This window comes from Orcinus orca, chromosome 6, assembly GCF_937001465.1.
Source record: "Orcinus orca chromosome 6, mOrcOrc1.1, whole genome shotgun sequence".
Lineage (NCBI taxonomy): Eukaryota > Metazoa > Chordata > Mammalia > Artiodactyla > Delphinidae > Orcinus > Orcinus orca.
This window is the reverse complement of record NC_064564.1, coordinates 93644029-93788207: the sequence shown is the minus strand read 5'-3', so window position 1 is coordinate 93788207 and position 144179 is coordinate 93644029. Positions and strand designations below refer to the sequence as shown.

At 39.6% G+C, this 144179-nt stretch overlaps 1 protein-coding gene and 1 non-coding gene across 3 annotated transcripts; one reads left to right on the top strand and one right to left on the bottom strand.

Moving 5' to 3' along the window:
- Positions 1-47670: 47670 nt before the first annotated feature.
- On the top strand, positions 47671-47778 carry LOC117201940 (U6 spliceosomal RNA). The gene has a single exon (XR_004484084.2). It is a non-coding gene; the product is annotated as a U6 spliceosomal RNA (small nuclear RNA).
- Positions 47779-74049: 26271 nt separating this feature from the next.
- TMEM38B (transmembrane protein 38B) lies at positions 74050-143697 on the bottom strand. Of its 2 annotated transcripts, XM_049710993.1 has the most exons (7): positions 143452-143697; positions 122938-123094; positions 105966-106150; positions 105067-105154; positions 99278-99395; positions 83292-83461; positions 74489-74615 (listed from the first exon to the last, which is right to left on the bottom strand). In XM_049710993.1, exons 1-6 carry the CDS (start codon positions 143561-143563, stop codon positions 83339-83341), a joined length of 783 nt encoding a protein of 260 aa, XP_049566950.1. In that variant the 5' UTR covers positions 143564-143697; the 3' UTR covers positions 74489-74615; positions 83292-83338. The 2 variants fall into 2 exon arrangements, with proteins under 2 accessions (XP_004271557.1, XP_049566950.1); XM_004271509.3 differs by lacking the exon at positions 83292-83461 and having other exon boundaries at positions 74050-74615; positions 143452-143694.
- Between the last annotated feature and the right edge of the window lie 482 nt (positions 143698-144179).

Below are 144179 nucleotides of genomic sequence, written 5' to 3'. Positions count from 1 at the left end.
GTGAGGACTCTCTTCCTGGCCTGTAGACACCCGCCGCCACTGGGTCCTCGCATGGCCTTTCCTCTGTGCTTACACACAGAGAACTCTGGTGTGTCTTCCTCTTCTCATAAGGACACCAGTTCTATCAGATTACAGCCCACCTTTCTGGCCTCATTTAGCCTTCATTACCTCCATATAGGCCCTCTCTCAAAATACAGTCACATTGGGGGTTGGAGCTTCAACGTATGAATTTGGGGCGAACACAATTCAGTCCATAACAGAGGCTATGTGAACAACGTGTGAACACCCAGAGCATGTAGATACGGCTCCTTCACAGCAAGTGGAGGTGCTCTGGAACGCAAGGCAATTTCCCGGAACGGGGCCCCAAGGCTTTCCTCAGTGATGGCCCAAGAACAGGTAGCAGCAAAGGGAGGGCCAAGAGGAAAACCTCCTACCCTCGACCATCTTCTCAAGTTGGCCTCATGTGCAGTTTATGCCACTATTATTCCCCTTTGCTTTATTAGTGAAGTGGCTGGTCTCCCCATAGGCAACAACCACAAGATTTCATTTTCAAAAAGTGAATTCTTAGAGTTGAAGTACCTCCAAAGAGAATCTGGATCCCTTCACACTGTATGAGAGAGTGTGCTTATAAATAAATATCTCGGTGGATCTGGGTTTTGAACAGCAAAGATGGCTGGAGTCATTTTATCAAAGAATTATTTAAAAAGCAGTTTATCCCCAAGTGGACAGGAATACACATCAAATCCAAATGGCACAATTGTGAACAGAATTTGGGATTATATAGCAAAAGCAGCCAAGGTAACTGCTCTGAAATCTCAAGAGTTTCAGCATGTTAAATTAAGTCCTCTGGCACCTTTTAAAATCTAAGGAAATCAGTCTTATGTTGCTCTAACAGGTTAGGTTTTGGTAAAAATAAACAATACAAGCTATTTAAATCATCCTGGCTTTGAAGACAATTAACTGATCACCACCCATTCCTGTAACATCCTTTCCCTTGAATGTTTACAATTTATCTGTTTAATAAATATGTATTCAGCTCCTACTATGTGCCAGGCATAAGGCTGGGTCTCGGGGATTTAATCATAAACAAAAAGGACAATGCCCAACCAGAAGGTGGGTCCACTGTTGGCCCTGGAGTTCAGGCCAAGGGGACTGGAGGCGGGAAACAGGAAGGCAGCCTTACAAGCAGGGAGGCCTCCGCACAGGAACTTAGCAGGAGAACCAGAACACAGGCCAATTATAGGGAACCCATCCAGGTTTAGTGGGGCAGAGGCACATCTCAGGGAACAGGAGGGGGTCGCAGGGACCCAGCCTGGGTGCCCCTTCCCTACTCTAACAAGGAGGCTGACACAACACTGAGCCCACTCCCCTACCAGGAGGAGAGGCTCACTCCCTGCTTCAGCCGGGATGGGGGTGGGGCAGGGAGGACATGTAGAGGGACATCAGTGCATCCCGTGAGGTGGGAACGGATTCAAACCCACCTGAGGAAAACTGGGTGGCAGGGACTCCCTTGGGCACTGGGATTTTTAAAAACTACTTATTTATTTATTTGGCTGCCCTGGGTCTTAGTTGTGGCACATGGGGTCCTCATTGCCACATGCAGGATCTTTAGTTGCAGCATGCGGGATCTAGTTCCCTGACCAGGGATCGAACCCAGGCCCCCTGCACTGGGAGCGTGGAGTCTTAACCGCTGGACCACCAGGGCAGTCCCAAGCATTGGGATTTTAAAGCCCACAAAGCGAACGCACACCAAAGGGTCCAAGCGCACGGTGAGCTGGAGTGCCACCCCCTCACTTCCTGGACCTGCCGTTCTCTCATCAAGGAGGCCCCTCTGGGTCTCTGATCACTGTTCAGTGTGTCTCCTCGCCCTGTACCGTACGTGAGAAAATCAAGCAGAAGGGGAGGAAGGAGAAAGTGCAGAGAGCGGAGGGACGGCTGCTCCCCGTTCATCACATAAAGTCCAATTCTGTTCTTTTTGGATTTGTTTCTACCTGGTCTTATCTTTTCTGGGAAGCTGCCATGGTTTCCAAACTTACATGGCGTCCAAAAAAACAAAAAAGTGGGGGGCAAATAGTCAGACTTATTTACCTGCCCTGTATGAAAGAGATCATGAAATCTTGATTTTGGAGAAGTCAGGGCCTCTGTAAGCCTCACTTTTCACCTCTGAAGAATGGGAATAAATGAGGATTAAAAGCCTAGCTCACAGAGGTAATGTGGAGATTAAGGAATTTTACATGACTTGCACACGCTTGTACCTTAGCAATTATCATTACAGACATGCCAATCCACAAGGTAGAAGAGACTGGAAGCTCCCTCAGTCGGGCCCTCTCCTCCCTCCCTGGTGCCTGCGTGTCCCCTACAATAGGCCCATGAGGTTGTCAGCCCAGATCTGTCACCACGGATAAGGAACCAGTCAAGCACACCAATACGCAGTGTTTATCGAGCACAAACTATGTAGCAGGCACTGGGCTAAATGTTGCCCCTGCAGGGTCTCCTTTTATCTTCAAAATCAGTCAGTGAGGTGGTGATGGTACAATTCTGTGAACACACTAAAACCATGGAACGGTTTGCCCTAAATAGTTGAATTGTGTGGTATGTGATCTGTATCTCAGTAAAGCTGTTATTTAGGGGGGAAAAAAACCTTAGTGAGACAGGAACTGGTAGCATTCCCATTTCACAGATGAAGTACCCGAGGCTTAGACAGGTGCAGTAACTTGCCTGAAGTCACACAGCCAACAGGAAGCTGGGCCGAGACACCGTCTCCCAGCCCCCAGGGCATGGACACCACTCCCCTGCCTCTAGAGGGACGCTTCCACGTATGGAGGGCTTGCTCTGCGGGAGCGTCTGGGTCCAGCATCCGGCATCGTCGCACTGACCCTCTCACAGCCCGTGAGGCAGCCTGCTCCTGCGCTGCACCGCGTGGGGCTGTAGCGAGTTTCCGCATGTGCTGAGCCAACTCTGCCGCTGTGGAGCTTCCACCCCTTCGTGCTGGTTCTCCCTTTGCAGCCGCATGGAGTAAGAATGCTCTTCACTCTCTGAGGTGCCCTCAGTATCAGAACGTAGCACTAGATCCCCCCTTTCTTCTTTTCCCCTGGGCCCAACAGATACATAGGCCCGGCAGAAGCTTGCAGACCGCAGAGCTGGGAGGCCAGGGATTCCCAAAGTCAGCCTGTGGATTCTGGCTACACAAACGTCACCCAGAGCCTTTAAAAAATTCCAGTTCCATTGGGAGAGCCCAAATCAGTGGATGTAAGCCTTTTTTTTAAAGCTACCAAGTGATTCCAGTCAGGAGGAAGGTAAAGAAACCTCACATTTTAAAGACAGGGAACTACTATCTTAAAATCATACAGCCATACTCATATTCACCTTTGGACAAGCCCACTTCAGTGTTGATGATTCTAAACAACTGACATGAGTGTGTAGGTTATACTGCAAAGGGTAAAAGACAGGAAAATATAATCCGTACAAGAAGAGATGCTATCAATCAACAATTTTAATCCTAGTATCTATTTTTCAAACTGCAATCAAAACAGCGTAAGGTGTTTTACAGCCATTAAATTTAAAACCAATAATACGCAATTCTGGTGAAGTTACTTGGTTCATTTGCACATTGCTTGTAACAATTTAAATTGATATAATACTTTGCTAAGAATGCAGCACAATCAATCAAAGTGTCAGGCTCAGTCCTTTACTGAGTTCCTACGTTGTGCCAGGCACTCAGGTGTTGGAAATACAGGTGTGAATAAGACTTGCTCATTGGGACATCCCTGGTGGTGCAGTGGTTGAGAATCCGCCTGCCAATGCAGGGGACACACGGGTTCGAGCCCTGGTCCGGGAGGATCCCACATGCTGCGGAGCAGCTAAGCCCGTGCACCACAACTACTGAACCTGTGCGCCACAACTACTAAAGCCCGTGTGCCTAGAGCCCGCGCTCCGCAACAAGGGAAGCCACCGCAATGAGAAGCCCATGCAGCGCAACGAAGAGTAGCCCCCGCTCACCGCAACTAGAGAAAGCCCGTGTGCAGCAACGAAGACCCAACACAGCCAAAAATAATTAAATAAAATAAATTTTTCTAAAAAAAAAAAGAAAAGACTTGCTCGCTGCTTTCCAAGGACTCTCTGTTCATTGAATGAGACAGAGAAGTGAACACTCATTTCAATACTAAAGATAAGTGGTAAGCACCGGGGGTCACGAGACCTTCCATGGAGGACCTCTTGGCCCTACCCGGAGGTTCAGAAAAAGGTTCACAACTGAGCTGAATCCAGAAGGATGAGCAACAGTTAACCAGGTGAAGAAGGTTGTACACAGCGTTCCAGGCAGAGGGAACAGACTGAGCAAAACTTGGAAGCTTGCAGGAGGGAAGCCAGGGCTACAGGTGCTTGGAGGCAGGTGGGTCCACGTCACAGAGCCTCTGGGGCTCACCTGAGAGTCTATGCTTTGTCCTATAAGGTTATAAAGAGGCACTGAAGGTTTTAAGCAAGGGAATGACACGCATATATGTGAGTTTTGGAATGCTCCCTCAGGCTGGGGTGTGGAAAAGCACATCAGAGGGAGAGAGCAGACAGGGAGGTCAGTTAGGGGAATGTGGCCACAGTCTAAGCAGGCAACAGACAATGGAGGCTGGTACAGAATAGCAGTGGGGGAGGAGAGGAAGACAAGGATGGGAGAGAAGGAAGGTTGGGAGCCTTGCTGCATATTCTAATCACCCAGTCACCAGAATTCTGTAATTCTTTGCAGAGGTTCAAGAGGGGAGAGAAGAGTTGAAAACAATCTTAGAGGAAGAGGTGGAAACTGACCTTATCAGGGGTCAGTGATGATGATCTGAGTGTAGCTCAGATCCCAGGCAGCGGCTCAGGGAAGGGGAGACATCCCACCTGCATCAGCGTCCCTGACAGGGGCCAGCTGCTGTGGGAAGGGTGGAGCCCAGGCAGTAGTGACCAGGAGGTGTCACAGGGTGGATTCTTTAGGAAGCTGTCTCTGAGACGGAGATTAGCATAAGGTTTACTAGGGTGTGTTCTTGGGACCACCACCCATGGAAGGAGGGGGAGGGAAGGAAGCAGAACTGGGCAGAAGTTGGGCTATGATGGAGTCCCGATGGAGGCCTCAGCTCTGAGGCTGGATGGCCCTTCAGAGTTGCCGGGGTTGCAGGGAGCTGACAAGGCCTTTATAGGTCCCTGCCCCAATCACGGAGGAGGCCCAGGGAAGGGCCCGGGGCTTTGGCAAGGCCGCTGTCTGCGGTGGAGCATTGCAGTTCCTGCAAGGTCTGCAGGTAACGCTCCTGGCAGCCGGGGGACTATGTGCTGCATTTCTTAAAGGGGTCTGAGTGGCCCTCCCAGCATAGCCACCACAGCAGCATTAGTGAGGGTGATCACAGTGACTGGGGCCAGGCTCCCGTCAGGGGACTGGAAACCAGTACAAAAGCCCAGGTGTAAGATAGAGCCACTCAGCGAGGGTCTTGTGGGCATGAAGCAGCAGAGCCTTCCTCAAATTCTGTGGGTAGCAGGCTGAAGGCAGCAAGGCTCTTTGCAGACCCCCTGCAAGGGGAGCGTTCAAAGCCCTTGGCTGCCGCTGCTGGCCCGTGGGCCTGGGAGGGGGTGGCACTCAGTTGCACTCAATCCACAATCACCAGAAACCTGGGAGCAACTGCCTGTCCAACAGGAGGAAATAGATGAGTCAATCATCATGCTTCCACTCAAAGACCTGTCCTATAGCCACTGAAATAATTCCAGCGACTTTCAAATGACAGGAAAAACAGGATTCACTGGGCAGAGAAAAGCTCATGAAATATCCACCTTACCGCTGTAACTATAAAAATGAGCTCCACATATGGACAGACGTTGGCAGCAAACACAGCAAATGAAACCATTGATTTTTATGACTGAGGGAGCATGGATGGTTTTTAATTCCTGTTATCATAGTTTGTAATAAATACTTTTTCCCAGCCTTGACCGTCTCCCACCAGAGGAAGCTGCGGATGCGTTCATGTTGGCGGGCGGCCAGCAGACTCTCTTGCGTTTCACACTCACAGTGACAGCCGTGCGCAGCCCACACTCAGGCAGACCTCCAAGCCCACGAGGAGACTGCTCACGGGCGGCCACCAGCAATGCCTCTGAGCAAAAGGGGTTCAAAAGTTGGCAATGAGAAAAATATTTTTAGGAGGGAAGAAAAGAGGGCTTTGTGCCTCCCTCACCCAACAGCTTGGAAGTGGGATGTTAAAGGAAGCAGAGTTTAGATCAATATTTAAGGGAAATGTTTGTAATAGCAACTGATGGGCTGTTTCCAGAGTGGTGAGGCCACTAGCTTCAGACGCTAAAAGATCACTGGTCAAGAATGCCATAGAAGCGTTTAGGGCGTCAACGATGCTGGCTTGATTTGTTTAATCAGAAGATTTTATAGATGGTGATTTAAATAATTCAATACTTAACTCAGGGGAAGTGGGGTAGGGAACAGCTAGGTCGGATCTTTGTAGGCTCCTGGAGGGACGGAGGTCCCCAGTAGCCCACGGAGAAAGGGGGTGGAGTGATTTCTCCGCCAGCGCCCTCTTGTGGTGACCCGCTCATCCGCATTTGGGCTGTAAAAGAGCCCACGCCTTTCAAGGCTGAGTCAGTCATTCGAGAAGCCACAAACTCCCATCACTTCCTCGTGCTCCGAAAGCCTTTCTAGAAGTATGGTGAAAAAAGTCCCACAGCTAAGCAAGTGACCCTTATTTCAATGTTTTTTTTGGCCTAAAAGTACTTTTTATTTTCACACTGAATTTAACCTCATGGCCAAAGGCATTTGAACGCAGGTGTGCAACAGATTTTCATTACAAATTGTCAAGTAGCCCTAAATACCATTTAGCACATCAAGTGGGCTTGGATTCTGCCCATAATTCCCAAAGATAATACTTTGTACCTTTCCTGGAGCCATTCGGCAAACATTTAGTAAACTCATTGTGTGCCAGGAACTGTGTCAGGCACTGAGGACGCAGAGATGAACTAAGCAACAATTGAGAGACAGAGAGAGAGAGAGAGAGAGAGGTGCTCAAAGTAAAATTACGCATCAAATGTGAGAAGAGCCAAGAACGAAGCACAGAGCATAACCCGTGGGATTCCACAATCCTTCAGAAACAGGTGATATCTCACCTCGAAAAGGAAAGTCAGAATTGCTCCAGATGGAGAAGGTGACACAGGATGTGACAGGAGCTGACATTTGTAGGGAAAGATGAGAGAGGTGAGTTTACTAATGTGTCAGGAGGTTAAATTGAAAAGAGAGGTCTCCTGGAGAGGTAAGGAGAGTTCTGAACGTGAAAGGTTGTTTGTGCCAAGCCTAAGAGTTTGGGTTTTATCCTGAAAGTCACGGGGATCCATGGGGGTTTTCAAGCAAGGATCCACTGGGATTTGTGTTTTTTATTTTCATCTTCCTGGCGTAGTGAGAGGATGGACCAGAGGCAAGAGGGACAAGTGACAGGAAATTATAACCATCTCTTATAATTTAATCTGTCTCATTTAATTCTGGTATCATCACCATGATTACCTGTCCCTCAACTGACAGATAACCCGCTGTGATGCAGATCTGATTCTGTACTGGAAAGATTCCCTGGTGTAGCTGAAAGAGTATAAGGGCTGGAAACAGAAGCCCGGATTAGAATTATGGTTCCTTTACCAACCAGCTGTGTAACCTTGAAAAAGCCACTTAACAACACTGATTCCTGGCTTGCTCAACGATAAAGAAGGAACACCTCCCTCCCAGGGATGTTGTGACCATCCTGAGACACAGATGTGAAAGCTCTTGGGAAATCACAGAGCTCTGTGAAAATGCTAATACCACTGCCCCCTTGCTATGCTGGGATAAAGAGGTTATCATTCCCCTTGGCATTAACTTTGCAATGGGGATCCACCCAGATTTGGATTTCATTTTTGCATCGTATGAAGAGAGTCTCAATAACGTGTCTTTTGACAAAACTGTACTACATGAAACAAAGTGCCTGTCTTTCTATATTTACCTGTTTCCCCAAGCAAATGAGGTTGTTGCAAACCACACTCTGCCACTAGAGGGAGCTCATCCTTTAGCATCAAAGAAGTCATTCAGCTTAAACTCAAAATAGAGATCATCTGTTAGGGGAGACAAAAACCCGGACAGGGTTGCTTGGCTTGGTGGTGGTGGCGGGGTGTGTGTGTGTATTCTAATCATTACTCATCATTAGTCCAAGAGTAAAATCTGTGCAGTTAGACAGACTAGAGTTCAAAATCCCAGGGCCACCATTTCTTAGCGTATGGACTTGGGCAACTGACTTAATTTCTCGGAGCCTAAGTTCCTTCATCATGCCTACCTGATGGTGATGATTATATGAGATATTAGACACAGTGTCCAGTGAGTACCGAGCACAGAATCGGAACTCCATAAATTTATAAGCCCCCTGGCTAGACCAGGCAGTCACAAACAGATGGGCAGCTCGGAGTAACTGCAAAATGAAGCAGGCATATGGACCGCAACTAGGGCTCCCTCTCCTCCTGTTGGAGCCATTCCCCTCAATCCTGTAGTCATTACCCTGAGCTGGGAGGGGGAAAATGCTACTTAATCGATTTCATGTCACCCTATCTTATGTTTCCAAAATCACCATATCAATTCTGCCTTGTATTTCCGCAGAGCCTCCTCTTTTAGTATTCTAGCAAATGGCTCTGACAAAGGTTAAGTCGAGACCCTGCCAACACAACTGGTGGAAAAAGAAGACTTCAGTCAAACAACCGGGTTCCCTTGACCAAATTCCAATTATTTGATAGGGCGATTTTTCTTGTCTGAATTCATTTTTTTTTTAAAACTAAACCAACAGAATCCAATAGATCTTTTGGTTCCTCTTAGACAGAAGGAAGGGGAAATTCACATTTGTTAAGCACCTGCTGTGTCCCAGGCTCTGTGATAGGCATGTCACTAACACTGCCACATAACACTCACAACCCTGTAAGGAAGAAATGCTTGTCTCTGCTTTCCTGGTGTGGCACCTGAGCTTCAGAGAGGTTGAGTAACTTGCCTGAGGTCTCACAGTTAAGTGTATGGGAAAACCAGGTCTGGAGCTTTTAGGTGCTAGACACAAAGGTCTGAGTTTTTCCAACAAGTACACACCAAATACGATAAAAGTCTCTCTGAAAGCTTCCACTCCAAAATGTCCCTGTGTGATGTGCCCCTTTTTAGATCTCAACCATCTCAATTCTAAGTCTTTCTTGAGTTTTCCTTGTTAAAAATTTTCCCATTTAACCCACCTCAAATGATCTTACCCTCTTTATTCTCTGTAACAATGCCCCACAAAAGATAAGAATAGCCTGTTTCACAAGCAAAGAAACTGAGGCTAGGAGTGACTTAACCATCTAAGGCCACTCAGTTGGCATGCCTGGAACCATAGGAAAACAACTTTCTCTCATGTAGAAACTGCCTCTAGGCTGGGCTGGAAGAGCTCCACAGTGTCCCGGACCTCTGAATACAGAATCCAGGAGTCTAGCTTGAAACTGGAGTGTCATCCTCAACGCTTTTCTGAACCCTCATCTCAATACCAATTAAACATATCTTGAATTAGCCTCTGTCTCCACTGCCAGTGCCCCATGTCAGGCTCTCATCTGGATCCCTGCACAAGTCCGCCACCTGCTGATCTAACCTCCAATCCTCCCTGGTCAACCCAACTCCTCACTGTCAAAGAGGACTCTTTAAAAAATTAACTCCAGGTTTCCCTGGTGGCGCAGTGGTTAAGAATCTGCCTGCCAATTCAGGGGACATGGGTTCGAGCCCTGGCCCGGGAGGATCCCACATGCCGTGGAGCAACTAAGCCCGTGCACCACAACTACTGAGCCTGCACTCTAGAGCCCGCGAGCCACAACTGCTGAGCCCGTGCGCCTAGAGCCTGTGCTCCACAACAAGAGAAGCCACCGCAGTGAGAAGCCCCCACTCGCCACAACTACAGAAAGCCCACGTGCAGCAACAAAGACCCAATGCAGCCAAAAATAAGTAAATAATTTTTTAAAAATTATATATATATATTTTTTATATAGCAGGTTCTTATTAGTCATCCATTTTATACACATCAGTGTATACATGTCAATCCCAATCTCCCAATTCATCATACCACCACCACCGCCACCCCGCCGCTTTCCCCGCTTGGTGTCCATACGTTTGTTCTCTACATCTGTGTCTCTATTTCTGCCCTGCAAACCAGTTCATCTGTACCATTTTTCTAGGTTCCACATATATGCGTTAATATGATATTTGTTTTTCTCTTTCTGACTTATTGCACTCTGTATGACAGTCTCTAGATCCAACCACGTCTCAACAAATGACCCAGTTTTGTTCCTTTTTATGGCTGAGTAATATTCCATTGTATATATGTACCACATCTTCTTTATCCATTCGTCTGTTGATGGGCATTTAGGTTGCTTCCATAACCTGGCTATTGTAAATAGTGCTGCAATGAATATTGGGGTGCATGTGTCTTTTTGAATTATGGTTTTCTCTGGGTATATGCCCAGTAGAGGGATTGCTAGTAATTCTATTTTTAGTTTTTTAAGGAACCTCCATACTGTTCTCCATAGTGGCTGTATCAATTTACATTCCCACCCACAGTGCAAGAGGGTTCCCTTTTCTCCACACCCTCTCCAGCATTTGTTGTTTGTAGATTTTCTGATGATGCCCATTCTAACTGGTGTGAGGTGATACCTCATTGTAGTTTTGATTTGCATTTCTCTAATAAAAAAATTAACTCCATCAAGTCACATGTCTGATGAAAACAATGACACCCCCGTCATCACCAAGGAAAGCCATTATTCCATAACCTGAAGAATACCCTCCTTTATACTCTGACCCAGGCTGCCTCTCTAACCTCACCAGTTTCATCTAACACCACCAACTCTTCCCACTCAATTGCTTGATGAAGCAATATAGTATTGTGTCTATAGCTAACGCTAATCCATTCTCTACTTCTTCCTTTTAGTAATGGAACCCTTGAGTTTTCACTAAGTACAAGGTCTCCCTTGCAGATAGCTGTGACCAAGTGACCAGGCTGTGACCTGGATGTAAGGGAAAGTGATGTGTGCTACTTCTGGGTTATGTCATAAAAAGAAGATTCTTGCTCTTCACTTTTTATTTGTTCTCAGGGGTGAGAAAATGTATGTATTGGTAATAAACCAGCTTTGACCGTGTAGATGAGGACAATACCCTGGGGGTTGATGCAGCAATAAGACAGAAGGAACTTGGGTCCCTGAGGGTCAGCAGAGTATACCACCATTGTGCTTGGTTTGGGCTTCCCTGGAGATAAGGATTCCACTGCATTTATTTCAGAGGTGATTCCAAGAAACACCACTAGGGAGTGGGGAAGTGAAACAGAGAAGGGAAAGAAACCAATGAAGTGCACTCATTACCATACGGGCCACTGGAGCTCAGTCACGATGGGGAACACTGCGAGAATGAAGAATGTGACTCAGAGTCATCCTGCCCAAGGAGCGAGGGAGCTGGGGTATTTATACACCAGCACTTGTGGAAATTGATTGAGGGATACTGGAGGAAGGGAGCATTCATCCCCTGGTACCTTGAGCTGTCTCACTCCAGGCAGAGTGCTCTGGGGACAGAGAGAGCCCTCAGGCAGGCACAGGTATTAGAAGGTAGATGAGCTGAGTGGACAGAAATGGTAAGTCTTGAGGGGACTTGGCTACCTCACCATACAGATGTGTCTGCTACACTCACCCACCTCTCCATCCCTTTGTCTTAGCTTGGAATTTTAGGAAAGAGAGAAATAAAACTATTTTCTTAAGTCACCATTATTAAGTTTCTGTTAACGCATACATCTCTGTTAATCAACAACGTACTTTACACAATAGCACGAGACCACCTGCGTTCAAAGCCCATCTCTGCCACTTATTAGACGCAAGGGACCGAACTTTTCTGGCCCTCAGTTTCTCCTTCTGGGAAATGGGTCTATGTGTACTACTCCCTCGTGGGGCTGTTTTTTAAGGGTACATGGGATGATACATGCAAAGCACCCAGCACACTGCCTGGCCCAGAGTGAGCCGGCTGCTCTTCTTGGTTCACTCCTAGAAGCCCTTTTCAAAAGCTGCTCTTGAATTTCCTTTGGTAGTCCACAGAGTCTCCAGGACTGGTCCCTCCAAAGACAGAACACAATAGGCTGTCCCAGACCAGCGCCAAAGAATGTTATCAGCAGAGGCTCAATCTGCCTAGACGCTGCTGCCCCAGAGTCAAAAAGAAACTGGGACCAAACGCCAGGGCCAAAGATCAAAGCCAGGAAATGATAGCCAATCTCGGAAGAAAATGACAGGAAAAGAGACCAGGCCACAGGGAAGCCAGGAGAGGAGGGAGGAGATACCAGCACTTCACATGGAGTTTACATCAGAGGTTCCCCAGGCTGCTGAGCTTCTCTGGCCCAAGCATCCAGCCAGGCAGCAGGGAGCCAGCTCCCCACAAGGGCTTGGCCTGGCCAGTTCCCAGCTCTGCTCGGTTAGTACCTCCCTCATCATGCACCCTGGACATCTGCAGAGGGATGGCCCTCACCCCCTCCTGTTTCCCCCCCCCCATTCCCCCGGCACCCATGGGAGCAGAGAACAGACCCCTGAAGCCCAGAAGCAGCAACTCCTGCCTTGCAAAGACCAGTCAGTGGGGGCCAGGAATCATTTACAATTGCAGGGTTGCCCAGGGTAAATGTCTGATGCCTCCTGATAGCGTCGAGAGAGAAATCACTGCAAGCAAGGGCTCTGTCATTAAGATTAGTTGAAATTGAACCTAGGGGGTTATTGTTTTAACTGTTACTCTCCACGGGTGCTATCACAGACACAGAACTGGTCGTTAATATTAATTATTCAGTCCACTTCTACAGAGCCCTTCCCTGAGCCAGGCTCGGTATTAGCCCAGGGTCTCAGAGACTAGGAGACAGGCTCCATGACTTTGATTAAATCATGTCCAACTGGGGAGCAGCCAAGCAACCAAGTGTGTGATCAGCCCGGGATTTTTTAAACACTGACTGATAGTAAGTACCTGGATCTACAAAGTTGCGGCTTCCTGGGCCTCACTCCCATCGACTTAATCCAGGACCTGCATTTTTTTTAAATAGACTTTATTTTTTGGAACAGTTTTAAATCTACAAAAAAATTGGGAAGATAGTACAGGGAGTTCCTATATACCCTCTCCCCAGTTTCCTCTATCATTAACATCTTATGTTCCCATAATACATTTATTAAAATTTATGAACCAATGTTGATAACATTTTTATTTACCAAAGGCCAAAGTTTATTCAGATTTCCTCAATTTTTACCTAGTGTCTCTTTCTGTTCCAGAATTCCATCAGGATAGCACATCACATTTAGTCATCATGTCTCCTTAGCCTCCTCTTGGCTGTGATGATTTCCTAGATTTTCCTGGTTTTGATGACCTTGACAGTTGTGAGGAGAGCTGGTCAGCTGTTTTGTAGGTTGCCCCTCTACGGGAATGTATCTGATGTTTTCCTCATGATTAGACTGCGGCTACAGATGTGGGGAGGGAAACCACAGAGGTAAAGTGCCCTTCTCATCACATCATATCCAGAGTGCATACAGTCGACATGACTTATCACTGTTGATAATGACTTTGATCACCTGACAGAGGTAGTGTTTTTCAATTTTCTCCACTGTAAAGCTACTCTTTTTCAATCACTTCCCTACTTTACTGTTTGGAAGGAAGTCATTATGTGCAGCCCCCACTTTAAAAATGGGGAGTTGTTGGCCCTACTACCCAAAGCAATCTACAGATTTAATGCAATCCCTATCACATTACCCATGACATTTTTCACAGAACTAGAACAAATAATCCTAAAATTTATAAAGAACCATAAAAGACCCAGAATTGCCAAAGCAAACCTGAGGAAAAAGAACAAAGCAGGAGGCATAACCCTCCCAGAGTTCAGACAATACTAGAAAGCTACAGTAATCAAAACAGTGTGATATTGGCACAAAACCAGACATATGGATCAATGGAACAGAATGGAGAGCCCAGAAATAAACCCACACACTTATGGTCAATTACTCTTCCACAAAGGGAGCAAGAGTATACAATGGAGAAAAGGGGCAAGAATGTACACTGGAGAAAAGACAGTCTCTTCAGCAAGTGGTGCTGGGAAAGTTGGACAGCCTCATGTAAATCAATGAAGTTAGAACACACCCTCACACCATACACAAAAGTAAACTCAAAATGGCTTAAAGACTTAAATACAAGACATGACACCATAAAACTCCTAAAAGAGAGCATGGGCAAAACATTCTCTGGCATAAATTGTACCAATGCCTTCTTTCTCCCAAGGCAATAGAAATAAAAGCAAAAATAAGCAAGTGGGACCTAGTCAAACATACCAGTTTTTGTACAGCAAAGGAAACCATAAACAAAACGAGAAGATAACCTACAGACTGGGAGAAATATTTGCAAATGAAACAACTGACAAGGGCTTAATTTCCAAAATATACAAACAGCTCATACAACTCAACACCAACAACAAAAAACAAACAATCCAATCGAAAAATGGGTAGAAGACGCAAATAAACATTTCTCCAAAGAAGACATACAGATGGCCAACAGGCACGTGAAAAGATGTTCAACATCACTAATTATTAGAGAAATGCAAACCAAAACTACAATGAGCTATCACCTCACACCAGTCAGAATGGCCGTCATTAAAAAGTCTACAAATAACAAATGCTGGAGAGGGTGTGGAGAAAAGGGAACCCTCTTGCACTGTTGGTGGGAATGTAAGTTGGTGCAGCCACTATGGAGAACGGTGTAGAGATTCCTTAAAAAACTAAAAATAGAGTTGCCATATGACCCATCAATCCCGTTCCTAGTCATACATCCGGACAAAACTATAATTCAAAAAGATACATGCACCCCAATGTTCATTGTAGCACTTTAACAATAGCCAAGACATGAAAGCAACCTAAATGTCCATCGACAGATGAATGGATAAAGAAGATGTGGTACATACATATACAATGGAATATTACTCAGCCATTAAAAAGGATGAAATAATGCCATTTGCAGCAACATAGATGGACCTAGAAATTATCATACTAAGTGAAGTAAGTCAGACAAAGACAAATATCATATGATATCACTTATATGTGGAAGCTAAAAAAAGATACAAATAAACTTATTTACAAAACAGAAACAGACTCACAGTCTTCGAAAACAAACTTATGATTACCAAAGGAGAAAGGTGGGGGGGAGGGATAAATTAGGAGGTTGGGGTTAACATTTACACACTACTATATATAAAAAAGATAATTAACAAGGACCTACTGTATAGCACAGGGAACTCTGCTCAATACTCTGTAATAACCTATTTGGGAAGAGAATCTGGAAAAGAATAGATATATGTATATGTATAACTAAATCATATTGCTGTATACCTGAAACTAACACAACATTGTAAATCAACTATAAAATATTTAAAATTTTTATATACAATAAATATAAAATAAATAAAATTTAAATGAATATAAAATAAAAAATTAAATAAATAAATAGATAAATAAATAAAATAAAAAGGCAAAAAAAAGAAATGGACACATTAACAAAAGTTGCTAAATTGAATTCACTCATTAATTCCCTATGTGTATTGAGTTTCTCTTGCCATCAGCCAGGCATTGGGCAGGTACTAGGGATGAAACACTGATGAAAGAAACAGACATGGCCCTGCCCTCAAGGGGTTTACAGTCTGACGGATGCCCATCACGACCCACATGCTGCATCTGAGTCACAGCGGAAGAGAGTAACGTCTCCTTGCAAGAACACAGGTTTCAGGGTGATGCAGGGGCAAGAGTCAAGCCTGGTCTTTACTCGTACTGGCAGTGTGAGCTCAAGAAAGTCAGTCCAGTCCATTTCCTCTTTTACAGGTGCTAATAATGCCTTCCTCCCAAGCTTGTTCAGTCATTCCTTTTTTCAACAGACATGACTGGATGTCTGCTATGTGGAGGAACTGGGGTCATAAACACGAAAAATATAGTCTCTGGCTTTCCAGAGCTCATTGCAGGGGAGACAGACATATAATCTGCTGAGAAATTTCCTGCTCTATCTCCCCAGGGCCTGTTTGGTACATAACAGTATGCACAAGAAATATTTTCCAAATGGATAAATGTAAATAAAAATGCCATAAGGCTGTGTGGTAAGTGTATGCCAGCATAGATAGCCATTCATTTACTCAGTCAATGGTTCAAAATTATTTACTGAGCATCTACTCTGTGCCAGTCACTATACTAAACTAGACCATAGGAAGACAGGAGTGGACAAAACAAAGACCCATGGGATATTCTGCCCTGATGCAGTTTTCATTCCACTGGAGCTAGATGGATGATAAACAAATAAGTAAATCAATGCATAACTTTCTACCAGGTAGTATTGTGCTATGAAGAAAAATAGAGCAGGATAAGGAATCAGAGAATGGCAGGAGTGGAGGTGGTTGGACCAATCAGGATACATTGGGTTTGCACTGCAGAAACAAACAATGCCAACATCGCAGGGGCTTTGCGTGACATAAGTTTATATTTTGTTCTCATGGGGTCTGCTGTGGGTGTGGACGAGGAGGCTCGAATGCTGGGTTCCTGCTCAGCCTCCTGGACTTGCTTCCTCTGACCTTCCCTGTTCCATCATCTGGGTTGGAAGCTCCCGCTGTGTGCTGCCCCACAGTCCCGCTCAGGGTCCACCAATTTCCAGTGCTGCCAGCCTCAGCGTGAGGATCCAGGGCCCACCAGGGCAGGTGAGGCGAGAACCCAAGAGGCAAGCACCCACAGCCCAGGGTCACATGTGGCGCTTCTGCTCCAGGTTCACTGGCCGGAGCTAGCCAGCCGCCACACCGAAATTCCAGAACTCAGAGAAACGTAATCCTTTGAGCCCACAGAACTTGAGGAGAAACCAATATTCTTTTTTTCCCCTAGCATCATTGAGCTAAATTAATCAATATTTGTGAACATTAGTAATAGTCTAATGTCTGCGAAGGATTTCTTTTTAAACACACGGTCATGAAGGTCTCTCGGAGGAGGTGATTTTTTAGCAAAGTCTGAAATGAAATGATAAGTCATGCAGAAATCTGGGGAAAGAATGTTCCAACCTGAGAGAACAGCCAATGCAAAGGTCCTGAGCTGGGTATGCTTGGCATGTTCAAAGCTGTCAGAGTGGCAGAATGTTGGGAAGTTCAGAAGCCTCAAACAGAGGATCTTTGATCTAGGGCTTACAGAATGAACAGGAATTTGCCAGACCTAAAAGTGGTAGTGTGTTCCAGACAGAAGCAGAGTAGGGGCAATGACAGTGTGAGGACAAGATGAGATTATATGGTCAAGAGTGCTTTATAAAGCAGAAAGGGCTCCACTCACACCAGTTGCTCTTACTCACCAAGAAGCCAAACAGAAGAGGGAGCAAAGCTACTAGAACAAATGGTAAGGAAAGCTGAAGAATCTGGGAGGTAGCTTTGTCAGGGAAAATAAACTTATGAGAGATTAAAGGAAATCGGTGACAAACATTGGCATTAGTAATAGAGATATAGCCTTCATCTGAGAGGTCCTTTTGGTGCTCTAGAATCTTTGGAGAAAGTTGTGGAACCTGTACATACTTGATCAAAAGCATTTTGTTGCTGGTTCTGCTGCCATTGCACCTGTTGCCACTTTACAAGAAAACTCGGGGAAAATCATGATAGGAGATTAAGCATCATACTAGAAACTAGTCTGATTAGATGCATATTAGTTCAGGTCTTCCAGAGACACAGAGCCAATGGGGGCGGGGGGAGAGAGAGAGAGAGAGAGAGGGAGAGAGGTGATGAGGAATCGGTTCATGTGATTATGGAGGCTGAGAAGCCCCACAACCTGCCATCCGCAAACTGAAGACCAACCTAGCAAAGCCAATGGTGTAAGTTCCAATCCAATTCCAAAGGTCTGAGAACTAAGAACACAGATGATACAAGTCCCAGCCTGTAGGCAAAACACTGATGTCCCAGCTCAAGTAGTCAGGCAGAGGGAGAGAATTTCCCCCTTCTCCCACCTCTTTGCTCTGTTCAGGCTCTCAGTGGACTGGATGATGCCCGCCCAAATTGGGGAGGGCAATCTGCCTTACTGAGTCCACTAATTCAAATGCTCATCACATCCAGGAACACTCTCACCAGACACACCCAGAAATTAGCATCTATTCTGGACACCCCATGGTCTAGTCCAGTTGACACATAAGGTTAATCATCACAAGGTGTCAGTTCCCAAAGAAAGACACGAACAAGTCAACCCATCCTTCAGAGTCGAAGTTGACAGTCCTGGGCTCAGGAAAACCAGAGAACCGATATTGACCCCCCAGGGACCTATCTCTCCAGACTAGGAAAAATTGGCAAGTGGTTACCTTTACTGAAGCAATAGAACATGGAGGTTAATAATACAAGGCAGATCTGGTTCCATCTCATCTCTGCCATTTACTACGTGTATGTCCTTGGACAATCACTTCCCTCTCTCAGCCTACTTCCTCATCTGTAAATTGAAAATGATAATAACAATACTATCTTCTTCAAAAAGCTGTGGTAAGAATTCAAAGATAATGCATGTAAAACACTCAGTAAATATTAGTTATTATGGATACATTTAAATACTATTCTTGGGCTTCCCTGGTGGCAGAGTGGTTAAGAATCCGCCTGCCAATGCAGGGGACACGGGTTTGAGCCCTGGTCCAGGAAGATCCCACATGCCATGGAACAACTAAGCCCGTGCACCACAACTACTGAGCCTGCGCTCTAGAGCCCGTGAGCCACAACTACTGAGCCCACGAGCCACAACTACTGAAGCCCACGTGCCTAGAGCTGGTGCTCCACAACAAGAGAAGCCACCGCAATGAGAAGCCTGTGCACCGCAACGAAGAGTAGCCCCCGCTCTCCACAACTAGAGAAAGCCCGCACACAGCAATGAAGATGCAACGCAGCCAAAAATAAATAAATAAATAAATTATAAATAAATAAACACTATTCTTAAGAATCCTATTACAGTTAGAAAAGGGTTCGTAGAAAGTTTGAGAAGAAAATGTATAATGACAGGATTTAATTGCAGATATTCAAATTGTGACAGAAGGAGGAAGGAAGAATTCAACTATTATTAAGCACTAACCATGTGACAGACACTCTTAGCCCCTTTAAATCCGTAGTCTCATTCACTGCTCACAACTCTCTCTGAAGAGTGAATTAGGCACTTATTGTCTTCATTTTTCAGAGGCTAAGTTTCAGGAAAGTTCAGTAACTTGTTCAAGGTCACAAAACTCCTAAATGGTATTTTTTTTTTCTGACTGCTAAAACCTGTTCTCTTTCCGTTGCAGCAAATATGTTCCTGTATGTTACCAATATTCTTGCTGTTATTCTCAATACTAAGGTTAATCATTAATCTCTCAAAAAACACATCCAAAGTCAACCCTTTGGCTCAAGAGCAATTCATTTCAAGGGTAAGTGTGATTCTTGGTAATGAGGTTTTCAAGAAAATCATAGCCCTTACTAGCAATGTAACTTGGGGGTGAATTCCCTAAACTCTCAGAGCCTTTATTTGTTCACCTGCAAAATGGTGATCATAATACTTTGCAAAGTTACTATGTAGATTAAATGAGATTATACTGCGATATGGGAAAGCACCCAGCATAGTGCCTGGTTTTTTTAAAAATAAATTTATTTATTTTTGGCTGCCTTGGGTCTTTGTTGCTGTGCGTGGGCTTTCTCTAGTTGTGGTGTGCGGGGGCTACTCTTCGTTGTGGTGCACGGGCTTCTCACTGCAGTGGCTTCTCTTGTTGCGGAGCATAGGCTCTAGGCATGTGGGCTTCAGTAGTTGTGGCATGCAGGCGCTCCGCAGTTGTGGCTTGTGGGCTCTAGAGCGCAGCCTCAGTAGTTGTGGCACACGGGCTCAGCAGTTGTGGTGCACAGGCTCTAGAGCGCAGGCTCAGTAGTTGTGGCGCACGGGCTTAGTTGCTCCATGGCACGTGGGATCTTGCCAGACCAGCACTCAAACCCCTGTCCCCTGCATTGGCAGGAGGATTCTTAAACACAGCACCGCCAGGGAACTCCCAGTGCCTGTTTTTTAATCTGAGTCTTCAAATCAGTCCTACTGAAATATTGGGCTGGCCAAAAAGTTCATTCGGGTTTTTCTGTTTGCAAATCCCTTACAGTGAGAAACGATTAAAATGATAACCTAACTTCTAATAGCCACGGTTACTTTGCAGCTGTAAAAAAAATGTTTCCTTGAACAAATTCTTCTGGGGAATTAAGAAAGCAAGGGAGTTCACCTTTCTTTTCCAAGTTAAGAATAAACAGAAAGAATAAACAGTAGAAACTAAACTAAGTTCATAACCCGATATTATAAATTTCTTATTTTTACCTACCAGGGCATGTGTTTCACTTTTGCTGTGTGTGAGTATGTAGGGGATATCCAAAAAAAAAAAAAAAACATGCACACACTGGATTTGTTAAAATAATATCTATGTTGAATTGTTAGCTTTTAAAATTCACTATTATTTGGGAAGAAGACAGGAATCCTAATACAGGTATCAACAATATCTCCCAGATGTACAAAATCAGTGGTTTCCAGCGTTGCCTGATGCTAAGAATCACCTGGAGAGCTGACTCATTCCCTGTAGTGTGGGAGCAAGAAATCCATGCTTTCACGAGCACTGCAGGTTATTCTTAAAACCAGGCAAGTTAGGAAAATACTATTCAAACCCAACTTGCGAATTTCAAGTTGTATCACCTCCCCCATGAGTCTACTAATTTTGTCCTCAAGTATTTTCGGCAATGCAGCTACCAAATCACTAAACAATTCCCTAATGTGACTAACAATTAACTTCTAATAAAGAAAAGTACTGCTATGATTAATTGCAGAAAAGAAAGTACAAAATGAAAACTGTCTGTCTCTCTGAGCGGTGAAGAAAATCTTCTGACCGCGTTGGAGTGGAGAAGCCCACTTCGAGCAGAGAAAGTGATCCAGTGCGTCTCTTTGACCAGATGGTTTCAATCAGGTCCTACTTGCCACCCAGGTAAGTGTTTTGCAACATTAGTAACTCTTGTCATCGAGCCGGAAAGAAAGTATCACAAGAACAGGGCAGAAGGAGATGACTGAGGGGAAGAAATTATGAACAACTGAACTAAATGAAGTTAATGAGGATTCACATGATATCCTAGGATTTACGGAGCCCTTTATACAAGCATCTTCTCATTTAACCTTTAGAACGATTCTGTGAGGTAAGTGATCCTCACTCTACAGTCAAGGAAATCAAGGCTCAAGCTAGTGATCACATTGTCCCTGGACACTCGGTTCTTCAGATTCTAGTTTCCTGGCTCTTTCAACACTTGGAGCTGCTTTGACAGACAATATTGGACTAGAGGGAAGGGATTTCTAGGAAGGAATGCAATGAAGAGGGCAACTGGCATGAATCAAGCAGAATAAAATATAAGTAGAAGAAAAGATTGAGGGCTTTTTAGCAGACATCAAGAGAGAGGGCATTAGAGGATTCAGAAAGCAAAAGTGACAGTGACTGCAAGTCAACCTCATAGATGTTGAAGCTGTGCTAGGGTGAAAGCTTGTCAGGGCAGACCCAGCACTGAAAGGTCCTCAGCAAGAGGGAGAACATTCCCATGATTCTCACCAGGTACCAGCGCCAAGAGCACAAGGGGTGCAGCCGACCTAGAGGGTCACCGAAGGGTCATCACTCTGAATGTGGTGCCCTGGGCCTGAAGACCGTAAATCAGAGACAGACGTGCAGGGCTGTGGGGCTGGAAGGTCCCCTCCGGGGTCTCTGCTCCAGCCCTCTGGCCACTGTCCTGACCCAGTCCTCCTCAACTCTGCCCTGGCCTCTTGACTGGTCTCCCTGCCTCCAGCCTCTCACGCTGTCTGCGAGGTATCAGTATCATTTCAAACTGCAACCTGAGGACTCAACCGGATTCCTCCAGTAAAAGACATCCAGCCACTCACATGATGCCTGAGATATGGTTAAGTGTCGCAGTTAATAACTCTAGCACTAGAGTCGTCAGATGGCCTGGGTTCAAATCCCAGGTCCCCTCCCACTAGCCGTGGATCCTTAAGAATTTACTTATCCTCTCTGAGCTTCCTCTGTGAAAAGGGGATAACGGGGATACCAGTAGTACCTGCCTCACGGCCTGTGGTGAAGCACTTTGCACAATGCCTGGTAAGTGGTATGTGATCAGTAAATGGGGGCTGTCATTACTGCCATCAAAAACAGTAACCCCGGGCTTCCCTGGTGGCACAGTGGTTGAGAGTCTGCCTGCCGATGCAGGGGACACGGGTTTGTGCCCCGGTCCGGGAAGATCCCAAATGCCGCGGAGCGGCTGGGCCCGTGAGCCATGGCCGCTGGGCCTGCGCATCCGGAGCCTGTGCTCCGCAACGGGAGAGGCCACAGCAGTGAGAGGCCCGCGTACTGCAAGAAAGAAAAAAAAAACAGTAACCCCAGGAAGATATATCTGGATTGTTTGCCCAGCACATCCTTAGCTAGCAATTGTCCCAGTACAGAATCAACTCCTGGCCACCACAAAATGACTCTGGGCCTCCATCTACCAGTCGTTCATTCATTCAGCAGTTTTTAAGGGCCTACTAGGAGCCCGAAACTGTTGTCAGTGCTAGGGAAGCTCTATTTTTTATTTTCTATAAAAATTGTATATATTTAAAGTGTACAACATGATGTCTTGATATACACACACATTGCAAAATGATTACTACAGTCAAGCTAATTGACATATCACCTCACAGTTACCCTTTTTTTGTAGTGAGAACAGTTAAGATCTACTGTTAAATCTCAAGTACATAATCCAGTATCCTAACCATAGTTACCGTGCTGTACCTTAGATCTCTATAACTTACTCATCCCGCAAAACTGAACTTTCACGTGCCCTTTGACCGCCACCTCCTCTTTTTCTCCACCCTTCCCCACTCTGGTAACCGCCATTCTACTCTCTGCTTCTATGAATTTGACTTTTTGGATTCCACATATAAGTGAGATCATGCGGTATTTTTCCTTCACTGCGTATTTCCTTTAGCGTAACGTCTTCTAGGTTCATCCATGTTGTTGCAAATGGCAAGATTCCTCCTTTTTTAAGGGTAAATAGTATTCCATTGTGTGTGTTGTGTGTATGTATCACAATTTCTTTATCCATTCGTCTATCAACAGACAATTAGGTTGTTATCATATCTTGGCTGTTGTGAATAATGCTGCAGAGAACATGGGATTGTGGATATCTCGTCAAGATTCTGATTTTATTTCCTTTGGATATATGCATTGCTGGATCCTGAAATGCACTGCTGGATGATGTGGTTTTATTTTTAATTTTTTGAGGAATCTCCATACTGTTTTCCATAATGGCTGTACCAATTTACACTTCCATCAACAGTGTAAAGGGTTCCTTGTCTCCACAGAAGAAAGAAAGCCAAGAACATTACAGAGAAATTGTCATGGCCAGGCCTGGATGTGGCAATGTCATTTCCAACCATAGGATTCCTAGGAAGAGCACATGCAATGGTAACCATGCAGCCAGGCCCTGCTAGAGAAGTAACTGGAAAAGTAGAAGGTGTTGCTTCCTAAGAGGTGAGTAGGGTGTGATTAAAAGAGTTAAGAGGAGGGCAGTTCCCTCCAGCCCAGCTGTCCAGGAGAAGCAGGGGTGGCATTTCTCTCTTCAGTGGTCAGTCCTGCATTTCTGAGCAGTGCAGTTCTCTACCCACAAGGGAGAGGGAAGGCTGGACAAGCTCAGCTTCAAGCAGAAGCCCGCCTTTGCCCAAAGGCTTCTGCCCATCATCAGACTGCTCTCCCGCAGGCAGGAGCCGAGCAACTACTACAGTGGAAGGTTCTGTGTCCCTCCTCGTCCTCGTGCTTTCAGTGCCCTGGCCTTCCTTCCACAGTGGTAGCTGCTACAGAACAGGGCTGTTAATCTTCAGGATGGGAGTAACAGGCAGAAGGGCAGCCTCGGTACAAAGGTTCCTGATTCTGATTCACAGCCAGAACTAATAGCAATAACTATAATGCCCAACACTTAAAACACTTACAGTACTCACCTCTAATAAATTACTGACTGCCTCTCTCTTCCCACCCCCAGCTTCCATTGCTCACGCTTATCTCCTCTGTGGATTCCCAGCACCTGGGGGTTATATAACACCACAGAGCCCAATTTCCCAAACCTGACTGCCGACATGAATCATCTGGAATGCTTGCTAAATACACAATTACCAGGCCCCTCCCCTGGAAATGCTAGTCCTGGGAAGAGGCCCAGCAATCTGTATTTCTAAGCAGAGTTCCAGGTAATTCTTACCTTCGGGAAACGTTGAAAAACTCCGATAGAACACATAAGGCCATGATAAATAATTTCTGAAAGTTCCTCAGCTGGAAAACACAATTCTATGTAGCGTTTAACGCCATTGCCTTAGAGTTTTGTTAAACAGCTGATACTTGTGCATTACTTAGCAGCGATTTCATTTGACTCCTTTCATCACCAGGGGGATTAACTGGACATTGGGAGCAAAGACGGTAAGTGACTTACTTAAACTTGTCCAGGAGAAAATGGTGAACTTGATGACAAAGCCAGGCTTTCGGACTCCAGAGTCAGCCGTGCTCTTGCCCCCTTGTTCTCCTGCATTCCTTCATTCAGTGAATCTTCATCAAAGGCCTTCTATCTCCCAGTGGTGCACTGGGTAGAGACTACGGAAAGGACGGGAAGGCAGGCCACGCTGTCTAAAGCAGCGGTGAAGGTTCTTCGCCGACTTCCCATCCTCCTGGGGCGGGGACAGGGCAGGGGCTGGAGAGGGGAGGACAAAGATGCAGCTGGGGTGGTGGCCGGGAGGCTGGGCAGAAGCTACCAGAGACTGTGACACCAGCCGCTGATCGGGAGGGGCTGGGGCCTGGACTCCAACCACACAGGGTGGCTTAGAAATTATTAAAGGTCGAAGAAGGCAAGCAATCAGAGGTCAGCCAGAGTATTGGTGACCCCCGACCCCTCGACCAAACACTTGGCTTCTGTCCGGTCTACGCTCCTGCTGGGTGTGAGGGTGTCTGTTTCCCACCACCTGCCCCCCACCGCAGCTGCTGCCCCCTCCTCCTGAAAGCCTCCTTCCCCAGTCACCACCTTTCCCCGTTTTTCTTCATACCCCAGGCCGAATGCCTGCCCCTCCAGGAAGCCCCTGTCTGCACTTCCCTTGGAGTCGTTGGCATTGAACCCCTCATATTAATGTTCTCTGCCACTTAGACTACGAGTCCCACGAGGGTGGGCGGGAGGCCAGATGCAGCCCTGCAGCTCAGGACCGAGCAGTCAGTGGAGTGGCAGCATGCCCTCTTGACACCCGGGGCGAGGCCCACTCAGCCCCGCGAGGCGGCCGGAGCGCAGGTGGTCTTTACCTACTTTCTGGATTGCTTGCTCTGGTTTGCATTCTCTTTCTCTCTCCCCCACTCTCACGTGCTTTCTCTTCCTCCCACCTTCTCCTCTCTCCCTCCCCTCTCCCCTCCCGTCCTGACTCAAATCTCTTCCGGTGGGGTTTCTCTGAAGCACTCTAGGTCTCAGCACGCACTCTCTCTCTCCATCCCTCCCCTCCACAGGCTCACGGCCATCACAGGCTGAGGTTCCGGCAGGAGGTGAGGCCAATCCCACCACTGTCCCGTCTCCAGGTGGCACACGCGTTGCCAGTCACCACAACCAGCTTTCGTCAGGAGCCGGTTTCCTCTTTATCGTGGGTTTATGGACCACAGTGGACAGCGGGCATCACTTTAATCCACCCCACAACCTTTCCATTCGGTCCCTGCTCTCCACTGGTTTCCCTCCAGATCCCATGGCTCAAAATGTGCGGATAGAGACTCATCGCAGCTGCAGGAAGCAGCCCAGGACATACCAGCTGCAGTGACAGGAGCTTCCCCGAGGAGTGAGGCAGCCTCGGTTCATGAATCCAAACAGTTCAAGTTCACACAGATGGGCCTATTCCTGTCTGGTACGTTTTCTCAAATGAAACAGTCCGCAGCGTGTCTCTGTTAAACGGGAATTTTGCTAGTGTCTCAGAATTTTCTTTGAAGCCTGAAGCTCACAGGTGGCCACAAACGGGTGCTGGGTCCCTTTGTTCATCACGCACCTTCAGCCTAGATGAGCTTAGGAGAGTCAGAGTAAAAGGGTTTTTTGGACGAGAGTTGCCCATCTGGCAGGAAGTTGCCCATCCCCTCTGCGTGAAGGAAGAAGCGGGGGGTGCGCTCACCCCACCTCAACCCCCAGGGAGCTGCCTGTGGCTGCAGAGTAGAGGGAGAGCCCCCACCTGGGAAGGTGAGGCACGGGTGAGTGTAGGTTTCCCGTGGGTTATGTGGACTCCACCAAGCGTATGTAAGCAGGGGCCATCTTGGAAGGACCTCTGCAGGAGGACTGCCTGCAGGCTGAAGAGAGGCCCGCAGGAAGAGTCTGGAGGTGTTCCCTCTGAGCCAGAGACTACATCCTCCATGCCAGAAACCCCTGGGGGTTGGGGGGTCAGGGCTGGGGCTTCAGGGACTCACAGAACCTCTCCTTGAGCATTTGGGCATCTGCCACACTGAGAACATCAAGACCCAATTGGGCCAGCAGCTGTCAAACAAGAAATGATATTTCCCTCTACTTACTCCTCCCCAGAAGCAGTAGGTGAATGGAGAGGAGAGAGCAGGAGCTGGGAGTCAGGGTGAAAGAACAGACCGCCCCTCTCTTCTCCAAGGCAGGAGGCTGGGCCTGAGTCTGCCCTGAGCTGGAGACTGGAGGACAGAGAACTGGGTAAGAGAGTGAAATTTTAATTTAAATCAAAGTGAACTTTTTAATACTCTAAAAATGAGTCTGTTCTGATACCTGAAATTGCCAGAAAAGCTAATATCTCTTTTTGACGTATTATCCACAGATAGGAAAGGGGTTCCTAATAGAGCTGGTTTAAAGAGTACTGGCTGGGAAAAAAAATGATGTGGGGATTTCACTCTACCACACCCAGCCCATTCAACATATAGGCGAGTTATACTTGGAGTTCGGTTGTGCTCAGATGTAAGGCATGCTAGAACCCTGCAGGAGATGGGGGTTAAGAGCAGACTATGAGCGGGGAGGAGAATCCAGAAGATGGGGCCAAAGAGAAGGGGTCTGGGGAAGCTAACCTGGCTCAGGACCAGGCTGGTGTGGACTGGTAGGTGGGCCCCAGCCCAGCTCCCAAAGTCTGGTTCTTCACATAACTGTGTTGGGTAGTCTGACTGCTCGGGAAGATGAGGCAGCAATGGGAGCCCAAGGCTCAGAGGTCAAACACTCAGGAGGTAGCGAACCTGGCTCTGGAAGGTCCCAGGCAATGGGTGGGGCAGGCATGTTCCATCACCTGGAGGGGCGAGGAGTGCCAGTGGAAACTAAGCATGGTACCTGGGCTCTAACCAAATTCACTGAGGTTCAGGGAGGGACTTCCAGCCAGAGGTGGGACTGGAGAACTAGAAAGGGCAAACAGTAAAGTACAAGACAGAGAGAGAACTGAGGCAGAAAAGAGTCCCATGGATGGTGGCAGAAGGGCTCCATCGTGCAGATGGTTCCATGAATTTGCTTCCAGGGAAATGTCTCCGTACAGCCCCCTCTCTGCTCTCTGCTCAGCCCCTGACTGGGTTGAAAATCTCTTCTTTGCTTCATGGCATTCTGTGCTTCCCTCTAATTTAGCCTTTATCATACTGTTGTGTAAATGTCCCGTAACCTTTCTGCCTCCTTCACAGGGCCTGGGAGAGAGTCTATCTAGAGCAGGAATCCAGCAAATGTTTCATAAGTGAATGAGTGAATGAATGAATGAATGAATAAAGAGCTACCTTCATAGGTACCTTGAACTAGCTCCTGGTGGTGCATAGGTCTGAAATTTGGTTACCAGAGAGACTTTAGCAGGTAGGTCAGGGGGTGGGTCAAAGAAGAAACTGAGAGTGGTGGATAGTTGCTGGAGCCTGGATCTGGGGTAGAGGCTGAATTCCTTTTAAGGACCATGGTGTTAAGGGAAAGGAGTACAGGGGCTTTCTCAAGCATGGTGAGCTCAGGACTTGAGGAAGGGGAATCCTGTAGGTGGAAGATGTCAGGGAACCCCGTGGGAAATTGTTGAGGAAGGCAGAGGTCAGGGAAGCAAGATGACACCTAATATCACGGTCTTTCTAGAGTGCTTCACAACGGACCCTGAAGTGTTTACAGCATAGGGGCCATAACAACGTGAGTATATCTTCTGTATTAAATAACACAAGGACCACCATTCGTCACTGATGCCCTGCACGGTGGCACTACATCTTGTAGGTAGAGGAACCACATCCAAGGGGCAATGATCCAGCTCCTGCTGAATGTAGTTCCCACTGAATTACAGCTACAGAAGAATAATGTCATTTGGGAACATATGCTAAGAACACCTTCCCAATAAAATTCTTGAAATTAAAAGGCAGTATTTAAATCAGAGTTAGCATATCAATATCAATGAGATGCAATTGGTTCCAACTGCCAGAGGGACACATCAAAACCCATATCACCATGCATGTCCATATTACCACGGAGAGTAAAGCTGGACAGACAGGGAGAGGATGGTCAGACATCACACCCAACATAATTTCAGATCTCTGAGCTCCATGCCAAGATTCTGCCAAACCTTATGGCATCCAAGAGATGGGAGTTAGATAGAAAAAGCATATGGCTAGGGTGGGAGGGGGCTGGGGATAAATTGCACGAGAAACAGACTTGCTTTTCCAGAGGAGGTCTGCTTCAGCATCAGACTGTTGAGACAAAAATATGCTGTTTGAAGCCCCCCCAAAATGTCCTTAGTATTGCCTTTTAACACCAGGAATTGTGTCCTGGTGGATGGGGGCTGCATCCAGCCTACACCTTACACACTCAAAAAGTACAGACATGTGGACGGCTACACACGGGGAATGTAATTCCCAGAAATCTAGACCTCCTTGGGTGCTGTCAGAGGCATCTGGCAGGAGTAACTTGATTACTTGATTCAAGACCCACACTACATGTTTTGCAAGTATAATTTTTTTTTATTATTTCTTAGGGGGTAAAAAAAGTACACACATAAAATTAAGGTTTGGCATATTTTTAGTGTCTTTGCCAACTGTTACATGGGGGAGGGGTGTTAGCTTCGGTTCTTTAAATTATGTATAAAAAAACAAGTGGTCATAAGTAATTTGAAAAGGAAAAAGGAAAAGTAAGCTATCACAGAAAGCCAAAAGGCTATTACTACTGAGTGAGGAAAAGCCACTGTAGAAATTTCAGAAGTGGATGAATATGGAGCTCAGAGAGAACTGGGTCAAGCATAGCACATCCAAGCAACAGCCTGTCTTTCCGTATTTAACATGAGACTAGGCCATAAATCTAACAACCGTTAGATGTGGTGCCCAAGGGCATTCCTTGGTCCAATAAGATATGTGACATTGAGCAATCATACTCTCTCAAAATTAATTAAGAGTTTTGGAGGACCTACAATACGTCTGCTACTATGCTAAATTTTGTAATCATGCACTTTTTAAAATCCTCACTACAACTGGAATGTAAAATTGTTATTCCCAACTTCCAAGTGAGGACACTGGAAGAAAGAAAAGTGTCATAACGTTCCCAGTGTCACACAGGGCCCTGACACATCAGGACTGGCCAGGGGATGGAACGTCTGAGTTAGGGGAAGTAATCCCAAGCAGGAAACCAGCAGAGGGAAGAGAGGAACCAGGGCAGGACAGCAGCAGGGACATGTGATGTTCTGCCCAATCTGACCTCATTTCATCTCATCCACCTAAGCTTCTGACCCTCAGAAAAGCTGACTGCGGATTCAAACACAGGTCATGATGATGACAAAGAAGATTGATGAGGATGGGGGTGATGGTAATGATAAGAGCATGTCAGTGACGATAAATAAAACAGTATTACTTATTGAGCCCTTTCTATGTGCTAGGCATTGTCAGGTATTTTAAATCCTTTATCTCATCTCATTCTCACTACGACCTTGTGAGGTAGAGATGATCATTATACTCCATGTTACGGATGAAGAGACTGGGGCTCAGAGGGAAACGAGTTCCCCAAGGTAACACAGCTAGTAGGCAGTCAAGCTGAAAAATCATACTCAGGCCTAGAGACTCCAAGGCCATGCTCTTAACCAGTACACTTACCTGATGGCCTTCCCGCAGCAAGTTAGCCACAAGTCCGGAACGGATCTACTATCCCACACTGCGCCTAGGGAGGAAGGTGACCAAAGTAATTCCAAAGGTTCCATGCAAATACGAAATGCTACGATCATGACTTTGTCATTATCAACACAAATACATTCAAAGTATGTTTGCCTTTTAAATTTTGGTTATTTTTGTTGACGGACAGAAGTTTTCATTTTGTGGGCCCAAACTTGAAACTCTTTTATGATTATTTTTCTGTGACCTCAATGCTTGGAAAGGTATTCTGCTGCAGGGAAAAAATTGATAACAACTGTATTTTACTTTAGTCTGTTTTCTTACTATACAGTCTTAAAACTCTTGAATCCATCTGGAATTCATTTTGAGTATGCTAGTAATCAAATTTTAGATCTACTGGTCTATCTAGCCCTATTTCTGACAAAAGTCTTCTTATTGCTTCTTCCTGCAATTACTATCACAAGATAAGGCATTCTTCTCTCAACGTTGAAGTTTTCCAAATGCTCTTCCAATTATTTGAATTCCTACCAATACATCCATGACTCTCAATCTCTCTAAATTATGTAGAGGTAACTCAATATCAAACTTTTTAGCAGATAAATTTGACCAGAAAGGGAACTGGCTAATATAGCAGATATTTGATATCTTATAGCAGATATTTGATATCCCCACTCCCAAATTTCCATGAAAATGGCAACAAACTTTAGTTAACACTCCATTAGCAATCTGTAGACTGACCCCAGCAAAGACCACTAAGACTGGCATTACCCCAGGGGATGTACAGCATTTAGCGAACAGCTAATTAGTGTTAATTGTGGAAGGACAGGCAGCGCTGAGTTTTGGAAACGGGATGCTCCACGTGGAAACAGTAAAATCACATCTATGACATAAATAATACTGAAGGTCAGAGGAAGAAAACATCTTTTTTAAAAAAATCCTTTTATGAAAGAGATTTACTCCAAGTAGCAGGAGAAATTTTTAAGCATTTATGTCATACTCTCAGCAAGATTCAAGAATGTATTGCATCTATGAAACTAAAGCAAAGAGTCATGAAGAAGTAATAATTTGACACCAAGTAAGACTGGATAGAGATAAAAACAAAACTGTGGAATGAAAGCTGCAATGGAAGCAAATAGATACTGCAGAAACTCAGATTGCTGAAGTGGAAGAGGAAAGTAGAAAAATAAACTTTTTTTTAAACATAAGAAGACATGGAGGATATACTGAGGAGATTCAGACTATGTATGATCCTAATGTCTGCAATATTCTAACCTTTATAACAACTTTATTGAGATACAATTCACCTACCATGTAATTCACCAGTTAAAGTGCACAACTCAATGGTTTTTAGTATATGTACAGAGATGTGCAGCCATTATCACAATCAATTTTAGACTATTTCATCAACCCCAAAAGAAGCACCATACCCCTTAGGAATCCCTAAGCGCCTCATCCCCCACCAGCCACTAGTACAGGCAACTAATAATACACTTTCTTTCTCTACGGATTTGCCTATTTGGATATTTTATACAAATGGAATCATAAAATATGTGGCATTTGTGGCTGGCTTCTTTCGTATAGCGTATTTTTGAGATTCATTTCATTCGATACTTTTCATGACCCAATAATGGACATTTGGATTGTTTCACCTTTTGGCTATTATGAATAATGCTGCTATGAACAGTCATGTACAAGTTTGGGTTTTTTGTCTGTTTTTGGCAGAATTGCTGGGTCACATGATAACTCTATGTTTAAATTTTGAGGAATTGACAGGCTGTTTTCCAAGGCAACTGCACCATTTTACCTTCCTACTAGCAGTATATGAGTGTTCTAATTTCTTTACATCTCTGCCAACACTTGTTATTATCTGTTTTTTTAATTATAGCCATCCTAGTGAGTATAAAGTGGTGTCGCATTGTGATTTTGATTTGCATTTTCTTTAATCAACTAATGATGTTGAGCATCTTTTCCTGTGCTTATTGGCCACTGGTATATATTGTTTGGAGAAATACCTATTCAGCTCCTTTGTCCATTGTTGATTATGTTGTCTTTTTATTACTGAATTGTAAGAATTCTTTAAATATTTTAGATATAAATCCTTTATAAAATATATGATTTGCAAATATTTTCTTTGACTCTGTGGATTATCTTTTCATTTTATTGATGGTGTTCTTTGAAAACTTTTGAAGGACAAAAGTTTTTAATTTTGATGAAGTCCAATTTACTATTTTTTCTTTTGATGCTTGTGCTTCTGTTTCCATATATAAGAAACTATTACCACATCTGAAATCACGAAGATTTATGCCTATGTTTTCTTTAAGAATCCTATAGTAGTTCCTCTTACATGTCGGTCATTAATACACTTTGAGTTAATTTTCCTATATTGAGTGCAACAGGGGTCAGCTTCATTATTTCGCATTTGGATATCAAGTTGTCCCAGCACCACTTCTAGTCTTTTGAGCCACTGTGTTCTTTAATAGCCAAGAGAAATAACTCAAAACCTCAACCCGTACAGCTGCAGGAAGTTCAGTACTATCACCACTATTTTTAAGGATTCCTGCATGGAGAAATGTGTCATGCTTCATCATCTCTCTTTCTAAACTCTTGCTCCTGGGTTTTTTCTATCATAGATGCTGTATGGCTCAGAAAGTAAATGCCCATGAACTGCACACATTGCAAAAGAAAGCCAAAGAATGCCTTGCAATTCACTTTCCTCCTGAGGAAAGGGATCCCAAGCAGGTCTCTCCCACAAGCATACCCTGGCTGGAACCATGTGTGTCACATATGCAACCTTGCCACTCCAGCCACAGCTGATGGCACCAGCGAGCAGTTGCAAAGGTATGAAGAAGGCCACGAACTTTTAAGATGGCTTGATACAGACACTGCTTTAGAGGTATATTCCACATGCATGAGGGCAAACTGAACCCAACAAATACTCTATTTTGGGAAACGTATATGCTCCCACTAGTATTGTGAGATTAATAGGAACTCTTGATCACTACAACTGATCACACCAAGGATGATTTTGGCTTAGACAGATACTCTTAATAATGCTAAATTGTCTAGTAAATGGGTGTAACATTTTATCTTTTTTTAGGGATCTCACTGTGACCCTGTGGATATGATGTCTTATTACAATAAAGTCCTAAAAGTAATCCTTTCTGTGATGGAATAAACCCTATGTGGTTCTTTTATGTCATTTTCCACTCACCTTTTCTTTGTAAGATTTCAGATTCTTAAGAATGGTCTACAGATTTCCTTTTAATCCATCTCTGTTGAAACTAGATTATGCTACTTTTTGATTGGCTTTAAACTCATCAGGTTCCATATTCTAGAACAGTACAGATGATATGGAAGTTTTCCAATTCTTGTCAACTGGGGAAGAATTATCCACAATTACCTATAACCTAGGTGTGTTTTCTTTTGAGATTTAATCATTTTATTTCTGTTATTTTCCTTGATTATCATGCATTCAGGCTTTCTATTTCTTAGAATCAATTTTGATCATTTACCCCTCCCCAGGAAACCATCCATTTCTAAGTTACTCTGTTCCAAATGTCCATATTATTGACTTTTAAGTTCTTAATATTCTGCATATCTGTTATTATATTACTGTTCTGAGCTATACTTTTTTTTTTGGCTGCGTTGGGTCTTCGTTGCTGCATGTGGGCTTTCTCTAGTTCCGACGAGCGGGGGATATTCTTCGTTGTGGTGTGCAGGCTTCTCACTGCGATGGCTTCTCTTGTTGTGGAGCACGGGCTCTAGGCGTGCGGGCTTTAGTAGTTGTGGCATGTGGGCTAGTAGTTGTGGCTCACGGTATCTAGAGCGCAGGCTCAGTAGTTGTAGAGCACGGGCTTAGTTGCTCCACGGCATGTGGGATCTTCCCAGACCAGGGCTTGAACCCGTGTGCCCTGCATTGGCAGGCGGATTCTTAAACACTGCGCCACCAGGGAAGTCCTGAGCTATACATTTATTTACATATTTTCTCTATTTCTTCTATTGTGATTAAAATTTTGAGCAGTTTGTCTTTTTTTAAAGAACCAGTTCTGATAATTATCGACAAATTCCACTGTCTTCTACTTTTAAGTGTATTTCTTTATAATTGCCCTATTTACGCTTTTTTTTAAAGTAGTTTTTGTCCTTTTTCTAGCTTCTATTAATTAAAAAATTAATACTCGGGTTTCCCTGGTGACACAGTGGTTAAGAATCCGCCTGTCAATGCAGGGGACACGGGTTCGAGCCCTGATCCAGGAAGATCCCACATGCTGCAGAGCAACTAAGCCCGTGTGCCACAACTACTGAGCCTGCGCTCTAGAGCCCGCAAGCCACAACTACTGAGCCCACGTGCCACAGCTACTGAAGCCAGTGCGCCTAGAGCCCATGCTCCGCAACAAGAGAAGCCACCGCAATGAGAAGCCTGTGCACCACAGCAAAGAGTAGCCCCCGCTCACCGCAACTAGAGAAAGCCCAGGCACAGCAACAAAGACCCAACACAACCAAAAATAAATAAATAAAATAATTTTTTTAATTGATAACTTTTCCAAAAACTTTAATTATATATTTTTTGTACCTCAATCTTTATAAATGGATTATTTATAAAGCTCTATAAGGGTACATTAATTTGTGGTTAAATCTAATATGCCATGGATCCTTGAAAGGACATGTTTTTTATTTGTATAGTATTAATATAATAATGTTAATTAAAATATTTAGATAATCTCATTCCTTTTTAAATTACTTCTGTTTAAAATTAATAATGTGTTGAAAGTTGTTATTTTTTCTTATATTTCCAATGTTTTTTGCTCCGTATATTTTGATGCTCCCTTAGCACATACATTCTCATTATTGAATCTCCACGCCCAGTCAGTGTTTCTCATCGACCGGCAGCACCAGCCTCACCTGGGAATTTGTCAGAAATGCAAATCCTCATGCCCCAACCCAAACTTAATGAATCAGAAACCCTGTGGGTGCAGCCCAGGGATCTGTTTATTAACAGACCCTCCAGGTGATTCTGATGCACCTTAGGCAGAGAAACACTGATCTATATCAGCTCTTCTAGCAGTATAAGATGATTCCAAATGACTCAGTTAATGATTACTATAACCACTCTGCTTTCTTTTTTGTTTCTGTTTTCCTGACATATTTTTGCCTTTTATTTTATTGTTGAACATAGCAAACCATTGAATTTTATTTTGTGATCAAATTTCAGAAGTTTTAACTTTTTTTAAATAGGAAAGGTTAAACTATTTACATTTATTCTCATACTTACTGTGTTTGGTCTATCTAATGCCATTTTATGCTTTCTGATTTTTATTTCTTTAATATTTCCTTTCTGTTCTAGTTTTCTATAGGTTAAACCTTATTTTACTCTTCTAAAAATATTTGAAATTCTAGTAGTAAAACTTCTAGCATGTAAAGCTTCCAAAAACATTCTCAAATCAGTATTTATTTATCAAATTCAAAGACTAATTTTTACTGTAATCTATTAAAAACATGAAAATTAGCAGTTGCATTTTCCTTTGGCCTCTATTCTTTCTTTTCTGCTTTATTTTAAATTCAGATAGTATTATTTTCTCTTTTAAATATATGTAATAGGTATAATTTAATATACAATCCTTTGCCTTCTGTGCAACTACTTTTATCACTATTATTTAAATTAATATATTCAATGTTCACCACAGTGAAATACCTGTCTCAATGATCTAGAACACCTTGTTACTAATTTGTTAAGCAATATTATGTGCGTGGTATATTTCTCCAGGTACCAAACATACCTGAAGTTGTCTTCCTATTCCCTTCATATGGGAGGCACAACCTCTCCCAGTAAGTTCTACATATACTACTACGTTGTCTTCTGGCATTTAGTGTTGCCAATAATTCTAGCATGAACCTACTTTTTGCTCATTTGTCAGAATTGGGTTTTTTTCCTTTCTTATCAGGATGCTTGCAGGATTATTTCTTTTTCTTTGAAATCCAATTTTTTTAATTTTTTAAGTTTTTTAAATCCAGAAATCCTTTTTTTCATATTTTCCTTAACCTCGTCTACTCCATTTAATCTGGATTCATTTTCTAGAACACCTATTAATCATGAAGTTAATTTCTGCTTTTTTTGCTTATAGCTGTCATCTTCTTTGATACTGTTTTAGTATCTTTGTCCCTTTCCTCTGCATTCTAAGAACATCTAAAGTTTATCTTCCACCTCACTTAATTGCTTTTTCTTTATAGTATACTCCACTTTCTTGAGTCCTATATGGATATATTTTAGCTACTTTATTTGTTCATCTGTAGGCATCCTTTTGTCTTCTTACTCCTTTCCTTCCTCATAACAGCCTGGTCAGTTAAATAGAAGCAAGTACCTTGTGTATCTTGTTAGGAATTGATATGTTTTAAATGTATTTTCAGCTTCTTGTACAAAATCTATTTCAGAGGAAAGTGAATTTGCTTAGTCACAGTACATTACCATGCTTCTCTTGTTCTGAGAATTTTTCCATAAACCTTATATTGATTTTTCCTCTGTTCTCATCTTTATGAAGGAGGCATATACTTGTCCAGGATTGAAGCATTACCAAGAAAGAATTGCTTCGGGACTAGTCAGAGTTTGGGTAATGAGTAGTAAAAGAGGGTGCCCTTCCAACTCCTTCACTTTCCCAGGTTCAAATCCAAAGGAGAAAAAAGTTGCAACAGGTTATAAATGCATACATTAAACAACCTAGAGATTAAACAGGGCCACCTGTGGAATTAACATCTGTAACATCAAAGACAGGAAAAGACCTCATGCTGTGCCCTCATTAGGTACATTCCTGATCCCACAATATTTCAGAACCAGAAGGAAACTAAGATCCAGAGAAGTCAAACCATCTCCCCAGCTGTGACATAGTCTACACTTGAATCTAGGTGCCTGACCTCCAAACTCAGCTTTTCTTCTTTCCCCTGAAGTATCCCTGTTTTCTCTGGGTTCAGTTCTGTTAGTTCGTTTTCATTTTTTGCTTCTAGTCTTCATGAGTCTGGCAATCAGTAGTTGTCCATTCATATTGCTGAAGAAAAGACTCGGTTGATTAATGGAGAGACGGGTGTATGTTTGCTCAGCTATGACCAGCATCGCCCCTGAGTGAGAGGAGTGAATGTGGGCTCTCAGTCTGCAGGTGGAGTGTGTTCACTAGGAAGCATCTCTTTAGGGTGTGAGCGTGGGGACAGGCAGGCGGCACCATCCCCAGTGCCCGCTTACCCCAATGTCTATATAAAGAAGACTGTATTCTGGGTTACAATAGTCCTTTTGTGGGGCCTGACCTCTTCTATAGAGATTTCTTGATTTCTTTAGAAAATATTCCTCTCTCTTCAGCTTTAGATGGAAAGGACACCCACCCTTCAGGGGTATTTGAGGAGGAGAATAATGAGGGAAGCTTGAAAAGTTAAGCAAGGCAGCCATCCCACAGGCAGTTTGTTCATTATCTCCATACTGTTGACGTTGGAGATGGGGAGGCTCCCCTTCCAATGAAACCTGCCTATCCTCTGCTCTGCTGCTTTCTCCAGGGCAAGACTGAGTCCTGGCCCTCTCCACTCTGGCTTGCCCATGAGTTTAAACTCAATCTGCCTTCTATATTCTAGAAATTCTCCAAAATAGTTGATGTTCTAATGTGCCACACCACTTTCTCGTTGTAACGAATCGATTTATTTTATTACTTCTTTACACTGAACTAACTTATTCATGTTGATACTCTTAAGGGTGAAAGAGGTTCAACGCTTGTGCTCAGTCTGCCGTCTTGAACTGAAAGCTAGGTAGAAATTTTCCAACAATTAACGTAAGAGGTGGAGAGCTACAGAGAATATTAAGAATATTATTTTAATGTAACTTGGTGCAGTCACTATGGAGAACAGTATGGAGGTTCCTCAGAAAACTAAAAATAGTAGAGTTGCCATATGATCCAGCAATCCCACTCCTGGGCATATAACTAAAAAAAACTATAATTCAAAAAGATACACCCACCCCTATGTTCATGGCAGCACTAATTACGGTAGCCAAGACACAGAAGCAACCTAAGTGTCCATCGACAGAGGAATGGATAAAGAAGATGTGGTACATATTTACAATGGAATACTACTCAGCCACAAAAAAGAATGAAATAATGCCATTTGCAGCAACATGGATGGACCTAGAGATTATCATACTAAGTGAAGTAAGTCAGAAGGAGAAAGACAAATACCATATGATATCACTCATATGTGGAATCTAAAATATGACACAAATGAACTTATCCACAAACCAGAAACAGATTCACATAGAGAACAGACTTGTGGTTGCCAAGGGGGAGGTGGGGTGGTGGAGGAATGGGCTGGGAGTCTGGGATTAGCAGATGCAAACTATTATATATAGAATGGATAACCAACAAGGTCCTACTGTATAGTACAGGGAACTATATTCAATACCTGTAATAAACTATAATGGAAAAGAATATGAAAAAGAATGTATATATATATATATATATATATAATTGAATCACTTTGCTGTACAGCAGAAATTAACACAACATGGTAAATCAACTTCAATAAAATAAAGTTTTAAAAAAAATGAATCTTTTTTTAAGATACTTTCCTTAAGTGCCTTAAAATAATATATTTTATCTTAAAATTTAAAAATTTATATTTATGTGTCATAATCCTAGTCTATACAATTCTATATGCTTGTTCTATAAATTCTATAAGTTTTATAATTTATATATTTTATACATTTATAATTTATATTTATGTAAACTATTTAAAAGTCTATATTTTTAAAAGTACCATATATTTTTTCATAATGATAAAAGAATGTTTTAAGAGTGTGTTAGGAAAATATACTTATCAGAATAGTGATTTAAAACTCTGTCCCCAAAATTCTGTAGCTATGTATGGTGACAGATGTCAACTGGACTTATCGTGATCATTTCATGATATATACAAATACTGAATCATTGTGTTGTACACTTGAAACTAATATAATGTTGTATGTCAATTAAACCTCAATAAAAAATAATTTTTTATGTCAGACAGAGACACACAAATACTGTAATATCACTTACATGTAGAATCTAAAATAATACAACGAACTAGTGAATATAACACAAAAGAAGCAGACTCAAAGATATGGAAAACAAACCAGTGGTTACCAGTGGGGAGAGGGGAGGGGGGGAGGGGGGGAGGGGCAATATAGGGGTGGGGTAAAATAAGGGTTATTATAGAATACATTTAATAGATATAACCTGTAATTTATGCAAATAACCTGAGATATTGACTGATGAAATTTAAATGAAGCTATTTTCTTATAAAGAACCATTTGGTAAAAAAAAAAAATAATAAATGTTTTAAATAATAATATAAAAAAATGAAAATCTGTCCCATGAAGCCCTGAGGTTCAACAGAGGTGGCTCAAGGATGAAAGAGGAGGATGAGGGAACAGATGCCCAGTGTCCCTGCTCTACTTCAGAAAGACTACCACTCTTTCTGTCACTCTCATTTATTTCATGTATTTGAGGTTTTGTATAAGATTTCATCTGAAAAATGATAGCCGTTGCCTAAAAAACTGTTTGAAACACAGTTTTGTAAGCTTTATATTTGGTTTATTCAGGGACACCGTGATTTATAAATAAGCTTTTTTGTTTATTTAATTATCACTAAAGAGTTGGCTGCTCTTAACAATCACAATGTATTTCATTCTATCTCTTGGAATGTTTTTCCTCCTTGATTGCATCACAGGTTTCTCCTGCCACCTGGTGGCCACACGTGTCTATTGCAGGGGCAATTTTTTAATTTAGCTGGTATCTGCTGAAGTTGCAAATACAACTCACAAAGCAATGAAGATTCGTAGAGGGCTTTTTTAACACCCAGTTACAGGTTACAAGACAATTCTATTGTTCCTTAGGTTCCTTAGGCTCCTGGAACTCTGGAGCTGGATGGGCTTATGATAATTATTTGTCTTCCATTTCAGATGTAATCTCTGTGAGGACTCAATAAATATTTATTAAGCCTTTTATTAAATGATTTCTTAATTAATGAACAAATGGATGTGCAATGCTAACAAATGCACACACTTCTCACTGTATTCCCTGCCACCATCTCTATCATCTGGATTTTTGTGATAATTCTTAACTGTTCTCCTTATATCCGCCTCCTCTTCCATCTTTCCTCCTTTTAAAACTTAAGACATAGTATTTATCACTCCTCTGCTCAGAGCTCTCTGGAGTAAAGCCAGAGTTTTATAATGGTTTACAAACTCCTGTATGGTCAGGGCCTCTGATCTCATGCACCACACTTTGCCTCCATCACTCCACTCCAGCCACACTGGCCTCCTTGGTGTCCTGCAAACAAGCCCTAGCTCCAACTCTTCTGGGACTTTGCCCCAGACACCTGCCTGGCTCACCCCCTCACAGCCTTCCACTCTTTGCTCCCATGACATTTTCTCATGGAGGGTTTCCCTGACCACCATATTTAAACATTTCAACATGGAATTCCCTATCTCCCTTTCCAGCTTTACAATAGATGATGTAATTTACATATTGTATTTACTTTCTATGTCTTCTAATAAGCTCCATGAGGAGGGGTTTTTGGTCCACTTCATCCGTTGCTGTATCCCCAGTAGTCAGCACTCAATATTTATGGAATGAAGTCCCTGGTTCCCAAGTAGTTCGATTCCAGCGTGGTGTCTCATTCAAGTAAGATACTACAGCAGCCAAAAATAATTTGAACCTTTTACTGTGGTCTTAAAAAACTCTAAAGAAGATTGCAGTCATAATCCAAGCAAAATGTCTTAAAATTTTCCTTTCCACCCTTAATTCTTACATTCCAGCAGCTGCTTCCTCTAAAACCTTCACTTCCACATCTCTCCCTGAAACTTCCCCAAGTGTCCTGTCCATGTAGCTTCTTTATTTTCCTTCCTCATGGGCCAATTCGCCCACATCCTCACCAGGACTCACTTCCAGGACTTCTGCTTCCACCACCTCTGAGGCACACTAGGATGGCTCCCTATGGAGCAGTGGACCAAGTCCGCTAAGAAGCAAGGTTCCCTCACTCTGAGTGCTCTTCCCAAGGTAATTGTAATAAAGAAGTTTTTTTGGTGATGATTTGTTACAAATGCAACCTCAGAGAGCAAAGAGGCCAGGGACCCCAAAATTTTCCCAAGGAGTCACTATATGTGTTTGTTAGTTGAGGCACTTGTAATGCTGTTAACTTACCTATGACCAGTGGGGTAGAAGTTAGAGACTTCCCTTCCCTCTGCACTCTAGTCTGAGAATCTTGACTGTTCTGGAGAGTTTGGAGGCTGGGGGACTGGAGCACCAGGGGTCACTCTAGAAGAGAACCTGAGTCAAGCCCTGACAGCCCCGCCCCCTTACTCAGGTGCTCAGCTCTCTGCTAGGAAAGTCTGGCTACCTAGAGAAGCATATTCCAGGGACACCCAGGCTACAAAGCTCTCAGTTCCAGGGACCTGGTTATCGCAGTTGGTGGCCAAGACTCTAGAGTTAAGAGAAAAGGCACTTATTTGGAGAAAAACCCAAGAGTGACAGGACCCCAGAGCTTCTGTCCTTGAATCAGGGGAACTAAAGAACAGGGACCAGAATTACCACCTGAGCCATCACCAGAAGGGAGAGGGAAGAGCTAGGACCAAAGGTGAGCCAAGCACCCAGGAATTCCCTTGGGAGCAAGTCTTATGCAGGAAAGGAGATCAGGGGAGCAATACTGGGATCAGTCAACGAGTCATGATGGGATCACTTGGTCCCAATCTGGCCTGAGGGTCCTGACTCTAAGCACATGAGGCCCCTACCGCAAAGCCGTCCTTGGTAGAAATGAGCACAAGATCTGGAGCAGAATGAAGCCTGCAAGTGGGGCCATCAGAGGACACAGAGTAGTCAGAAAATTCATTCATTCATTCCTCCCACAAATATTTATTGAGTGCCTACCATTGCCAGGTACTCTTGGTGCTGACATCCTAGTCAAGTGACAAATCTCTATTTGGGACAAGTCACAACCACAGAATGTCCCCAGTAACCACTCAGCTGGCCCCCCCATACACGCTCGGTCCATGCCTGTGGTTAACTCTTACAACAAACTGCTTACACTAGATATTTCTTTTAACCCTAGAAAAAGTTTAACAACCAAACCAAAATCATCGTGCCTTGAAAAATAAAACGGCGTCCATAGCTGATTTTATTATTGTTATTTCCTAGAGCTCTAGGCAGCCTACTCAGGATTCCAGGATTCCACAGAGCACAATTTAAAATCCTTTGTCCTCTGTCAGGCTGACCTTCCAAAAAACAGGTGGGCACACTCTCTATCCCCCAAGCAGCAATAGCAGGGAGATATATCAAAGTAGAGTGAGCCAGGCTTCATTACCGGAGCTCTGAGGCCCGAAGTGGGCCTCCCAGAGGGTCCATGTGGACTTATAAATAGATACAGTAAAAGACTAAGTAATGAATTTGTGCAATTGGAGGAAAAAGCTCTAAAGCAGTTCTGGCAATGCGGAGACAAACATTTAAAAAAACAGTGCCTGTGCACGCACCTCACCTGGCAGATATAATGGCTTCATATACATTCATGAGCTTCGGTCTCCCAGCTCTTCCTCTTTCTCAATCACAATCATAAAAGACAAAGGAAAAGTGAGAGGGGAGAGAAAGATAAACTTTAAGGGTCCAAACTGCAAACACAACCGACAGTTTGTAAATTGCTTGGAGACCTTTGGAGGGAGAATCGAGGAAATGAAAAGTAGAACATACAGGAATATTGCTGTTTAGGGGCAAGTCTCTGCTCTGGGCATAAAAGTCTTGTCTGGAGAATGGCTGAGAGGCGCAGTACTGACTGAATGTGAGATTGCTTTGTATGAAGGACGGGCCTCGTTCTTCACTCTGCATTCTTCTGCCTGTCTCCTGTGGCCACCCTCAGGTCATTCACTTGTGGAAGAACCAAGGCTCTATGGTTTTTACTATATTAAACAAGCAAGGGCCCAGGAGTCCTGGCTGTGCTTGTTGGCCCCTGCTACCCGCACCTTCCCAGGTAGATCTTTTTCTTAAGTGACGTATAGTTGATTTACAATATTACATTAGTTTCAGGTGTACCAAGTAGATCTTCTGAGAGGCCCACCTGCCACAAAGTTGTGGGGGTCTCAGAGCTCAGACCATGGAGTCAGATTTCCTGAGTTTAAATTCCGGCTCGGCCACTTTTTGTTTAACCTGCACTTTCTTCCATAAAGGATTTAAGGTCATCTGCAAAAAGGCTTTTTTTTTTTTTTGCAGTACGTGGGCCTCTCACTGTTGTGGCCTCTCCCGTTGCGGAGCACAGGCTCCGGACGCGCAGGCCCAGCGGCCATGGCTCACGGGCCCAGCCGCTCCGCGGCATGTGGGATCTTCCCGGACCGGGGCACGAACCCGTGTCCCCTGCATCGGCAGGCAGACTCACAACCACTGCGCCACCAGGGAAGCCCAAGGCTTTTCAATTCTGTGCATTTGTGCACGTGTTGCCTGGTGATTTGGGTAGGGGAATTTGCTCTTAGAAATAACTATAAACACACACACACACACACACACACACACACACACACACACACACACACACACACACACACACACACACACACACACACACACACACACACACACACACACACACACACACACAGTGAGGAACTCAGCTGCCAGTAACTTGAGGTCAATTTATTGTTATGTGCCAGGGTCTTGTGTCCTCAAAGCCAAGAGCATGTTCTAACTTAAGCTGGAAGGAATGCAGCAGTGCAGCCGAAAGCAATGAATGAGTGATCACAGGCCAGCTTCCGTTTCCACACCAGGCTCTGTGCTTAGACCAAAGGCAGCGGAGAGCCAAGCAGCCAGTTCAGCAGGGTCACGGGGCTCGGCTGCCCCATCCCTGTGAGTGAATCTGACCCCAGGCCCCGGCAAGCTGTTAGGGGGCTCGGGGCTGCCAGAGGAGCAGCTTTTCAGAAGGGATGTGAGATGAAGGTCGTACCCATTTGTGTTTAGCCCTGGCCTCGGCTGCAGCGCTGAGAAGCCTTGGCCCAGGGCCAACTTGGATAATTACATTTCACCTGCCCAAACTCCCCCATGGCTTCCCCCAAGAGGCGTATTCCTCTTCCACGGCTGCAGCATCCAGAACATAAATACTCTCTCAAAGGCAGGAGTCTATGCCTGGGCAGCTGAGGTTTTGTTCCTTAAAAGGAAAATCCTCTTCTAACGATGCATTTACTCTCATTCCTCCATTCCTTCGCCAAACATTTATTAAGCAGCTACTTAATAAGTGCTAAGCATGGTGCGGAGTGCTGGAGTGCAAAGATGATTAAGACAATCAATTCTCTGGCCCTGAGGAAGCTCACAGTCTAGTAGGAAAACCATCAGTATGAGTGGTAAACGGCTTTTAAAATGGAGTATAGCTGGAGAACCGAAAAGAAAGATTCCAGATCTCCTTAGAAGAGTCAAGGATGATTTCCAGGGTCGGCAATGTGGGAACTGAGCTGTTAAACAGAACCTCAGTAAGCAGATAAGGAAGAAGAACATGCAAGGCAGGGGACAAATACATATGCAGAGCAAGGGGGTAGGAAAGAGCTAGGAATCGACAGAATAGAAGGCAGAGCGGCAAAAGTAGATGGTACAAGACGGGTAGGAAGTGGAGGAGGCTGGAAATGTAGTCTCTGGTCAGACTGTGAAGAGCCTGGAATATCATGGTAAGGATGTGTCTGCAGTGTTTGAAGATTTTGAAACCTTGGAACAACCGGTCCATCCGTTTTTTAGTAAAGTCACACTGTGGCAGCGGGGAGAGGAGAGTGGGGAAACTAAAGAGCAAAGGTCAGAAACAAAAATATGGCACGATCATCCTAAACCCAAAAAGAGGTAGTGGGAGAGAGGAGCAGAGAGATATGAGCATTCGGGAAGGGAAATCAACAGGTTCCTAGTGCCTGATTGGATGAAAACTGAGAGTAAAAGAATTGAGAAGAGTGGGCAACTGGGTGGATGATGGGACTATTAACCAGGATGCCACAGGAGGAGGCAGGGCAGGGGGTGAAGGGCTAAGGCAGTGACCACAGAAGGCAGCTGCAAATGCAGGTCTGGGCTCATTAACTCTGGTAAGTTCTCTGCAAGCACCATCAGCCGCATTTTATCAACAAATTTATCCCTGGCGGCTCTATGCCCGGGTCCACAAACCTGTGCTTACAAATCCCCTAGAGGGCTTGTTAAAACACAGATTTCTGGGCCCTGCCCCCGAGTTTCAGAGTTAGTAGGTCTGGCGTCCCCGGCCCAAGAATTTGTATTTCTAGCAAATTTCCTGTGATGCTGATGTGACTGACCTGGAGCTCACACCACAAAAACCTCTGCTCTAGACTTTGGTTTGGGCTGTTTTCCCCACTTGATCTGAGATTTTCTCTGAGTGGGTAACTAAAAGGACTGATACAGGTGGAGATGATCAAAAATGTTCCCTTTTACCAGCAGAATTTCAACGATTCAGTTCTAACCATTAAAAACAAGTGTTTGTATTTGGTGGCTGATTTATCTCCCATTTTTTTCTTACTCAAATGACAGGTTTTTTAAAAACCTTATATTATATTTTTTTTGAAGGAACATGATTTTTGAAGGCCAACTATATGCCAGGCGTCATGCTAAGCACTTTTCCATACACTGTCTCATTTACTTAGTCCTATCAATAACCCTGTGGAAGTCAGTACCATGAGAATTCTCATTTCTCAAGTGAGGATACTTAGGCACTGAAGTAGTTTAAATTAGCCCAAGGTCAAGTTGCCATTAAACGGCAGATTTACTAGAATCTACGCTCAATACTACAGTATACAGCATCCTTTCCCATCCCATATTTTGTAGGCCAGCTATTTCATAGAACAAGACCAGAATTTTCCACATCCTATTATGTCATTAGTCTACAGTGGTTTCCTGAATCTGTTTTCAAAAATCTGCCAGCACGTAGCTGGCAACCACGATGGAGTGTAATAATCATCTTTCAGCTTCTTAATAACCCTTGTGCATTGAACAATCAAGAGAACAGAAGGGTCAAGTGGAAGGCAACGCCCTGTAGTGCTATGAATGTGTTTGAGGATTTTCTGTGATGATGCCTGGGGGATACGTGGGTATTCTCAGCATATTAGAGTGTAAGAGCCTCTCACAACATCTGTTCCAACAACATCTCTAGACAGTACATGCAGTATCATCCTTAAAAGACAGTGTTCAGAAAGCCCTGAGCAAATGTTAAGATTTTCTGCCCACCTCCAAAGAGGATAGCAAACAAAGCAAGCAATTCATGTTCCAGCTCTCTATATACAATCATTTAGTATCTAGTAGTTATTTAGCCCCTAGTTTACATGCCTAAACTGTGAGACAGAATGTGTCCTGTGAGACCACAGGACATCAGAAATTTATGACCTGTGTCCCAGGGTTATTTTAATGTAAATTCCTAAAAGCTGGGGACTACGAGTATGGCTGCTTGAGGAAGCCACATGTACCAGGACACCTTTCTTCTGAGGATATGAAGCTCTTTGAAGGGCATATGTGAGTGCCCTTCTGGAAAAGACGGTGCTAAAGAAAATCAGGAGGAGGACTCTCCCCAAACTATCCCAGAACCAAGCCTGACCCAAACAGTCCAAAGCCCAATAGCAGGGGGTACCTGGAATTAAGTTTTGCTGTCATAGGCAAAGAATCTGCAAGGTAAGCCCTCACACGTAAGCCTTCTCCCAAATCTCTGTCCATATTACTGGACTTTAATATCACCACTAGAGCCTGGACTTGAATCTCAGTTCTTGCGGTTCAGGTCTGGGAATCTCACCCTACTTGATTCCTGGAGCCCCCTTTTTCCAGGGCCTGGACACTCGCATGCATAACCGTCCCAACACCAAAACCATCTCCACACCTGCAGCTGGCTAACATCTTACTTCAAACTGGGTGGAACAGTGCAAACAGAATACTAGCTCCTGTCTAAATTCCAGCAAAATCTTGGCTTTAGCCCCTGCTGCCCTGCTCCAGACACCACAACACTGTCCCCTGGATACAGATGCTGTGTCCAACATTGCTAGTCCTCACCAAATTTATCTCTTCTTCCAGTCTCTCTTGCAGTTAGATGTGACTCTATGATTTAGTTTTACCAAAGGGAAGTAAGAAATGGTATTCCAAGTTTAGCCCATAAAAACCTCGTATGTGCCTCTTTCCCCTTCCAGGGCAACCTTGAAAGTTGTTTATTAAAAATGGCAAAGTGGGGTTTCCCTGGTGGTGCAGTGGTTAAGAATCCACCTGCCAATGCAGGGGACACAGGTTTGAGCCCTGGTCCGGGAAGATCCCACATGCCGCGGAGCAACTAAGCCTGGGCGCCACAACTACTGAGCCCACACGCCTAGAGCCCATGCTCCACAACAAGAGAAGCCTCCGCAATGAGAAGCCCGTGCACCACAACGAAAAGTAGTCCCCGCTCGCTGCAACTGGAGAACACCCGCGTGCAGCAACGAAGACCCAATGTGGCCAAAAATAAATAATAAAATAAAATTAATTAATTAAAAAAAAGGCAAAGTCGTGCTCACTTCAGCAGCACATATACTAAAATTGGACCAATACAGAGAAGATTAGCATGGACCCCTGCACAAAGATGCCACGCAAATTCGTGAAGCATTCCATTTTTTAATAACCTATAATGGAATATAATATGAAAAAAATAACAGAATCACTTTGCTGTACACCTGAACCTAACACAATATTGTAAATCAACTCTACTTCAATTTTTTTAAATTGCAAAGCCTGTCAGCCTGGCTCCCTGAATGCCTGTGCAGGACATAGTTCCCCACCAACTTGAAATGCCTTGAACTCTTCTTGTGAGTGAAAATAAACTTGAATGTATTTGAGCCATTATACATTATGGAGACTTTGGTTACTACAGTTGGCCTATCCAACTAATACAAGTGGAGCAAGCCCCAATCCACAACACCCTTTAGAGAATCATCCACGAGGACCCTCCTCATTGATGAGTTAACCTCCTTGGCCCTGTACTCAGTCTTAGCTTGCTGGTTTCTCCCACCCTGCATGGCTGAGATCCCAGCTTCTTATATTCCAATTCCATCTAAATAAGCACAGCACTCTATGAACTCAGGGATGGAAAAAGCTGGATTTATGGCAAGGAGATGCGGGCGTGTACACACGCACAGCCCTGAGCCTGTTTCTCTCAGTCTGCTCATCCAAGGGTGGCTTGAATGGCATCCCTCAGTGAGGGAATGTAAGCCTATAACTTCAGTGTCACTCTGTGAAGAGATGACAGGATCCAAAAGAATGCCAATCAATATATTACTCATTTTCCTTGCTTTTCTAGAGTAGATTTTTTTTTCATTTGTTCTTGTGATAGTAGATGTGGAAATTGCCATCTTTGGGGTAATTAAGAATTTCTGAAACCAAGTGGAACTTCCGTTAACCCAGTTTATAAACAATGTTAGGGGTGTTCTGGGTCCCTATCTGATGTGCTTTTCTTGCAATGCTTAAATGAGGCTTAGAACCTGAGCCCTTGAACCAGCAGAGGGCAGAGATGAGACACAAGAGAGAGGCTTGGGGAAAACAGTAAGACCAGTGAATTTTCATGAGCATGGGCCAACTGTTGAACTTTATTTGCTGTGAAGGGAATTCCTTTATCAGAAGAAATGATATGTGGAATACTATGATGGTATATAAGGCATTCTGTAAACCCAAGGATGATAGATTTAGCAGAAGCATTGCATTCAGGGAAATCAAATTCATGTCCAAAGTGTCTATTCCAATAAGAATAAAGTGCTGCCCCTTCCATGAAGGAAGCAGTCCAGTGTAATCAAACCAGTGCCACACTGGAGGCTCAGTATCGCTCTCTACTGCTGGCAGATTGGGCACTCAGCAGCAGTATAGCCAAGTTGGCCTTGGTGAGAAGTCCATGTTGTTGAGCTCATACATAACCTCCATATGAATTTAGGACCAGCCTTTCCATTTTTTGCATAAAAAGATTATTGGAACTTCCATAGGGATTGCACTGAATTTGTAGATTACTTTGGGACATACTGCCATCTTAACATTAAGTCTTTCTTCTAATGCATGATATCTTTCCATTTATTTGGGTCTCCTTTAATTTCTTTCAGCAATGTTTTGTATCTTCTTAAACTTGTTGAGACTTGTTTTGTGGCCTATCATATGATCTATGATGGAGAATTTTCCATATGCCTTTGAGAAGGATGGTCTGCTGCTGTTAGATGGAATAGTCTATATACATCTGTTAGGCCCATTTTGTCTATAATGTTGTCCAAATCCACTGTTTTCTTACTGATTTTCTGTCTTGATGATCTGTGTATTGTTGAAAGTACAGGACTGAAGTTCCTACTATTACTGTAGTGTTTCTTACTCCCTTCAGATCTGTTAGTATTTGCTTCATATATTTGGTGCTCTGATGTTGGGTGCATATACATTTACAACTGCTATAACCTCTTAATGAAGTGACCCCTTTATCATTAGTTAATGACCTTCTTTGTCTCTTGTTGCTGTTTTTGACTTAAAGCTTAAAGTCTATTTTGTCTGATATAAGTATAGTTACCCCTGCTCTCTTGGTTTCCACTTACATGAAATATTTTTTCCTATCTCTTCACTTTCAGCATACGTGTATCCTTAAAGTTTAAGTGAATCTCTTGTAGGCAGATACAGATGGATCTTGTTTTCTTATCCACCTAGCCACTCTATGACTTTCCATTGGATAACTTAATCCATTTACAAGTAGAGTAATTTTTGATGACTTACTAATCAAGTGAGGACTTACTAATGACATCTTATTGTTTTCTGGCTGTTTTGTAGTTCCCTTATTCCCTTGCTCTTCTCTTACTACCTTCCTTTGTGAACTGATGATTTTTCATTTTGATATGCTTTCTCTTCTCTTTACCTTTTGTGTATCTACTGTAGGTTTCTGTTTTATGGTTACCATGAGGTTCACATAAAACATTTTATAGATATAGCAGTCTATTTTACACTGATAATGACTTATCTTCAATCACATACAAAAATTCCACCCTTTTACTTCCCCCCTTTTGTTTCCGATATCACAATTTATCCCTTTTTATATTGTGTATTCATAAATTATTATAGCTACAATTATTTTTAATACTTTTGCCCTTTAACATTTATACTAGAGTTAAGTGGTTAGCACACCACTATATTACAGTATTAGAGTAATCTGATTTCGACTATATACTTACCTTTTCCTGTATATTTTCATGTTTTCATGCTACTAATTAACATCCTTTCATGTTTTCATGTTATTCATTAGCATATTTTCATTTCAGCTTGAATAACTTCTTTCAGCATTTCTTACAAGGCAGGTCTAGGGGTGATCAACTCCATCCAGCTTTTGTTTGTCTGGGAAAATGTTTATATCTCTTTGATTTGTGAAAGACAGCTTTGCCAGTTAGACATGATTGGTTGGAAGTTTTTTCTTTCAGTTGTATATATTTCACTTTGAATATATCATTCTACTCTCTCCTAGCCTGCAGGGTTTCTGCTGAGAATTCTCCTGGCAGGCTTATGGGAGTTCCCTTGTAAGTTACAACTTTCTTCCCTCTTGCTGCTTTTAAGATTCTCTTTTTGTCTTTAATTTTTGACAGTTTTATTATAATGTGTCTTGGAGAATAATCACTTTTAATTTGAGATCATTTGATGACCTATGAGCTTCATGAACTTGAATATCTATATTTCTCCCCAGATTTGGGACATTCTCATCCATTATCTCCTTAAATAAACTTTCTTCCCTCTTCTACCTTTCTTCTTCTTTTGGGACTCCAATAATTCACAGATAGTTTCTTTTTATGGTTAATTTTGGTCAGTTTCAGCTCTTAGCACAGTAGTAGCTACCTATTCCCCCACCCCTAGCCCTCTGGCAAGCAGCTGTGCATGTACTGCAGGAACAACCTGCACATAACTTGCAGGAGCCAGGGTTGGCCAAAAAAAAAGGGGGGGGTGGGAGAGAGAGAGAGAGACCCTGTCCTCCAATTATCAGGGATCTGTGCTTTGACTGCTGATTGATGCTTTTGATCACAAAGGTGCAGACAAAGAGGTAGGGAGCCATTTTTGTTGTGCCACCCCCCCCATTGTTGGAAGTCCCTCCCCCTATGGATTAAATGACTTCTAGGGGATATGAAGGTCCAGTGCCCTTTTTTCTAGGACATTCAAAAACAACTGCATCTGTGGAGGAAATGAGAAAGTGACTGTGCATGCCCAGGAAAGGGGACAGGCTGAAAATAGACATTAGAAGACATCACATTTATTCCTCAGGGTAATCCTTGACACAAAAATAATCTGCAACAAACAAAAGAAAAAACAAAGTAATAAAAACATTTTTTTTATAAACCAGCAAACCCTAGGGAAGGGGGAGAACCTGATTTGCATTTACAACGTTATTAGATTCAAATGTCCAGCTGTCAACAAAATTCACAAAAGAAAAATAAAAGTATGACTCATTCAAAGGAAAAAATAAATAAACAGAAACTGTCCCTGAAAAAGACCTGGTGGCAGATCTACTAGATGAAAACTTTAAAACAACAGTCTTAAAGATGCTCAAAAAACTAAAAGAAGATGTGGAGAAAGCCAAGTCAACAATGTGTGAAAAAAATGGAAATATCAATAAAGAGATGGAAAACCTAAAAAACAGAAAAGAAATACTGGAGCAGAAAAGTACAATAAATGAAATTTAAAATTTACTATAGAGGGTCAAGGACAAATTTGAGCAGGCAGAAGACATAATCAGCAAAACTGAAGATAGGACACTGAAATTATTAAACCAGAGGAACAAAAAGAAAAAAGATTGAAGAAAAGTGAATACTAACTTCAGGAAACAAGAAAAATCTCAAATAAAAACCTAACCTTACAACGAAAGCAACTAGAGAAAGAAGAACAAACAAAACCCACAGTAGAAGGAAAGAAATCATAAAGATCAGAGCAGAAATAAATGAAATAGAGACAAAGAAAAGAGCAGAAAAGATCAATGAAATTAAAAGCTAGTTCATTGAAAAGATAAAGAAAATTGATAAACCTTTAGCTAGACTCATCAGGAAAAAATGAGAGAGAGCTCAAATCAATAAAACTAGAAATGAAAAAGAAGTTAGAACTCACACCACAGATATACAAAGGATCATAAGAGACTACTACAAGCAACTATATGCCAATAGAATGTACAACCTAGAAGAAATGGACAAATACTTAGAAAAGTACAATCTTCCAAGAATGATCCAGGAAGAAATAGAAAATATGAACAGACTGATTGTAAGTACTGAAATTGAAACTGTGATTTTAAAACTTCCAACAAACAAAAGTCCAGAACCAGATGGCCTCACAGGCAAATTCTATCAAACAGTTAGAGAAGAGTTCCTATCCTTCTGAAACTCTTCCAGGGACTTCCCTCTGGTGAAGTGGTTAAGAATCTTCCTGCCAATGCAGGGGACACGGGTTCAATCCCTGGTCCGGAGAGATCCCATTTGCCACGGAGCAACTAAGCCCGTGTGCCACAACTACTGAGCCTGAGCTCTAGAGCCCACGAACCACAACTACTGAGCCCGCATGCTCTAGGGCCTGTGTACCACAACTGCTGAGCCAACTGCTTCTCCTGCAATGAGAAGCCCACGTACCACAACGAACAGTAGCCCCTGCTCACCATAACTAGAGAAAGCCTGCACACAGCAACAAAGACCCAACACAGCCAAAACAAACAAATAAAAAAACAAAAACAAAAAAACTCTCCCAAAAAACTGCAGAGGAAGGAACACTCCCAAGCTCATTCTGAGACCACCATCACCCTGATACCAAAACCACAGAAAGATATCATAAAAAAGGAAACTTACAGGCCAGTATCACTGATGAATATAGATGCAAAAATCCTCAACAAAATACTAGCAAACCGAATCCAACAACACATTAAAAGGATCATACACCATGATCAAGTGGAATTTATCCCAGGGATGCAAGAATTCTTCAATATGTGCAAATCAATCAGTGTGATACACATCAACAAACTGAGGAACAAAAAACACATGATCATCTCAGTAGATGCAAAAAAAGCTTTTGAAAAAATTCAACACCCATTTATGACCAAAGGAAAAAAAAAACTCTCCAGAAAGTGGGCATAGAGGAAACCTACCTCAACATAATAAAGGCCATATATGACAAACCCACAGCTAACATCATTCTCAACAGTGAAAAACTGAAAGCATTTCCTCCAAGATCTGGAACAAGACAAGAATGTCCAATCTCACCACTTTTATTCAACATAGTTTTGGAAGTTCTAGCCATGGCAATCAGAGAAGAAAAAGAAATAAAAGGAATGCAAATTGGAAAAGAAGAAGTAAAACTGTCACTGTTTGCAGATGACCGGATACTATACATAGAAAATCCTAAAGATGCTACCAGAAAATTACTAGAGCTCATCAATGAATTTGGTACAGTTGCAGGATACAAAATTAATACACAAAAATCTCTTGCATTCCTACACACTAACAACAAAAGGTTAGAAAGAAAATGAAACAATCCCATTTACCATCACATCAAAAAGAATAAAATACCTAGGAATAAACGTACCTAAGGAGGCAAAAGATCTGTACTCAGAAAACTATAAGGTGCTGAAGAAAGAAATCAAAGATGACACAACAGATGGAGAGATATACCATATTCTTGGAAGAATCAATATTGTGAAAATGACCATACTACCCAAAGCAATCCACAAATTCAATGCAATACCTATCAAATTACAATGGCATTTTTCACAGAATATGAACAAAAAAATTTTACAACTTGTATGGATACACAAAAGACCCCCAAATAGCCAAAGCAATCTTGTAAAGAAAAACGGAGCTGGAGGAATTGGGCTCCTTGACTTCAGACTATACTACAAAACTACAGTAATCAAAACAGTTTGGTACTGGCACAAAAACAGAAATATAGATCAATGGAACAAGATAGAAAGTCCAGAGATAAACCCACACACCTATGGTCAGCTAATCTATGATGAAGAAGGCAAGAATATATAATGGAGAAAAGACAGTCTCTGAAATAAGTGGCGCTGGGAAAACTGGATAGCTACATGTAAAAGAATGAAATTAGAACACTTTCTAACACCATACACAAAAATAAACTCAAAATGGATTAAAGACCTAAATGTAAGGCTGATACTATAAAACTCCTAGAGAAAAATATAGGTAGAACACTCTCTGACATAAATCACAGCAATATTTCTGATCCACCTTCTAGAGGAATGAAAATAAAAACAAAAATAAACAAATGGGACCTAATTAAACTTAAAACCCTTTGAACAGCAAAGGAAACCATAAACAAAGTAAAAAGACAACCTACAGAATGGGAGAAAGTATTTGCAAGTGAAGTGACTGACAAGGGATTAATCTCCAAAATATACAAACAGCTCATGCAGCTCAATATCAAAAAAACAAACAACCCAATCAAAAAATGGGCAGAATATCTGAATAGACACTTCTCTGAAGAAGATATACAGATGGACAAGAAGCACATGAAAAGATGCTCAACATCACTAATTATTAGATAAATGTAAATCAAAACTACAATGAGGTGTCACCTTGCACCAGTCAGAATGGCCATCATCAAAAATCTACACACAGTAAATGCTGGAGAAGGTATGAAGAAAAGGGGACCCTTCTAAACTGTTGGTGGGAATGTAAATTAGTACAGTCACTATGGAGAACAGTATAGAGCTTCCTTAAAAACCTAAAAATAGAGCTGCTATATGGTCCAGAAATTCCACTCCTGGGCATATACCTGCAGAAAACCATAATTCAAAAAGATACATGGACCCCAATGTTCATTGCAGCTCTATTTACAATAGCCAGGACATGGAAGCAACCTAAAGGTCCATTGACAGAGGAATGGATAAAGAACATGTGGTACATATACACAATACAATGCAATATTACTCAGCCATAAAAAAAGAATGAAATAATGCCATTTGCAGCAACATGGATGGACTTAGAGATTGTCATACCAAGTGAAGTAAGTCAGACAGAGAAGCACAAATATTGTATGATATCACTTATACGTGGAATCTAAAAAAATGGTACAAATGAACTTATTTACAAAACAGAGAGTCACAGATATAGAAAACAATCTTATGGTTACTGGGGGGAAAGTCGGGGGGGGGATAAATTGGGAGATTGGGATTGACATATACACACTACTATATATAAAATAGATAACTAATACGGACCTACTGTATAGCACAGGGAACTCTACTCAGTACTCTGTAATGACCTACATGGGAAAAGAATCTAAAAAAGAGTGGATATATGTATATGTATAACTGACTCACTTTACTGTGCAGCAAAAACTAACAGAGCATTGAAGATCAACTATACTCTAATAAAAAAATTTTAAATAACATAAAATATATGCTCAAATAATTAATTAATTTACTAGAGAGATTCAAAGACAAATTTGAGCAGGCAGAAGAAATAATCAGGAAAATTGAAGATAGGACAATGAAATTATTAAGTCAGAGGAACAGAAAGAAAAAAGATTGAAGAAAAGTTAACAGAGCCTAAGGGATCTGAAGACTATCATGTGGCAGAACACCATCCACACTGTAGGAGTCCCTGAAGGAAAAGAGAGCAAGAAAGAAGAAGAGAGAATATTTGAGGAAAAAATGGCTGAAAACTTCCCAAGTTTGAGGAAAGATATAAATATAAACATCCAAGAAGCTTGATGAACTCCAAGTAAGATTAACTCAAAGAGACTCATACCAAGACACATTATAATCAAACTTTCAAAAGACAAAGAGAATCTTGAAAGCAGCAAGAGAGAAGTAACTCATCACATATAAGGGATAGTCAATTATATTATCAGCAGATTTCTCATCAGAAATTTTGGAGGCCAGAAGGAAGTAGGCCAACATATTCCAAGTACTAAAAGAAAAAACTGTCAACCAAGAATCTTACACCCAGCAAAACTGTCCTTCAAAAGTGAGGGAACCACTGACATTTTTCACAGAACCAGAACAAAAAATTTCACAATTTGTATGGAAACACAAAAGACCCCAAATAGCCAAAGCAATCTTGAGAACAAAAAATGGAGCTGGAGGAATCAGGTTCCCTGACTTCAGACTATACTACAAAGCTACAGTAATCAAGACAGTATGGTACTCGCACAAAAACAGAAACATAGATCAATGGAACAGGATAGAAAGCCCAGAGATAAACCCACACACGTATGATCACCTTATCTTTGATAAAGGAGGCAAGAATATACAGTGGAGAAAAGACAGCCTCTTCAATAAGTGGTGCTGGGAAAACTGGACAGGTATATGTAAAAGTATGAAAGTAGAACACTCCGTAACACCATACACAAAAATAAGCTCAAAATGGATTAAAGACCTAAATATAAGGCCAGACACTATAAAACTCTGAGAGGAAAACATAGGCAGAAGAGTCTATGACATAAATCACAGCAAGATCCTTTTTGACCCACATCCTAGAGAAATGGAAATAAAAACAAAAATAAACAAATGGGACCTAATGAAACTTAGAAGCTTTTACACAGCAAAGGAAACCATAAACAAGACCAAAAGACAACCCTCAGAGTGGGAGAAAATATTTGCAAATGAAGCAACTGACAAAGGCGTAATCTCCAAGATTTACAAGCAGCTCATGCAGCTCAATAACAAAAAAACAAACAACCCAATCCAAAAATGGTCAGAAGACCTAAATAGACATTTCTCCAAAGAAGTTATACAGATTGTCAACAAACACATGAAAGAATGCTCAACATCATTAATCATTAGAGAAATGAAAATCAAAACTACAATGAGATATCATCTCACACTGGTCAGAATGGCCATCATCAAAAAACCTATAAACAGGGCTTTCCTGGTGGTGCAGTGGTTGTGAGTCCGCCTGCCGATGCAGGGGACACAGGTTTGTGCCCCGGTCTGGGAGGATCCCACATGCCGCGGAGCGGCTAGGCCCGTGAGCCATGGCCGCTGAGCCTGCGCGTCCAGAGCCTGTGCTCCGCAATGGGAGAGGCCAAAACAGTCAGAGGCCCGCATACCGCAAAAAAAAAAAAAATCTACAAACAATAAATGCTGGAGAGGGTGTGGAGAAAACGGAACACTCTTGCACTGTTGGTGGGAATGTCAATTGATATAGCCACTATGGAGAACAGTATGGAAGTTCCTTAAAAAACTAAAAATAGAACTACCATATGACCCAGCAATCCCACTACTGGGCATATACCCTGAGAAAACCATAATTCAAAGAGTCATGTACCATAATGTTCATTGCAGCTCTATTTACAATAGCCAGGACATGGAAGCAACCTAAGTGCCCATCATCGGATGAATGGATAAAGAAGATGTGGCACATATATACAATGGAATATTACTCAGCCATAAAAAGAAATGAAATTGAGATATTTGTAATGAGGTGGATGGACCTAGAGTCTGTCATACAGAGTGAAGTAAGTCAGAAAGAGAAAAACAAATATCGTATGCTAACACATATATATGGAATCTAAAAAAAAAAAGGTCATGAAGAACCTAGGGCTAAGATGGGAATAAAGACACAGACCTACTAGAGAATGTACTTGAGGATACGGGGAGGGGGAAGGGTAAGCTGTGACAAACTGAGAGAGTGGCATGGACACGTATACACTACCAAACGTAAAATAGATAGCTAGTGCGAAGCAGCCGCATAGCACAGGGAGATCAGCTTGGTGCTTTGTGACCACCTAGAGGGGTGGGATAGGGAGGGTGGGAGGGAGACGGAAGAGGGAAGAGATATGGGAACATATGTGTATGTATAACTGATTCACTTTGTTATAAAGCAGAAACGAACACACCATTGTAAAGCAATTATACTCCAATACAGATGTTAAAAAAAGAAAAAAAGTGAGGGAAAGGGACTTCCTGGGTGGTCCAGTGGTTGAAACCTCACCTTACAAAGCAGGGGGTGCAGGTTCAATCCCTTGTCAGGGAGCTAGGACTCCACATGCCTTGTGGTCAAAAAAAGACCCCAAAACATAAAACAGAAGCAATATTGTAACAAATTCAATAAAGACTTTAAAAATGTTCCACATCAAAAAAAAGAATCTTAAAAAAAAAATAGTGAGGGAGAAATTAAGACATTCTCAAATAAACATAAGTTGAGAGAGTTCAACACCACTAAATCTTCCTTAAAAGAAATCTCAAGGGAGTTGCTGTGTGAAATGAAAGGACACTAGACAGTAACTTGAAGCAATATAAAGAAATAAAGATTTAATAAAGGTAAATACATGTACAATTATAAAACCTGGTATTATTGTAACAATGGTTGATATCTCCACATTTTGTTTTCCACATGATTTAAGAGACTAATACATTTTTTAAAAACAATTATTAGTTTAAAAGCTAGTATTACTGTAACTATGGTTTGTAACTCCACATTTTGTTTTCTTACATAACTTAAGAAGCTAATGCATTTAAAATAATTATTAGTTCACGTTTTGGGGCACACAATGTATAAAGATATAATCTTGTGACATCAACAACCAAAAGGGGTGGGAACAGAACTGTTAAAAGAGCAGAATTTTTATGTCATTGAAGTTTAGATGGTATAAATTCAAATTAGAGTGTTATAACTTCAGGATGTTAAATGGAATACTCATGATATCCAGAAAGAAAACAGCTGTAGAATATATACAGAGGAAATGAGAAAGGAATTTAAATGTTTCACTATAAAAAATCAACTAAACACAAAAGAAGACAGTAATGCAGGAAATGAGGGAAAAAAAGCTATGTGGCATAGAGGAAACAGAAAGTGACAAGAGTAGGTCTCTTTATATCACTAAATACAAGCATACCTCATTTCATTGCACTTCACAGATATTGTATTTTTTTACAAATTGAAGTTTGGTGGTAACTCTGCATAAACAAGTCTGTCAGCACATTTTTCCAAGAGCATTTGCTCACTTTGTGTCTTTGTGTCACATTTTGGTAATTCTCACAATATTTCAAACTTTTTCATTTTTATGTTATGGCAATCTGTGATCAGTGATCTATGATGTTACTATTGCAAAAATATTACAATTTCCTGAAGGTTCAGATGATGGTTAGCATTTTTTAGCAATAAAGTATTTTTAAATTAAAGTATGTTCATTATTTTTTAGACATAATGCTGTTGTACTTAATAGACTACAGTATAATGTAAACATAACTTTTATGTGCACTAGGAAAACAAAAACTTCCTATGACTCACATTATTGTGATATTCACTTCATTGTGGTACTTTGGAACTGAACCCACAATATCTCTGAAGTATGCCTGTACTTTAAATGTAAATGGATTAACTTTCCCAATCAAAAGACAGAGATTGGTAGAATGGATTTAAAAAATGATCCAACCATATGCTCTCTACAACAGAATCACTTTAGATCCAAAGACATAAACAGATTCAAAGTGAAAGGATGGAAAAATATATGTAATGCAAATAATAATCAAAACAGAGCCCGACAAAATAACTTTAAATCAAAAAGGTTACAAGAGACAAAGAAGGGCATTATACATTAATAATTACACATTAATGTAAGGTTCAATATAGCATGAAGATAAAACAATCATTATTGTGTTCATTATACTTTCACACCTAATAACAGGCCATCAAACTACATAAAGTAAAAACTGACAAAATTGAAGGGAGAAATAGACAGTTCTACAATAATTGTTGGAGACTTCAATACCCCACTCATAATAATAGATAGATTATTTTTTGGTATTATTTTTTGGTATTTTTGATCTTTTTTGGTTAAAAAGAAGGTAAGTAAGGAAAAGAAGACTTAAACAGCACAATAAACGAACTAGATCTAACAGACAATACAGAATACTCTACCCAAAAATAGCATACACATTCTTCTCAAGTGCACATAGGATACTTTCCAGGATAGACCATATCTTAAGTCACAAATTAAGTCTCAATAGAGTGAAAAAGATAGATATGCAATGTATCTTTTCCAACTACAGCAGGATGAAGTTAAAAATCTGTAACAGAATTAAACTGGAAAAACCATAAATTTGTGGAAATTAAACAACACATTCTTTTTTTTTTTTTTTTTTTTTTGCGGTATGCGGGCCTCTCACTGTTGTGGCCTCTCCCGTTGCGGAGCGCAGGCTCCGGACGCGCAGGCTCAATGGCCATGGCTCACGGGGCCAGCCGCTCCGCGACATGTGGGATCTTCCCAGACCGGGGAACGAACCCGTGTCCCCTGCATCGGCAGGCGGACTCTCAACCACTGCGCCACCAGGGAAGCCCAAACAACACATTCTTAAACAGCCAATGGATCAAAGATTAAACCACAAGAGAAATTAGAAAATACTTAGAAGTAAATGAGAACAAAATACAACATACCAAAACTTATGGGACATAGTGAAAGTCATGCAAAGGGAAAATTTTATAGCTATAAATGCTTACATTCAAAACAAGAAAGATTTCAAATCAACAACCTAACTTTACAACTTAAGAAACTATAAAAAGAACAAACTAAATCCAAAGCTAGCAGAAGGAAGGAAATAATAAAGACTGTAGTAGCAATAAATGAAAGAGAACAGAAAAACAATAACAAAAAGCAATGAAAACAAATTGACAAGCCTTTAGCTAGATGAACTAAGAAAAAAAGAGAAGATTCAAATTACCAAAATCAGAAATGAAAGGGAGGACATTACCAATGATTCTAAAGGGATAAGAAAGAATTATAAGAGAGTACTATAAGCAACTGTATATCAACAAATTAGATAACCTAAATGAAATGGACTAATTCCTAGAAACACAAAACCTACCAAGACTAAATCACAAAAAATATAAAATCTGAGAACACCTGTAACTAGAAGTAAAAAAAAAAAAAAAAAGAAAAAAAGTCTCCCAACAAAGAAAGCCCTAGATCCAATGACTTCATTGGTGAATTCTACCAAACATTAAAAAAGAACTATTACTAATCCTTTTCACACTTTTCCAAAAAACTAAAGAGGAGGGAACACTTCCTAACTCATTCTCTGAGGCCAGCATTATCCTGATACCAATGCTAGGCAACACTACAAGAAAAAAACAAAACAAAACTACAGACCAATATCCCTTATGAACACTAATGCAAAAATCTTCAATAAAATACTCCCAAACCAAATTCAACAGCATATTAAAATGATTATATACCATGACCAAGTGAGATTTATTCTTGGAATGCAAGGTGGTCGAACATATGTAACTGATCAATGTAATATACCATATTAACAGAACGAAGGGAAAAAACCCCACATGATTACCTCAACTGATGCAGAAAAAGCATGTGACAAAATTCAACACAATTTCATGATAAAAAATTCAATAAACTAGGAATAGGAGGAAACTACCTCAAAATAATAAAAGCCATATATGAAAAACATACAGAGAACATCATACTCAATGGTGAAAGACTGAAAGTTTTTCCACCAAAGATCAGAAACAAGACAAAGATGTTTGCTTTTGACACTTCTTTCAAACATAGTACTAGAAGTCCTAGCCAAAGCAATTAGGAAATAAAAAATAAAAGTATTCATAATGGAAAGAAGTAAAATTGTCTCTGTTTGCTGATGGTGTTATATGTAGAAAACCCTAAGTATTACAACAAAAAAGTGAAAAATAATCAATGAATTCATAAAAATAGCAGGATAAAATGTAAACACACAAAAATCAGTAGCATTTCTATACACTACAAACGAACAATCTGAAAAGAAAATCATGAAAACAATTTCATTTAATATAGTTAATATTTAGGAATCAGCTTAACCAGGAAGGTGAAAGACGTGCACAACAAAAACTATAATATATTGCTGAAAGGAGTTAAAGAAGACATAAATAAATGGAAACACAATCTCCTGCTCATGGATTAGAAGTTTTAGTATTGATGTCAATACTACCCAGTGATCTGCAAATTCAATGCAATCCCTGCCAAAATCTTGATTTTTTTTTTTTGAAAAAATAGAAAAACTCAGGACTTCCCTGGTGGCACAGTGGTTAAGACTCCACGCTTCCAATGCAGGGGGCCCGGGTTTGATCCCTGGTCAGGGAACTATATCCCACATGCATGATGCAACTAAGAGTTCACATGCCAAAACTAAGGAACCCACGTGCTGTAACTAAGAAGCTGGTGAGCCGCAACTAAGGAGCCCGCCTGCCACAACTAAGACTTGGCGCAACCAAACACATAAATAAATATTAAAAAGAAAAAAGAAAAACTCATCCTAAAATTTATATGGAATCTCAAGCAACCCCAAATAGCCAAAACAATTTTGAAAAAGAACAAAGCTGGAGTACTCACACTTACTGATTTCAAAACTTGCTACAAAACTACAGTAATCAAGAGTGTGATACTAGCAGAAAGACAGACATATACACCAACTGGATAGAAACGAGAGCCTAGAAATTAAAACTTACATATATGGTCAAATGATTTTTGACAAGGGTGCCAAGACCATTCAATGGTGAAGGAACAGTCTTCCCAACAAATGGTTCTGGGAAAACTGAATGGCCACATGCAATAGAAAAAAGCTGGAGCCTCCTAACCCTATATACAAATATTAACTCAAAGTGGATCCAAGGCCTAAATGTAACACCTAAAACTATAAAATTCTTAAAAGAAAACATAGGGCAAAAACTTCATGACATTGAATTTGGCAATTATTTCTTTAATAGGACACCAAAGGCAAAGGCAACAAAAGAAAAAATAAACAAACTGGACTTCATGATATTTTTTAAATGTGTGCATCAAAATATGAACAGAGTAAAAAGGCAACCCACAGAATGTGATAAAATACTTGCAAGTCACATATCTGATAAAGGATTAATACACCGAATATATAGAGAACTCCTAAAAACTCAATGACAGAAAAAAAAAAAGAACCACCAAATTAAAACATGAACAAATGCAAAAAAAAAATTTCTGCAAAGACGACATACAAATGGCCAATAAGCTCAGGAAAAAGATGTTCAACATCACTAATCATTTGGGAAATGCAAATCAAACTAGGGAGGGGCTTCCCTAGTGGCGCAGTGGTTGAGAGTCTGCCTGCCGATGCAGGGGACACGGCTTCGTGCCCCGGTCCGGGAAGATCCCACATGCCACGGAGCGGCTGGGCCCGTGAGCCATGGCCGCTGAGCCTGCGCGTCCGGAGCCTGTGCTCCACAACGGGAGAGGCCACAACAGTGAGAGGCCCGCGTACCGCAAAAAAAAACAAACAAAAAACAAAACTACAATGAGATGCTACATCACACTGATTAGGATGGCTACTATCAAAAAAATAAATAAATAATCTGTTGATGAGGGTGTGGAGAAATTGGAACACTTATGGACAATTGCTGGGCGTGTAAGGTGGTACAGGCAGTGTGGAAAACATTACAGCAGATCCTCAAAAAATTAAAAATAGAATTACCATATGACCCAGAAATTCCACTTCTGGGTATATACCCAAAAGAACTGACAGCAGGATCTCAAAGAGATATTTGTGCATCCATGTTCATAGCAGCACTCTTCACAATAGCTAAGATGTGGAAGAAACCCAAGTACCCACTGAGAGATGAATGGATAAGCAAACTGTGGTATATACACACAATGGAATATTATTCAGCCTTAGAAAGACAGGAAATTCTGACATGTGCTTCAACATAGATGAACGTCGAGGACATTACGCTAAGTGAAAGAAGCCAGTCACAAAAGGACAAATACTGTATGATTCCACTTATATCAGGTACTTAGAGTAATCAAAATCATAGAGACAGAAAGTAGAGTCATGGCTTCCAGGGGCTAGGAAAGAGGGGAATAGGGAGTTATTGTTTAACGGGTATAGAATTTCAGTTTTACAAGTTATGAAGATGGATGGTGGTGATAATTGCACATTATTAATGTATTTAATACCACGGAACTGTACAATTAAAAATGACTAAGATGGTAAGTATTGTTTTGTGTACTTTGCCATAAGTTTTAAAAATGAGGGAATTCCAATTTCCAGTTCCACATGTAAGGAGCTTGAAAGTCACCACTCTGTCCTAACAACAAGTAAAAAGCTGAATAGACTGAAAAATCGAAAACTCTTCTTGGATCCATGAGAAGGGAAGGCACAGGGTAAACCACTGCCCCCAAGAATGCAGAGACGGACAGGCGAATGGAGGGACTTGCAGTATACAGGAGCAGAGACTCACCAGCGGAAAACACAAATTAAACCAGTGCCAGCTGGGAAATCCTGAACCGTAACTGATGAATTGCCGAAGGCTGAGCGCAGACAACACTAAGAGTTAAAAACTGCAGAGGGACCTAGTCATAAGTTGTCCCCCACAATATTGTGAGACTTAACCTGCAGAACCTCGATTAGGTTCCCATAGTAAATATTGGAGAAAAATCCCCTTACAGCAAGGGGCTTACAGCAAGGGGCTGGGGGGGTGGGGGGAGGAACCATTTTGAAATAAGAACACTCTTTCCTTAACAAGATCTGCCCTAAGAGGAATATAACCAGAGCCTAAACTTATAGGGTATCATCAGAGCCTAACTGACCTGGGGAAGGGAAATACCCAATTTCAGCCCCCTCTAGCCATCCTATCAAACTGAGAAACACTTATGAAGTTCACAGTCCTGAGGCACAGGCTCACTAAAAGACTGAGACCTAATCATAAATCTACAAAATGCTTCCCCTCCTCCCCCCACCTCACCACCACATTCCTAAAAGCCAACTTACAGCAGTTCCTTTTACTCAATACATGATGTCTGGCTCTCAAGAAAAAATTAGAAGGCATACCAAAAGTCAAAAAATACAATTTGAAGAAACAGAGCCAGCATAAAAACGAGACATGGAAGGGATGCAGGAATTATTAGACTGGGAATTTAAAATAACTATGATTAACATGCTAAGGGCTATAATGGATAAAGTTGACAAAATGCCAGAACTGATGGGCAAGCAATGTAAGCAGAGATATAAAAATCCTAAGAAAGAACAACAACAAAAAATGTTACAGATCAAAAACACTATAACAGAAATGAAGACTGCCTTTGAAGAGCCTACTTAGAAGACTGGGCATGGCTGAGGAAGGAATCTCTGAGTTAGTGGACATATCAATAGAATCCTCAAAAACCAAAAAGCAAAGAGAATAAAGCCTGAAAAAAAGGATCAGAATATCCAAGGACTGTGGGAAGACAACAAAAGCTATAACATACATGTAATGGGAATACTAGAAGGAGAAGAAACAGAAAAAGGGACAGAAGAAATACTTGAAGTAATAATTACTGAGAATGTACCCAGGTTAATGTCAGACACCAAACCATAGACTCAGGAAGCTCAGAGAATACCAGTTAAATGCAGGAAAAAAAAAAAAAAAAAGCCCTCAAAAAAACAAACAAAAAAATCTGCAGAGTTAGGCCTATCATTTTCAAAATAAAGAAAATCAAATATAAAGAAAGAATCCTCAAAGAGGCCAGTGGGAAAAAACACCGTAACTATAGAGGAATAAAGATAAGAATTACATCTGACTTCTTAGAAACCATGTATGCAAGAGAGATGGAGTGAAATATCTAAATGTTGAGAGAGGAAAAAAAACCAAAACACCAACCTGGACTTCTGTACCCTGAAAAATTTCCTTCAGAAGTAAAGGAAAATAATTTCTCAGATAAACAAAAATTGAGGAAATTTGTTGTCAGTAGATCTGCCTTGCAAGAAATGTTAAGATAACTTCTCTAGGGAGAAGGAAATAATACAGGTCAGAAACTCAATCCATATAAAGAAAGGAAGAGCATTCAAGAAGGAATAGGTGAAAGTAAAATTTAAATCTCAATAAATTTGTTTAAATCCTAATTTTTAAAATTTCAATAAAGATTCCAGCTAGTTATTTTTGTAGAAATTGACAAGATAATGCCAAAATTTATATGGAAGCAAATGGGGCCAAGGATAGATAAGAAAACTGTGAAAAAAGATCAAAGTGGAAGGATTTACTCTACTGGATATTAAGATTTATACAGCTACTGTAGTTAAGCCAATGCATGTATAGCACATATGCAGATAGAATAATATAACAAACAGGGTCCAAAGCATTTTAATGCACATATGGATCTCTGATTTATGACAAAGTGGCACTTTTCAATAAATGATGGTGGACCAACTTGATATCCATAGAGAAAAAAAAAAAAAAAAAAAGAAAAATTGACCCCTTGCTCACATCATACAAAAAAATAAATTTTCAGGTGGAATACAGATCTCAGAATAAGCTAAATACAGCTTCTAGAATATAGGAAAATACCTTTATGACCTTGGGATAGGGAAACGTTTCTTAAATAAGATAAAAAAGGCATTAATCAATCATAAAGGGAACATTGTTAAATTGGACTACATTAAAATTCATAATTTATGTTCGTGGTACTAAACTATTAAGAGAGTAAAAATGCAAGCTGACAGAGTGGAAGAACATATTTGCAATCCAAGGAACCGCCAAGGAGTTCATATCCAAAGTACCCATTTACACACACACACAAGCACATACACACGACCCTATACCCAAACACAAGGACAGACAACCCAACAGAAAAAAATGGGCAAGAAACTGGAACAGACACTTTGCAAAAGAGTATATCCAAATGGCCAATAAGCTTATTCAAAAAGTGTTCAACTTCATTAGTTATCAGGGAAAAACAAATTTTAAAACACAAGATACTATTATACCCTCACCAGAATTGTTAAATTTGAAAGATAGAGAATACCTCACATTGGTAAGGAAGTGGGGGAACTGGAACTCTCACACACTGCTGGTGGGAGCGCAAATTAAGCCAACTATCTTGGAAAACTTTTTGGATCTACAAAAGGTGAATGTGTTCATACCCCATGACCCAGCATTTTAACTCCTAAGAATGTAGGGAACAAAAATATGTGTACCCGGGTACCTTGGTACCTGTACCAAGACATGCAAAAGAATATTTTCATAGCCTCAAACTAAGAACAATCTAAATCTCTATCAACACAATGGATTGGTTACACAAATTGAGTATATATAGTCATACAATGCAATATTGGCAATGAAAATGAGTGAATTATAAGTTATACAAAGTACCTTGGATGAATCTCACAAACATAATATGTACAAAATAAGCCAGACACCAGGATAAACAGTCTAATTCCAATTATATAAAATTCAAAAACAGTCAAAACCAACAACTAGTATTAGAAGTCAGGATATTGGTTACCTTTGAGAAGGGAAGAATAGTGATTAGAAAAGGAAAAATGCTAATGTTTTATTTCTTGAGCTGGGTGTGGTTGCATGGCTATGTTCTCTTTGTGATCATTTAACAAGACAAACGCATGATTTGTGCACTTTTCTAAATGGTATATATCAATTAAAAAATTTAAATGCAAACCTGAGGTTATTTTGAAGAAATATTAGTTTCTAACAAAGGTTACTTGCCTTGCTAGTTCGCTTTCATCCCTGACTGAACTTCTGTCTCCTTTAGGTAATGGAGCTCCTTCTGAGGGAATTATCCAGTCAGAGTTTAAATGTGTGTTTTCATTTCTCTTCTACAGTGGGCGTCAGCTGCATTTTGATACAGTCAAGGACTAAAAGTCACCTTGAAGCAAATCTTCCTCTTTCTGCAAGGAATCCCTTCAGTGGGCTCCTGTCCTTGGATAGAGGCTTAGCAAAACTACCAGTATTTTGAATGACATTAAATATGATCTCTTGTGGAGGTAGTCAGTCACCAAGAAGGAAGCAGGAATAAGGGGTTCCAGGTTTGTGTGCTACAAGGTAGTATTAAGTGAAACAAAGAGAATCGATTGCTAAGAGGTCTGTTAGAAATTAAAACACCTCAGTGGCATATGAAACAGGATGACTGTCCCTCTCTAAACAACTGCCGTGAAAGAACTTCACATTGGCAGTCTTGCTGGCAGCTAAAGATTTGGCCTCTGCCACCTTACTTCAGACCTGATTCTTGGGGGTAACTGTGCCAGCACAAAAAGCACTTGTTCCCCCTGGAGGCTTTTTTGAGGAGTCTCAACTTCCAAGGAAATACTCAGCCTTATTCCTGCTGCCCCAGCGTTTTGCCCCAACCTACCACCTGTTCACTCAGATCATGGCCACCTCCGAGGTGCGACCATCAACTCAACTTGTGCCATTGCCACTGCCCTGGGCTGGTCTAGAATCCCATGGATTTGGTTTGGACAGGGATTGGAAATGAAAGATTCTGGACAGTTTTGGCTTCAAGTCTCCTTTACAAAGAGCAACACATTGCTCAAGATAAGGAGGCAGGACCAAACCTGAAGCCTCTTGAACACATAACCACTTTAGAGGGAGAGAGAAGGGTTTCAAAAGATGGTGTTCAAATGGATTTAATTACCACAAAACTTATCATAATACATACTCTCAATCAGAGGGAAATACAATGTGAGCTTCTGAAAACTTGTATTCAACTGAGAACATGAAAGATCAGACACAGAAGGTGAATGCGATCATCGGCATAGTAGTGCGGTGATAGCAATGATACAATTACTTAAGTGCATGAGTCAGAATGCCATACAGAGTGACTCAGCTCCTCCATAATAATACCATTATATCACCACAGCATAACAATAAAATAAAACACAGTAACAGTGTAATGAGGAGAGCAGACTTCTGAACTTCCTGTCTTACTGGCTTGTGGTATTTAAATATTATACATAAAAAATGACTAGGGCACATTATTCTTCACTCCAAACTGCAGAACTCTGGTTTTATCTGTAAATTAACTAGACTCTTCTCTGTAAAATAATGTTTCAAACACATTTTCATATACATTATCTTATTTTCAAAACAGTCCTTTAAGGTCATGGCAAAGACAGCAATGTGTCCTCTAACATGAATTGCTCTTTCCTCAGTAATATATCCCCCAAAACATCAGCTGCTCAAAATAAAGACTATAACATGCTAATGTTTCATTAATTTTTGTTATTCATATTTTTACAAAATGCATGCATTTTTCCTTAGGTTTGGGCCTTATATAATTCTCCCCAGCTGTATAATTCAACATTTTTTAACTGAATAAGTTGAATCATTTTCCAAGCATACCATTAGTCCTTTGAATTTTTCCTGTCACTTACACAGGCTTTCATTATACCGAATGTCCTTTGCAAATTTAATCAAGATATTATGTACTTCTTCTCACATCTCATTAAGATGTCAATATAACAACGTTGCTTATCAGCCACTGTACCCTATTCCTTTCACTTCATATTATTCTCAAGAAAGGTTTCAGTCTACAGTCTACTTTTACTGAGATTAGACTGAATTTTTAAGTCAAACTTTACATTACATAAAATATTTATAAAAATACAAATATTCATTATCAACTTTATTCTCTTTACGAATACAACTTACAGGGGTAAAAATACATCTGAAGTTACTTTGTCTGGCAGGAGTCTCCCCCATTTCCTCTTCCCCATAGCAAACCATAATCCCACCATACAAATTGCTTATTTTTTTATCCCAATTAAATCTTAATTCTCTTTATCAAATGTAGGAAGAACGCAATAGTTTTCAACTTCAATTCAGTGTGCCACTTTGTACTGTCATGGAATATCAGATAGTCAGTCATGTAAATTAAGCTGTACTCATTTTCATACCTGATCACTGGTCCACATTTTGTCACCAAAAAGATGCACTTGGATTATATATTTCAATATGGACCACTACCTTCCCAACCAATCCCACACCTAGACTGAGCTTAGAAGATATTTTATTTCGTTCTAAATATATTTTGTTGTCACATTCTTATTCACCATCTCTTTTAAACATCAGAGTTGTGATAAACCAAGGACAAGCCTACATACAGAAACTCCCTAAATAGACATACAGGAGAAAAAGTCTTCAATTCCTATAATGTATTACCTTTAGCACAAGCACAGAAAACGTGACCACATATATACGATGTGCAGTGACCTTTTGAGAAGCAGAACAAAAAATTAGGCCTGAGCGACTTGCTGAGTAACATAATCATTACTTTACATAGTAGCATAAGGTGTTTCTCTCTTAAGTGTTTCTCAGAATGAAACTAGGCACTCCTATATTATTTGGGGTTCCTTGATGGGCAAATATATTTATGACTTGGAGGTAGGAAAAAGTTTCTTAAGACACAGAAAACAATAACTGTAAAATAAAATCCTGGGAAATTAGACTTCTTTGAAATTAAAAATGTGTGCTCATTAAACGACATCATTATAAAAATGAAGAGGTAATCCACAGCCCAGAAAGAAAATATGTACAAAACACCTATTTAACAAAGAATGGATATCCAAGATACATGAAGAACTACTACTACTCAATAATAAAAAGACAAATCCAATATAATACGGGCAATGGTCTGAAGAGACACTTTACTGAGGGAGATACACAAATGGCCAATAAGAACACACTCAAAAAAGTGCTCTACACCACTAATCATTAGGGAAATGCAAATTAAAACCTTAAAAACTACAAACCACCCATTGGAAATGGACAAAATTAAAATGTTTGACAACAATAATCCTTGATAAGAATGTAGAGCAACTGGAACTCTCATACATTGTTGTGAAGTATAAAATGGTACAACCACTTTGGAAAAGAGGTCTAGTGGGTTTTTTTACAACTAAACATAATTCTACTCCTAGGTATTTGCTCAAGAGAAATAAAAAAACATGTTCCCCAAAAGAACTGTACAAAAATGTTCATAGTAGCTTATTCAGAATATCCCAAACTAGAAACAGCCCTGATGTGCATCAATAGGATAAACACACTGCAACATATTCATATAGTATAATGCTACCAAGGAATTAAAAAGGAATGAACTCATGATAAATACAAGATAAATTTCAAAAACATTATGTCTTTTGAAAGAAGTCTTATACCGAAGAGAATATATTGCATGATTTTATTTCTATTCAGTTGGGGGGGAGGGTGTGAATTAACTAGAAAGGAACTTCCTGAGGCACTGGCAATCTTCTACCTCTTGATAGGATTTTAGGCTGCACAGTTGTATGTATTTGCCAACTCTTTAAATATACACTTACAACTTATGCATTTCATTGTATGTGAATTTTACCTTAATAAAAGAACAAACTGTGGAAACAAAAATAAATTCTATCAAAGAAATATGTCTGTTAAAAACTACAAGTGTGAAACTGTACTAAATAAGAAAAATAAATTAAGTAATTTTTGGAAAAAAGTACATAATCTAAGTCAAGTATATGAAGAAACAGAATGACCCTTGCACTTAACACAGACGTCTGCCCGGCCTGCCCCACCCACTTCCTTCAGGTCTCTGGTAAAATACAATTTTAACAGAAAGGCTTTTTCTAACTCCTAATTAACAAGTACCCCCAATTCTCACTTTCTATCCTTGTGTCCTGCTTAATATATATGCATAACCTGTAGTATTACCACAAGAACACACCTCTTTGCTTACTGTATGTCTCACCACCAGTAAAATGTAAACACCAAGAAAGCAGTGGGGGAAAGAGGGTATTCTTGTATACGTTATTCCATTTCTAACATATCACTCAATTGCAATCAACTTGTGATCTGAGGTAGATTTTAATGGAATGATGTAGGCCTTATAGGAATAAGACCAAAAAATACACTACAGAGGGAACGTCTCCCCTATTCTCTCCACTTTTTGGTCTCTGCCTACAAGAAACCTGGAATTTCCACTGAAATCCACTCACTCTACATTATCTGGTCCCTCTCCAGCCCTTGCACACTCAGCAAGGAAGTGTGACTAATCTGATAAATCAGAGTTTGATATTAATTTGGCCATATTTTACTTGAGGGTGAGATCACTGAGTTAGCCAGCCCATGTTCTTGCCACACTCTTGTCTCCTTTTATTTATTTTTTTTTACATCTTTATTGGAGTACAATTGCTTTACAATGGTGTGTTAGCTTCTGCTTTATAACAAAGTGAAGCAGTTATACATATACATATGTTCCCATATCTCTTCCCTCTTGCGTCTCCCTCCCTCCCACCCTCCCTATCCCACCCGTCTAGGTGGTCACAAAGCACCGAGCTGATCTCCCTGTGCTATGCGGCTGCTTCCCACTAGCTATCTACCTTACGTTTGGTAGTGTATATATGTCCATGCCTCTCTCTCGCTTTGTCACAGCTCATCCTTCCCCCTCCCTATATCAAGTCCATTCTCTAGTATTTAATGAGACCTACCAGATCTTGACTTTCTCAGTGCCACCTATGACTGTGTGAAGCAGGCCCACAGGCTTCATTCATGCTACACTGTTGGGTAAGGAGTCTAACAATCTGCTTCGCAAATCCAGTCAGGTCTCTGCAGGCAGCATGAATATAGTAAGGGTGGGAGGTTTCAAACCTAAGCCATGTCCTCCAGTACAGCTTTTTCCTAAAAACCTTGAATTAAAGGTTATAGGATACTTGTACAGATTAATAAAAGTTTGTTCCATAAAGGTTGTACATCTCATTTGGACAGTAATCACTGAATATATACCATATATCAGTCGAAAGGCCAAAGGAGTTATAAACTCTCCTAAATCAAGAAAAACAGAAAAAACATAAAAATGATAACATATTCCATTGGTGCTAAATAACTTAGTTTAATAAATCTGTCTTTAATACAAGTGTAAAATAAGATTCCTAACATTTCAACTACAGTTAAACCCAAACTTCAAAACTAAGTCAGTAATTAGCAACACGTTAACTGTGAAAAGTTTTTAACTACAAGAGTGTCAAATGCAATACAGAACTCTTAAATATTTAATGCCTTCTGTCAGAATATTAAAAATAAACTTCTTAGCATCCCAAGGCTATCAAAGGTCCTCCCCCCCCCAAAAAAATTTTTTTAACAAAAGTATAATCCCTGCTGGTGTTTATATTTGTTAAAATTTTTAAAAATCAAGACTTCTAACTTGAATATGATTTGAGTAGTTCTATACCATCCAAAGATGCCTGATACACACTAACTTTTTGCAGGCTCATGGTCTCAGTAGAAGAAATCATGTCAGTCACAAAGTTTTAAAATTATAACTGGGCTTTTAAACTACAAAATAAAATAAGAAAATCTAACATGATTTAGTACCTTTTCTTCTTCTTTTAATTATTTTTGCCAATAAGGTATCAAATTTCACTTCATCATTCTTCATTCAAATAGACTACTACCATATAAGATTTTAGTTTGTTTCTTCTTAATTAGGTGGTTGTTATCAAATGCCCGAGGACAATTCTCATTAGAGCTGAGCATTTTTACATAAGGGTAACTAGTTTTAATTTAAAATAAAACTAAAAATATATGTACATGTACATTAAAATATAACCTACGTAAACTAGTAAGAGACATTCAACTAGAAAACTGAAAAGTACCCATTAAAGAGAAGACAAAGGTGAAATTTTTAAATTGAAATAATACTTAAGAATATATGAAATGCTGAGAAGAATAATTTCTCCTACAGTTAAAACAAATGTGTTTTAAGGAGAGAGAAAAAAATAAGCTCCTCAAAACTTGCAAAGCAAAACATGGACTTAGTAACTTATTGAAAACTATACCCCTGATTTTCTTTTGAGAAAAAAGAAATAGTTTAAACAAGGGCATGAAACACACTTAAGATTAAGACTAATAATACTCTGCTCTCACTGAAAAATACTACTAGAAAAAAATTAAATAAAATTTCAGATATTTCCATTTAATGTGGGTAAAATATACAATGTTTATTTCTGAAATATAAGCTAATAATTTATTTTCATTCATAATATAAAGTGATTTAGGTAAAGTTTACTTTTCTTAGTACTCAAAATTAAACAGGAATTGTTTTTCATATCTAAGAATTATAATGGTAATGTGTAATAGAAGTTTAATTTTGCTAAACTAAAGCTCAAATAGATTCAAATAAAAAACATGTATGAAAATATCTAGATTAAACAATAACTTTAATTTTTGTTATTTTGCAATGACAGTAGGTTTACTTTTTCTAACATTCAAAAACACTAGGCTTTTATCAATATAAAACTGTTTTAAAAATCACAATAGAATCTTTTATATATAACTTAGAAAAACCATTTCACATGATACACTCATAACACTCAGGAAATTACAATCCAGAAAGGGAGAGTCTCCCTGAAACAGAAAGAAGTTCGTTCTTTTTGTCACCTCCAATCCTTATATATAATCTTTATTTTACATCATTTACATAGAAATATTTATCACAATCTGACAGGTAGATAAGACAGAAAATTTTTTGCCTTATGAAGTTCATCAAGTAAATTTAGTCTTTTTAGTATGCTTCTTATGAACTTTATCTGAAGCATCAGCTATAGGTTTTGAGGTCGATGAACCAGTACCACTGAGAAACGAGTTTGTTTCACTTCTCTTTTCACATGATGAAAACAGCTGCTGCCAGCCAAACAGCATCCAACTCAATGTATCCTCAAAAAAAGCAAAAGGCATAACAGAAGTCTCTGTAAGCATCATGGTTATCTGAAAAAAAAAGTTCAATTTTGAATTTAAATACAAATGTTTTCTGTTTCCTAAAAATGAGACGGGAAAGTGAAAAAGAAGAAAATATTCAAAACGCTTTTTTTTTTTATTGAGGTATAACTGACATATAACATTATACTAGTTTCAGGTGTACAAAATGATTCGGTATCTGCATATATTATGAAATAACCACCACAATAAGTCTAGTTAACATCCCTCACCATACACAGCACACAAAAATTTTTTTATGTGATGAGAATTTTTAAGATCTACTCTCTTAGCAACTTTCAAATATGCAATACAGTATTACAATAGTTACCATGCTATACGTTACACACTGACGACTTATTTGTTTATAACTGGAAGTTTGAACTTTTTGACTCCTTTTAACCCATGTCACCAAGCCTCGTCACCACCCCCCCAATCCACTTCTGGCAACCACTAATCTGTTCTCTGTATCTATGAGCTTGCGTTTTTTTAAATTTTAGATTCCACACATAAATGAGATCATACTGTATTTGTCTTTGTCTCATTTTTTTCACCAGGCATAATGCCCTGGTTATGATGTTAGCTGTGGGCTTGTCATATATAGCCTCTATTATGTTGAGGTACATTCCCTCTACACCCACTTTGTTAAGAGTTTTTATTGTAAATGGATGCTGAATTCTGTCAAATGCTTTTTCTGCATCTATTGAGATTATATGATTTTTATCCTTCATTTTGTTAATGTGATATATGACACTGATTGATTTGCAGATGATGAACCATCCTTGCATCCCTGGAATCAATCCCACTTGATCACGATGTATAATCTTTTTAATGTATTGTTGAATTTAGTTTGCTAATATTTTGTTGGGGGTTTTTGCATCTATGCCCATCAGGGATATTGCCCTATAATTTTCTTTTCTTGTGGCATCCTTGTCTGGTTTTGGTTTCATGGTAATGTTGGCCTTGTAAAATGAGTTTGGAAGCATTCCCTCATCTTTTATTTTTGAAAGAGTTTGAGAAGGATTGGTATTAATTCTTGTAATGTTTGGTAGAATTCACCAGCAAAACTGTCTGGTCCTGGATTTTTATTTGTTGGGAGGTTTCTGATCACTGATACAATCTCCTTACTGGTAACTGGTCTGTTCAGATTTTCTATTTCTTTGTGATTCAGTCTTGACAGGTTGTATGTTTCTAGAAGTATGTCCATTTCTTCTAGGTTGTCCACGTTGTTGGCATATAAGTGTTCGTAACAGTCTCAATCCCTTGTATTTTCGTGGTATCAGTTGTAACGTCTCTTCTTTCATTTCTGATTTTATCCACCTGAGTTCTTGTTTTCTTTCTTGGTGAGTCTAACTGAAGGTTTGTTAATTTTGTTTATCTTTTCAAAGAACCAACTCTTAGTTTGGTCTTTTCTATTGTCCTTTTAGTCTGTATTTCATTTATTTCTGCTCTATGTTATTTCCTTCCTTCCATTAACTTTGGGCGTCATTTGTTCTTTTTCTAGTTCTTTAAAGTATAAAGTTAAGTTATTTGAGATTTTTCTCATTTCTTGAGGTAGGCATTTATTGCTATGAACTTCCCTCTTAAAACTAGTTTGCTGCATCCCATAAGATTGGAATGTTGTATTTCCATTTTTGTCTCAAGGTATTTTTTTGATTTCTCTGTTATTTCTTCACTGACCCACTGGTTGTTTTATAGCATTATGTTTAATTCCCACATGTTTGTGATTTTTCCAGTTTTCTTCCTAGTAAACAATTTCCAGTTTCATACTATTCTAGCTAAGATTCTTGATATGATTTTCATCTTCTTAAATTTATTAAGACTTGTTTTATGACCTAACATATGATGAATCCTGGAGAATATTCCATGTGTGCTTGAGAAGAATATGTATTCTGTTGCTTTTGGATGGAATGTCCTGTCTATATCTTTAGTTAAGTCCGTCTAGTCTAATATGTCCTTTGGGGCAATGTTTCCTTCTTGATTCTTTGTCTAGTGATCTATCCATTGTTGTGAGGGGACTTCAATAAGTCCCCTACTATTACTGTTTTGCTCTCTATTTGTCTCTTTATGTCTGTTAATATTTGCTTTATATATGTATGTTGGTACATAAATATTTGCAAATGTCATATATCCTCTTATTAGAAATGACCGCTTTATCATTATGTAACGCCCTTCTAATTAGTCTTTGTTTTAAAGTCTGTTTTGTTTGATATAAGTATAGCTATCCCAACTTTCTTTGGGCTTCCATTTGCATGGAATATATTTTTCCATCCCTTCACTTTCAGTCTATTTCTCTCTTCACATCTGCAGTGAGTCTCTTGCAGGCAGCATATAGATGGGTCTTATTTTTTTTTTATCCATTCAGCTACTCTTCTGAATAGAGAATTCAGTCAATTTACATTTAAAGTAATTAATAAGTATGCACTTATTTTCATTTGGTTAATTGTTTTCTGGCTGTTTTGTAGTTCCTCTCTGGTCCTTTCTTCTTCCCTTGCTCACTTCCATTATGGCTTGATGACTTTCTCTAGTGCAATGCTTAGATTACTTTCTTGTTATCTTTTGTGTATATACTACAGGTTTTTGCTCTGTAGTTATCATATTTTCATATAACAACTTATGTTAGTGACAGTCTATTTTAAGTTGATAATAACTTAAGTATAAATGCATTTTAATGTTCTATATTTTTATTCTCCCCCTCAATGTTTTTTTGTTTTTGATGTTACATTTTACATCTTTTTATCTTGTGTGTATCCCTTAATTATTGTAGTTACAGTTATTTTTACTACTTTTGTCTTTTACCATTCATACTAACTTTATAAGTGATTAATCCACTACCTTTACTATATATTAACCCTTACCAGTGAGATTTGTATTTTCATATTTTTTCTTGTTACTAATTAGCATCCTTTCCTTTCAGCCTAAAGAAGTCCCTTTAACATTTTGTGTAAGGTCAATTTAGTGGTGATAAGCTCTAGCTTTTGCTTGTCTGGAAAAATTCTTTCTCTCTCCTCTAATTCTGGATGTAACTGCCGGGTGGAGTAACTTAGGTTGGGAGTTTTTTTCCTTCAGTGCTTTGCATATATCATGCCACTCCATTCTGGCCTGCAAAGTTTCTACTGGAAGTATCTGCTCATTGTCTTATGGGGGTTCCTTTATACATAACACACTGTTTTTCCATTGCTACTTTTAAGAATCTCTCTTTGTCTTAAACTTTTGACATTTTAACTATAATGTGTCTTGGTGGGATTTCTTTGGGGGTCCCTGTATGTGGAACTCTCTGGGCTTCCTGGATCTGCATGTTTGTTTCCTTCCCCCAGATTAGGGAAGTTTTCAGCCATTCTTTCTTCAAATAATTTTTCTGCCCCTTTCTCTCTCTTCTTTCCTTCTGGGAGCCCTGTTATGTGAATGTCAGTCCTCCTGATGTTGTCCCATAAGTTCCTTAAGCTATCTTCACTTTCTTTCATTCTTTTTCCTTTTTGCAGCTCTGATTGGGTGAGTTCCACTGCCTGTTCTTCAAGTTCACTGATCCTTTTTGCTGCTTCTAGTCTGCTGTTGAACCACCCCCTAGTAAATTTTTTAGTTCAGTTATTATATTCTTCAGCTCTGTGACTTCTATCTAGTACTTTCTTATATTTCCTATTTTCTTTGTTGGAGTTCTCACTGTGTTCAATATGCATTCTTAATTTAATCTTCAGCAGAAGCAAATTAAGTTAGGTTCTGGAAAAAAAATCTGTTCTCTATAAGTTTACACTTAATTAATGGAAAAGAACATAACTCATTAACAATAATACAAAATACCACATTTTTGAGTGCCAAATGAGCAGCATAAGCAAAAAAATACATTTGGTATTGAAAGGAAATAAGAAGATAAAATATCATTTACAGTCTACACCAAATGACCAAGAATACCTATTAATACTATGCACTTAACATGTGCCAGAACTGTGATAAGTGTTTTGTATTACCTTATTCTCTTTAAATGTAATCCCAAAACTACTCTATTATTACTCTCATCATAGAGATGTGGAACTGAAGTTCTGACAGGTTAAGTAACTTGCTCAAAGTCACAGAGCTAATAAGTGGTTAAGCACTTAGGAACACTCAGATTTTGAGTCTGATCACTAAATACACTGCAGTCTATCATTATCTAAAGTCACAGACTTCCAGTAAATTGTAGAATCCTGCCAGTATGAGGGACTGTAGTAAGTCTCTAGCCATCCAATTTTTTCCATATATATTTATATATATAAGCAACTGAGACACTGAGAGATAGAATGGAGTGCTACCAATCTTTTATCTGGCAAAATGTATAGTGTTCAGAGATGTTTAGATTTGCTCAAGAAATTATACTGGTGCCAAAATGAATCTGGGACAATGTTATGGACTAGAATGGTTCCCAAAAGCCCATGAATTTCCAAGAGGCAATTCCTCCAGCAGATCTCAGATAATGAATCAAACTAGATATTTTTGGAATTAAATTTCATAAGAGGTCCCTACATAATCAGCTTTCCTGAGGACAATGGAAACAAGAGTAAATTCTTATTATCTGCAATATAGTCTAGGTAGTGGGGAGTTGGAGACAAAGTGGGTGTCCATCACAAGAGGAATGGATAAGTGAAATGTATACTGTGTAATTGTTAAAAATAATAAATCGTAAAGTTATACGGAAAAATTCTTAAAATATACTGTTAGGTGAAAATGAGACAAAGAACAAAAGCTATAACGTACTATCATTTATTTAAATTTAAAAATGTATGCACACAGCATTGTGAATGTACTAAACACCACTGAATTGTATAAACAGCTGATTTTGTTATGCCAATTTGACCACAATAAAAATAAACAAATAACAAATAAACCTTTTTTTAATGCATGCACATAAACTACAGGCCAGCCATGACTAAATAGCTTATATCAGACTCAGTATCTCAACAAAATCAACATAAAAGACACAAATACATAAAACAACTGTAAAAAGACACTGGAGAACAACCAATACAGGTATAACCTGGTGGGGTTATGATCCCTAAAAGAAAGGAAGTTGAACAAAGTGAACTCCACATTTACCCTGGCTTTTTCTTTTAAGGACATGTGTCAATTCACAGCATAGGGAAATGAAATGCAGAAGTCCCAAATGGGTTAAAGGGACAGAGGCTGGAGTCTGAGAAGGCCAAAGCGTCTAGCACTTGAGAGCAATAACAGCTCAAAGAGGAGTGAACCACATTAAGTAAGCCCCCAAGTCCATGTGTAGTCTGTGCTGGAGGAGTTTACCAACGCTAAACTGTGCAAACATAGAAACAGATTTCAAAAACCTAGCAGAGAACAACAGCTGGGAGGCCAAAGAGCTGAGCAGCCCACTGCTTGGTTCTGGGAAGACAGGTTGGAGTTCAAAGCCAGGCAAGGTGGACCTGCCCAGGGGTACACCTCGGGCTTAAAGTGAGACCCCAAAAGGGTCACATTCTAGAAGGGCAAATCTGAAACAGAACAGCACTAACAAAGCCTAAAATCCACAGGATTAAAATAATCTGCTTGTGCGTTACCCCTGGCTGCCAAAAGAATGTTGAATGTGATCCCTGCCCTCAAAAATCTTACAGACTAGCCAGAGACAGGCAAGTAAATCTGTAATTACAAAACCGTAAAGAGTAAGTGCAGTAATGGAGGTTTGCCCAGAAACATTAAGTAAGGGATATGGATTTAGAAGTCATTACCATACAAGTAAAACGTAAAGGCATGACTTAGAATGTAATCACCTGGAGAAAATATAGAGTGAGAAGAGTCCAAATATAATGTTAACTTCCAAGTTTATACCATTACTGGTTAATATCTAAGAAGGATTTCTTTAGATTAAATTATTCTTTAGAACAAATAGTTACAATGAGATGTATTAGCATAATTATCCTGGTCATAGCTTGACTTCATGGACGGCCAACAAAAATCAAAAGAATTCAGGTCAAACAATGGTCCACTGTCAGCAATGTCTGACAGCAATGTCTTTTTACAAAATCCAAAAGAGATGAGTGTCAGGACCTAAAGTACTTCCTGAGAACATGAACTATACTAAGTATTTTTCAAGTCGAGTTTTAATAGAATCTCCACTCCCAGGAGACTCATCACTCAGCTAAGGAGTACGGCTGGCATCATAAATTACTGCTGAGATAGACTTATGAGGTCCATGGATGGATTTCTGTGAATTCAGCCTCTTCTTAGGGTTTATTCAATAAGGTGACACAAATATAATGGTGACAAATGGAATGAACCCTGATTCTTCTATAAATAAAATATAAAACTGTCTCCCTATTCAGCAGACTATTAAAAGAAAAAGCATATTACCTAAATTAAACAGCATTTGACTTCATAGTCTCTTGCTTAAAAAGGGAGGTAAACCAAAGAATGTAGAAGCCCTAATCTGACATTTAAACATATCCTAAAATAAAAATTAATTCCAGTAAAGAAATTGTTTGAGCTCTGCCACATTTTTTTTAACATCTTGCAGTATAATTGCTTTACATTGTTGTGTTAGTTTCTGCTGTATAACAAAGTGAATCAGCTATACACATACTTATATTCCCATATCCCCTCCCTCTTGTGTCTCCCTCCCATCCTCCCTATCCTAGGTGGTCACAAAGCACCGAGCTGATCTCTCTGTGCAATGCTGCTGCTTCCCACTAGCTATCTATTTTACATTTGGTAGTGTATATATGTCCATGCCACTCTCTCACTTCGTCCCAGCTTACCCCTCCCCATCCCCGTGTCCTTAAGTCCATTCTCTATGTCTGGGTCTTTATTCCTGTCCTGCCCCTAGGTTCTTCATAACCATTTTTTTTAGATTCCGTATATATGTGTTAGCATACGGTATTTGTTTTTCTCTTCCTGACTTACTTCACTCTATATGACAGACTCTAGGTCCATCCACCTCACTACAAATAACTCAATTTCATTTCTTTTTAGGGCTGAGTAATATTCCTTTGTATATATGTGCCACATCTTCTTTATCCATTCATCTGTCAATGGACACTTAGGTTGCTTCTGTGTCCTGGCTACTGTAAATAGTGCTGCAATGAACATTGTGGTACATGTCTCTTTTTGAATTATGGTTTTCTCAGGGTATATGCCCAGTAGAGGGATTGCTGGGTCATATGATAGTTCTATTCTTAGTTTTTTTAAGGAACCTCCATACTGTTCTCCATAGTGGCTGTATCAATTTACATTCCCACCAACAGTGCAAGAGGGTTCCCTTTTCTCCACACCCTCTCCAGCATGTATTGTTTGTACATTTTTTGATAATGGCCATTCTGACCCATGTGAGGTGAAACCTCATCGTAGTTTTGATTAGCATTTCTCTAATGATTAGTGATGTTGAGCATCCTTTCATGTGTTTGCTGGCAATCTGTATACCTTCTTTGGAGAAATGTCTATTTAGGTCTTCTACCCATTTTTGGATTGGGTTGTTTGTTTTTTTGATATTGAGCTGCATGAGCTGCTTGTATAATTTGGAGATTAATCCTTTGTCAGTTGCTTCATTTGCAAATATTTTCTCTCATTCTGAGGGTTGTCTTTGTGTCTTGTTTATGGTTTCCTTTGCTGTGCAAAAGCTTTTAAGTTTCATTAGGTCCCATTTGTTTATTTTTGTTTTTATTTCCATTTCTCTAGGAGGTGAGTCAAAAAAGGATCTTGCTGTGATTTATGTCATAGAGTGTTCTGCCTATGTTTTCCTCTAAGAGTTTTATAGTGTCTGGCCTTACATTTAGGTTTAAGCCCAGGTTTATCTCTGGGCTTTCTATCCTGTTCCATTGATCTATATTTCTGTTTTTGTGCCAGTACCATACTGTCTTGATTACTGTAGCTTTGTAGTATAGTCTGAAGTCAGGGAGCCTGATTCCTCCAGCTCCGTTTTTCTTTCTCAAGATTGCTTTGGCACATTATTTTTATAATATCTCATGTTATATCATTTGAGAATATTCCCAGAAAAATGTGACCTAAACTATAAGTTCCTCAAGGCACAAACAGTACTCATGTACTTTTATATCCTCTATAGTGCATAGCAATGAAAGTATAATGAATGAACATAACTTCTACCTCATATGAATAATTCAAAGACTATTACAATGTATCTATATAAGCAAAATTTGCATAATTAATCTTTCTCTCCACCCAGAACATACTTCTTCCTGCCTCCATCTGCCTAAATCCAAACAATCCTTTGCAGGGCAACTGCGAAGTGTCTACTCCATTAAGCCTCCCCCAATGCCCTCCAATAATTAACTTCTGGTACATGGCATATTCAGCCTGGTTTTCTGGTTACTCTATACTTTCTTCATTGGTGATATCACGCACTCAGACATTAATAATTATTAACCTAAATGACTGTCAAACAAATCTTCAGATCCTCATTTTTATAAATGTCTTCAATAAGTTGGTTAAATAAACTGTTCATCTGGTAGTATAGTCTTAGATAAATAAGTATGAGAGAATTAAATACAGAGAGACCTATGAAAGAGCATTTTAGTCATTTATCAGTTAGTCAACAAATATATATTAAAAATCTACTACATGCACCAGACAGAATGCTAGGGATACACTGCTGAATAAAACAAACTTAGTCCGTATCCTCATAAAGTTTAAAAGTACAATGCCTCATATTTCTTTTTAGACAATAACTTTTTTTTTTGCGGTACGTGGGCCTCTCACCGTTGTGGCCTCTCCCGTTGCGGAGCACAGGCTCCGGACACGCAGGCTCAGCGGCCATGGTTCACGGGCCCAGCCGCTCCGCGGCATGCGGATCCTCCCAGACCGGGGCACGAACCCATGTCGCCTGCATTGGCAGGCGGACTCCCAACCACTGCGCCACCAGGGAAGGCCTAGACAATAACATATTGAAGACAGAGTCTGTGTCTTATTCAAAGTTTACATGTCCAACTGTATCCCCCGAAAGGGCCTAATACCATTGTCCCTCATTCATGTATTCAACAAAATACTATCTGAATACCCCTCTCAACAGCATGCAGCATAACTGACCAGTCCATCCTTCTTAATACCATCTCCTGGTTTTTAGCAGCTTCTTTCCCATTTCTCATTCTGGATCTTCCCTATCTAAATATTAGAAAATCTCATGACTCTGTACTCTCTCCTGTCTCACTCTATGCTTTTGTCCCTATGTAATATAACTGCCACCCTAAGTTAATTTATAAACTGAATACAATCTCAATAAAAATACCAACAAATTTTATTATGGAGTTAGACAAACTGCCAATAAAGTTCATATCAATATGCAAAAAAAGCTGGGAAAAAACCTGAAAATAAACAAACATGCCAGAATATCCAGGTAAGACTGAAGAAGTGCCCAGTTCTCTCTCCATACAGGATATGCAGCCAGACTTTAATTTTTGCCAATCTGATGAGAAATGATATCTGAGTGTAATTTTCATTAATATATTCCCAAATGAGCGTCACATGTTTTCATATGTTTAAGGGACATCATATCTTTGTTGTGTGAATTGTCTGTTGATAAACTTCTTTCAATTTTTTATTAGGTTTTTAATCCTTTATCCCTTAATTTTTCTTAACAGTTCAAGAATGTTTATGAACTGCTGAATGAATATTCAGGGTTCTACTAAAGATATTTTTTACTTTTTAAGGCTAAAATCTTATTATGAAATATTTCTTAGAGATAAAAAGTATTTGGAATAGAGGAGTTTTTTTCAATTTTTTTAATTGAAGTATAGTTGATTTATTATGTCGTGTTAGCTTCAGGTGTACAGCACAGTGATTCAGTTTCTCATATTTTTATATATATGTGTGTGTGTGTGTGTGTGTGTGGGTGTGTGCGTGTGTGCGTGTGTGTTCTTTTTCAGATTCTTTTCTCTAACAGGTATTACAAAGTATTGAGTATAGTTCCCTGTTCCATACAGTAGGTCCTTCATGGTTATCTTTTTTATATATAGCAGTGTGTATATGTTAAACGTAAAAGCTTTTGTGCAGCAAAGGAAACCATAAACAAAACAAAAAGACAACCTAAGGACTTGAGAGAAACTATCTGCAAATGAGGCACTAACAAGGGATTCATCTCCAAAATATACAAACACCTCATACAGCCCAATATCAGAAAAACAAACAAACCAATCAAAAAATGGGCAGAAGTCTACAAAGACATTTCTCCAAAGGAAACATACAGATGGCCAACAGGCGTATGAAAAAATGCTCCATATTGCTAATTATCAGAGAAATGCAAATCAAAACTAAAATGAGGTATCATCTCACACCATTCAGAATGGCCATCATCAAAAAGTCTACAAATAATAAATGCTAGAGAGGATGTGGCAAAAAAGGAACCATCCTATACTGCTGGTGGGAATGTAAATTGGTACAGCCACAATGGAGAGCAGTATGGAGGTGCCTTAAAAACTAAAAATAGAGAGGAACTTCAAGATGGCAGAAGAGTAAGACACGGAGATCACCTTCCTCCCCACAAATACATCAGAAATATATCTACATGTGGAACAACTCCTACAGAACACCTACTGAACGCTGGCAGAAGACCTCAGACGTCCCAAAAGGCAAGAAACTCCCCACATACCTGGGTAGGGTAAAAGAAAAAAGAAAAAAAAGAGACAAAGAATAGGGACAGGACCTGCACCAGTGGGAGGGAGCTGTGAAGGAGGAAAGGCTTCCACACACTAGGAAGCCCCTTCGCGGGCGGAGACTGCCAGTGGCGGTGGGGGGGGAGCTTCAGAGCCACGGAGGAGAGCGCAGCAACAGGGCTGCGGAGAGCAAAGCGGAGAGATTCCTGCAGAGAGGATCGGTGCCGACCAGCACTCACCAGCCTGAGAGGTTTGTCTACACCCGCCGAGATGGGTGGGGGCTGGGAGCTGAGGCTCGGGCTTCGGAGGTCAGATCCCAGGAAGAGGACTGGGGTTGCCCGCGTGAACACAGCCTGAAGGGGGCTAGTGCGCCACAGCTAGCCGGGAGGGGGAGGGAGTCCGGGAAAAAGTCTGGAGCTGCCGAAGAGGCAAGAGACTTTTTCTTGCACCTTTTGTTTCCTGGTGCGCGAGGAGAGGGGATTAAGAGCGCTGCTTAAAGGAGCTCCAGAGATGGGCGTGAGCCACAGCTATCAGCACGGACCCCAGAGACGGGCATGAGACGCTAAGGCTGCTGCTGCAGCCACCAAGAAGCCTGTGTGCAACCACAGATCACTATCCACACAACCTCCCCTGCCCCGGGAGCCTGTGCAGCCCGCCACTGCCAGGGTCCCGGGATCGAGGGACAACTTCCCCGGGAGAACGCACGGCACGCCTCAGGCTGGTGCAACATCCTGCTGGCCTCTGCCGCCACAGGCTCGCTCCGCATACCGCACCGTTACTAACCCCACCCCCACACCGCCTGAGTGAGCCAGAGCCCCCGAATCAGCTGCTCCGTTAACCCCGTCCTGTCTGAGTGAAGGACAGACGCCCTCAGGCAACCTACACGCAGAGACGGGTCCAAATCGAAAGCTGAACCCCAGGAGCTGTGCGAAAAAAGAAGAGTAAGGGAAATCTCTCCCAGCAGCCTCAGGAGCAGCGGATTAAATCTTCACAATCAACTTAATGTACCCTGCATCTCTGGAATACCTGAATAGACAACGAATCATCCCAAACTGAGGAAGTGGACTTTGGGAGCAACGATATATATATATATATTTTTTTTTCCCTTTTTGTGAGTGTGTGTGTGTATGCTTCTGTGTGTGGTTTTGTCTGTATAGCTTTGCTTTTACCATTTGTCCTAGGGTTTTGTCTGTCGGGTTTTTTTATTACTTAAAAAATTTTCTATTCTTTTTTTTTTTTTTTTTTTTGCGGTACGCGGGCCTCTCACTGTTGTGGCCTCTCCCGTTGCAGAGCGCAGGTTCCAGACGCGCAGGCTCAGCGGCCACAGCTCAGGGGCCCAGCCACTTGCGGCATGTGGGATCTTTCCGGACCGGGGCACTAACCCATGTCCCCTACATTGGCAGGCGGACTCTCAACCACTGCGCCACCAGGGAGGCCCAAAAAATTTCTATTCTTCATAATTATTTTTTATTGTAATAACTTTATTTCATTTTATTTTAACTTCTTTCTTTCTTTTCTCCCTTTTATTCTGAGCCGTGTGGAGGACAGGCTCTTGGTGCTCCAGCCAGGCATCAGGGCTGTGCCACTGAGGTGGGAGAGCCAACTTCAGGACACTGGTCCACAAGAGACCTACGAGCTGCATGTAATATCAAACAGCGAAAATCTCCCAGAGATCTCCATCTCAACGCCAAGACCCAGCTCCACTCAATGACCAGCAAGCTACAGTGCAGGACAACCTATGCCAAACAACTGGCAAGACAGGTACACAACCCCATCCATTAGCAGAGAGGCTGCATAAAATCATAATAAGGTCACAGACACCCCAAAACACAACACCAGACGTGGACCTGCCCAACAGAAAGACAAGATCCAGCCTCATCCACCAGAACACAGGCACTAGTCCCCTCCACCAGGAAGCCTACACAACCCACTGAACCAACCTTAGCCACTGGGGACAGACACCAAAAACAACGGAAACTATGAACCAGCAGCCTGCGAAAAGGAGACCCCAAACACAGTAAGTTAAGCAAACTGAGAAGACAGAGAAACACAGAGCAGATGAAGGAGCAAGATAAAAACCCACCAGACCTAACAAATGAAGAGGAAATAGGCAGTCTACCTGAAAAAGAATTCAGAATAATGATAGTAAAGATGATCCAAAATCTTGGAAATGGAATGGAGAAAATACAAGAAACGTTTAACAAGGATCTAAAAGAACTAAACAGCAAACAAACAGAGATGAACAACACAATAAATGAAATTAAAAATTCTCTACAAGGGATCAATAGCAGAATAACTGAGGCAGAAGAACGGATAAGAGACCTGAAAGATGAAATACTGGAAACAACTACTGCAGAGCAAAATAAAGAAAAAAGAATGAAAAGAACTAAGGACAGTCTCAGAGACCTCTGGGACAACAATAAACGCACCAACATTCGAATTATAGGGGTCCCAGAAGAAGAAGAGAAAAAGAAAGGGACTGAGAAAATATCTCAAGAGATTATAGTTGATAACTTCCCTAATATGGGAAAGGAAATAGTTAATCAAGTCCAGGAAGCACAGAGAGTCCCATACAGGATAAATCCAAGGAAAAACACGCCAAGAAACATATCAATCAAACTATCGAAAATTAAATACAAAGAACAATTATTAAAAGCAGCAAGGGAAAAACAACAAGTAACACATAAGGGAATCCCCATAAGGCTTACAGCTGATCTTTCAGCAGAAACTCTCCAAGCCAGAAGGGAGTGGCAGGACATATTTAAAGTGATGAAGGAGAAAAACCTACAACCAAGATTACTCTGTCCAGCAAGGATCTCATTCAGATTCGACGGAGAAATTAAAACCTTTACAGACAAGCAAAAGCTAAGAGAATTCAGCACCACCAAACCAGCTTTACAACAAATGCTAAAGGAACTTCTCTAGGCAGGAAACACAAGAGAAGGAAAAGACCTACAATAACAAACCCAAAACAATTACGAAAATGGGAATAGGAACATACATATTGATAATTACCTTAAATGTAAATGGATTAAATGCTCCAACCAAAAGACACAAACTAGCTGAATGGATACAGAAACAAGACCCGTATATATGCTGTCTACAAGAGACCCACTTCAGACCTAGGGACACATACAGACTGAAAGTGAGGGGATGGAAAAAGCTATTCCATGCAAATGGAAATCAAAAGAAAGCTGGAATAGCAATTCTCATATCAGACAAAATAGACTTTAAAACAAAGACTATTACAAGAGACAAAGAAGGACACTACATAACGATCAAGGGATCAGTCCAAGAAGATATAACAATTGTAAATATTTATGCACGCAACATAGGAGCACCTCAATACATAAGGTAAATATTAACAGCCATAAAAGGGGAAATCGACAGTAACACAATCATAGTAGGGGACTTTAACACCCCACTTTCACCAATGCACAGATCATCCAAAATGAAAATAAATAAGGAAACACAAGCTTTAAATGATACATTAAACAAGATGGACTTAATTGATATTTATAGGACATTCCATCCAAAAACAACAGAATACACATTCTTCTCAAGTGCTCCTGGAAGATTCTCCAGGATAGAGCATATCTTGGGTCACAAATCAAGCCTTGGTAAATTTAAGAAAATTGAAAGTTTATCAAGTATCTTTTCCAACCACGACGCTATGAGACTAGATATCAATTACAGGAAAAAATCTGTAAGGAATACAAACACATGGAGGCTAAACAACACACTTCTTAATAACCAAGAGATCACTGAAGAAATCAAAGAGGAAATCAGAAAATACCTAGATACAAACGACAATGAAAACACAATGACCCAAAACCTATGGGATGCAGCAAAAGCAGTTCTAAGAGGGAAATTTATAGCTTTATAATTTCTCCGTCGAATCTGAATGAGATCCTTGCTGGACAGAGTAATCTTGGTTGTAGGTTTTTCTCCTTCATCACTTTAAATATGTCCTGCCACTCCCTTCTGGCTTGGAGAGTTTCTGCTGAAAGATCAGCTGTAAGCCTTATGGGGATTCCCTTATGTGTTACTTGTTGTTTTTCCCTTGCTGCTTTTAATAGCTTTTATAGCTATAAAAACCCACCTTAAGAAACAAGAAACATCTCAAATAACCTAATCTTACACCTAATGCAATTAGAGAAGGAAGAACAAAGAAAACCCAAAGTTAGCAGAAGGAAAGAAATCATACAGATCAGAAATAAATGAAAAAGAAATGAAGGAAACGATAGCAAAGATCAATAAAACTAAAAGCTGGTTCTTTGAGAAGATAGACAAAATTGATAAACCATTAGCCAGACTCATCAAGAAAAAAAGGGCAAAGACTCAAATCAATAGAACTAGAAATGAAAAAGGAGATGTAACAACTGACACTGCAGAAATACAAAGCATCATGAGAGATTACTACAAGCAACTATATGCCAATAAAATGGACAATCTGGAAGAAATGGACAAAATCTTAGAAAAGCACAACCTTCCAAGACTGAACCAGGAAGAAATAGAAAATATGAACAGACCAATCACAAACATTGAAATTGAAACTGTGATTAAAAATCTTCCAACAAACAAAAGCCCAGGACCAGATGGCTTCACAGGCAAATTCTACCAAACATTTAGAGAAGAGCTAACACCTAACCTGCTCAAACTCTTCCAAAATATAGCAGAGGGAGGAACACTCCCAAACTCATTCTATGAGGCCACCATCACCCTGATACCAAAACCAGACAAAGATGTCAGAAAGAAAGAAAACTACAGGCCAATATCACTGATGAACATAGATGCAAAAATCCTCAACAAAATACTAGCAAACAGAATCCAACAGCACATTAAAAGGATCATGCACCATGATCAAGTGGGGTTTATCCCAGGAATGCAAAGATTCTTCAATATATGCAAATCAATCAACGTGATACACCATATTAACAAACTGAGGAGGAAAACCATATGATCATCTCAACAGATGCAGAGAAAGCTTTTGACAAAATTCAACACCCATTTATGATAAAACCCCTCCAGAAAGTAGGCATAGAGGGAACTTTCCTCAACATAATGAAGGCCATATATGACAAACCCAGAGCCAACATCATCCTCCATGGTGAAAAACTGAAACCATTTCCACTAAGATCAGGAACAAGACAACGTTGCCCACTCTCACCATTATTCAACATAGTTTTGGAAGTTTTAGCCACAGCAGTCAGAGAAGAAAAAGAAATAAAAGGAATCCAAATCGGAAAAGAAGAAGTAAAGCTGTCACTGTTCGCAGATGACATGATACTGTACATAGAGACTCCTAAAGATGCTACCAGAAAACTACTAAAGCTAATCAATGAATTTGGTAAAGTAGCAGGATACAAAATTAACGCACAAAAATCTCTTGCTTTCCTATATACAAATGATGAAAAATCTGAAAGTGAAATTAAGAAAACACTCCCATTTACCACTGCAACAAAAAGAATAAAATATCTAGGCATAAACCTACCTAAGGAGACAAAAGACCTGTATGCAGAAAATTATAAGACACTGATGAAAGAAATTAAAGATGATACAAATAGATGGAGAGATATACCATGTTCTTGGATTGGAAGAATCGACATTGTAAAAATGACTCTACTATCCAAAGCAATCTACAGATTCAATGCAATCCCTGTCAAACTACCACTGGCATTTTTCACAGAACTAGAAAAAAAATTTCACAATTTGTATGGAAACACAAAAGACCCCGAATAGCCAAAGCAATCTTGAGAAAGAAAAACGGAGCTGGAGGAATCAGGCTCCCTGACATCAGACTATACTACAAAGCTACAGTAATCAAGACAGTATGGTACTGACACAAAAACAGATACATAGATCAATGGAATAGGATAGAAAGCCCAGAGCTAAACCCACGCACATATGGTCACCTTATCTTTGATAAAGGAGGCAAGAATATACTGTGGTGAAAAGATAGCCTCTTCAATAAGTGGTACTGGGAAAACTGGACAGCTACATGTAAAAGAATGAAATTAGAACACTCCATAACACCATACACAAAAAAACACTCAAAATGGATTGAAGACCTAAACGTAAGTCCAGACACCATCAAACTCTGAGAGGAAAACATAGGCAGAACACTCTATGACATAAATCACAGCAAGATCCTTTTTGACCCGCTTCCTAGAGAAATGGAAATAAAAACAAAAATAAATAAATGGGACCTAATGAAACTTAAAAGCTTGTGCACAGTAAAGGAAACCATAAACAAGATGAAAAGACAACCCTCAGAATGGGAGAAAATATTTGCAAATGAAGCAACTGACAAAGGATTAATCTCCAAAACATACAAGCAAATCATGCAGCTCAATATGAAAAAAACAAACAACCCAATGCAAAAATGGGCAGAAGACCCAAATAGACATTTCTCCAAAGAAGATATACAGATTGCCAACAAACACATGAAAGAATGCTCAACATCATTAATCATTAGAGATATGCTAATCTAAACTACAATGAGATATCATTTCACACTGGTCAGAATGGCCATCATCAAAAAATCTACAAACAATAAATGCTGGAGAGGGTGTGGAGAAAAGGGAACCCTCTTGCACTGTTGGTGGGAATGTAAATTGATACAGCCACTATGGAGAACAGTATGGAGGTTCCTTAAAAAACTAAAAATAGAACTACCATATGACCCAGCAATCCTACTACTGGGCATATACCCTGAGAAAACCATAATTCAAAAAGAGTCATATACCAAAATGTTCATTGCAGCTCTATATACAATAGCTAGGACATGGAAGCAAACTAAGTGTCCATCAACAGACGAATGGATAAAGAAGATGTGGCACATATATACAGTGGAATATTAGTCAGCCATAAAAAGGAACGAAACTGAGTTATCTGTAGTGAGGTGGATGGACCTAGAGACTGCCATACAGAGTGAAGTATGTCAGAAAGAGAAAAACAAATACCGTATGCTAACACATATATATGGAATCTAAAAACAAAAAAAAAGGAAATAGAAAATGGTCAGAAGAACCTAGGGGCAAGACGGGAACGAAGATGCAGACCTACTAGAGAATGGACTTAAGGATACGGGGAGCAGGGGAAGGGTAAGCTGGGACAAAGTGACAGAGTGGCATGGACATATATACACTACCAAACGTAAAACGGATAGCTAGTGGGAAGCAGCCACATAGCACAAGGAGATCAGCTCGGTGCTTTTGACCACCTAGAGGGGTGGGATAGGGAGGGTGGGAGGGAGGGAGATGCAAGAGGGAAGAGATATGGGGACATATGTATATGTATAACTAATTCACTTTGTTATAAAGCAGAAACTGGCACACCATTGTAAAGCAATTATACTCTAATAAAGATGTTTAAAAAAAACAAAACTAAAAATAGAGCTACCATATGATCCTGCAATCCCACTCCAAGGCATACATCCAGAGAAACCATAATTTGAAAAGATACATGCACCCCAATGTTCACTGCAGCACTATTTACAATAGCCAAGACATGGAAGCAACCTAAATGTCCGTCAACAGATGAATCTATAAAGAAGATGTTGTATGTGTGTGTGCATACACACACACACACACACACAATGTAATATTATTCAGCCATAAAAAAGAATGAAATAGTGCCATTTGCAGCAACATGGATGGACCTAGAGATTAATATATTAAGTGAAACAAGAGAAAGACAAATATCACGTGACATCGCTTATATGTGGAATCTAAAAAAAAATGATAAAAATGAACTTATATACAAAACAGAAACAGACCCACTTCTTTGTATCATTTTCAAATTTCTTCATCATTGTTATATGAGTCTTTCACCTGCTTGGTTAAGTTATTCTTAGGTATTTTATTCTTTTTGATGAGATTTTAAATGGGATTGATTTCTTACTTTCTCTTCCTGATAGTTCATTATTAGTGTATAGAAAAGCAATAGATTTCTGTATATTAAGCTTGTATCATGTAACATAAGCTTTCCACGTGACCCAACAATTCCACTCCTATATATCCAAGAGAAATGAAAATATATGTGCACACAAAGTAAACATGTTTATAGCAGCTTTATGCATAATAACCATATTCAAATAATCAAAAGCTGGTAATAATCCAAAATCCATCAACAGGTAATTACATAAACAAATTGTGGTATATAATGCTACTTAGTAATAAAAAGGAATATGCGACAACATGGATAAATCTCAAAAACATGCTGAGCAAAAGAAGCCAGACAGAAAAAATATATACTATATGATCCGACTTACATGGAAATGGGTGTTCCACCCTGGGGCCATGGGTGGTGGTTGGGATGTACTTGATTAGAGCACAAGGGACTTTTTCAAGTAATGGAAATATTCCATATCTTGGTTGTGGTGGTGGTTACATAGGTACACAAATTTACTGAAACTCTAGAAAGGCTATATTTTATTATGTGCAAATTATACTTCAGTAAAGTTGATTTTTTTGTTAATTTTAAAGGAGGTCATTCCTAAGATTTTAGTAAATGAATATTAAACGCTACTTAAATGCTAAAACATTTTTTAAGAGATCCTGATGAAGCTGGGTTCTGTATTACACCTTGGGAGACTGATGTAGGTTATACCTAGAAATGGAATTACTAGTTCACAAGATACATAAATCTTTTTTTTAATATAAATTTATTTTATTTATTTATTTTTGGCTGAGTTGGGTCTTTGTTGCTGTGCACAAGCTTTCTCTAGTTACGGAGAGCAGGGGCTACACTTTCGTTGCAGTGCGCGGGCTTTTCACTGTGGTGGCTTCTCTTCTTGTGGAGCACGAGCACGGGCTCTAGGTGTGTGGGCTTCAGTAGTTGTGGCACGCCGGCTCTAGAGCGCAGGCTCAGTAGTTGCTCCACGGGCTTAGTTGCTCCACGGCATGTGGAATCTTCCTGGACCAGGGCTCGAACCCGTGTCCCCTGCACTGGCAGGTGGATTCTTAACCACTGAGCCACCAGGGAAGTCCAAGATACATAAATCTTCAACTTTATCGGATACTGCCAAACTCCCCTCCCAAGTTGTTTTTGTTTAGACTCTAAATGCCTTTAAAGTAGTTTATACTCCTCGTCTTTACTTCCTCTTATTCACCTCAGTCTATCAAAAACTTTTTTCTATTCTCTAACAGTCCATTTGAAACTACTTTTACCAAGGTCACCAAATACCTCAATTTCAAAATCCAACAGCCTCTTTTCGGTTTTAATCATTCTTGACCACTCAAGTCTCCCTTTGCTTTATCTATTTCACAATAACTTCTTACACTGAGGAGCCAAAAGATATTCCATGCTTCTGAAACTTTTCTCAAATCATCTCCAATGGGAGAGACTGACATTAGGTGCAGCTAAACTAACTGGAATCCTCAGGCAGGGTGTCAGGAGGAAGACAGGCAGGCGTGGGGCGGGGAGGAGACTTCATGTCTACATGGGATGGTGCCACAAGTCCATAGCTAGGCTGCACATTTCAAGGGTGAGCATACCCGAGTTTTACCACAGAGCAGCTTCTAGTGGGTGAGGTGACAACAGAGATTCTAGAGGTCGAGCAATACTGGTGGCACTTACTTTCTGTTACTCTTTATACTTGTATTATAGATACCTGTGCCCTTGTCTTACTTGTGGGAGATATTCTCTTTGAAAAGAGGAATCATATTTATTAGCATCTTTGTATATGTCAAAACACTGGATTATTATCCAAAACAAACACACAATGCAAATTTCCTAACTATATAAATAATACAAGAAAAGCAAGGTAAAGAAAAATAATTAGTGCCGATTTTTTCTCTGTATATTCTGTCAATTCATTATTTTATACCTAAGAAATGAAAAACTATAGTAGCTACTCAAACAAATCACAAGCTATTTAAAAATCAGTATAAATCTAAAGGGAATCTGGGCAAAAGGATGAGCTAAAAATGAATATTCTGCTTAGAAGTTGGTGGATATTTAGTAAAATGTTGGGGAATATTATTCTAAATTATTAGAATATTATTCTAAAATGTTAGGGGAATAATATTCTAATTAGGAAGATTTGAGGAATACTATGAGAAAAGTTCAATACTGTATGTTATTCTACTTTAACATACCTTTTTATTATCACTTTGCGATATGGTATTTAAATTTAGGTGCTATAATAAACAACTATATGTCTGGCAGTAATTGTAAGAAAAGCTATCATTTTTATGCTACAAATTAGGCCTTCAACAAAAACTGATCCTTGCAATTCAAACAATTTAACAGATACCAGTACCAGTTAATCTAACTAAACCCACAACACACATTCATTTTCTTTAAAGATTAAAAACTCTCAAAATTTATATAGCTCCCAACACTACTTCATGATAAAAACACTCAACAAATGAGGAGGAGAAGGGAACTAACTTAATCTGATAAAGGGCACCTATAAAACACCCTCAGCTAATATCATACTTGTTAGTGAAAGACTGAATGCTTTCTCCCTAGGATCAAAAAGAAGATAAGGATGTTCATTCCCTCTATTTCTATTCAACATTGTGCTGGAAGTTCTAGACAGGGCAACTGGGCAAGAAAATGAGATAAGAAGACATGGAGATTGAAAAGGAAGAAGGAAAATTATTTCTATGCAAATGACATGATCTTGTAGAAAACCCTAAGGAATCCATCAAAAAGAAAAAACTATTAGAGCTAATAAATAAATTCAGCTAGGTTACAATATACAAGATCATATAAAAAATCAATTTTATTTCTACACATTTTCAAGGTACAATCTGAAAATAAAACATTTAAAAAACAATCTCATTTACTATAGCATCAAAAAGAACAAAATACTTAGGAATAAAGTTAACAACTGAAGTGTAAGGCTTATATACTGAAAACATCATTGAAAAAAATTAAAGAAGACCTAAATAAATTTTTAAAATCTATGTGATGGATTATAAGACTTAACATTGTTAAGATGACAGTACTCCCCAAACTGATTTGCAGATTCAATGTAATCCCTATGAAGACATAAGCTGGCCTTCTTTGCAGAAATTGTCAAGTTAATTCTAAAATTCATATGGAAATTCAAGTGACCTAGAGTGGTCAAAACAATCCTGAGAAAGAAGAACAAACCTGGAAGACTCACAGTTCCCAATTTCAAAACTTACTGCAAAGCTGAAATAATTAAGATAGCATGGTACAAATATAAAAATAGGCATAGAGATGAATGGGATAAAAGTGAGAGTCCAGAAATAAACTCTTACATTTACAGTCAACTGATTTTCTACAAGGGTGCCAAGACAATTCAATGAGGGAAAGAACAGTCTTTTCAATAAATGGTGCTTAAACAACTAGACATCCCATACACAAAAATTAACTCAAAACAGATCACAGAACTAAATATAAGAGCTAAAACTATAAATCTCTTAGAAAAAAACATAGAGATAAATCTTTTTGACCTTAGATTTGGCAATGGGTTCTTAGATATGACACCAGAAGCATACACAACAAAAGAGAAAATATGCAAATTGGACTTTATCAAAATTTAAAAATTTTGTGCTTCCAAGGACACTATGAAGAAAGTGAAAAGACAACTCACAGAATAGGAGAAAACATTTACAAACCAGAAATCTAATAAGGGTCCAGTATCCAGAACACATAAAGAAATCTTACAACTCAACATTAAAAAGACAAATGCCATGATTAAAAAAGGGCAAATGATCTGAATAGATATTTTTCCAAAGAAAATATACAAATGGCCAACAAGCACATAAAAAATGCTCAACATCATTAGTCATCAGGGAAATATAAATCAAAATCACAATGAATTGCTTCTTCACACCCACTAGGATGGCTATAAAAAATATATGCATTGGTTAAGGATGTGGTGAAATTAGAACTCTCACATACATTGCTGGTGGGAACGTAAAATGATGAAGCCACTTTAGAAAACAGTCCGTTAGTTCCTCAAAAGATTAAACGTTGAATTACTATATGATCTAATAATTCAATTCCTATATGATACACCCAAGAGGAATGTAATATATGTCCACACAAAAACGTGTACATGAATGTTCATAGCTCATTATTCATATTACCCAAAAGGTAAAACAGCCCAAAATCCATCAACTGATAGAGAAATAAAATGTGGTATACCCACACAATGGAATATTACTTGGCAATTAAAAGGAATAACGTACTGATACATACTACAACATGGATGAACATCAAAAACATCATGCAAGTGAAAGAAACCAGTCACAAGCCACATATTGCATGATTCCACTTACATGAAATGTCAGAATAGGCAAATTTATAGACAGAAAGTAGATCAGTGGTCGTCTACAGTTGAGGGGATTGAGGGAAAATGTGAAGTGACTGCTAACAGGTATGAGGTTTATTTTGGGGTGATGAAAATGTTCTAATATCAATTGTGGTAACAGCTGCACATCTCTGTGAATATACTAAAGACCACTGAATTGTATACTTTCAATGGATGAATTGTATGGTATGTAAACTATATCTCAGTAAAAATGTTACCAAAAAATGCAGCTCAAAATTTGATGACTGGGCTTCCCTGGTGGCGCAGTGGTTGAGAGTCCGCCTGCTGATGCAGGGGACATGGGTTCGTGTCCCGGTCTGGGAAGATCCCACATGCCGCAGAGCAGCTGGGCCCGTGAGCCATGGCCGCTGAGCCTGCGTGTCCGGAGCCTGTGCTCCGCAACGGGAGAGGCCACAACAGTGAGAGGCCCGCGTACCGCAAAAAAACAAAACAAAACAAAACAAAACAAAACAAAAAATCTGATGACTGTTAGAAGAAGGCACATATCAAGAGATTTTGCCTCAGATATCTGAAGTACAACAACCACAGATCACCTCCACTGCAGAGACTACTGGAATAAAAATAAATGATCCCTACAGTGATTTGGTTCTTTCTAAGATATAAATTTATGTAATACATACTGTTTTCCTTCTAAGCATCTCATAGGTAAGTTTTTAGTCAGAAACATCTAGGCTGAGATACAGATATCTATAAAATTTCTCTAGGCTTAAATAATAATATTTTAAAATCAATTGTCTACTCGTGAATAGTGAATATATAAAAATTTTAAGAAGAAGAATAATCAGAATTAGTCTCATCATACAGCTGAAATAAAATTCATAAGATGTGTCAGAGGGCTTCCCTGGTGGTGCAGTGGTTAAGAATCCGCCTGCCAGTGCAAGGGAGCCCTGGTCCAGGAAGATCCCACATGCCACAGAGCAACTAAGCCTCTGCACCACAACTACTGAGCCTGTGCTCTACAGCCCGCGAGCCACACTACTGAAGCCCGTGCGCCACAACAAGAGAAGCCACCCCAATGAGAAGCCCGTGCACCACAACGAAGTGCAGCCCCCGCTCACCGCAACTACAGAAAGCCCACGTGCTGCAACGAAGACCCAACACAGCCAAAAATAAATAAATAAAAATAAATAAATAAATAAATAAGATGTGTCGGACACAGTCATAGAATGGTATATGTCATCTCGAACCATATCAACAATCGGTACAATGAAGACGAGGAAATCAGGATTCAGAGACATTAAGTAACTTGCCTATTCAGGGATTAGACAGCGAAGCTAGGATTTGAATTTAAGACTGCCTGTCTCTGAAACCTATGGTCTTATACCATCTTATACTATTTCCTAACTTCAAGAAGGGATAAAGCATCCAACCAGACAACAGTAATTAAAAAGACTGACCACAAATATGTCCTAATATAAACATATAAAAGTTTTAAAGTTTAAAGGAACCTCAGAGAACATCTACTCCAAGAACCTCATTTTACAAATGACACAACACTTTGCAGTCTCTGATCAGCCTTGGCTATTTCCACTACTCTCTGGCCTCCAATGTAAATACTACAAGGTTATCTGCAGATCCTTCCTGATAGCCTCAGCATATATCAAATGAGGAATCATAGAAGAGCTATGTTTCAGTAAGTCATGGATGTGCTGAATAACTCCCCAAAATTGATATTTTTAGACTATAATAAAAAATAAATTTTTCCGTTACTTGCCTTATGCAGAATTTTGGTTACACAGAATTTGTAATACTGCTTTATTGCTACTTTGAACTCTTACCTTTGTGGCCACAAGAAACATAGTATAGAGGAACATAAGATTATGCCTTGATATTGCCAGATGATTGGTTTGCTGGAATGTGAAGATAACTGACCCCAGCAGGGTTACCTTGGCAGGGCTGAAAATAAAACACATTTTAACTCAATAAGTAATAAATATTATTTATCTTTATATTTCTCAAACAGTATTCTCAAAATATTAATTTAATGAGTTATTAATAGATGTCACACAAAAATGACTTCTGTAAATATAAAGTTTTGGAAATGCTGAGTTACATAAAGTTAAATACCTTTCTTCACAGCATAAAGTATCAAAGTTTAGAATGTTCATACATACTGTGACTTTCTGATAAAGAGAGTACATTTCTATATGTAATATTTCTGAATTGACCACATAACACTTTTTCACAAAAGATTTGAAAGTCCCATGTTCCACAGCATGATTTGGGAAAAGTATGTTAGCCCTGAAAAACTTTATAGTGCTAACCAAGTTCCTTGGGTGGGATGGGGGATGGAAAAGAAAGCCCTGATTTGCAGCATTTCCTCATTTCCACAGTGTACATACAGTCGCCCCGTGGTATTCGCAGGGAATTTGTTCCAGGAGCCCCCACATTTACCAAAATCCACTGATGCCCAAGTCCGTGATATAAGATGATGTAGTATTTGCATATAACCTATGCACATCCTCCCACATGCTTTAAACCATCTCTAGATTATTTACAATACCTAATATAATGTAAATGCTATGTAAACAGTTGTAATTACAGTATAAGTACTATGTAAACAGTTATCAGTACATGGCAAATTCAAGGTTTGCTTTCTGGAACTTTCTGGAATTTTTTTTCTAATAGTTTTGATTCACAGCTGGTTAATCCACTGATGCAGAAACCATGGATACAGAGGCCCAACTGTACTCCCACAGCCCACTTCAGGCTGCTGTGTGGAACGGCTCTCATAAAACAGTATGAGCCAGCTCCAGCACATCACTTAGCTAACTCCAGCACAAAATATTAGTGTGAGCCAATACATTACCCAATACATTAAAATTTAAAGTCTATAATATGTTTATCTATTAACATATAACAAGCACTACTTTCATGTCATATATTTGCCACATAAAGTATATCTCAGTAACAGATCATTTTCTAGCTCTTTATGCTTAAAACTAGAAAAAGATAAATAATAAACTCTTAGAATGCCACAGTATGAAATATGACAAATTTAAAAGCCCCTATAAACCACTTTATGAAAAATAAGTAGTTTGTTTAATCAGTACAAGCTAAGGATTGAGTTCAAAACAGTTAGGTTTGGGTAACAGGGGTTTGGATCTTGCCTACCAATAACTGGGCAGCATTCCTGTTTTAGAACAGCGGTCCACAAACTTTTTGAGTGTGCATCTCTAGTGGTAAAATTGTTTTAAGACACTCCTTAATATATATCAATTAATTTATAAATTATGTACAACTGTATCATAAAATGTACACCAAACTGACTTTTAAAAGGATGAGATAAAAAATAAATAGTTAATTCCATTAAGACGTTGTCTTAATGTCCTTTTGCTACTCTGTTTCTAATAGTTTGGTTTCTGAACCATAGTGCCTCATCATGGGCATCTTAGCATACACATATTCTACTCTGGATTGTGTTCTCTTAGAGCATAAATTCAGAAGCAATGAATCTGAGGAGCAAGGATTCTGTAAACAATAAATTGAAGCAGGGGATTGGAGCAGGGCTGGGATTTAGGAAAAAGTCAATGAGATTGATTACAAAGATCAGAATGCATTCAGAAAATTCTTATACTTATTATATTAGTTTCCCGTGAACCTAGTAAATCTGCTTCCAAAATACAATGGTGGAATAAGCATAGGTAGCAGCTATAAGCACTCCCATGACAAAAGAGAGAAAATGGAAGGAAGAAAGTGATCACAGTCCTATGCAATTTCAAAACCCAGCAGGGCAAATTCCATTAGGTTTCAAGACCCAGGAATAATCTTCTGTGGCCTGAGGCTCCATCCTCTGAGTTTACAGCTCTAATCTCTGCATTCATGGCTCTGGCTTTTGCACCTGTGACTCCAGTCTATGGGTCTAGCCTCAGGTTTCTAGGCCCGCAGGTCCCACCTTAAAGCCATTCTTCCTTTTCCCTGAATGGTAGCGCATATCGACAGCTAAAAATTTTATCAGCCTGTTTCTACCTGTAGAATTTTGGGAGTCTGACTTCTTTTATTTCATCTTGTCTCTGTCCCTTTCAGTCCAACCTGGCAGTGTTTCTGCTGATACAACACTTTCAAAAATCTTTTGGGTTTCCTATGCATGACACAGGGGATCCACGCCATCAGTCAAGATGGCCCTTCACGGATCTTTCCTGGATAATCTCATCTCTATTCCAGGCTTCTGCTATGATAGCTGAATGGATCCATGAATCACACGCCTAATCTCTTTTAACACTAGCAAATGTTGTCCAGCCACACCCTTAACTTTCTCTCCACAGCAAGCTTTTCCTAAGAATGACTCTCCTAATTTTATCATCTTTTGCAATCTGTATAGGCTGAGAATTTCCCAAATCATCAAGTCTTGGTTTCTTTGTTTAGCAGTTATTCCCTCAATTCAACTCTTTCCTCTCACACTTCACTGTAAGAAGCAAGAAGAAATCAGCTCAGACTGCCAACACTTTGCTTCTGAAACTCAACTAAATATCCAAGTTCAATGCTTACAGATTATGCTTTCCACACAACTGCAGCCATATAACTAAATCACCTTTCTTCCAGTTTCCAGCATCATGTTCCTCAATTCCTCTAAGACCTCACCAGCACCTCTAACATTCATATTTTTACCAACATCCTGTTTATTACAATGTATGTATTCTCTAAGACCATACAGGCTTTTTCCACTATGCAAAAGTATTTGGTAATAAATATATGAAAACATATATATATGCATACACAAAATATCATAATGGATCCCAATGATTTCACTTGACAAATTGTTAATCATTCATTCATTCACATAATATTTACTGTCTACTATGTGATAGGTGTTTAGGATATAAGAGCAATCAAAAAAGACAAAATCCCTATACTTCACCTCTTGTATTCTTTGAAGCATGGAGGAAAGCCAAAGGGAGAGAAAAATAAACATAATGAACAAGTAAACTATAAAATATGATAAATGCTGTGGGAGAAATAGAGGGAAGTGTTGCAATTTTAAGCAGGGTAGTCCTCATTGAGAAGGTAAGCTCTGAGAAAATCCTTTGAGCAAAGCAGATAAGGGAGTTGGCCACCTGAGGAAGAAGATTCTAGGCAGAGAGAGAAGTTAGTTTTAAACCAGACAACACCTGGCTTGCTCAAGGACAGAGTGCAGTGGGCAAGGCAGAGAACAGTAAGAGCTGAAGTCAGAGCAAATTAGGTGCGGGAGAGACACAGATCTTGGAGGGTCTCACAGGCCATCTGGGGAGTCACTGCAAGGTTCTGAACACAGGAGAATCACAATTTGATTTCAGTTTTACAGTCCCAAGAAATGTTTCATGGAAGACGTTTCAAAGCACATACTCAAAATGAGAAAAATTTCCCCTGAATAACACCAATGCTTTATTTATAACTTATTATCAATCAAAGCTCCTTTGTTCTATTTCTAAACTACATCATTTAAGCTTTAAGGGGTACATTCCAAGGTAAACATCCTGAAATCTACCGGTTCACTCAAACATATATTTCATCATTCATACTGCTTCTCCACCTTCATTTTTAATCCATTCTAACGAGCTTATTTTCACATGAAGACTTCCTCACCTTGCTTATTATGGCCACTAAATCCTAAGGCTTTCCTTATTGAATTGTGGGAATAGTAACTGTATTTCTCTATTTCATTTTCAGGTGCATCAGGGGTAGATTTGTGACTTATTTAAGATCGGGTCAGTGTCTTTAGAGAACAGCTAATGATTAGATTCTCTTAAATAGGTGCAAAAGGTAGTCTGCATCGTACAAGCATAGAATGGGTTATTTCCTCTAATCTTTTTCTTATTTTTATATGTATTGCGTTGGCCAAAAGGTTTGTTCAGTTTCTTCCGCAGATGGCTCTAGCAGCACTTAACTGTCTTTAACTTTATTCGAAACAATTTTGTTAGATTGTATGTGACAGCTGTCACATCAGTGTGCAGTTAAAAAAAGACTTATCAAAATTAGTGAATTTTTGTGTAGCCATTTTAACATTGAAGGTGGAAGAAAAAAAGCAACGTTTTTAGCATATTATGCTTTATTATTTCAAGAAAGGTAAAACACAACTGAAACACAAAAAAAGATTTGTGCAGTGTATGGAGAAGGTGCTGTGACTGACTGAACATGTCAAAAGTGGACCGTGAAGTTTCATGCTGGAGATTTCTCGCTGGATGATGCTCCACGGTTGGGCAGGCCAGTTGAAGTGGATAGAGACCAAATCGAAATATTAACTGAGAACAATCAACATTATATCATGCTGGAGATAGCCGACATACTCAAAATATCCAAATCAAGTGCTGAAAATCATTTGCACCAGCTTGGTTATGTTAATTGCTTTGGTGTTTGGGTTCCACATAAGTTAAGTGAAAAAAATCTTTTTGACCGTATTTCCGCATGCAATTCTCTACTAAACGTAATGAAAATGTTCCATTTTTAAAACATATTGTGATGGGCGATGAAAAGTGGATACTGTACAATAATGTGGAACGGAAGAGATCGTGGGGCAAGTGAAATAAACTACCACCAACCACACCACAGGCCAGTCTTCATCCAAAGAGGCTGATGTTGTGTATGTGGTGGGATTGGAAGGGAGTCCTCTATTATGAGCTCCTTCCGGGAACCCAAAAGATTAATTCCAAGAAGTACTGCTCCCAATTAGACCAAATGAAAGCAGCACTAGATGAAAAGTGTCCAGAATTAATCAACAGAAAATGCATAATCTTCCATCAGGATAACGCAAGACCGCATGTTTCTTTGATGACCAGGCAAAAACTGTTACAGCTTGGCTGGGAAGTTCTGATTCATCTGCCATGTTCACCAGACATTGCACCTTCGAATTTCCATTTACTTCGGTCTTTACAAAATTCTTTTAATGGAAAAAAAATTCAATTCCCTGGAAGACTGTAAAAGGCACCTGGAACAGTTCTTTGCTCAAAAACATAAAAAGTTTTGGGAAGATGTAATTATGAAGTTGCCTGAAAAATGGCAGAAGGTAGTGGAACAAAAGGTGAATACATTGTTCAATAAAGTTCTTGGTAAAAATGAAAAAAGTGTCTTTTTTTTTTACTTAAAAACCGAAGGCACTTTTTGGCCAACCCAATAGTTAAATTCACCTCTCACTTTTAAAGCAACTAACAGGGCTTTACGATAATGTATTGACTGTTACCATAAGCTTGACATTTTACTACCAGGAACTATGAATAATTTGAAATCTGGGTGAAAATTAATGAAAATGCCAAGAGCCTGCAATTGATTCCAGAGAATTCTCTTCCTATGTAGTTCTTGCTCCATAAATACACACTCTTCCCACAGTTCTACAATAATCCAAGAGTTTTTGTTTGGTTTTATTTTCTAAGAGGAGGAACCCACAGAAAAAGGAATCAATATTTAGTTTAAAAGCTACATTTAAGAGAGCAGACTTCTTGAAAAACTTAGGTTTCCTGGTTTTCTTCCCATTATCCTTTTATTTATTTGTTTGTTTGTTTCATCCACATTTAGAGATCCCAAAATGTGTTTTTAAATAAACTGGTAAGATCTAAGGATAAAAGGCTAAGTCTCAGTACAGTCTATACCAACTCACTAGGACATCTTCAGCCATTCATCAGCTTCTGGTTTCCAACAGCCTTTTACCAACTGCTCAAAATTCGTGATAATGCTACCACCTGCACCTAAAAAGAACAAGATAAAACAAGAATACTTAACCAATTTTCTTGAGAAAATATATGAAATACAGCCATAATTCTATCTTTTGACTTAAAATTCCAAAATCAACTCCAAAATATGATTCTTGGGAGGGAGAAAAAAGTTGTCTTGTACATTTATGATACAGAGACAATTACAATTCTTTCATGGCAACTGTGTATTGTACTACAAATAAGGTTAAAATTGGGGCCTCAGACAGAGATGTGGCTAGAGGTTTGTTTCTGACCTGAAAAAATAAACTTCTCTGCTTTATCACTTCCTTTCCTAATTTTAGTTTTAGGGGCAGTACACTATAACAACAGATTGAGAAATTTATTCAGTTCCAACATACAATAAAGGTAGGTAATGCAGAGTGAACATGAACCCATAATCAATCACATTTACTATTTCAGGTTATTCAGGATGAAAAAAGCGAGGAAAAGAAAACAGAGCAAAGTTTTTTAATTACACGTGCCACATATTTCTTATGTAAACTTGTTTTATTTATGGTGGTGGCTACACATTAACTACAAATCCCTCTGGTTATGGCTTCTAATCAAACCAATAATAAATATTCTATTTTTAAGACAATCAGGCTCAAAAGAATGGCTGATGACTAGTACTAGTGAATAGTGCCAGTTTTGAATTAACTTTACCAGCCAACAGAAACAAGGCTTCCATCTTCCAAAAAAGACTGTTATTAAAGTATGTGGTCCCCATTAATTTAACTAGAGAATTGTTCAGTAGTTGTAGTACACCAATAACAGAATATTTATGAACACATATTGTTAATATTACCTCGGGCCCATCCAATAGCTATCATGACTATCCAGCCATTTTTGTAATAGCTATTAGCATGGGTGACTCCACCTACTATTTTCCAAGTTCTGGTCACTTCCTTCATTCCCACAGCCAAGAGTTGAACAGGTAGGAATGAATATCCCTGGGAAACAAGGTCACGGGGGCAAAAAAATACAATATACCTGAAATTAAAATTTAAATATTTTAATACATGAGTGGAATCAGAAGAACAAAAATTAAAATCCAGAATATCAGCAATAACAATTTGATAAAACACAACAAATGGAATTATCCATATAAACATGGAATTTGACTGCAAGAAGACCACAGATTGGGTAAAGTCAATTTTTTTTTTTTTTTTTTTTTTTGGCTACTCCGTGCAGCATGTGGGATCTTAGTTCTCTGACCACGGATCAAACCCGTGCCCCCTGCAGTGGAAGCACAGAATCTTAACCACTAGACCACCAGGGAAGTCCCAAAGTCAATTTTTTAAAATCACATGAAGCACATAAAATAATCTGCCAAAAAGTCATAATCAAAGGGGAATATAAATTTTGTACTTCTGAGTACTCTATAAATGCAAAAAGTATTCACTGAGTTCCTAATTTGTGACTACACTAGTCTAGAAGCTAAGTGCTGAATCCACCAACAAAATTAAGCAAGTGTATAATCACTTCTGGTTTTGGGCTTCTCTAGGTAGGGTGCCTTTGTCTTTGGAAAAGGAATTAGAAAAGGGACCTTAGTAGCTGAGCAAGGGACACCATTTCAATCCCACTTACATCTTCACCTGTGCCCCTTTGTGCATAAACTGCAACCTATACAGAGAAAGGTCATTGCTCTCAAGGAGACAGATTCACTCGTGTTAAGGAAAAACTTATTTTCATACGGCTAAAAGAATATGAAGCTTGTTCTTCAATTTAGTTGAGTAAGTTTAAGTTTTAACCAATTAAATTGTGATGTTAGTTTAAGAATAATTCACTCCTCCTCAGGTGAATTATTTTTTGAAGCCTCATTTGTTCTAAACACCTGTTCAACAATTTAACAGTAGTGTTGATTGGAAAACACAGCACTTTTCCCCCCATTCCTAAAATACTCTCTGGCAGACAATTTTGTGCTTAAAGCAGAACATTTATCTTGATACAGAATACACTGCAAGAAAGAAGTACTCTATCTCTGCTAAAAGAAGTTGTTAACCTTATTGTAATTCATGGCTCATAAAGTCTGAATTCCTAAAAGTATTCGTGGAATATGAAATCCTGTTTGCCAAAACACTGCTTCAGGGACCCAATGTAAGATGAAATGGTTTGTTCAGCCTGAAGCACCCTCTCTTTCTTCAACTCCATTTACCAATTCCTTCCTAGTCTTCAAGATACATTTAAATACTACCATATACATTGACTTTGGGAGTTTTGTTTTATTTAATATTCTCAGTTCAGACTAAATTCTGATGGTTCTGTACAACTAAAACAACTGGTTCCTATACTTCAACATAGCTCTTTAGACATTTTTCTTTATAATATATAAAGGCTATAATATTCAAATTGTAACAGTCCTTAGATGGCAGGAATCATTCATCTTGTTACCCCCTGAAACTCAGCATAATAAAAAGTAGCCCTGGACTTCCCTGGTGGCACAGTGGTTAAGAATCCACCTGCCAACGCAGGGGACACAGGTTCGAGCCCTGGTCCGGGAAGATCCCACATGCCATGGAGAAACTAAGCCCGTGTGCCACAACTACTGAGCCTGCACTGTAAAGCCCATGAGCCACAACTACTGAGCCCACATGCCGCAACTACTGAAGCCCGCGGGCCTAGAGGCTGCACTCCGCAACAAGAGAAGCCACCACAATGAGAAGCCCACGTACCACAACGAAGAGTAGCCACTGCTCGCCACAACTAGAGAAAGCCCGTGCACAGCAATGAAGACCCAATGCAGCCAAAAATAAATAAATAAATTTATTAACAAAAAAACAGTAGGCCTGAGTTAAATCATTTATTAACAGTTAAAAAATTAGCAGGAGGCAAACCACAAAATATATCAAATCAAAGAATCATCTGATAATTAAAGAGTTTGAGACAAAGGAATAAATTATCTAAAAGTAGTAAAAAGCTTTTTAAAAATGACTGGTATTATATAAAATCTTTAATGTTCATATAACATTTTGAAAGCCTCTATACAAGTCTCTCTTTAAATACAGAACAAATTTCCAGGAAGTTGGCTAGGTGCCAGGGGGAAAAAAACAAAGTTACACCTAAGCAATTTTTAAATGTATTTTTAAATAAAATAAAAATATTTTGGTATCCACTCTAGATTAGATTAAGACAGGGAGATTTGGTTTCACTTTAGCAGTAATGAATGCTCAAAATACTCAAACAAAAAAACAACAAAACAAAAATAATACACACGACCCCATTTTCATTCTCTACACCAAGACTATCTTCAACATGAGTTAAAAGGCTACACTATCACAAGAGCAATCTTGGACTTCTTTTTTTTTTTTTGGCTGTGTCACGGGGCATGTGGGATCTTAGTTCTCCAACTAGGGATAAAACCTGTGCCCCCTGCAGTGGAAGCATGGAGTCTTAACCACTGGACCACCAGGGAAGTCCCAATCTTGGACTTTTTACACTCAACTATGTGACATTATGGCATATGGTCTAAAATTTGTAATTACTGCTATTTCTAATAAATAAGTCTTTATTGCATCAATCAGATACATAAGTCCCCTATATCTGAACCTTCAAGTCGCGAACTTTCAAAGATGTGAACATGTGTTCCCATGTCCAATCACGTAAGTTAGTTCATATGTCTGGCATACATTATCACACGCATACGTCCTCTACAAGTGGTTGTGTTCTGTGTACTTTTCTGCACAGTACTGTATAGAGTACAGTAGTACAGTATCTTTATTTCAAGCCCCGGATATCCGGGAGCAAGCGTTAAAAGCAGCAGTGATGTAGCTGGTACTGCTAAGAAGAGCCAAGCGATAAGGACAGAAACAAAAGTAAAATAATTGAGTGGAGTGAGGCGAAAAGATGGTAGATGTCGCTCGTTCTTATAACACGAATCGTTCAACCATCGGCACGATTCTAAAGAACAAGGACAAGATCATGTTAACACGAAGTCTGCTATGCCGCTGATGTCAACAATAATATTGAAAAAGAACGGAAAAGTGATGGAGGAGATGGAGAAACTTCTCAGTGTGCGGATGCAGGATCAACATCAGCACTGAGTCCTGCTCAGCTTAATGCTGATTCAAGAGAAAGCTAAAAGCCTTTATGAAGACTTGAAGAAGAAACGTGGCGAAGAATCAGAGGGCACACCTTTTAATGCCAGCCATGGCTGGTTTCATCAGTTTAAGGCAGAGCCAACCTTCACAACGTAAAACTAAGTGGCGAGGCAGCAAGTGCAGATACGGTAGCCGCTCGAGAATTTCCTGAAACACTTCAAGAAATTATTGATGAAGGCGCATATTTACCCAAGCAGGTTTTTAATGTGGATGAGACAGAACTGTACTGGAAGAGGATGCCAGACTGAAGTTACATCAGTAAGGAGGAAAAGGTGATGTCAGGCTATAAAGCAGCAAAGAATAGGCTAACTCTGTAGTTTGGTGGCAATGCTTCCGGCGATATGCAGCTGAAGCCTCTCTTAGTTTATCATTCAGAGAACCCAAGAATCCTTAAACACATAGCCAAGGGCTCTCTTCCTGTTGTGTGGAAGAGTAATAACCCCAAGCCTGAGTTACACAGGCCATTTTCCAGGACTGGTTTTTCTAGCACCTTATCCCAGAGGTAGAGAAATATTGCTTGGCAAAGGACATCCCATTCAACATTCTTTTGCTACTCTGGGCCACCCCCCATTCATGGATGACTTTCATCTCAACCTCAAAGTAGTGCATCTGTCACCAAATACTATGTTGCTCATCCAACCTATGGACCAGGGAGTTATACCAACTTTCAAGAAATATTATTTACATCACACTTTTCATCAGGCAGTAAAGGCGAGTGACGGATCAGGAACAACCCTGCAACATTTCTGGAAGGACTGTAACATCTACAAGGTCATAAAAAATATCAACTTTGATTGGCATGAGGTTATGGCCATCACCACGACTGGGGTTTGGAAGAACCTTTGCCCACAGTTTGTTCATGATTTTCGTGGATTTGAGAAGGTGGATGAGGAGTCCAAAGAGGTCTTCAGCAACTTAGTGACCCTCAGCAAATAGCTGGCACTAGATCTGCAAGAGGACGACTTCAATGTACTCCTTGCTGTGCAACACGAGGAGCTTAGTATTGAAGACCTGATGCAATTGGAGGCCCAGAGAAAAGACGAAGAGACAAGAGGAAGAAGTAACCGAAGAACTGAAGAGATTCATGATACAGGAAATGGCAAGGGGATTTTCTTTATTTGAGGAGGCACTGTTAGTTTTTGAGGCACAGGACCCAAATATAGAACGGTACACAAAGGTTGCAGCAGCCATTCAGAATGCAATCCAGGGCTACACTGTCATCTACGATGAGAAAAAAAAAAGAGCGACTACCCAGACACCACTGGATCGTTTTTTCAAGAGGGTAGATAGAATTAAATCAAGCAAGAAACCAGAACCTGTGCCATCCACGTCAGGCGTGAGTGGAATTGCAGCCTGCCCTCCACCTCCTGTTGCTGACAATCCTTCAGCTCTGCCATCTCCCACCTCCTCTCCTTCTTCCAGTCAGTAACGCTTCTTGCCTGTTCACTTGATGCCAGCCCCTGTATGCCAGCTGTTGTACTGTACAACTGTACTTTTCAAGGTACTGTACTGTAAGATTTTAAGTGTTTTCTTTATTTTTGTGTTTTTTTAATGTATTATTTCTGGAAAAGTATTATACACCTATTACAGTACCGTACTACATAGCCAATTGTTAGTTAGGTACCTAGGCTAACTTTGTTGGACTTACAAACAAGTTGCACTTAAGAACGAGCTCTCAGAACTGAACTCGTTTGTACGTAGGGGACTTATTGTATTTCTAAAGTATATCTACAATATGCTAATATTTTAAACAGAAAACAGTTCTTGTTTCAATTGTTAAATAGCCACAGGGCAAAAGAACAACTGTTTATTGTGCTCAGTAGACTTACAAGTAAGCAGATCAGACCAGTGGTGCCCTAAGTAGCCATTCCTGCTCTATAACACAAGTCACCTTTTAAAAATTCCATCAGTGGGCTTCCCTGGTGGCGCAGTGGTTGGGAGTCCGCCTGCTAATGCAGGGGACACGGGTTCGAGCCCTGGTCTGGGAGGATCCCACATGCCGTGGAGCAACTGGGCCCGTGAGCCACAACTACTGAGCCTGCGCGTCTGGAGCCTGTGGTCTGCAACAAGAGAGGCCACGACAGTAAGAGGCCTGCGCATGGCGATGACGAATGGCCCCCGCTCTCCGCAACTGGAGAAAGCCCTCACACAGAAACGAAGACCCAACACAGCCAAAAATAAATAAATAAATAAATTTATAAAAATTCCATCAGTGACTCACTCGACAAACACTCATTAAGAAATCATCATGTCCCTCCTTCTGTAAAGATTATAATTTCACCTTTAACTAAAATTGTAACATCTATGGAACTTTTAACTTGAAAAGTGCTTAAAGAAAACATATCAAAAACGAAGGACTAGAACATATCAGACATGAAATGGAACGAGAAGGCAATTTATTTCTCATACATTTTTAAGTCTAAGTGACTTAATCTAAGTAATTAACATAGAGAAAAAAATGACAAAGAAGAGTGCTAAATAACAGAAGTTAGTCTAAAACAGGATACAGGAATTCAGCTTGGTGATTTGACAGAGAATGCACAGTCCCAGCTATGCCTCTTCCTCCTGCCGTTTTCTTGTAAACAAGGTACCCTCGGGAAGGTCTATGGGAGGCTTGCTTTAGGGTCTTGGTGCTCCAGCCATGTGTGAGGCCTAAGCCTCTTAGGTGGAAGAGCCAAGTTTAGGACACTGGACCACCAGAGACCTCCCAGCCCTATGTAATAACAATCAGCAAAAGCTCTCCAAGAGATCTCCACCTAAACGCAAAGACCTGGCTCCACTCAAAGATCAGCAAGCTCCAGTGCTGGACATCCCACGCCAAACAGGTAGCAGGACAGGAACACAACCCACCCATCAGCACAGAGGCTGCCTAAAATCATACTAAGTTCACAGACACCCCAAAACACAACACTGGACATGGTCTTACACACAAGAAACACAAACTCCAGCCACAACCACCAGAACACAGGCACCAGCCCCCTCCACCAGGAAGCCTATACAACCCACTGAACCAACATTAGCCACTGGAGGCAGACACCAAAAACAACAGCAACTACAAACACGCAGCCTGCTAAACGGAGACCCTAAACACCGTAAGTTAAGCAAAATGAGAAGACAGAGAAATACTCAGCAGATGAAGGAGCAAAGTAAAAACCCACCAGACCAAAGAAATGAAGAGGAAATAGGCAGTCTACCTGAAAAAGAATTCAGAGTAACGGTAGTAAAGATGATCCAAAATCTTGGAAATAGAATGGAAAAAATACAAGAAACGTTTAACAAGAAACTAGAAGAACTAAAGAGCAAACAAACAGGGATGAACAACACAATAAATGAAATTTAAAATTCTCTAGAAGGAATCAATAGCAGAATAACTGACGTAGAAGAACGGATAAGTGACCTAGAAGATAAAATAGTGGAAATAACTACCACAGAGCAGAATAAAGAAAAAAGAATGAAAAGAATTGAGGACAGTCTCAGAGACCTCTGGGACAACATTAAACGCACCAACATTCGAATTATAGGACTCCCAGAAGAAGAAGAGAAAAAGAAAGGGTCTGAGAAAATATTTCAAGAGATTATAGTTGAAAACTTCCCTAATATAGGAAAGGAAATAGTCAATCAAGTCCAGGAAGCGCAGAAAGGATAAATCCAAGGAGAAAGACGCCAAAACACATATTAATCAAACTATCAAAAATTAAATACAAAGAAAAAATATTAAAAGCAGCAAGGGAAAAGCAACAAAAACCATACAAGGGAATCCCCATAAGGTTAACAGCTGATCTTTCAGCAGAAACTCTGCAAGCCAGAAGGGAGCGGCAGGACATATTTAAAGTGATGAAAGGGAAAAACCTAAAACCAAGATTACTCTACCAGGCAAGAATCTCATTCAGATTCAATGGAGAAGTTAAAAACTTTACAGACAAGCAAAAGCTAACAGAATTAAGTACCACCAAACCAGCTTTACAGCAAATGCTAAAGGAACTTCTCTAGGCAGAAAACACAAGAGACGGAAAAGACCTACAATAACAAACTCAAAACATTTAAGAAAATGGTAATAGGAACACACATAGATAATTACCTTAAATGTACATGGATTAAATGCTCCGAACAAGACACAGACTGGCTGAATGGATACTAAAACAAGACGCATATATATGCTGTCTACAAAAGACCCACTTCAGACCTAGGGACACATACAGACTGAAAGTGAGGGGACGGAAAAAGATATTCCATGCAAATGGAAATCAAAAGAAAGCTGGAGTAACGATATTCATATCAGATAAAATAGACTTTAAAATAAAGACTATTAAAACAGACAAAGAAGGACACTACATAACGATCAAGGGATCAATCCAAGAAGAAGATATAGCAATTGTAAATGCGTATGAACCCAGAACAGGAGCACCTCAATACATAAGGGAAATGTTAACAGCCACAAAAGGGGAAATCGACAGTAGCACAATAATAGTAGGGGACTTTAACACCCCACTTTCACCAATGGAGAGATCATCCAAAATGAAAATAAATAAGGAAATGCAAGCTTTTAATGACACATTAAACAAGATGGACTTAATCGATATTTAAAGGACATTCCATCCCAAAACAACAGAATACGCTTTCCTCTCAAGTGCTCATGGAACATTCTCCAGGATAGATCATATCTTGGATCACAAATTAAGCCTTGGTAAACTTAAGAAAACTGAAATCATATTAAGTATCTTTTCTGACCACAATGCTATGAGACTAGATATCAATTACAGGAAAAATCCTGTAAAAAAATAAAAACACATGGAAGCTAAACAATACACTATTAAATAACCAAGAGATCACTGAAGAAATCAGAGGAAATCAAAAAAAAACTAAAAACAAATGACAGTGAAAACACAACCACCCAAAACCTATGGGATGCAGCAAAAGCAGTTCTAAGAGGGAGCTTAGAGCAATACAATCCTACCTCAAGAAGCAAGAAACATCTTAAATAAACAACCTAACCTTACACCTAAAGCAATTAGAGCAAGAAGAACCAAAAAAACAAAGTTAGCAGAAGGAAAGAAATCATAAAAATGAGATCAGAAATAAATAAAAAAGAAATGAAGGACATAAGAGCAAAGATCAGTAAAACTGAAAGCTGGTTCTTTGAGAAGATAAAATTGATAAACTATTAGCCAGACTCTTCAAGAAAAAAGGGAAAAGACTCAAATCAACAAAATTACACATGAAAAAGGAGAAGTAACAACAGACACTGCAGAAATACAAAGGACCATGAGAGATTACTACAAGCAAGTGTATGCCAATAAAATGGACAACCTGGAAGAAATGGACAAAATCTTGGAAAAGCACAACCTTCTGAGACTGAACCAGGAAGAAATAGAAAATATAAACAGACCAGTCACAAGCACTGAAATTGAAACTGTGATTAAAAATCTTCCAACAAACAAAAGCCCAGGACCAGATGGCTTCACATGCAAATTCTATCAAACATTGAGAGAAGAGCTAACACCTATCCTGCTCAAACTCTTCCAAAATATAGCTGAGGGAGGAACACTCCCAAACTCATTCTACAAGGCCACCATCACCTGATACCAAAACCAAAGATGTCACAAAAAAAGAAAACTACAGGCCAATATCACTGATGAACATAGATGCAAAAATCCTCAACAAAAAACTAGCAATCAGAATCCAACAGCACATTAAAAGTATCATACACCATGATCAAGTGGGGTTTATCCCAGGAATGCAAGGATTCTTCAATATATGCAAATCAATCAACATGATACACCATATTAACAAACTGCAGGAGAAAAACCATATGATCATCTCAACAGATGCAGAAAAAGCTTTCAACAAAATTCAACACCCATTTATGATAAAAACCCTCCAGAAGGTAGGTATAGAGGGAACTTACCTCAACATAATAAAGGCCATATATGACAAACTTACAGCCAACATGGATCTCAATGGTGAAAAACTAAAACCATTTCCACTAAGACCAGGAACAAGACAACATTGCCCACTCTCACCACTATTATTCAACATAGTTTTGGAAGTTTTAGCCACAGCAATCAGAGAAGAGAAAGAAAGAAAAGGAATCCAAATTGGAAAAGAAGAAGTAAAACTGTCACTGTTTGCAGATGACATGATACTATACATACAGAATCATAATGATACCACCAGAAAACTACTAGAGCTAACCAATGAAGTTCATAAAGTAGCAGGATACAAAATTAATGCACAGAAATCTCTTGCATTCCTATACACTAATGACAAAAAATCTGAAATTGAAATTAAGGAAACACTCCCATTTACTGCTGCAATAAAAAGAATAAAATACCTAGGAATAAACCTACCTAAGGAGACAAAAAACCTGTATATAGAAAACTATAAGACACTGATGAAAGAAACAGATGGAGAGACATACCATGTTCTTGGAATGGAAGAATCAACATTGTGAAAATGACTCTACTACCCAAAGCAATCTACAGATTCAATGCAATCCCTATCAAACTACTAATGGCATTTTTTACAGAACTATAACAAAAAACTTCACAATTTGTATGGAAACACAAAAGACCCTGAATAGCCAAAGCAGTGTTGAAAAAGAAAAACGGAGCTGGAGGAATCAGGCTCCCTGACTTCAGAGTATACTACAAACCTACAGTACCTTCAGTAATGGTACTGGCATAAAAACAAAAATATAGATCAATGGAACAGGATAGAAAGCCCAGAGATAAACCCATGCACATATGGTTACCTTATCTTTGATACAGGAGGCAAGAATATACAATGGAAAAAAGATAGCCTCTTCAATAAGTGGTGTTGGGAAAACTGGACAGCTATATGTAAGAGAATGAAATTAGAACACTCCCTAACACCATACACAAAAATAAACTCAAAATGGATTCAAGACCTAAATGTAAGGCCAGACACTAAAAAACTCTGAGAGGAAAACATAGGCAGAACACTCTATGACATAAATCACAGCAAGATCCTTTTTTGGCCCACCTCCTAGAAAAATGGAAATAAAAACAAAAATAAACAAATGGGACCTAATGAAACTTAAAAGCTTTTGCACAGAAAAGGAAAACATAAACAGGATGAAAAGACAACCCTCAGAATGGGAAAAAATATTTGCAAACGAAGCAACTGACAAAGGATTAATCTCCAAAACATACAAGCAGCTCATGCAGCTCAACATCAAAAAAAAACAAGCAACCCGGGGCTTCCCTGGTGGCGCAGTGGTTGAGAGTCCGCCTGCCGATGCAGGGGATATGGGTTCATGCCCCGGTCCGGGAAGATCTCACATGCCGCAGAGCGGCTGGGCCCATGAGCCATGGCTGCTGAGCCTGTGCGTCCGGAGCCTGTGCTCTGCAACGGGAGAGGCCACAGCAGTGAGAGGCCCGCGTACCACAAAAGAAAAAAATAAATAAATAAAAATAAAGTTTAAAAAAAAAACAACAAGCAACCCAACCCAAAAATGGGCAGAAGACCTAAATAGACATTTCTCCAAAGATGATATACAGACTGCCAACAAACACATGAAATGATGCTCAACATCACTAATCATTAGAGAAATGCAAATCAAAACTACAATGAGGTATCACCTCACACCTGTCAGAATGGCCATCATCAAAAAATCTACAAACAATAAATGCTGGAGAGGGTGTGGAGAAAAGGGAACCCTCTTGCACTGTTGATGGGAATGTAAATTGATACAGCCACTATGGAGAACAGTATGGAGGTTCCTTAAGAAACTAAAAATAGAACTACCATACAACCCAGCAATCCTACTACTGGGCATATACCTTGAGAAAACCATAATTCAAAAAGAGACACGTACCACAACGTTCACTGCAGCACTTTTTACAACAGCCAGGACATGGAAGCAATCTACGTGCCCATCAACAGATAAATGGATAAAGAAGATGTGGCAATATATAAATGGAATATTACTCAGCCATAAAAAGAAGCGAAATTGAGGTATTTGTAGTGAGGTGGATGGACCTAGAGTCTGTCATACAGAGTGAAGTAAGTCAGAAAGAGAAAAACAAATACCATATGCTTACACATATATATGGAATCTAAAAAAAAATGGTTCTGAAGAACCTGGGGGCAGGACAAGAATAAAGACGCAGACATAGAGAATGGACTTGAAGACATGGCGAGTGGTAAGGGTAAGCTGGGACGAAGTGAGAGAGTAGCATTGACATATACGCACTACCAAATGTAAAAGAGATAGCCTGTGGGAAGCAGCCACCATAGCACAGGGAGATCAGCTTGGTGCTTTGTGACCACCTAGATGGGTCCGATAGGGAGGGTGGGAGGCAGATGCAAGAGTGAGGAGATATGGGGATATATGTATACGTACAGCTGATTCACTTTGTCATACAGCAGCAACTAACACAACATTGTAAATCAATTATACTCCAATAAAGATGTTAAAAATAAAATAAAATAAAACAGGATACAAGCAGGATGCGAGTTCACTGACAAATGAAAGCTAACCCAGTTTAAGTAGGAAAGACGAAATTAGAATTTAGGTTAATACCAAGAGCTGAGCTTCCCACGGTTAGTCTCTGAGAACTGTTTTCACCCTTCCTTAATTTTCCTCCTCTGACTACCAAAACAGTATGACTTAACTCGGCCAAAACAGAACAGTAAGTTAAATACAGTTCATATTAGTCCAATACAAGAGCTTTGCTCTTGCTCTTACTACTCTAACAAATTAATAATTTTATGTATATGCTTTGAAAAAGACTATTACAGAATGACAGACCTATAAAACTATACCTTTTGTTGTACTCTTCCTCATAAAAATGCAGTCTCAGTTATGCAAATGTGCAATATATAACTGATACTTGGAAGTTAAAGGAAAACAAAATGGGGCGTAAAAATTAATACACAGAGAAATTATAAAATATTTATTCCCCTCCAGAAACAGTTTCCAAAAAAAAAAATCCTATGAAAGGGTACACTGTCTTCCAAACTATTAAACATACTAGGACATACCAAGTTATTGTTTCCCTTTGCCAGTAGATGGTGCTAATCTCCAAATGTGAGCACTACGAGCTACTGTACTAAAGATGACCTTGCCAATAAGTACATTCACATACTCCCTTACTTTAGCTTGCTAGAGTTTAAAGTACATTACAAACATCATTTTAATTTCCCAAATTAAAATCAAATGAAGCAAAGATTACACATTTGTTCTCAACATTAAAACCTTGAAAAAGAAAACAGTAAAATATACTATGCCTTTAAGCAAGCATCATTTTTTATATTTAAGGGTCTGTGAGCACAAAGACAATGCCAGTATTTCCCAAGTCCAAAACAATACACTGTATAAGTGCAGACTAAAGGACTAGGTAGCCTAGGTTTGAATGCTGGCTCCAGCTACTAGATATCTGTGATTACTTGGGCAAGTTATTTAACCCTTCTTGCCTCAGATTCCTCATTTATTAAATGAAAATAATAGAGAGCCTACCTCACCAGTTTCTTGTGAGGTTAAATGAGATAATAAATGTAAAGCACTTAGAAAAGTGTCTGTACTACATCCGTGGCTGCTCTTGTTGTTTTGTAATGCCCAACAACTAGAATCAATAAAAATACTCATCAGAAGAATAAATAAAATACAGTTATTAATATTAATAGATTATACAACAGTGAGAAGGAATGAATGTACTACAGCTACTAGCAAAACACAGATGAATCTTAGTAACATAATGTTGGAATGAAAAAAAGTCCTAGAGAACTATACAGAGCATAATACCCCATTTTAAAATAGGGCCAAAAACAAATAAAACTAAAAAAATCTATTGTTTATATATTCATATATAAAATATACACCTTTTTAAAAAATACAAACACAAAGATAAACACAGGGTAGAAGTTAACTGTGGAAAAAGTGCAGAGAGATGGGATTTGGGAGAGAAATATAAGTATATATATAAGTTATTGGTAAAGTCCAGTTCTTAGATTAAGTGCAATACAGTGGAGATGTAAATTATTACAACCATTTTGGGAAATGATTTCTCATTATCTAGTAGAGCTTAAAAATCACTTTCCCTGGGGCTTCCCTGGTTGCACAGTGGTTGAGAGTCCGCCTGCCGATGCAGGGGACACGGGTTCGTGCCCCGGTCCGGGAAGATCCCACATGCCGCGGAGCGGCTGGGCCCATGAGCCATGGCGGCTGAGCCTGCACATCTGGAGCCTGTGCTCCGCAACGGGAGAGGCCACAGCAGTGAGAGGCCTGTGTACCGCAAAAAAAAAAATAAAATAAAATAAGATAAAATAAATCACTTTCCCTATAACTCAGTAAATCTACTCTTAAGCTATATCAAGAGAAAATCTTACCCATGTACATCATGTTCTTAGCAATACTGTAACAGAAAAAATACTAGAAACAACTCTATGTCAATAGAGAAATGGATGAATATACGATGACAATTCATTCTGATAAGCTATACAGAAGTGAAAAGTAATAAATTACAAGCATACACAATAGACTGAATCTCAGGAACCGAGGCTGAACAAAAAAAGCAAGTCACTGAAAAATACATACATATGATTCCATTTATAAAATTTTCAAAAACTATATTATTTAGAAAAATATATGTCAGAACTGCATAGAAAACTAAAGGAATGAAAGGTACAAAATTAAGGGTAATTGTTGCCTATGAGTAAGGAAGAGAGAAGATGGGATCGGGCTGAGGGTGGAGGGTCACATGGGGACATCAAAACTAACAGCAACTGTTCTGGGAAGATGGTGGCAGCAGTAGTTGCCTAGATTTTGATCTCTTCAAATCCCCTCATAAAAACAGGGCAACTAGATAGCAAAGCCAAAATCCCATCCATAGCACTTACAACAAAACTATGTGACAAGGTATCCCTTTAAATCCCAAAATGCAAATGGGTAAAGGCAAATCACCAGCATACATAGAACTAAACTGCTTGGCAGGAAGAAGAAAGCAGCAAGGTGGCAACTAATGCACCTAAGAACAAAACAGCTTCAAAATAGCTAATGGGAATTCACTAGAAGGCACAGCAGGCCAATCTGGAAAACAACAACAACAGCTGAAACTGGAAGAATTCTTACATTTCCAATACCAGGTGAGACAAAGGGTCCATGATAACGTCTGAAGGGGTTGGACCAATGTAGTCCCTGTGAACTTTGAAAACTGATCCACCCAGGCTCCCTTCTAGAACAAGTCCAATAATAAGAAGAAACTGCTGATGCAGAATCAAAACTGAGCAGGATAGAACAAAAGAAGGGGAAGGTCCAGACCAAACTGGGGAAGGGGAAAAGACCCAGAAAATCTCAGAAAGCAGGTCATCATCTTTTAATAAAATATTTTTGTAAGTGGCAATTCTTTTCTTAATCTAAATGATGGATATACAAGTTTTTATTATATCATAATTCTTTATACTCTGCATATTTTTATAAATGTTCCTTTGTACCTACTCAATATTAATTAAAACTTTTAAAAAACACATATTGTTCATAATGAAAACTCTTCTTGGTTAAGATCATGCTAAGTTGAAATCCAGACCCTGTCATTTACCAACTCTTCAGGCCTCAATTTCCTCTTATGTAAAATGGGCATAATAAAAGATCTCAAGTTAACAAATAAGTAAATACTATACTATTAATTCACTACATAAAAATGCATTTATTTTCCATTTCTAACATATCTTTTTGTTTCAGCCAAGGAAGTATATATTTATAGACAAGCACTTTTATTTCATTTAGTGTATCACTAACCAAGATCTGTAATTTCTTGCTACTAATTATAGAACTCCCATATAACAGAACACAAGCTGTTCGTTCCTTTAGCAATGTACTTACTGAACTTAGAACAATACTTGGCACACAGTTAACAAAACAAAGTCCCTTCTCTGATAGGCTGTTATTCTAGTGGAGTGAGACAAACCAACATGAGAAGAAATAAACAGACAACACATCATACAGTAATAAATCTAGGGAAAAAAAAAGAAGTATGATGTGATAGTCATGGGAGAGGAGGTGCTTTTTTCAGAAAAGATCTCTCCAAGAAAAGAAAATATGAGCCTTCTGGGAAAAGAACATCACAGAGAAAAGAGAGCAAGCACAAAGGCGCTGAGGAAGAAGAACATCTTTGTGTTCAAGAAATGGCAAAGCCAACGTGGCTAGCACAGACTGAGCAGGCGTACAGGAGAAAGACATTACAACAAAGAGAGTGGAAGGGGAAGATTTTATAGGGTCTTATAGGCTATATTAAGAATTTTGAATTTTACTCGTAGTAAGATAAGAAACTATTGAGCATAGGAGTAATATGTTCCAACATTTTAAAATAATCACTTTATCTACTATGTGAAGAAAAGACTCAGGGGGATAATGAAAGAAGGCAGCTAGAACACTTAGGAAGCTACTGCAACTGTCCAAGCAATAGTGGTAATTAGTATACAGGAGCAGAAGTGGAAGTGATGAAAAGTGTCAGATTCTGGATATCCTACTTTTCATATAGTTTAAGCATCTACACACATAAAAAGAATTCTCCAAAATGTTAATATCCTTTTAAAATATTGCTATAGAAATAAAAGTCCTTGAGAAAGTGTTTTAAAACACATAGCAACTGGAAGAATATACTTTAAGGGATGGTTAAACAAATCAATGAGAGACAGTGGCTGTTAAGTGGCAAGGCTCTAAAGTCAAACTTCCTGGTTTTGGATCCTAGCTCAATCACTTACTAAATATGAAAATTTCAGCAAAGTTCCTCTATGCCTCAGATTTCTCATTTTTCAAATGGAAATAATAATAGCTACTTCATTGGACTCTGGCGATTAAACATGACAACGAATATAAAGAATTTAGCTGACATATGGTAATAACTCAATAAATATTAGCTATCAAATTTATTGTTCTACTGTTAATAGTTTCTACTGCCACTAGTTCCCACTATGTGTCCCATTGCTACTACTATTTATAATATTCCCTTTTATGACTGGTTACATATTCATTTAAAATCATCACAATAAAAATTAACTTCAAGTGCTCCTAATGTTACGTATTTCATTGCTATGGTTTCTAATCAAAAGCACGGTTTTTGCTTTAGGTATAACAAAGCTCTCTGATTTGTATTACACTTTTTTTTTTTAACTTGATGTATCATTCCTCTTAAAGATAACTGAAGCTGAATTTGCAAGAATCCAAAGCAATTCCTACTAACATTTTTTTCTTCACTTCAAAACTAAATTCAAAATAAAATTAATGTTAAATTTCATAAGGCTCTGAAAAATCGAACAAAGAGTATGACAATTACCAAAAACAATTACCATAAATATCATGATCACTTGGACTTTTTGTGTAGTTGGTCACATTCTTGATTATCATGTTGTATAACTGTGTGTATAGGTTAGGTTCACAAGATCAACTGTTGGGGGTCAAATATTTGATGCCCTTTCATATTTGAAATGCTTCCACTAAAGAAACATAAGACAACAATACCTACCTCTGGGAGAGGATAAGGGAGAAGGGTGAGAAAGAGACATACTTTGCACTTAAAACCTTTGGCGTTATTTGGGTTCCTTCCTTTGCACATGCATTAACTTTTAAGAATATAAAATATTTTTTAAAGAAAAAAATTCCATTTACTAACAATTTAGATTTTTTTAAATGTCTCATAGTTCACCACAATGGCAGCTTACCAGATTGAAGATGCCAGTAATATATTAGTGCTGTTTGCAAGAAACCTCAATGGAGGCTCCCCAAGGAGTACACAAGATAAAATTCCTCCACCAAAGCAGTGGAGCATAGCAGTAAACCAGCTTGACAGAGGATTCTTCCATGCCACCGCCACTGCTCCTGAAATGATAAAGTAAATATGCCATCTGAGATACTGTATATTAAACAAGTCCTGAGGTACCAGTGGCACTAAACACACTTCTTAATTTCATAATTTTCTAGAACATACTCATAAGTGTGACAATCATGATCATCATAAAACATATCTTTTGTTCTTTAAATCAACACTGGAAATATTTTGTTAAGACATGGGTGACTTGGGCAACTTTAAAATACTCTGTTCAGGATCTTATTGCCCGTTTCCTAGTAGTACATTATTAAAGACAATCTCCCCAACCACTGTCTCCTTTCATTCCCAACCCTACTGTAAGTATGCCGGTTAATATGCCAAAGTGATACATTAAGAAAAATTTATAATCTTAAGTACGTAAGAAAATAAAGCCTGAAATAAATAAACTAAAATTTCAATATCACAGGCTTGAAATAGAATAACAAAATAAACCCAGAGGTGAAAGCCTGATGAGGAACAGGTATTTACATCATCTCAAATGTCTCCTAACAAATTATTTATTAATTACAGAGGGAAGTAATAACTTTACAGTGGACAAACCTTGCAGACATCACTGTAAACTAACAATATCAGGTGATTCCTGATATTATGCACTAAGACCACATCATCACTTCCATAGTATTTCTACCAAAAATGTATAACCTGAACTAATTTAATTATACACACTCAAATTGAGCATTATTCTGAAAAAAAACAACAACAGGGCTTCCCTGGTGGCGCGGTGGTTGAAAGTCCACCTGCCGATGCCGGGGACACGGGTTAGTGCCCCAGTCCAGGAAGATTCCACATGCCGCGGAGGGGCTGGGCCCATGAGCCATGGCCACTGAGCCTGCGTGTCCAGAGCCTGTGCTCCGCAATGGGAGAGGGCACAACAGTGAGTGGCCCGTGTACGGCATAAAACAACAACAAAAACAACAAACACCTAGCCTATATTTTAACAATGTCAAGGTCAAGGAACACACACAAAAAAGGCTGATGGAATGTTCCAGATTAAATGACATTAAAGAGACAACTAAATGCAACGCATTTCCTAGATCATATCCCCAAGTGAGAAAGAACATCTATAAGAGACCTTTTTGGACAACTGATGAAATCTAAATATGGATTGTGGCTTTGATTACAGTATTGTATCACTGTTAAACTTCCTGATTTTGATAACTGTAATGTGGTTCTTAAAATTAACACACTTAAGTAATCAGAAGTAACTGGGCAAAATGTCTCCAATTCACACTCAAGTGGTTCTGAAAAAATACTATGCATAGACAAAAACATCCAGAGAAGTGGTAAAGTACAAACGTCTAGTTATAAGATGAATAAGTTCTTGGGATCTGATGTACAGCATAATGACTGCAGTTAATAATACTGTATAGGGCTTCCCTGGTGGCGCAGTGGTTGAGAGTCCGCCTGCCGATGCAGGGGACACGGGTTCGTGCCCTGGTCTGGGAGGATCCCACATGCCGCGGAGCGGCTGGGCCCGTGAGCCATGGCCGCTGAGCCTGCGCGTCCGGAGCCTGTGCTCCGCAACAGGAGAGGCCACAACAGTGAGAGGCCCGTGTACCTCAAAAAAAACCCAAAAACAAACAAACAAAAAAATAATAATACTGTATAATAATATCTTATATACTTAAAATTTGCTGAGAGTAGATTTTTAAGTGTTGTCACCACACATACACACACACACGTGCACACACACACAAAAGGTAACTGTGAGGTGATGAATGTGCTAATTAACTTGATTGTGGTAATCACAATGTATTTGTATATCAAATCATCACATTGCACACTTTAAATATATATAATTTTGTCAGCTATATGTCAATAAAGCTGGGAAAAAGATAAAATAAATGGGGCAAAATGTCAGTAGTTGGTGATTCTGGGTAAAGTATATAGAAGTTCCTTGACCTACTCTGGCAACTCTTCTGTAAGTGAAATTATTAAAGGAAAAAGTACAAAAAAAAATTCTTTTTAACCCAGCCAGAGAAATAGAAGCAAACTACTACGGAAAAAAGTTAGAGGGTAATCCAAGATCTATCTATCCTAAGAAAGGTGCTAGACCCAGATAAATTTATGCAAAACATTTACCAAATAATTTTTGATTACTCATTTTTATGTTATATAACCATTATAGAGTTTAGAAAAACTTTAATCAGTCTATAAACAATATAACTGCAGCATAAAAAATTATAGAGAAAAGAAAGAAGAGAGAAGGAGAGGGGAAGGAGGAAGGGAAAGAGTCAGGGAGGAAGGGAGGAGGGAAAGGAGGGAGGGAAGAAAAAAGAGGAAGAAGATACATTATAATTCTAACTTATGAGTATAGTGCACAAATACATCAATAATAAATTGAAACCTAGTTTTTCAAAAGAATAATATATCATAACCAAGTAGATTTTATCCAAAGAATTTAAGGAAGGTTCAATAGTTAGAAATTCATTAAAATCATTCATTATAGGGCTTCCCTTGTGGCACAGTGGTTAAGGGTCCGCCTGCCAGTGCAGGGGACATGGGTTCAAGCCCTGGTCCGGGAAGATCCCACATGCCGCGGAGCAACTAAGCCCGTGCGCCACAACTACTGAGCCTGCGCTCTAGAGCCTGTGAGCCACAACAACTGAGCCCACGCTCCTAGAGCCCATGCTCCACAAGAGAAGCCACCACAATGAGAAGCCTGCGCACCACAACGAAGAGTGGTCCCCGCTCACGGCAACTGTCGAAAGCCCATGCAGCAATGAGGACCCAACACAGCCAAAAATAAATAAATTAAATAAATACATTTTTTTAAAAAAGACATTTTTTCCAAATAATGTCACGTTAAAAAAAAAAAAGTGCCTACCTCAGAATACAAGTTTGTTACCTTTAAAAAAAAATTATGCACTATACTAACAAATTATTATGATCATTCCTTTAGACAGAAAGTAAAAGGTCATTTGATAAAAATTCAACATTCCCCTTTAAAAACTCTAGCAATCTAAGAACAGAAAAAAGCCATAAAGGAAAAGATTTACAAGTTTGACATCATCAAAATTTAAAACTTCTACATAACAAAAGACTGGGATAAAATTTTTTTAACCAATAAGGCAAATTCCAACAAATCAATAGAAAAAGACAACAAACACAACAGAAAAATGGGCAAGTCACAAAGCAGAAACTATAAATGACTAATAAATATACCAAAAAACTAAACAAAGGAAAGTCCTCAACTCATCAGTAATTAAGTAAAAAGAAATTTAAAAAATATGTTATTTCATACACCTTCAATTGGCAAAAAAATTTACAGCTTAATATTAACAAATTATCAAAGGTGTGAAGAAATTCACATACTCTTGTGAGAATAAAAACAAGTAAAGCCATTTTGAAAAACAATTTGGCAGTTATCAATTAAAATTTTAAATTTAAAATTGACTCAAGTGCCCAAGGAGTGTCATACAAGAATATTAAAGCAGCGTTGTTCATAATGCTGTGAAAAAAATGAAAACAATCTAAATGACCATCATCAGAGGAAGAGTTAAACCATGATCATTTGCACTATGGAATACTATACAAGAGCAATTCAAGAGTGTGGTATATCAACGTCAACATGGGAAGATCCCCAAGACACGCTGTTGAGTAAAAACAAGAAACCAAACACAATCATGTTGAAAAAAATTACAGCATGTAATTATTTATGGGTAAAAATGCAAACACTATTCATTTCTATAGGTACATACATTTACATGGAATGCACAAAAAAGGGTCTGCAATATACCAAAATGTTAACTGTTATTATCTCCTGAGAGAAGCTTAGGAGTAGGGAAGATGGTCAAAGGGGCTTTAAATTTATTTAATTATATTGATTATATTATTTAATTATATCTGAATTCTTTAAAATAAAGTGTTTGTTAATTGTATAATTAAATTAAAATTTAGCAAATTATGTCATAACCAATCTGAGGAATATAATGCATCGATTCAAAACAATGTAGCAGCTTTACATGCACTGACGTGACAAGAAGAAAACCATATTTATATGAATATGTACAGTAAGAAATCATTTACGGGGGAAAACAGAAAACTATACATTTCTATAGGTATGTACACATGCAGCTAATGCATAAAAGAAGGTCTGCAAGAATACCCAACCAAACTATTAACTGTTATTACCTCTTAGGGAGAGGCCCTTTTATGCAAAAACAAACAACAAAACAAACTATACAAATGTATGTGTGAATTCAGTAGGGTAATATCGTCATACTTGCACTAACATGGGAATTCATCTCTATGTGCTCATGGGAAAAAAAAAAAAGAGGGAGATAAAAATTTAAATACTGCAACCCACCATTCCACACAATAAAATGTGCCCAGGAGTGAACATGAGTTGGAAGACATAAATTTTCGATGGTGTGTATATATCGTCAAATGAAGTGATGCCAAGGTTTAATGATATGCATCTGGTGATAACTCAAGAAATGGTGACTTGTATCAATATGGAAGAAAAACTAGTTTTGAGAAACTTACTAAAAACCAGGATGTCTATCTCCAGTGCAGCAATTTCCCCTAAACTTAAGAATTATTCAAGAGTTATTTTGATGATACATGGCCATGCTATCTTTATAGAGCCAAACCCCTATGTAAGATGTGACACCACTATGTCTCTCTACACATATATATTGCTATCCATCAAAATACGTATACGGGCACTGTTCAGTATTGCCCTGTACGATGATGACTGTTTAGAACATTGGCTAGTCAGCATAATATATGAATATGATCTTTTCTTTTAGTCAGTGGACACTAGCTGCCTTACTGAGCCATTCTCACATTGAGAGGCAATACAGAGTGCTTAAGAATCCAGACTCTGGAGCTTAATTGCCGAGGTATAAATCCTGGCTCCAGCACTTACTCTCTGTGTGAAGTGAACAAGGTAACTGCTTTCCCACATCTTAAAAAAAAACAAACAAAACAGTAAGCAACAACTATTAGCTATCACTATTATTATAGAAGTAAATAGAAAAAAAAAGAAAATTACCCTTTCCTCTCTACTTCTACCCTTCAGTCACACTCATTTTCTGTAGGGTGGCAACTTCCAGACTTCTTTTTCTGTGCTTATTTATACATGCACACCCCTTTTCCCCCTCAAGACCTTCTTCTCCCCCAACCTTGTCCTCGTGTGTGTTTGTCTGTGTGGGTGTGGGTGTGTCCCTCTCTCTCTCTCAGGCCATACCCTGGTTAGCTCTGCACACACATTCTGGAAATGGGAGCTCTAAGTGAATGAGAGTTACAATGGGCCCATCATTACACAGTTACTATGAAGACACATTCCAAAGTAACTGATTACTTCTGGTAAATATACAATTAGGGAATATGTCTGTATCCTCTGTATCCCTTAGGGTTGTTCTAATGGAAGATTTAGCATTACTATCATCCATCTGACACAACAATTAGGCTTAGGCAAATTCAAATATGCCAAAAAAGTTTTCCTTTGACCACTAAAACAATCCAAATCAAATTTACTAAATTTGATGCTTTCACACAAATTATTCACTCATGTAATATGCATTTCCAATTAAGTCTGTCAAAATAACTTTCCTTTTCCCTCAACTTTCACGGTATTTTAGCCTTTCCTCTTAAAATATATCATGTTCTAGTTTTTGTTCACAAGTGTTAGCTCCACTATAAGACTGATATACCCCTTGAGACTCTAAGAAACTTTAGTATAAAGTAGATGCTCAACAAATGTTTATTGTACAACAGAAAAATATATGTGCAATATTTCAAGAGTGTATGATAATTTTACTACCATTAATTTCCCTTAGTTTTATCACAAGTCACAGAGATAACTGTGATTACGTACCAGTTTTGTGACTCTTTGTAGGACCTCTAACCTCTCTTGGCTTAAACTTCAAGTTTCATAAAATGAGAATAACACATAACTTATAAGAACTTAAAATAAGAGAATATACATAAAAATACATATTTACTACCTAGTACATGTCAGACACTCTGTTGATTTGTGTGCTGAATGGATTGATCACTGACAAGAGAGAAAAGAGGCAAGGAGAATGCAACCCTTGGGCTGCTTCTGACTCAATTATCTGAGCCCAAGATATAATACTTTTGAGTTCTTACTGCAAAGCTGGGATGAGAATGACACATTATGGCACTGAAAAGGTACTCATAACCCCAACAGTCTTAAATCAATGAAACTAAGATTTTATTAGACCAAAAAAGAAAGGAAAAGAACAGAGTTAAAGGGAGGGTCTCTCTCATACCAGTCTTTTTTGCCTGATTTTCAAAATTATGTCAGCCAGAAATATTTCTCTAACTCAAACAGACCTTTCTTTAAAGCTTTCTTCAGTACACACACTACCATAACACATTTTTCAGCATGAGGCAATCTTATGACAAAGTTCTTTGGGTATGATGTTCCTTTGTATATATCGTACTGGCACCAGTCAGTTTAATGTGAAGTTAAATTATGAAAACACAGGACTCCCCTGGCAGTCCAGTGGTTAAGACTCTGTGCTTCTACCGCAGGGGGTGCGGGTTTAATCCCTGGTCAGGGAACTAAGATCCGGCATGCCATGAGACAGGGCCAAATAAATAAAAGTATGATGCTTTCAAAATTTATATTAAAAAAAATACAGAAAGTTAACCAGAAACAGCTGTATATCTTTAGGGCATATAAATAATTTTCAGTAGAAAAAAATAGTTAATATGATATCTTTAATTTTTTCTCAGTTTTAAACAAACGTGAGAGGCCCGTGTACAAAAAAAAAAAGTATAAGATATCTGAAGTACATATAATCACCTGGGGACTTTAACATCAAAATATTTTCATTATGAAATGAAAGCTGAGAAATAAAGTCACTCTACTCCCTTAAATTCATTTAAAATCACATCCACAAAATAATCCCATTCTCTAGCCAAATGAAGTATTAGACTATGTTTTTGTTTTTGTTTTTTGTGGTACGCGGGCCTCTCACCGCTGTGGCCTCTCCCGCGGCGGAGCAACAGGTTCCGGACGCGCAGGCTCAGCGGCCATGGCTCACGGGCCCAGCCGCTCCACGGCATGTGGGATCCTCCCAGACCGGGGCATGAACCCGTATCCCCTGCATCGGCAGGCGGGCTCTCAACCACTGCGCCACCAGGGAAGCCCTATTAGACTATGTTTAACATACTTTTACTGACTTAGTTAAAACAAAGACTAGAAAGATATTCTTTAATGTACTGCACACATGACTTCTTTATTTTGATATACTCAGTCTACTTTAGTTCCGCAGTGTGTCTCCGTTTTTAAGAAATAGTTACACTGTAGCTATTTCCAAACAGTCAGCATTCAGCTTGCTGGTGGTTAATATGACTTCCGGAAAGAAGCAGGGGAATGCTCTAGCCTTCTTAAAGCCTCATCTCCAGAGGTTAAGTATTTTTAAATTGCATATTAGTAAACTTTTGCCCTAGTCTTTCCCATTTATAGATTTATCTCTTTAAGAAGAAAAATTAACAACATAATCTAGCTCATATGCCTCAAGTATGCTTTTTCATCAAAATATTTTAAAATAATCATGTAGGCAACAATGGCTTAGAGATTACCTGTGACACAATTCAAGGAGTTTTATATCAAGTATGAATCATAGTGGGCCAAGTAAATCCACGGCTGTGGTTATTTCCCCAGTTCCTTAATGTATAACTAGACTAGACATACTTAGCAACTGGCACACTCTGCATATTGATTCTCTGATCCTTGGAATAAGGATCATTATGATAGGAATGATCAGGTAGAAGCCCCTAGAGTTTCTTCTCCTCACCAAGATATTTTTACAAAGCAGTATTACAGAGATGAGTACCATAACCAAAAACATGAATGAAAGACGATGATAGCTATCACATTCCACTTAACTTGCCTGCTTGGGCTATATGTAAAGCAGATGGATCTTGAAAAATAATTGTGAACTATTTTAAATGTAGACTGGTAATGACTCCAACTGCAGCTGGTATTCAAAATACAGTATTTTTACTAGAACAAATCAGCAATAACCTCTGTAACCTAGTAAAGAAATGCTTTTTTCTCCATATTAATTTGCAAAGAATCCCAGAAACACTTTGCTTTTACCTGACAGGTTTAACAGTACACTATCACAGTCTTGCCTCAGATCTATGTCAACTCTCCTGCTCTCTAAACAAGTCCACAGAAATTATGATCATATTGACAGTCCACAAAACATCACATTGGCCTGCCACACTGAAGGCATTATACTGACTAGATCTATGGACAGGAAATAGCCAGCACTTTAGATATCTTAATATTACATATGGAAACCAGAAAGCATGTAGTTAAACCCCACTCCTAGGTTTCTGTACCAGAGTCCAGTCAGGAAACAGAAAATACAAAGTTTTATTAACAGAAAGGATTTAATATAAATAAGTAAGTAGGTATAAAATTGTTAACTAGATTATTGAAAAAGTAAAAAGTAAATACTATGGTGTCACAGAAGTATCAACTGTAGAAAGCTGTTACCACTCCTGGGGGAACAAAGGATAGGCTGAAATTATTAAAACTTAGAAGCTTGGAGGAAGAGCTCTTTAGACTCAAAACTGAAGACTCCTGGAGAGGGGACACTGCTCAGCTGGTGCTCTGGTCCACCTCACTCACTGAGTTTTAAGTTCTGAGTTTTAAATACTGAGTTTTAAGTTCTTATCCCAAGCTACCTAGTTAGTGGTAGAGTTTGAACTAAACACTGGTCTTCCGACTTCTGACTTTATGAATGCTTTCTACTACAGCACACTCCCTGATCAATGTTTTGTCAGGTCACTCAAATATTCTAAGTTTCCTTTAGCTTAAAAAATATTAAAGAGAGGACCTTCATGATGGTGGAGGAGTAAGACGTGGAGATCACATTCCTCCCAACAAATACATTAAAAATACATGTACGTGTGGAACAACTCCTACAGAACACCTACTGAACGCTGGCAGAAGACCTCAGACTTCCCAAAAGGCAAGAAACTCTCCACCTGCCTGGGTAGGGGAAAGGAAAAAAGAAAAAACAGAGACAAAAGAATAGAGATAGGACCTGCAACTTGGGGAGGGAGCTGTAAAGGAGGAAACGTTTCCACACACTAGGAAGCCACTTCACTGGTGGAGGTGAGGAGTGGGTGGGAGAGGGAAGCCTCAGAGCCACGGAGGACAGCGCAGCAACAGGGGTGCGGAGGGCAAAGCGGAGAGACTCCCACACAGAGGTCAGTGCTGACCAGCACTCAACAGCGTGAGAGGCTTGTCTGCTCACCCACCAGGGTGGATGGGGGCTGGGAGCTGAGGATCGGGCTTCGGAGGTGAGATCCCAGGGAGACGACTGGGGTTGGCTGAGTGAACACAGCCTGAAGGGGGCAAATGCTCCACAGCTAACCAGGAGGGAGTCCGGGAAAAAGTCTGGAACTGCCTAAGAGGCAAGAGACCATTGTTTCGGGGTGTGCGAGGAGAGGAGATTCACAACACCACCTAAACAAGCTTCAGAAACAGACACAAGCCGCAGCTATCAGCACGGACACCAGAGACAGGCATGAAATGCTAAGCCTGCTTCTGCAGCCACCAAGAAGCCTTTGTGCAAGCACAGGTCACTATCCACACCTCCCCTCCTGGGAGCCTGTGCGGCGCGCCACTGCCAGGGTCCTGTGATCCAGAGGCAACTTCCCCAGGAGAACGCATGGCGCCCCAGGCTGTTACAACGTCATGCCAGCCTCTGCTGTTGCAGGCTCACCCCGCATTCTGTACCCCTCCCGACCACCGGCCTGAGTGAGCCAGAGCCCCCTAATCAGCTGCTCCTTTAACCCCGTCCTGTCTGGGCGAAGAACAGACGCCAGAGGGCGACCTACACACAGAGGCAGGGCCAAATCCAAAGCTGAACCCCAGGAGCTGTGGGAACAAAGAAGAGAAAGAGAAATTTCTCCCAGCAGCCTCAGGAGCAGCAGATTAAATCTCCACAATCAACTAGATGTTCCCTGCATTGTGGAATACCTGAATAGACAACGAATCATCCCAACATTGAGGCAGTGGGCTTTGGGATCAACTGTAGACTTCGGGTTTGCAGAATGCAACACCCTGGTTACCGATTTCTATGTTTATCATAGCATAGTTTTTAGTGATTCTTACCATTGGTGGATTTGTTTACTGGTTTGCTTGCTTTCTTTTATTTTATTATTTATTCTTATTTTTTATTTTAATAACTACATTTATTTTATTTATTTATTTTTCTTTCTTTCTTTTTTCCTCCCTTCTCTTCTGAGCCGGGTAGCAGACAGGGTCTTGGTGCTCCAGCCAGGTGTCAGGCCTGAGCCTCTGAGGTGGGAGAGTTCAGGACATTAGACCACCAAGACCTCCTGGCCCCATGTAATATCAATCAGCGAGAGCTCTCCAAGAGATCTCCATCTCAACACTAAGACCCTGCTCCTCTCAACGACCAGCAAGCTCCAGTGCTGGACACCCCATGCCAAACAACTAACAAGAACACAGCCCCACTCATTAGCAGAGAGGCTGCCTAAACTCATAAGTTCACAGACACCCCAAAACACAACACTGGATACGGTCCTGCCCACCAGAAAGACAAGATCCAGCCTCATCCACCAGAACACAGGCACCAGTGCCCTCCACCAGGAAACCTACACAACCCACTGAACCAACCTTACCCACTGGGAGCAGACACCAAAAACAACGGGAACTACGAACCTGCAGCCTGCAAAAGGGAGACTCTAAACACAGTAAGTTAAGCAAACTGAGAAGACAGAGAAATACTCAGCAGATGAAGGAGCAAAATAAAAACCAACCAGACCAAACAAATGAAGACGACATAGGCAGTCTACCTGAAAAAGAATTCAAAGTAATGATAGTAAATATGATCCAAAATCTTGGAAACAGAATGGAGAAAATACAAGATACGTTTGACAAAGAACTAGAAGAACTAAAGCGCAAACACACAATGATGAACAACACAATAAATGAAATTTAAACTGCTCTAGAAGGAATCAATAGCAGAATAACTGAGGCAGAAGAACGGGTAAGTGACCTGGAAGATAAAATAGTGGAAATAATTACCAGAGAGCAGAATAAAGAAAAAAGAATGAAAATAATTGAGGACAGTCTCAGAGACCTCTAGGACATTAAACGCACCAACATTTTAATTATAGGGCTCCCAGAAGAAGAAAAGAAAAAGAGTCTGAGAAAGTATTTGAAGAGATTATAGTTGAAAACTTCCCTAATATAGGAAAGGAAATAGTCAATCAAGTCCAGGAAGCATAGAGTCTCCTAGAGGACAAATCCAAGGTGAAACATGCCAAGATACATATTAATCAAACTATCAAAAATTACATACAAAGAAAAAATATTAAAAGCAGCAAGGGAAAAGCAACAAATAACATACAAGGGAATCCCCACAAGGTTAACAGCTGATCTTTCAGCAGAAACTCTGCAAGCCAGAAGGGAGTGGCAAGACATATTTAAAGTGATGAAAGGGAAAAAGCCTAAAACCAAGATTACTCTACCAGGCAAGAATCTCATTCAGATTCAATGGAGAAGTTAAAAACTTTACAGATAAGCAAAAGCTAAGAGAATTCAGCACCACCAAACCAGCTTTACAACAAATGCTAAAGTAAGTTCTCTAGGCAGGAAACACAAGAGAAGGAAAAGACCTAAAATAACAAACCTGAAACAATTAAGAAAACAGTAATAGGAACATACGTATCGATAATTACCTTAAATGTAAACGGATTAAACACTCCAACCAAAAGACACAGACTGGCTGAATGGATACAAAAACAAGACCCATATATATGATGTTTACAAGAGACTCACTTCAGACCTAGGGACACATACAGACTGAAAGTGAGAGGATGAAGAAATTTATTCAATACAAATGGAAATCAAAAGAAAGCTGGAGTAGCAATACTCATATCAGATAAAATAGACTTTAAAATAAAGACTACTACAACAAACAAAGAAAGACACTACATAACGACCAAGGGATCAATCCAAGAAGAACATGTAACAATTGTAAATGCTTATGCACCCAACATAGGAGCACCTCAATACATAAGGCAAATATTAACAACCATAAAAGGGGAAATCAACAGTAACACAATAATAGCAGGGGACTTTAACACCCCACTTTCACCAATGGACAGATCATCCAAAATGAAAATAAATAAGGAAATGCAAGCTTTAAATGACACATTAACGATATGGACCTAATTGATATTTATAGGACATTCCATCCAAAAACAACAAAATACACTTTCTTCTCAAGTGGTCATGGAACATTCTGCAGAATAGATCATATCTTGGGTCACAAATCAAGCCTTGGTAAATTTAAGAAAACTGAAATCGTATCAAGTATGTTTTGCGACCACAACGCTATGAGACTAGATACCAATTACAGGAAAAAACCTGTAAAAATACAAACACATGGAAGCTAAACAATACACTACTTAATAACCAAGAGACCAACGAAGAAACCAAAGAGGAAATCAAAAAATACCTAGAAAAAAATGACAATGAAAATACAATGACCCAAGGCCTATGGGATGCAGCAAAAGCAGTTTTAAAAGGAAAGATTATAGTAAAACAATCTTACCTCAAGAAACGAGAAATATCTCAAATGAACAATCAAACCTTACACCTAAAGCAATCAGAGAAAGAAGAACAACAACAAAAATATTAGCAGAAGGAAAGAAATCATAAAAACCAGATCAGATATAAATGAAAAAGAAATGAAGGACACAATAGCAAAGACCAATAAGACTAAAAGCTGGTTTTTTGAGAAGATAAACAAAATTGATAAACCATTAGCCAGACTCATCAAGAATAAAAGGGAAAAGGCTCAAATCAACAGAATTACAAATGAAAAAGGAGAAGTACCAACTGACACTGCAGAAATACAAACGACCATGAGAGATTACTACAAGCAACTTATATGCCAATAAAATGGACAACCTGGAAGAAATGGACAAACTCTAAGAAGGGCACAACCTTCTGAAACTGAATCAGGAAGAAACAGAAAATATAAACAGACCAATCACAAGCACTGAAATTGAAACTGTGATTAAAAATCTTCCAACAAACAAAAGCACAGGACTAGATGGCTTCACAGATGAATTCTATCAACATTTAGAGAAGAGCTAACACCTATCCTTCTCAAACTCTTCCAAAATATAGCAGATGGAGGAACACTCCCAAATGCATTCTACGAGGCCACCATTATCTGATACCAAAACCAGACAAAGATGTCACAAAGAAAGAAAACTACAGGCCAATATCACTGATTAACATAGATGCAAAAATCCTCAATAAAATACTAGCAAACAGAATTCAACAGCACATTAAAAGGATCATACACCATGATCTACTGGGGTTTATCCCAGGAATGCACGGATTCTTCAATATAGGCAAATCAATCAATGTGATACACCATATTAACAAACTGAAGGAGAAAATCAAATCATCTTCTCAATAGATGCAGAAAAAGCTTTCAACAAAATTCAACACCCATTTATGATAAAAACCCTCCAGAAAGTAGGCATAGAGGGAACTTACCTCAACAAAATAAAGGCTATATATGACAAACCCACAGCCAACATCATTCTCAATGGTGAAAAACTAAAACCATTTCCACTAATATCAGGAACAAGACAAGGTTGCCCACTCTCTGGAAGTTTTAGCCACAGCAATCAGAGAAGAAAAAGAAAGAAAAGGAATACAAATTGGAAAAGAAGAAGTAAAACTGTCACTGTTTGCAGCTGACAAGATACAATACATAGAGAATCCTAAAGATGCTACCAGAAAACTACCAGAGCTAACCAATGAATTTGTTAAAGTAGCAGGACACAAAATTAATGCACACAAATCTCTTGCATTCCTATACACTAATGACGAAAAATCTGAGAGAGAAATTAAGGAAACATTCCCATTTACCACTGCAACAAAAAGAGTAAAATACCTAAGAATAAACCTACCTAAGGAGACAAAAGACCTGTATGCAGAAAACTATATGACACTGATGAAAGGAATTAAAGATGATAAAAACAGGACAGATATACCATATTCTTGGATTGGAAGAATCAACATTGTGAAAATGACCATACTACCCAAAGCAATCTATAGATTCAATGCAATCCCTATCAAACTACCTGTGGCATTTTTCAAAACAAAACAAAAAATTTCACAATTTGTATGGAAACAAAAAGACCCTGAATAGCCAAAGCAATCTTGAGAAAGATAAACAAAGCTGGAGGAACTGGGCTCCCTGACTTCAGACTACACTACATAGCTACAGTAATCAAGACAGTATGGTACTGGCACCAAAACAGAAATATAGATCAATGGAACAGGACAGAAAGCCCAGAGATAAACCCACACACATGTGGTCACCTTGTCTTTGATAAAGGAGGCAAGAATATACAATGGAGAAAAGACAGCCTCTTCAATACGTGGTGCTGGGAAAACTGGACAGCTACATGTAAAAGAATGGAATTAGAACACTCCCTAACACCATACACAAAAATAAACTCTAAATGGATTAAAGACCTAAATGTAAGGCCAGACACTGTCAAACTCTTAGAGGAAAACATAGGTAGAACACTCTATGACATAAATCATAGCAACATCCTTTTTGTCCCACCTCCTAGAGAAATGGAAATAAAAACAAAAATAAACAAATGGGACCTAATGAAACTTAAAAGCTTTTGCACTGCAAAGGAAACCATAAACAAGACGAAAAGACAACCCTCAGAATAGGAGAAAATATTTGCAAATGAAGCAACTGACAAAGGATTAGTCTCCAAAATATACAAGCAGCTCATGCAGCTCATTATCAAAAAAACAAACAATCCAATCCAAAAATGAAAAGAAGACCTACACAGACATTTCTCCAAAGATGATATACAGACTGCCAAAAAACACATGAAATGATGCTCAACATCACTATCATTAGAGAAATGCAAATCAAAACTACAATGAGGTATCACTTCACACCTGTCAGAATGGCCATCATCAAAAAATCTACAAACAGTAAATGCTGGAGAGGGTGTGGAGAAAGGGAACCCTCCTGCACTGTTGGTGGGAATGTCAATTGATACAGCCACTATGGAGAACAGTATGGAGGTTCCTTAAAAAACTAAAAATAGAACTACCATATGACCCAGCAGTCCCACCCCTGGGCATATACCCTGAGAAAACCATAATTCAAAAAGAGTCATGTACCATAATGTTCATTGTAGCATTATTTACAATAGCCAGGACATGGAAGCAACCTAAGTGTCCATCGACAGATGAATGGATAAAGAAGATTTGGCACATGTATACAATGGAATATTACTCAGCCATAAAAAGAAACTAAATTGAGGTATTTATAGTGAGGTGGATGGCCCTAGAGACTGTCATCCAGAGTGAAGTATGTCAGAAAGATAAAAACAAATATTGTACGCTAACACATATATATGGAATCTAAAATAAAATAAATGGCTCTGAAGAACCTAGGGGCAGGACAGGAATAAAGATGCAGACGTAGAGAATGGACTTGAGGACACGGGCAGGTGGAAGGGTAAACTGGGACGAAGTGAGAGAGTGGCATGGCCATACATACACTACCAAATGTAAAATAGGTGGCTAGTGGGAAGCAGCCACATAGCACAGGAGCTCAGCTTGGTGCTTTGTGACCACCTAGAGGGGTGAGATAGGGAGGATGAGAGGGAGGCTCAAGAGGGAGGGCATACGCGGATACATGTATAATATATGTATATGTATAGCTGATTCACTTTGTTATACAGCAGAAACTAACACAACATTGTAAAGCAATTATACTCCAATAAAGATGTTAAAAAATATATATTAAAGATATTTAAGTAAGATTCTCTGTACTCACATAAGTAAACTATGGACTGTCATTTCTGAGACATCCTTTTCCACCCCACACTGGGCAGAATCTGCTCTTTTTTTTTTTTTTTTTTTTTTTTAGAATCTGCTCTTTTAAAAGCATGCTATAACAAAGAGGCCTTTGGGGGGATCATAGTTGTTCTATTTTTACCTGGATGTTGATTAACATAGTTGTGCTCATTCTGAAAGTTCACTGAACTATACATTTACGATTACTTTTGCACTTTTCTGTATGTGTTTACGTCGGAATTCATAAAGATAGCAAAAGTATGCTGCCAGCTTCCCAGAATCCCCAGAACTGATAAATTCTTGTTTTGTTAATCTTTTCATCTCCCACAGATTAGAGGAAGGAACAATGACAAACTTTATTCCTGGATTTAATTCCTGAAAACAAATGAGAAACTGAATGGTGATGTGGAAATGACCGAAATCATGGGAGAAAATAACGATGCCAAATGACAACTTATTGAGAAATTGCTAAATACTGAGAAACCTGGAACATTAAATGTATCTGCAAAGAGAGAGCACAGAATAGTTGAGAACTTTGAAATTAGCCCAAGAACTAGCTCCATAATTTACTAAACTATGTGACTTAAGTAAGGTTATTTTATTCCTGTAAGACTACTCATCTGTAAAATGTGTTCAATAATACCTACCTAAAGAGATGTATGAGGATTAGAATGAAGACACTGAAATGTTTTTCATGTATCTGAAATGAATGAATATTATTAATGTATAAGAAAGGTAATGCAACCTTATGTGACACTGCAAGGAAAGAGAAGGAGGAGGAGGAGGAGGGGGAGGCAGAGGAGATTACAGCGACAACAGCACAGTTGAATCCTTTCAGAGCTATAACAGTAACTTTCATCTTGGTATCCTCAACATCTAATATAGTACCTACTACAGTGAATATTTGCTTAATTGAACTACATATGATTTGAGGGAAGTTAGCAAATAGTGGTCAGAGAATTAAGAGTAAAATAATCGATTTTGTGTGTAAAAGTCAAGTGGAGATCATTGTAGTTAAATTTTCAGGATGTCTTACAGAAAATAGCAATCGGATATGAATGTAGGATTAAAGAAATGTGTTTATTTTAATGAACATTTAAATAGGAAAAAAACAGAGAACACAGATTAAAAATGTAAGAGAGATGACAACTGATGACATAAACATTCCGTTAAAATGGTTTCTGACCAACAATTCCCAAAGCAGCATTTTCCAACTTCCTAATAAAATGCCCAGGAAAATAGAAAAAACAAAAACAAAAAACCCCTACACTACTAGCCAAAACTAAAAGCTATAGACAATCAGATGCCAGAGTTCAAGAGGAACTAAGGTTAAGTATGAGGCAAATGGAAGTAAACTAAGAAATAAAAAAGAATCCAACATATTAAATACCCCCTGATGCTGTGGTAATCTGAATGGGAGGGGATATCTGTATGCGTATGGCTGATTCACTTTGTTGTGCAGTGGAGGCTAACACAACATTATAAAGCAACCATATTCCAATAAAAATTTTAAAATAAATAAAAAATTTAAAAAATACCCCCTGATGGTTTCACTTATGAAGTGCAAGTCACATGGAAAAGGAAGGGTGTAGGGGGGACAATCATCTTTCCTTGGATTTGAAGGCCTACAACCTAAACCAAACAAAAAAAAAAGATGCCATCCTTATCAACACCACAGATAGAAAGAGTTAATCCCCTTTACCCACTTGCCCTCAGTAGTCTAGATCTAGGCATAGTCTGTAAGCCATAAGATGTAAACTATAGAAAGTGGGGAGTGAGGTACTGGCAGTGATAGAGTACATTCCAAAAGTCAAGAGTCTCAAGGAGTAACATGCTTGAGGAGATAAGGATAAGAAGAACCCGGGTAGCAGTACATAGATGAATTGTGGTTTTATTGTACTACAGGTCTGTGTTCTAAAGAATCAGTCCCTGGGGAACAGAAAAAAGTTGCCAATTAAGTAAAGTTTTATATAAGGATTGGCAAATGAAAGTCCCTAATGAATTAAACTAATACATCAAACAGTTTATTCCAAAAATGTAAGGATAATTCATTTTTTTAAATGTATTACATTTTAAACAGGAAAAACAATATGATCAACTCAATAGATTTATATAAGTATAAATACAAATGGCCAGCAAACAGATGCAAATGAAAACTATGTTTTCTGATCATCAGAATGACAAGATATTTAGGACTGATAACAGCCAATACTGTGAAAGGACAGTCTAACACAATTCTAGTAAAAGCAGGTTCACTCTTTTGTGTGAATTCTATAATTTTTACATGTTTACAAGTACTGGTACTGGAATATATTTTTACACCATGTGTAACACTGTACTAGCATCCAATTAGTCCAATGGTTCTCAAGGTTTTTGGTCTCAGGACTCCTCTGCACCCCCCAAAATTAGTGAGCAGATGAATGGTTACGAGGGGCTTGGGGAGGGCTGACTACAAAGGGGCAGGAGGGAATCTGGGGTGGGTGATGAAACTGTTCTCTATCTTGATTGTGGTGGTAGTTACATGACTGTATGTGTTTGTCCAAAATCATAGAACTTTATATTTAAAAGGGTGAATATAATACAGGTAAATTAAACCTTTAAAAAGGCTGACTCCAAAACAAAATTCTTTAAGACCCCCTAAAAAGCTTTTCTTTATGTGGGTTATCAATATTTATTAGCTTATTAGAAATCATAAATGAGACAATTTTTGAATAGTTCTTTAGGTATTCATTTTTTAAATAATAAATGCACTAAATGTTAAAAAATAATATATTTTTCATGAAAAATAAGCATTTTCCAAAGCAAAAAATATTTGGTGAGAAAACTCACACTTTTTTAGTAAATCTCTTTCATGTCTGCTTCAAATTGAAAACAGATGGATTCTCATATCTGCTTCTGCATTCAACCTGTTACAGTACGGCAGGTCATGTGGCCTCTGGAAAACTCCACTGTATATTTGTGAGAAAATGAGTGTGAAAAAGATGACATCTGCATATTATTATGAAAATAATTTTGAGTTGGAAGTGTCAGGAACCCCAGGGGCTCCTGGACCACACTTTGAGAACCTCTGATTTAAGCTATACAAGAAAATACCAGGGTCTCCCTGGTGGCGCAGTGGTTGAGAGTCCACCTGCCAGTGCAGGGGACATGGGTTCGTGCCCCGGTCCAGGAAGATCCCACATGCCGCGGAGCGGCTGGGCCCGTGAGCCACGGCCGCTCAGCCTGTGCGTCCGGAGCCTGTGCTCCACAACGGGAGAGGCCACAACAGTGAGAGGCCCGCGTACCACAAAAAAAAAAAAAAAAAAAGAAAATATCAAATACTGAATATGGCATAATAATAAAATGTACTTATTTTCAAATCAAGGAAGCAGTCTCTTATGCAGATTATCTGTCCCGATTTAATACACTAATATTCCCCTTATCCAGGTCAAAACTGCTACCAAACAATGATTTAGGCTGAACTACAAATTTCAATTTAAATGAAAAATATTTCTGAGGTCCAAGGGTTTTAAAGAAAACAAAAAAACCGCAAAAAACAGACCATAAGAGGTACAGCACCATCCTCAATCCCTCACTCACTGACTGTAGGACGAGGCAGATTAAAAGCAGCATGAACACAGAGAAAGTAAGGCAAAGAAAATGCCTGATCTCAAAAAAAGAAGAAAGCATAAAATGAAAAGGCAGGTAGAATAAGGGCAAAAGTAAAGCAATACAGGAGCAAATATATCCTGAATGTAAAATACAAGAAAAAACAAATATTGCTCCTTGTGTGCATACTGGAAAGAACTCAAAACTGTATTAAGACCACATCCCCACTGTACAGAGAAGGGAAGCTACGGCAAATGGCTTTTCTTGTACAACGTCACTCATATGACCCAAAATGGGAAGCCACTCCTCTCAGCAATCATTGTCTAACATGCTAAACAAGGTGGGAGATCTCTCCGTTAAGGGGAACTTGGGGGTGCCTACTTAAGGCTCTTTATTTCAGTGTTTACCCAACTTTCAAAACCGGAGAGCCGTCCAGAACCATTCACTACCCCAAGCGACGAAGTCAGACGTGCTGTCTCCGGGAGCTTTGTTCCCAGGTCATTTTAAAATACTTTCCAAGGAACTGGTGGCACCGCCGGGAGACGGCGCAACCCCTGGGCGGACGCGGGCAGTCCTGGGCTCCCAACAGCGTCTGCGGCCGCCCTGTCACCTGTCCCGGGAGTCCCGCCCGCGGCGGTGGGGCGCCCCCGCACTCCCCCCAACCCAGCGCCTCCTTTGGCGAGGACCGCCCGGGCCTCATTTTCCCCACCTGTACTCGAGGAGTCGGACGGGCCACCTCTCGGCGCCCCTCTAGCTCGACTATAGGACTCCGGGCGGGGGGGCAGCTCGGCCGCTACCCCGCTCAGGCCGTACTCGCTGTGAGGGGGATCCCGAGGGGGCCGGTCCTCGGCGCCCCGCACTCACCCGGCTGATGCTTCAGTGCCATCACCGACACCAGGTAGTGGGCGATGTCAAAAAAGGGAAACATGGAAGTACGAGAAAAGGCAAGGGACAGCTCATTCCACGGACAGTCCATCACGACGACCGACCGCCGCAGCCGAAGCAGCCGCGGCGACGGGTTCCCGGCGTGCGCGACGAGGGGAGGGGTAAGTTACGGCCGCGGCCGCCCGCTCTTCGGCTGGGCCTCTCGGAGCTCTGCGCGTGCGCCTTGACACCCGGCGCCGGCGCGCGGAGGGGGCGGGCCGCGTGTCCCAGGAGCCTCGGATGCGCTGGTGGTTGGCCGCTGGGCGGGGTGAGGAGGGCCGGGGCTTGTTCTAATAAGAGTCCAGCGTCTTCTGCGTGCTGCGAGTTGTGTAAGACGCGGAGAGTGGTCAGATGAATACAACATAAATAATAAATATGCATTATTTCTCTTAACATTTAGTGCATTTATTATTTTTAGAACGAATCCATAAAGAACTATTTTAAATGTTTCTCAGTTATTTCTAATATGCTAAGTATTGATACATGAAACCCATAAACGTCTTCAGGACTTTTTGGGATCCTCAAGAAAAATTTTTAAGTCGGCTTTTTTAAAGGTTTAATTTAAATACATTTTATTCACCGTTTTTAGTGTAAAGTTTTATGATTTTGGATAAACGCAGTCCACAAGGGGAGACGCTCAGAATCGGATTTATTTGTGTGAATTGATT

What these genes read in the sequence shown, in the direction of transcription:
- TMEM38B (XM_004271509.3), bottom strand. Translation starts at nt 143,563, where the DNA reads ATGGACTGTCCGTGGAATGAGCTGTCCCTTGCCTTTTCTCGTACTTCC. An exon ending in AGCTATTGGATGGGCCCGAG is followed by an intron (nt 105,155 to 105,965) that starts GTAATATTAACA and finishes TGTTCTTTTTAG; the next exon opens with GTGCAGGTGGTAGCATTATC. An exon ending in TGTTTCTTGTGGCCACAAAG is followed by an intron (nt 74,616 to 99,277) that starts GTAAGAGTTCAA and finishes TTTTTTTTTCAG; the next exon opens with ATAACCATGATGCTTACAGA.